General features: G+C 40.6%; 1 protein-coding gene across 1 annotated transcript; it reads right to left on the reverse strand.

Annotated features, from left to right (window-relative positions):
• Positions 1-8,660: 8,660 nt before the first annotated feature.
• On the reverse strand, positions 8,661-100,394 carry LOC137104934 (cadherin-7-like). Its single transcript, XM_067486825.1, has 12 exons — positions 100,047-100,394; positions 94,509-95,098; positions 60,831-61,125; positions 53,156-53,275; positions 40,732-40,899; positions 38,735-38,922; positions 36,118-36,371; positions 34,963-35,099; positions 32,219-32,340; positions 20,555-20,672; positions 16,931-17,179; positions 8,661-11,027 (listed from the first exon to the last, which is right to left on the reverse strand). The coding sequence occupies exons 2-12, from the start codon at positions 94,743-94,745 to the stop codon at positions 10,513-10,515; spliced, it is 2,403 nt and encodes an 800-aa protein (XP_067342926.1). The 5' UTR covers positions 94,746-95,098; positions 100,047-100,394; the 3' UTR covers positions 8,661-10,512.
• Between the last annotated feature and the right edge of the window lie 43,785 nt (positions 100,395-144,179).

Consider the following 144,179-nt stretch of genomic DNA (forward strand, 5'->3'; position numbering starts at 1 on the left):
TAGGGCTCAATCACCCAGCCTTCCAGCAACTGCATATACTTTAAGTATCAGTTACCCCACTAAAGGAAACTCTGGCGTCAGAAATATTTACTGTTAGATTTCCAACATTTGTCGTTTAAAATAATTATGTCAGTAGGTGGTAGGTAGCCTGACAAAACACGATCGTTGCTATGATTGTTCATCCATTGGCTTCTTTTTTATGTGTTATTTGCTCTGAGTACATCCACTTGTATTTTTCTTCGACTTCTACTACTATTTTCATGCACAGGAGAGAGGAGAAAATGAGATGAATTGGGCATCAACTAAACCAAGCTGACCTTGGATTTGGACATGTTAACAACCACAGCCGCCGTTCTCCTGCAGCAGAGTTATGTGTGGCTGTGCACATTTGGTATTTCTATTTGGATTTAATTTGAACTTCTAATTATCCAGGAGAAGTACGGCTTCAATTTACAGAAGCCAGCAAAACAAGTGAGACTTCCGACCATTATAAGTGTCAAAACAAGGTATTTACAAAGACTAAATGCTGGAGCTACAGCAATTCCATCACAGTGCAGGAACAATCTACCAGATGCTTTGTCATTAGGTGTGAAGACAGCACAGTTTATCTCCACCATTCAACAAGGACAAGGTTTTTATAGAAGCATTTAACGAATCATTTTAAGGCTGATGTTATTTTAGGAGAATCCATGTAAGCCCCGAGGAACCATATATGCAAATTTTATCACGTCCCACAATCTGTCAGCAGCGTCTCTCTACTTCAAGATGAAGGTCATGGGAAAAAAATAAATTTGTCAATTAGATTCTTTGTTATAGTTTTATTCCATCAGCTATAACCACAGATACAAAGTTTTACAAAGGAATATAATCAAGAACCATCTGAAATATCAAAATGACTCCCACGCCTATCTTCATTGTGCGGGTCTCTCGAGAACCACAAAGAGAAGGTGTCAACTGGTTTTGCCATATTGACGGAGCCGGGGGTCTACGGAGACCTCTAATTTTCTGAGTGAGTGGTCCCAGAAAGAGCTAATGATATGTTAATGCTGAATGGCAGACATCAGGGAGGCCAAATGACGGCAGTCCCAAATACCTCGGAGGGACGCGCCTTGTGTGGTTTTGTCACGCAAACAAAATCCGTAAACACAAACAGCATGCAGAACAGTGGACTCAGGGGTTGCTGACAAAATGTCATAGATGTGAGAGAAGAACTGAGGAACTGAAGACCATGCAACTTACACTCAAACAATGATTTACGCCTCCACACTTTGTGTAGCTGAGGGAAAAACAAAACAAAGCAGAACTGCACCGCAATGTGAGCGATTTACATCTTTCATTTCCTATGAGAACAATTATGTTGGTACCTACCCAAAAGTGTCACAAAACTTCGATGGATTTCTGAAAATATTGCTGCAAAGTTTTTGATTGTTGCCTTTGCTTGTCCTTTCATAAGTTGTTGGTTTTTGTTTTCTTTTTTTTTTTTGACGCTGATGCACACGCGAGTTTGGCAAGAACCTTGGGATGTCGTCGTTGTGTTTACTTTAGCAGCAGTCGCTGCACGGGATGGGAGCGGTGGGAGGAGGTTAGTCTTGATGGCCCAAGAATGAAATATGCCACAACAGATTTTAGAATTCCCAAGCTTTTCCACGTGTACTTAATCTGTTTGTGTGGGTTTACCTGAGAATGTATCTGTTTGTATGTACGTGTTCCTGTTTGGCTAGGCTTAGCTCCAGATTGCCCCCCCCCCCCCCCCCTCTTTTCCTCTAGTGTATTCAGCATATGGCCATTGTGATGGAGGGTAAAAGGAAATGACAGGCCATTTGAAGATGCTCTAGTCCCTGCATCATGAATAATGCAGAGAGTGCAGCAAGCAGGTTCTCAGCGCAAGCTTCAAAGTTTATCGGCCTCCCGTGTCTCCCTGGGAGAGAGACTACAGTACTGAAGCAAGATTAGACCGGCACTGAGCAGGGGACCTGGTCCAACTCAATTAAAGACAACCAGGATAATTCCATCCTCTCATTGCGCCATTCGGTTTTATTAGAAAAACCAACCGGGCACGTTCGCAATATTGAAACGACAATAGAAAGACAAAACAGGCGGTAAATTATTAAACAGAGGAGTCGCTGTGGGCTCTGTCGCTTCATGTAAAAATATGTAAATTAGTTGATGGCAGAAGACATGATCGATGAATATTTTCATTAATTGTGTCAGGCAGACGTCCTAAGAGCAGCAACTAGAGACATGCCAAAAAAAAATGTTCCACATTGGATTCAAACTTTTGTGTCTCGCTCCCACGCTATTGCAAATGTCAGCTCAAGCAAATCACACTGAGATTTAAACACACTGTGCCACTAAAATGCACGGAAGTGCTGTTAAAACTTCGTTGATAGGTTGTAATAGTCCCATTGATAGTTGATTTATTAGTTAACCCGATTTGAATGTATAATTCTCGCCCTAAACCCCCAAAAGACCGAAGGTAGATCTTTGCTGTTTGTTTAAATATGCATGTTTCCTTCCAGAGTTTCCAGAGTCTTTTGAGATCTAATTAGCCCCGAAGCCCCTCCTGATGGCAGATGTAGGCCTACAGAAACACTCCCCTCCACTGAGGCTGTTGTAGCATGTAACTATTTTCCATGTCTACATGATAAACAAACACTTATGCCACCCACACATTCAGCGCTATATCAAGCCAGGCTTGGCTAATGATGATAAACCTACGTTAAAGTACAAAGTACTGCTAATTAGGCCTGTGTTGATTATAGCTCATTAATGCTGATGTTGCCCTGACGGGTTTTTGCCAATCATCACTGGTGAGGGCTTTGGTGCATCATTTTCTAATTACTTTAATTCATCATTGTACTGGTGCTCCAAGCATGTTCCTCCTGGTTCCACTGTGAAATGTTAAAATGGGAATTAGGAGAACCCAAAGAAAATGGCCCATAATGAATCAAACCTGGAGGTGGTTTGGTTTTGCAGACATTGTCCACTCGCTCTTATTGGATTTTGTATGAACATTCCACTTAAGCATTTTCTTTCAACTTTCCAAGGCAAAGGAATTTGATGATGTAACAAGGTTGTATTTTCTTCTAGGCCGAGTCTTCAAAGCTCAGAAGTCAGAAAAGGCTTTCTACAATCAGTAAACAGGAACGTACTAAATATTGTTTCCGTCGCTTTCTGATTGCAAATTTAGCAATAAAAAACATAGCATAAAGTAGCATAAAGGAAATTAGGAACCATGAATTGTGGAAAGAATTCTGTTAAGTTGCACGAGCCAATAAACCCTTGTGTGTAAAAGGAGTCAGTTTACAATGAGAGTTCACCTCATTGGTCTTTCGGAGACGAGCAGGAGAGGAGCCTGTGAGAGCTGAATGGCTGCTGAAGATCACATTACAGCTCTAATGCATCAAAGTCCAATTCCTTTAGACTTTGATGCACCACATGATAGTTATTTTCCAGCTATTATCCTAAATTTCTCTTCTTTTACACCCTATTACCCTAATCTTGCCAGTTTGACCTACTTCTCCACTCCCTGTGTTCCCCAGGCGCCCACGGAGCAAGCTGTTGCACGCCAGCTCACACACACCTCTCAAGAGAATTATTTATATTGCCCAGGTCTGGGACCAGTCTAATTTGGGTGGAACTATAGAGTACACAAACCTCAGGTCTGACATTTCTCTTGCTGAAGGCAGGCGAACTTTGAGCGCCGCCGAGAGAGAGACAGAGAATAAAACATGGTGCTGCAATAGTCTTTGATCTTCCTTTCCCTCCTTTTTCATTTTTCAAAGCGCCAGCGAGGAGTTGTCCAGATGATGTCGGAGCAGGGGCCACATTTCTCTGCCACCAACAGGCACCGTCGGACGCACGCGGCCGGCGATTTATTTGCTTTTATTTTCGTTCTCTGTGAGCTCAAGAGGAAGAAAAACAACGATGGGCTCTCGTCGGAGTTTCCTCTCGTGCTGCGTAATCGCAGAAATAAATATTCACCCACACACATAAATATGCGAGGACTTAGCCCCCAGTTGGCTTAGAGTTTAGCTTATATTTCTACTAATTTCCCAGTCTCTCTGCTAGAGAGGAGAGCAACTTATACTTGAAGTAAATTTTTCAAGACCTCAGCAGAAAGATGTACCTAAAGCAGTTTTTTTTTTGCCCTAATATCTTTAATAGATTCTTCTCATGATTAAATACCCACGCATCTTGTTAATCATGCTTTTCTTTAAGTTTGAGAAAAAAAAAACACATCACATTCTAATTTATGAAATAAATGCTGTTAATAAATACTATGTTCTGATATTGCGGGTATCCACGGAGACAAAAAGCAGTAATTGCATGATAAATGATCTCAGACACCTATGTTGCACATGGAGGCAAAAGGCTACTGGAGAGAATGATTTAACAGGCAGCCAAGAGGTCAAACTCTATTAGCGACGTTCCAGCAGACAATCTGAAGAAAAGCATGTTCCAAATCTTGCTGAGAGTCTCTGAAAATGGGCACCGCTTTGTCAAGGCAATTTGTTGATGATGCATGGTTATGATAAGAATTGAGTGAAGTGTCTGGAGCTGCCCAGGGCCTCCATAGCCGGGCACCGGGGCCAATGCAAGTAATCAACCAAGGTTCAGATTGAGCTCCTGATATCAGGGGGTCCCTGATTGCTCATAAGCACCCTCAGGCATTTAACACACTTTCTGCTGATTTTTTTTGACTGACAGTCATTCAATCAAAATCAACATCTGTATAGAGTCACTATCAGTGCAGGGGTTTACATCAGATACCTGATCAGGCCACTGTCTGTCTCTTGAGAAATCATCAGCTCTATGTGTGATCTACCAGCGGCATTGAGCCGTATCACTAAAAAATCTTTATGGAGTTTACTAGTCCTCATTTTTCATAAATGGCCCCTAAAAGCCAGAAAGTTCTGGCTTAGGGGGAAATAGAGACGGACTGTATTTGGGTTTCAACATATTTTTGAAGTAAGTTTTAAAGTGTGACTGCAGCTTTTTATCAGAAAGTGACTCCTACATAAAAAAAGTTTGGTTAAACATTTAACTGAAACGGGAAAGAGACTTATTTTAATATTTTTTTAAGAAGCCAGAGTCACACTGTCAGAAGTGCAGCAAATACCTCATGGTAATTATGATAAAATGGATCTTTGGGCGCAGACAGGTAAAGCGCAGCCCACCCTGTTTTTACATGTTGTGTGGGCTGAATTAAATGTTGTCTTTTTTAATTTTTAGAAAACTTCATGTCTGTTTCTGTCATGTCTGGATGTGTCTGCTTTTGGACTTTTTTTTTTTTTATTGTTTGGTAGATTTATTACGTGAGCAACCCCCTTTTTATTGTTTCCACATTGTCATTTAATACATTCTTTAATCAGATGATGCAGCTTTATTGTTTGCATACATAGCAGCGGTGTATTGAATTGAAAAACTATGGATTTTATCGCAAGAAAAAGTTTTCTTTTCCTTAAAAAAATTACAGTCCATTTAAACTGGAAAAATAATGCTTTGAGCATTTTGACTTTATTCAGGTTTCAAAAGGTTCTTTTTTTTCAGCTGACCTTGGAAGACATTGAAATCATTGTCTTTTGAAACTTCAGCTGATTGCAAATGTCCTCCAGTTCCACAGTTTCCTCTACCGATTCCCACACAAAGCCTTCTATTTTCTACATCCAGCTCTCACAAGTGATCTTTGTGGTTTTGAACATGCAATGCAAGAGGTTATGTTAACCTGTGAATCCGTATGAACACTCTCCATGTGTCCTCCTGTAGGTTTATGTAAAGTGCATCATAATGAGCACAAACGGTTACTCCTGACAATCTCAGATATTTTGTTTTTGCCAGGTTCAAAGCTCTGGAAACTATGTCAATACCTGGAAGGAGACGGCATATTTACCGAGCATAGACGCATAACAAGTTCCTTGCAATCTCTTGCATCACGGTGAATTATACTGTCAGTTGTATTCATGAACCGAGTGCTGTCGAGATGCTGCAGCAAGAGACGCTGGTCGGCTACTTCAGTCTACGCTGTGCAGGTCATGGGCACAGCTCATGGTATCTCCAATATGATAAATGAACCAGTGTGATGGTGTTCTGTGCCTGAATCTAGTTCTTAAACATGTACTTGACATGGAAACTTGTGGAGTTTCTTACTGACATTAGAGATGTAACAATTTAATACTGAGTATTGTCTTAAAGTGTTGGTACAGACAAAATAAAAGAAGATCCATTGCTGATTCACATTTAGTTTCACTCTGCTGTCTTTGAGCGGATTAAGGCGCTGTGCACTTCCAAAACACAACTGACCTACGATCTGTACAGAGCTTTGAACACATCCTGGTGCACTCAAAACCAGAAGAGAGCACAGCATCTTTCATTTTTTTGAGATATTGTTTAGGTGTCAGGGCAAAGCTTCTGATTTGCAGGAGAGCTATGGAACATCTGGAAGTGGTGAGATGTCTACGACTAGCAGGTTACTGTGGTCGATGGAGTTTTTGTGGCCATGGTTGAAGCAACGTCTCTTTTCTCATAGCAGACACATGGACTCAGCATGGGCTCCTGACCAGTCTGCAGCCACACAGTGTCATAGACAGCAAGCTGTTCTGACACATGTTGTTCAGCATTGCATTTTTTATGACGCCGACCCTCACCTGTGGATGATCGGTGCAGTCACTCAACTTAAAACTCACTGGAATGACCCGCAGAATGACTGAAAACACTGCGTTCAGATGTGCAAAACACTGACTGTCCATGTAATGCAGCATAAATCAATCATCTGTGCAGATATCCAGTCGCTGTTGTTGAAAAGCCCACATTTAATTATGTTTTACTCATATCCCTGATTTAGTTAATAATATTTTATTCAGTTTTAAGTTATTTGTGCAGGGTATCTGACCCAGTGCACAGCTAAACCTAGTAAGTGTACTGTCTTGTAAGTTGTATAGTAACATTCTTCCAGTTATTCAATCATTTGCTATTAAGTTAAAAGGGATAAATTTAACATTTAACAAGGCAGAGACCTACGTCGGGACATTCCATGCTGACTTAACATTAGAAACCTGGAGCTTGGTACTTAACAGTGTGTGGGAGATTTGAGATGGTTGCAAAATAGATGGTTGAAATAGATTAACTTTAGCGAGATCTCTCAAATGTTTCCACTGTAAGTATACTTCACTTGGTCACCATGGAAATGACAAATGCCATTTTCACTTAAATGAAGGATACCGGCTTTTCTCACTCATGACAAAATGGCGTGCTAAGATTTTGCTTGCACTGATCCATGTTCCCTGACATTAGCATACATCCATCGGTACTTGTGAAGTTGTCCAGAGTTCTGCAGGTGGGTGTTAACAAAGTCAAACATCTCAGGCAAGTTGGAGGACATTTTGCGGTGAGAGTAGCCCCTTGCGCACCTACCAAAGTATTCTCCTCAGGTGTCTCTCACTGATGTGAAAATTGTGTTTAGAGCCGTGCACTGACCGACTGGCTTTGTATTTAAGGCCAAGCTCAAAATGAAGCTCAATGAATTGCTCCCTGTGTCATCCATTGTTGTCTTTTCATGGTGACTCAATGACCTGTGATCATGTTTTAAACCAAAACTCGATCTCGGAAAAATTAACGTGTGTTGTTTTTTTTTTTTTTTCCAGCCATCAATTTTTTTGTTTCGTCTCTCACATGAACAAAAGATCCTAGTGTAGAGACTTAACTCTCCAGCAATAATTGACTGCACGCAGTGGCCTTATGCAACTGCTGTGATAATAAGAGACATGGGAGTCAGAACAAAGACGCAGGGTGGAGCTGAAAGAGAGGGAGTGTGTGTGTGTGTGTGTGTGTGTGTGTGTGTGTGTCTGTGTGAGGCAGACTGAGGGCTCCACATGTATGAAACTATGACCTGAGGGCAGGAAAAGGACCTGGAATCGAAACAAACCTCAAGATGTGGATCACATTATGCTAATGTTTTGGCAAAATGACAGTGAGGCACAAATGTTTGCGCCTCCTACTGTTGATGATTGTTTTACACTCTTAGTATGTTCATAATCTTGAGGTTATTTCTCACAGCTTATTTATTACTGCCATAATTGGCTGCAACAATAGTTGGATTCTTTAATATTTGTTCCTGTAACAATACCACAGACAAATTAACACATTTATCATAGTTAGTTAAATAAAACACTTTACTGAATTTAAAAGTTAGCAGGTCAGTGTACAGTAGCTGACGGCTTAAGGTCATTTTGATAATTAGTCATAAAAAAAAAAAAAAACTAAACACATAAAAAATAAAGCCTTTGCTAAGGCTTTTTGTCTGTGTTACAGACCTATATTTTTGTCAAAAAATAAAAATAAATAAATGAAGTTTCTTTATTCAAAAGCATGTGGTGGAGAAATCTTATTTATTAAAATTATCAGAAAATTTGTTATTCTTTGTTATTTTTTGGGAAACAATGATAAGTGCTGATTAATTTCCACTTTTTACCTGAAAATGTGGTAAAATCTCCTGCACTCTGTGGACTGAAATGTTTGCAACAACCTGAACGGAAAAGCTTGAAACGCCCTGGTCAACACTTTCTGACATCTGCGCACCGAAAAAAAAATAACGCTCGAACATACAGAACCTGGTGGCAAAGGCACCTCACTAGAGGGAGCAAGCATGGCAGTCTTTAGTTACAGGAACGTTATATCTCAATAGAAACGCACAGAAAAAGCCTCTAGTGTGCAGTAAAAAAAAAAAAACCCTGTCACACTGCTAACATGCAAAAGGCTGCTCAGATGGCCGATGGTGAGCCTCGCAGTCATCACAGACACCTTTGAGGAGAGTCAGTGCTTTGTCTCCATCAGGCCTTTCAAGTACAAAAGCCTCATCAAAAAGAAATGAAAAAAGAAAATTCTCTTTTCTACACCTTCATCTCCAGCGCCCTGCTTTTGGGTTCCTCACATTCTGCGAGAAAGAGAACTTCTAAAATCATTTCATTTGGAGTGTTAGATGCTGATTGTACTGTAGTTTATGGTCAGAAATAACCCTTGGATTGTATTTATGTCTTTCCCCAGTGTTCAGATGGAAAGAAAAACCTTCCGTCGTTTAAGGAACTGAATGTCAATTTTATTTTCAGCAAAAGGATAAAAACATCATTTGCACAAGTCTGCCTCTTCAAAATAAATAATAATACATATCAGTTGTACATGTCGACACTCAAATGTAACATAACTCGTTTAAGCTAGAAAAAACCTGGCACAATATGATTATCATACAGTGTGTCCTTTCCCCATCAACAAACCAACCATGGACGTTACTGATTCCTTTCATTTCTGAATGAGAATATATGCTGGACTCTGCAAACTACAGAAGCAAAATTCATTTACTGACAAACAAACTGCAGCTTCACCCAGGTAAAGAACTGTCACTTCAGAAGTAAACCTTTTTTTTTTTTTTTTGTGTGTGTGTGTTTTTTTTTTCCTGGAGTTTAAAGGTGGCATGAATCCTGCAATCAAGCACAACAAAGACTGATCCTTCAGCGAAGCTTTCTGATGTAGCAGATGTTCCCAAGGCCCCCCTACGTCGTACAAAAGCAGAACAACTCAATTCTGACATGTTTTAGCTCCGAAATCATACGTTGGTCATGGCAATAGAAAGGCGGGAGGAAAAAAAAAACAAAACAAAATAATAAAACAAGACAAATACTTTGCAACATTTGCAAAATGTATCGTTGGGAGAATAAGAGAAATTATACGTCTCCCTGTTTCGCCTAGAGAAGACATCAAACTGACAAAAGTGTCATTCTTTTTATTATTTGCATTTATATCTTGGTCTTTATATCACTTCCTTAGCACATCAACTACTTGTTTACACTGTACTGTATGTGTGCGCTTGCACTTTTCATGTAGCGTTGAGAGGTACGACTGAGTCCACGAATAATGAGACTCTGGATTTAGATGTGAAAGACACCCCCTCATCACACTGGTCCCCAAACCAAAAACAATGAAGAAAAGAAATAAATTAATAATAAAAAAAAAATTCACATGAACAGTCAAGTGACTAGTGATTAGCTGGCGAGGACACAGCAATTCATGAGAAAACTTTAGGTGTCTTAGCACAAAGGTAGCAAAGGAATGCATCAAAGCAACAGTGCTGGGGCTGTTTGCCCATTGCTGGAATGAAAGGACAGGTGCCTCACTGTAAAAATGCTCCAACGCGTATGCATTCTGCAGTCAATGGCTGGACTTGAGCCCAAAATCCGAACCCTTTAATGTCTTTAGCACACAAGGTTTCCTCCCCCACTCAAGCCACTTTTTGAAGTCTGTGTCAAAACTCACCGTGGCACGCTTTAAAAAATCCATACAAGGAGGTAAACAAACAAAAAAAAACCTTTGAAGTCAAGGCGTTTTTCTCTCAGTCTCTCTTGTGTTGTCTTTGAATCTTTTCCTCCGAGTGCACTAAGGCAGACAAAATCATTTTCTCTTACGATATTTTACTCTTGTTTATTTTAAAGTCTGAGAAATGATAAGAGAGACATTTAGAGGCTATGAGAAAACACTGGTGCCGTCGCTGTTGCCGTACAGTTCGGCCAGCTTTTTGAAGCGCGGTCCCCAGTTGCTGAGATAGTCATAGTTCTGCTCTGAGTCTGTACTTAGTGACTCCAGCGAGCTCAGTGATTCCGCTACAGAGCCGCTGCCTTCAAAGGCATACGTCTGCAGAGAGTCATACGGGGGAGCTGACGGGTCCACGTCAGCATCCTTAAGTCGATCCCAGATGAACTCTCGAAACACCACGTTGTCCGGCAGGGATTTATAGGGTGGGCGGGTACTTGATGGGTAGTGAAAGAAGGTCGGTGTATCTGGTGTGACATCTCGCCGCACGCTGGGGTCTCTGATGACATTAAGGTTACGGAGGGTAACCATGTCGAAGGCCTCCGTGTCCTCCTCTCCCCCTCCCTCGTCGTCGTAACGGACAATGTTCTCTCTGATGTCTCGCTCCTCCTCGAGAATCAGAGGCTCCTTCCTCCGCCGACGCATTGTTACGATTAGCAGAACCATCACTGCAGAGAAACATAGAGACATGTCTTAGTGAGTACTGGCTGACAAAGTACTGCACGGTACCACCGCACTGCGTGTGCCAGTCAGCTGGAAAGATGCAGGGATATGCGGCTTTTAGAATACATTATTAGTGTTACAGTATTCACAGCCAGGGGCACTTGTACCCCAGAAGGCACTTCTGAAGTTGCCAGAGGGTAAAGGAAAAACCTGTAGAGTAAGTCAGGTGAGTGTCTATCAAAATTACAAACGAAGGATGAGCAGGCAAGACAGCAAAAACGCGGTGTGTGAGTAACTGAAGTGAGAGTTAGTTAAAACATCCAACACTGGAAACAGCCAAGCTACATAAAAGTAGTGGGTACGTGGTTGACAAATACAACACAATGTAATTTAAAGATTTTTTTGGTTTGCTTTTCTGCACTACAATAGAGAGATGTTGAGGGATGGGGGCGCCATCTTGTGAGGTAAACAAACAGAGCAATGTAATATGTTTGCCCCTCCGTGGTTTCCACAATGTGTTGCTTCAAGACTACAAAACTCCACCAAGCTGGAATCTGGCCCCTCTGAGATCTTGCCAGAAGCCGTCCTCCAGCCCTGCTCCCTCTCTCATACGTTATTGCTGAAAATAACTCTTACGCCCAAGCAAACTGGCAAATGTCTAATGATCCTCTATCCATCAATGTCAGGCTGGTGCCAGTGAAAGATCGTTCCACGGGCCCATATTTCTTTTCCTTCTCGGTGTCGAGCTACTGCAGGCAGCAGAGAGAGAGGCCCAGGAACCAAATTCAAACACCACTTCACACCCTCTAATAAGAGAGCAAATGGAAGAGATGGAAGACAGGAAAGTCTGCAGGAGATGAATGGGGAGCTCTCTGTTTGCTATATGGTGACTGCTGGGACCCTACAAACAGCAGCACTAGCATCTCTACTCAACAGTGTTTCTGTGAAACACTTGGAATGGTCCCTCTAGTCTAATAGCACTACTAATATCCATGACACTTTTTTTTTAGTGCTTTGAGACTGAACGCCAAACATTTCTGTGGAAGATTGTTTCCTCTGATTTCAGGAGCTCAAGTCATTCTAAATTCTTTTCAATTCAGTAAGCCTCCCCCCAAAGTGAATTACAAAGTGGCACGTTGAAATGGAATATTCTCAGTGCTTTCCAGCAAAGCTCTTCGGGGTTTAATGGCTAGAAAGCAGCCTCGATGCATCAGGGGACTGGAGAGGTGCCAGCGTGCAATCGCATCCTGCAAGAATCAGCAGGTGGATGGCGCCGTGCGTCAGCCGCCGACGGTCCTGTAAGGTGATCGCTTCCAGCCCGGACGCTTGGGCAAACACATAGGCATGATAGAGGAAACCCACTCCTCATAACACACTTAGTGATCACGCACACTAAATGAAAAACGGGAGTAAAACAGATCAATTTCGTGTTACAACGGCTTTTGCTGTAATTGAATTGTTTAAAGCATCTGCGCCACACAATCGATAGTGAACAAGGTGAGTTTTCAGTATTGCCCTTTTCTCGCCAGCATTCTCATTAGTATTTTTCCATGTGCTGTGTGATTCTGGCGAACGGATCTTACCACTCATTTTGTCACCCACTCACTTCCTATGTCTGCCATTTCATACACAAAAGAGGTATTAATCCAGCAGCAGCTAGATTTTATTTTAGCTCATCTGAAATGTCTGGGGTGTCTGGCTGATTTGATGAATAAGCTCATTCAGGTTACTACATGTGAGCAAAGGGAAATCACAGTTGGTTTTGGTGTCAGTTTAGAGGCAACCCAATTAATTTAGAATATGAACAAAGTTATCATTTAAGCCTCTGAATTTACATTTTGTAAAGGTCTACAGATCCTAAAACATCCCACAGCGTTTGTTGAAACTACTTAAAGGGGGACTTCAGTGATTTGTAACTTGCTTCCTTGGCGACTATACATATATATGTGGAGCATAACACGTCTTTCTGAAAACTGAAAACGCCTGCAGATGATGTCATCTCGTTCCTTGCAGTCTGTAGTCAAGAGTATGCTCTTCCAGAAGTCCTCCAGGTGGCATCATCTGAACTCCTGATGTTTAAAAAACTCCTCCAGATTATATCATCTGGGGGGAGGTTCAGAGCTGGAAGATTGTTTTAAAGGTACGGAAGGTCGAGGTGTTTTTAAAAGAATCAAAATACATGTTGGTTGAATAATGGTCGACCTTTAATTGGATCATAAATTAAACTCAGAAATATTCAATGTGCAATCATGTAAAAACAGCTGCTAATCATATGAGAGTCAGAGCAACAGGCTTGGGAAAAAAAAAAGGCATTTTGACAAATGAAAGTGCCTCGTGCCTCCCCGTCAACATGACAGATTTCAATCTCTGCTGTTGTTTGTCGCAACAACTGCATTACACGAGCTGACAAAGGGCAGAGAAACAATCAGCAAACAGAAAACCTCCATGTTACTGGCCACATTCCGTTCTGTAGAAGCGCTGCTGTTTATTTCCAGCATGACTCAAGCATGACCCTTACGGTGTCTTCGTTGTTATCCGTCCGTCTTTTAACTGAGTCGCTATTAGTAGAAGTGTCTTGGTTTTATTCACATTTCTTCCAGCTTCCAACGAGAGCTCTTTTGTTTTTTCTTGTGGAGCTTTTTGCAGTAATTATAAGGACAAATTTGCCTTTAATTGACTTGCTCTGTGAAGAAAAATGTCAGCCAGCGTTCTAGCGATAGCAACATTTTACAAAGCTTAAACATCCAAATCCAGTGAGGTCAATCACAGGCTAAAATGCACTTAAAGATCAGATCTGAAATAAAAAAAAAAAAAAAAAAAAGAAACCATCTGTTCTTTGAATGCAGACATATAAATATAGCCACAGACAAAAACGTAGCACAGCAGACCGACAGTAAAATAAGAGACAGATGAATGGACATTGCGATTTATAGAATGAGTCTGATAAGAAATACTCAGACAGAAATAACTGTCTGGAGATTTGGATTGTTACGTAATGTCCTAATTGGCCCACTGGAGGATTGAGCAATACCTGACCTGTACCATGAGGAAGAAAAGACGCAGGATCTTAACAAGATAATGACTGTCTCAGTAGTTTGGATGCATCATCCAAAAGTCACTGTATCATTAAAAATGCTTTTAAATGTCATTTATCAAAAAAACAAAACAGAAAAACATATTTGTTCCCAGGTATTTTTAAGAACATTACTGCAAGGAGTAGGAGGACAAGCGCAGTAATTAAATCTAAAAATATCAAGCTATGATTAATGACCACTTAGATTATGAGTATGTAGAGCCAAAGCTAATGTGCACACAGCTGTGTGGATAAAGGCAGTTCGGTGGAAATGGCACATTTAGCATCAACTGCTGTGCTGAAGTTCTCAGACACAACTGATGAACACTGAGGCGAGTAGAGGAGTGGCAGCCTGAAGAGCCCTGCATGAACAACAAGCACGGTAGTTATTAGACTCGGTCTTATCAACAGATAACTGCAATCAGTGTTGCCGGTGGGAGTGTGTGCTCCTCTCACCTGATGTGAGGCGGAAAGGAAAGAGAAGCCGATTTAAGGCTGACAGCACCTGAGGAGGACGGCAGCGAGAAGCAGCTCCCGTCTCATCCGAAACAACGCAGTCACGTGCAATCATAGCCCGAAAAATGCCGCTGCCTGCAGATTGAACGAGGTCTTGATAGAAGACCGTGGAGGAAGCGCTGCGCAAAGTGGTCGTGCTTCGGCTGTTATTAGAGCAAGCGAGGAGGAAGAAGGATGCGCGCTGAGAAGAGAGAATGAATATGCACAAAGAGGGAAGGCAGAAAAGAAGAAAAGAGGCTGAGACAATGGAGCAACGCAGACTGATGGGAATAACTAAGGACACACACGCTCACACAAACACAGAGACAAAGCGACTTGGAGGTATATTAAAATGGAAGCCATTAGTTCTAAGCCTTTGGCCCGAGGCCACGCTGAGCAGAGGAGAGCCAGCCGGTTCAGGGTTGCGCGACCACGTATTTCCCCCTGTTGCTCTTTTGAAGTTTTCATTCATCACGGAAAGTATTGTGTGTTGCAATAAAACGAAGGCAAACTTCAAGGGGACTGGAATAAAAAGCAAAGTTTGACCCCATCAAAGAACTCATTTCAGTTATTGTATATGCAATATAGATCCTCCTCGGCTTTCAATGAAGATCACCTAAGCGTTAAACTATGACTCTGCCCTGATGGGGTAATGCTTTGTCTGTGGATTTTTATGAGCAATATCACAGCCTAGAGGTGATGGCTCACTGCTGCATCATCTTTAAGGGTATGCAAATGAATGCACATTTACAAGTGTCTTTACTAACATCTTAACATATGGTGTGACACAGAAGCGAGGGGGGGTGGGTGGGGGGTGGGGTGGATGTCCTTGAAATACCGTTTTCTATATATCACTTGTCACTACGACCTCTATGAAATGTTAGAGTTAATGAATGTAACACATATCAGAGGGAAGCCGTCATCAGCTTTTCCCTAGAAAGGAAAATAATCTGAAATCTGAAATCTGGTCGCTGACTCAGGCCGCCTTCGGGCACTGCTTTCTCAATGCGCATTATTGCACTTTACTTTTTACTGGGGTGTGTCGGCTCCTGGCTCCTCGCGTAAGTGATGCGCAATCGTCATCGGCAAGAGAAGGTTTTCACAAAGCTGCTGCCGTTGTCAACCTGTTTACAGTAATGCCATCAATTAAATATTTTTATAGGAAGCCAAGGTAACGGCCTCGGGCAGTCGCATACTAGACGTATTAGTTCTGCGTCGAACCGAAGAAAGGATGTGAGCATCTAAAGGGGGGGAGGCTAACAACTCGCCAAAATACTCCCAAATTCCCCAAAAAGCCAGTATACTGTCGGATGATTGATCACGTTGGCAGGATATCACTTGTTAACGCTTGTAAACATTCCTGCTTCTACTCGGAGCCGGCTGACCCGGGTCACGTGTATTTACCAACGGGGAATTACGAGGGGAAGAGATCCCCCCCCACCCACCAATCCCCCCCCCCCTGCCTGGTGGTTTGACCCGTACAAGACCTGGAGATGCAGGTCTGGTTTAGCAACGCTCCTCTCGCACACACTCGACTGCCTGAATATTGCCGAGCAGCAAAGAAACGTCTCCGTGGGCTGCAAATCCTGAGGTAGACAGAGTTTTGTAATGCAGATAAAATGTACTGTACTGCGTGTACTGAATAGTTTCTACAACATACAGTAAGTCCAACACACCTCTTGCAGCAAGTTGGTCTGTTAAAGCTGTCGATGCCCATGCTGGTGGTATAGTGGATAGTTCACACGCAAACTGGCGCTTTGTGGAATCAGAATTACTTTTCCTTCCCTGCGTTCACTGATTGGTCACCGCTTACGGCCAACTGGCTTTCTTACTAAAACAAATCAAACGTCTAGTTTTCCCGCTCTGTTTGTGCCAGGGATGGCTGCTTTACTTCACCGGGCTAAACATTTTGCTGCCCCTGCTACTCTCTACATCCAGAGTTGATGTCTTTTCTGCAGATCTGCTTTCGCTTGGTGCTAATTTCCTCTCGTGTGCTGCTGCTGCCATCTACTTATGTGTTGTAACTGCATTGGCATTAATGGTGAATTAGGTTCTTATTAGTGACTTTATCATTACATACATACTATTTTATACGTCTACTACACCACATTTCATAAAGAAATATTTTACACCACTGCATGTACACTATTTCATAGTTAACCCAGTATGAATGGTGAGTAATTACAATTAAATAGGTAAGTATATTGGCCAAGGCTTCAAAAATCACCTCTACAATAATAGCATAGTTCAGTCTTGTTGTTAACCAATGTCCAGCTACAGCAAAACAGACATCGGTAGCTGCTACATGGACGTGTGACACGGAGGTCATACAGATCTTACCCAGAAGTGTGATGATGCAGCCCAAAATAGCCAAAAGGGCGCCGGTGCTCAGGCCGGTCGCCGTGTAGGCCACGGCTCCACAAGACAAAGCCTCCCCGTCAGAATCACAGTCACACACACGCACTGAGAGTGTGTTTGTGCTGCTGAGGGCAGGACTTCCACTGTCCACAATCAACACCGGCAACCGATACACAGGCTGCTCTCGCCTCTTGAAACCGCCTCGCTTCGTCAGTATGGATGCTGTGTTGTCTGCAAAAAAACAAAAAAACAAGGCAAAGCACACATTGGTCACACTTATGAGAAAAAGCCTGTGAAGCTGTATTTAATTTGCATATCAACTTTAATGACTTCAAATGAACAATGGACTGCATATATACATGACTAGCAGGAGGTTTAACTTCTACTCTGTAATGATTGCTGCGCTTTGGTTGTGCAGTTTGAAATGATTTTACAGTATTAAAAGCAGCAATGCCAACAGATGGTGTCATTAACACAATTCATTACATGACACACTGCGGTGTCTCTCCCTGGTCTTGACCACCTGTTGGCTAATAACAGCTTTGGTTTGATGGCAAAATCTTATATGAAATCTGAGCATATGAGACAGAAAGAGAGGAGAACAATGTGCCATTACAGCTACAAAAAGCCATTTCATGACAACTATACGAATGGATTGAAATGCACTTTCAAACTGCAGCAGTCGCAATTGAAATGTAGATTTTTGCCTTGAAGAGCAACACCTTTGTTTCTTTCAGTGATAATCGGATTGCTCTCAGACGTCTAACAAGGTAAAAAATATGCATGTAGAGATGGCTTCTCTTGAAAAACGCCGCATTAATAGAAATCACCAAAATGTTCTCATGGGTGACGAAAAAACGAGTGGATGGTTAATAACGACTGGGACAGGTTTGAAAATAAAGTGATGTGAAGTGTCCAGAAAATAAAGAAAACTGTTGTCTGTATCCCACAAAAGATTGATGATGAACTTAAGCTGTAACCTTTCCAGATGTTTGCTAATCTTAATGAGCGCTTCAGCTTCACTCCGTTAGCTTAGCAAAAGAGATGGGTGTGCTGGGTTTGCCCGGCTAAACCAATCTGGTCCCGACTGTATAGCTGCCAGAGGCTGACAGTTGGTGGACAGACAGCAAGTCTATCTACTGTAGGGCTGACACAGAAAGATTGACAGCGCTTCACTTTTGCACCAAATGTAACCATTTGTGGGAAGAAACTCATTCCAGCGGAATCAAATCTTTGACCTTGTAGCTTCCTTCTATAGAAAGAAATTAGTATAAAAAAACTTTCTTAAAAACCTTGTTTTACATTTAAAAATACAGAATACAAAATAATAATATTTAACAACTTTTGTTTTACTTTTAAAGGCCGGCTTCACCAGTTGCCACTTGTTTTCTGTGGCTTTAAAATATTTCTCAGCTTCTTGCTGAAAAACTCCTCCAGATGACATCACCCAGAGAACTTTTTTTTATCATTACAAGTTCAGATGATGCCATTTGGAGGAGCAGGTTGACCATGATCGCACACTCCATAGTGTGAGCAACAGGATGATCTAATCGGAACCAAAGCTTTCTTTTAAGTGATGACATTTGGAGGCATTTTTCAGCTAGAAGTAAAGAGATGTTGTAATGTAGGGGAGTTGAATGGCATTTACATGTACTATCCAAACTAGAACCAAAAGAAACAAGTCCAATATCAGTGGAGGATATAAAACTAACACGCATACATGTATGTTCAGAATGCATTACCTCAACAAAGCTGGCCACGCTGCTTTTAATTTGCTGAGAGATTACCTCACACATCCGATTCATCATGCACTGTAACACAAGTCTGCACTGTGGCACACACTGGCTTTGGTTTCTAGCTATGCAATGTAATGTGGCATCCTTAGCTGAGCTCCCAACACAGGGCAATGCCTCATAGTGTGTATCAGCGCTGCATATGCTTTTAAATCAGCAGGGACTCGTGTAAAGTAATGATGGAGTCGAGCACAATCGTCCTCAGAGCCGTATGCAAATCAACACTTAAGTTTATTCTATAGGAGAAGATAATTGTCTTCATCCACCTACTGGTTTGTGTGTAGGTGCTGAGCAAATCATTGTGGTACAAAGGCGGTTTTCAGCTCGTGTGTTTAGGTTAAGCTATTCTGTGATTTAGTACACAGAGAGCCCGCATTAAGCACAACAGAGCTGTGGTGTGGAGAATTGTGGCACAAATTGAGTTATATCTCAGATGTGCTCCAGTTGTGGAGGAAACTTTGTTTTTGCATTACGTTCTGATGAACAATTACAAAAAAAGGGGGCAGCGAGGGCATTGTCATAGCAGAATTATGGTTTCATTTGGCACGGCTGGGCTCGCCAGGAGGCACAAGCTACTCTGCACTTCTTCTCCTGAGTCAGATTGCAGAGTAGACCAGTGTTCAGATACAGAGCTGATATAGAGAGTGTGGAGTGAGCAATGGCCAAAGTGTCAATTGCACTGCTGCCAGGCTCAATTCAAAGGAAGTAGGCAGCAAATAGACCGTACCTAACTTGAACAACACCTTTTACAAACTCCGAGGGCCACTGGCAATCTTCTCAAAGAAGTTTTTGATGTAGCAGCAGCATGCAACAGGGGCTGTTCTGACACCAAGTCCTTTGCCAAGGATTTTAGTATAACTTTAAATTGGTTACTAACATCAGGTCTTCTGCAGGGGTCAGCTAGTTAAACAGCAAGACTTTTTAAGACCAGAGTTATGAAATTATATGTGAACTGCTGGTTTATATATATGAAATCAGCAGTGGGAAGGAAATAAGCACATCTAATTAAAAACAAGTGCACTTTTTTCATCCTTTTGGAAACATGTCTGAAAAGGATGTTCCTGCACAATGCAATTATGTTTTTGAAGGAAACATAATCGGGCAATGATAACATTCTGATGCAATGTGTTATTTGAAGTAATTACATTATTTAGTAACGGAAAGTTATACTGGGTGGGGAGCATGGGAGGCGTATAACAAAAGCACTTTGGTTAGGGTTTGAGAAAGACTGTGGTTTGGGTTAAATGTTATTAAAAAGGTTGTGTGATTGATGAGTTTTTCTCTTGCCAGACCACAATCTTTTTCTAACGTTAACCGAGTGCTGTGAGTGCAGCACAAAATAGAGTCCTGCAGTTATCAATAATTCTAATATTACATGTTGTACCGTAGTACTTTTGTCACCGTAGTACACACCAATGATTCTTAATCATAATAATTAAATTAATGTGAACTGATCCTTGACACGTAGCAGAAAATAGGTGGTCTGACTGATCTCTAACTAGATCTGACTGAAACGCCACGAAAAAGGCCTGATCCGGCTCGTGTGCACACATATTGTTACCATTATAACCCCATTTTTATTTATAGGTGTCTTCAAAAATCCAAAATGTGTTTTAATTAACCTCAGCTTTCTGCCCATGTAAGCCCAGGGAAGGAAGCTGCTTTTTTTTTAGACTCTCCCCAAACTGTAGATACTCTGGACAATTACATATAAACACAGATAATCAAAAAAAAAAAAAAAAAAAAAAAAAAGATCCAGTGAGAGCAGGTCTGAGGGTAATGCCAAAGAGTAGCATAAACTAGTGTCACACACCTTTGTTATCTCGCAGGGTGAAGTTGAGGTTGCCGGCAACTGGCGCAGCCAGCGCGAAATAAAAGCGATGACCACTCAGAGGTTCGTCCTTATCCACGGCGCTGATGGTCTGGATCACCTAAAGGATAAGAGGGGCACACACACACACACACACACACGCAGACACAAACACACATCCAAGATTAGTTTCCTCGCTGTTCTTTTACCGATCCGAACGCCTAATTAGGCGTTAAGTCGAGCTGTAAATAGTTTAATGTGTGCATGCAGTAAGAACTGGCTGTTGTTGTCCCTCGTGGTATCAGTTGGAGGAAAGCCCTGTCATCAAGCCTTTTGTATATCTATCACTTTTCACTCGGTCATAGATTTATATACATGAACACATAAATCTCCAATCAGCCCTGTGAGCAAACTGGAGAAAATCAACTTGAGCCTGATTGATGGAAAGGGTTTGCTTTATAATATCTGGCTGTGGTTTTCTGTCGTTTATCTCTTGAAGTACAGTAAGTGCTTATTTGGCAAGAGCTTGGCAACCTCTTAGGGATGAAGTGTTTTATTTTGGGAAGTGATTTCTCCAAAGGAAATTACTGTCCAGTAACTCCTACACCACATTTAGTGACAACATTGAATTTCGACTCTTTAATCAACTTTAATCATCTAAAGACAATGCGCTATATATTGGGCAAAAACAATATACATTTTACATTAGAATAAATAAAATGTGAGCGTTGAATTTCACATTGTTTTCTCTTTTTTATGGTGAGAGCTGTATGTAGAATGTGCCTGAAACTCATCGTATTTTTACGTTCTCTTCACCATTAATGCAGTTTCGGTTTTATACATCTGTGGACACACGGCAAAGACAAACTGCTGGGAGCTGATTTAGGGCTGCGGGATTTGGTCAAAAACGCGTTTTGAGATTATAATAATCACGATTTGCAAGTGTCCTGTTAAAACAAATGGTTGTTATGGGTCTACGTTCTTAACTGTCAAGAGAAACAAACAGAAGAACGATACATTTGAAATGTGTATATCTCAACTCAAACTTGCAAAGTTGCATAAAACTACAAAAACAAACAAACAAAAAAGTGTTTTCTAAATAATTTCGCCACATAATCAGAGTCTGACATACAACGAGAGAACGTTGGCAAATATAACTGAATTACAATGCAGCCTGATGCACAGACTGACATTGCAGTTGCGATTAGATGTGGCCCTACGAATTGTCATAATGTGCATGGTGCAAATGTAAAGGACTGGTTACTGGTTATTATTCAGTCAGGTTCAGTGTAGTAAAACGTATTCAACAGCTCAATATGTTATCTACTAAGACCACTGAAGAGTTAAGGAATAAGAGGCATTATTCATTCTCTACTGTCGGAATCAGATCTGCCCACTAAGACACTAAATTCAGCATCTGGGTAGTCAACTGAACGCTGTTACACTGATGCTGCTCAAAGAAAATGCATATGCTATGCAGTCGGGCAGTCCTTCATTATTACTAGTATGAAAATGACTCATGATGAGAACTGCTCTTGCTTGAGGCAATGTAAAACAGGCATTCATATCTGTGAGTTAAATAAGTGATTGCTATTTGTTTTGGCCTACTTTATTTTGCTTCAGAACCCGGGACTAAACACGAGCTTACTCCTTTCATTGTATAGCAGGTTTGACAACGTTAAATAATGCAATAAATCAAATCACCAAATAAACCAATTTATTTACACCCACCAGCGTGTGCTGTAATGGTTTTCTTATTCATGCAAACATGCTATCTGAAATCAAGTTATTTCAGAAAAAAAAAAAAAAAGAAAAAGAAAAGGAAGAAGATAACACCGAGCTTTAATTTTAACGTCTTCTCTGCAGCAGCACTCAGCTGCAGCAAGAAAAAAAAGGAAAGTCAGTACACGCTGTACGGGAGAAGCATATCACACACAAACATGCCATGTGGACGACAAATGATAGCCACCACAGCGGCCATCAAAGTGGGTGTTACTGCAGCAGAATCCTTATAAATTTGGATCCAGACTCCTTTATCCTTTGTAGGCAATGGAGAGACTCCTTGCGACAACTCACGCCCGTGGACGGGATCCAGGACATTGTTAGACGCAAGGCACACTGAATTATCACATATCCCAAACAGCTCCGTGTTGAACATCCACACAAAAACAAAAAATAAAAATAAATAAAAATAAAAAGCGCAAGACATAGAAGAGGAAGACGAAAAAAGCCAAAATGATCCATCAGTGCTGAGACATGGATTATCAGTTGTCAGCTGTGATTAAATGCTGCTGGTTACAAGCTGTCAGGTATTAGGGGTTGGTGTAGGTGGTAAATGACATCCTGCCAATTATTAAAACTGGCAAGCGGGGGGGAAATTTCATGAATATTTTACTCTGTTCCTTAACAAAATTAAAATAGTTGCTCTTTCATCACAAAAAGTAATCGCCAAGTATGTTTCTTTTGTTACTGTGCGGTATTGCAGTGCCAGGGAAATTAATATCCAGAGCAGAAACACACACACACACACACCCACATACATACAGAAAAAAAAAAGTTATCTGCTCTGGTTCAAGAACATTTGTGATATCTTGCGTGTATGCAGACAGAAGTGATGTTTGCGCCGGCAGCGGATCAGTGACAGGTAGACGCAACAATTGAGCACTCAAACATGCCGCGTATGCATGCTTTGCTGCATATCATGAAAGCTGCCATTGATTCCAGGATCACAATAACTCACATGCCCCTCACTCTGTTATGGAAATTTCACATCTGATAGAAACCTTTCTTTGTGCTTTTTTACACCGACGATGAATCCTATACACAATTTGAACCCTTTGATGTCCTTTGAATATTGCAGATGGATTCAGAGCTTATCTCTGGGAAGGATTTTATTCTTCACAGCTGAATGAAGGGACTGTAAATCATCCCTAAATCAAACACTTTGTAATGTATAATACCTTTCATTAGTCTGGCTCTGATGCAAGGCATTCCACAGAACCTCTGGTGGGGAATTCTCTAATGGGTTGAGTAGGAGACAGGACGAGAGAGGCATGGATGTAGACATAAATTCTTACTCAAAGACATTAACAGTGGCAGCAGAGTGGTGTCTGTCGCAAGGCAGGACTGCGAAGGCCTATGAATCACAGAATTAAAGGGTTTTTGAGTTTACACATGACTGCGCATCAGATCAAAGATGATATAAAAGGACAAAGGTCGGATCTTGTCTAGGAAGTCTGTATTTGTTGCTTTGCAGGATGTGAAGTAGGAGATGTGCAGCAGAGGCAGACACTGTTTACTTATTATATATATATATATTTTCACTGGTGGTGCTAACACTGTGAGGATAGCTGTCACCACATATTCATTACAAGTTATAAGATTCCACCAAATAGCACACGGTTTCAAGTTGGAGGCTCACTTCCTTCTATTTCTGAGCCAAGGATTCCGAATGCTTTATGAGTTTTAGGAGGCAAGGGGGCTTCTAATGAAAGTTACAACATCCAGCGGTATCATGGGAAATGTAGGATGCCGTGTTTTTAGAGATTGGCCAACCGTAGAAACTAAACGCTTGCAGGACAATTTAGACCATATCTTCTTTAATCTGGCTTTAGCAGGACCCCCCAACATTTCGTAAACGGCATGCTAAATCACTGGGGTAACTTCAGAGTATACAATTATACATCCATTCATTATCTGTGACCGCTTGTCCTGTTTTCAGGGTCGCTGGGGGGTGGGGGGGTCTGGAGCCTATCCCAGCTGTGATTGGAAAAGAGGCAGGGTACATCCTGAACAGGTCTCAAGTCCATCTCAGGGCTGATACAGGGAGACATACATAGACAGACACGCACATTTACACCTACAGCCAATTTGGAGTCACCAATTAACCTACCATGCATGGTTTTGGACTGTGGGAGGAAAATTGCCCATAGCTCTGAAAAAGAGCATAAACGGCTGTTTGTGTCTCACACATCAGCTGTGATTGCAGTACGAGACATTTATGAAAAGCTTTTACAGTAAATGTGCCCTTAACTTGGCTCAAATTCAGTTCAGTGATGTTTACAAAAGATATTGATATTGTATACAAAAAGGTTTATACAATACAATATAAAATACAATATAAAATTGTTTGTCTTAAACATCAAATTTAGATTGTATTTTATTTTTTTACAATTTTGTCTTGTTTTAGTTTTAAAGATGATTGATCATTTGTTATTAAATTGTTATTCAGTGTAGTCGAAGAAGATTTTGGATTAATATGTTTCCACATTAATTTGCATTTCACTTAATTGTTTAGTGTTTATGTTTGTATGTTTTGTTGTTGTCAAAAATATCAACCTAACCATAATTGTGGTTGTTTTCATTTTTGATGATGAAATTAACAATTTAGGCTTCATCCACAGTCTTGATTGGTTGCTATGGATCAGATATTTAATCAAAAGCATGTTCAACTCATGTACAGTAAGTTATAAAAATGTACACTGCACAAGTTATATAAACACATACATTTTTATGAGAAGCTTGGTATTTCCTATATTTCTTTCAAAGAGATTGAAGCACCAAACCTCATGAATACCAACTAAAATGTGTTAATAGCATTGGTAAGGAATGATTTTAGCATATTTTGTTAAATAATAAAAAAAATAGTAAATGTGTTTACATTCTTTTAACTAAGCTGTGGTGTATAATGGGTTCGTATTGGCACCAACACCTCGTTTGGTACTTATTTTACTCTTCAAACAACAAACCTGAATACCTGCTTCAGATGTGATCAAAGATACATCCTTTAATGCAAAGCCAAATTTGAAGTCTGGACACTCTAGTGTAGTGGTTTGCATTCGGCTTTCTTGAGGCATCGCACCACCTGGATAATTAAGTTGAATCTTCACAGACCAAATACTGACTCATGCAGTAATACTACATATAACATCTTGGCAACTAAAAATGTATCTGTTCTCACAGGTGTGCGCTTCAAACAATCAAGATTCAAGTCTCCGAAACACCTAAAGCATGTTAGTGAACTACGCTGACCGTAATTCACGGCGCCAGTGGCAGGAAGCGTCTGTGCCCCTTGGAGCTGCGGCGTGGCTGCGCCGACTGCAGACAGACCCTCGGAAATGTGGCCTCTCTAATGAGAAGGAGTAATGTCAGCTAATGTAGCATGGCTAGACTGAGAGATTTTGGCGTTTGAACATCTCAAGAGTGTGAAGGTATCTGATAGAAATCGGAGAGATGGCGAGTTTCCTCTCTGGTGCACTGCTTTTTAACATCTACGTCGCCAGTTGCCTTGCAAGTGTAATTATCCGATTGTGAGCTGCATATGATTGGGTTCAGAGCCGAGAGCCTTTCATTTAGGCCACCTAAAGCCCGGCTGGCAAATGAGTCATACAATAAGATCAAGCAAGCCACTTGAAAGTTGAACTAAGAGTATAAATAAGCATTGCATCAAATAGGTGGCACTTGTTACCATGGCGATGACAGCTGTCACCAGGGGTTGTGTTGATGAGGGAAGTGGTGGGCCTGCAGTTTTCACACCCCTCGCTCTGCGCCGCTCTGTGGCTGCTTCCTATGACATCGACGCCCCGAACGTCAGCCGCATGTGACACCACAACTTTCAACGTTCATGGACAGCTCGGCGGCACCCGCTCACACGTCCCCCCCCCCCCCCCCCGCTGTCATCACACGCTCACATGCACATGTACAACTTTAATGACAATCAATATGTGCCTTTCAACAAATGTCATTTTTCCATCTCTTTTCGCTTCTTCGGAGCCGGCGCGCTCGTTTCACATCGATCATGTGAATCAGATGCTGAGATTTATCTTGTCACAACCGTGTTTGTTGGCGTGATCCCGACGAGCCAGAACTGCTGAGGCTAAAGTGATCTCCTGGAGAGAACTGAGATTAAATTTGCTCCATGTTCTGTCTTTTTATAGAACAGACAGTATTGTGCCACACACTAATATTTTACGCATCCCTTGTGCCTTGACATATCTGTTTTCATCTCCCACCTTGATGCAACACCTATAACAAACTGATAATTTGAATGACGACTGGAGGTGTGAAGATTTTTTTTTTTTTTGTTATGTTGTTTGTCTGACTGATGTGACAGCTGAGGCTGTAGATAGAAGGTGGGTAGTGAGATTGTTTTGATGAGACAGGACAAAAAAAAAAAAGATGCTGGAAGTGTTCTTGACCAAGGGGTTGACAAGAAGTGTGATCCCCCCAAACACTGTCCTCACTGCTGCAATTTAAAATGGCTTGAGAGTGTCAGGAATATAAAACCATGTTGATGGAAAATTCCAGTCCTTTTTGTGTCCTAGGGCAAGACACTGACCCCAAAGTTGCTCCCGGTGGGTCAGGTGAGCACCTTGCATGTCAGCCACCGCCATCGGTGTGCGCGTGAGTGTGTGAATGGGAATCAATTAGTGTAATTGGCAACAGGTCAATAACATGACTGGGTAAAAAAAGAGCAGGTCAGAGAGGCAGAAGCAAAGACAAATAAAAACAAATATTTTCAGAAATATGTTCCCTTAAATTAAATGGTGAAGACTTTAAAGACCCCACCATCTACACTATATAATAACATCAAAAGATTTAAGGAGTCAGGAGGAATCTCTGTGCACATGGGAGAAGGCTGAGGGTCAAAACTTGATGCGTGTGATCTTCGGGCCATCAGGCGGCACTAGATAAATGATTCTCTACTGGACCTCACTGCATGGGCTCAGGAACGCTTCCAGAAATCCCTGTCTGTGAACACAGTTTGCTGTGCCATCCACAAAAGTAAGTTAAAGCTGTATCATGCAAAGAAGAAGCCATATGTGAACACGATCCAGAAACGCCGCCGTGTCCTCTGGGCCAAAGCTCATTTAAAATAGTCTGAGGCAAAATGGAAAACTGTTCTGTGGTCAGATGGAGTTTTAGGAGAGGAATGTTGTCCCATTCTTGTCTGATGAAGGATTCTCGGTAGGTAGGTGCTGAATAACTAACCGCACATTGTAGCAGTGGACAAAGAACAGAAGGCAGAAGTGCAGCAGTGCCAGGTGACAGCAACATGAAGAAGAAGGAGTGTGAGAAGCACTGAGGCCTGACAGAGGAAGAGGAGTAGTGAGGGCAGTAGAGGTTGGGTTTCAATAATAATGGCTAACTTTTAAATTTGAGCCCAGACACATTGAAGCAATATTTGCCTCTGATATGCTGAATTAGACCTGATCCACATCTTGAACTTTTTTTTGGATTCTTGGCCTTTGCTGGTCAAAGTTTTACACATGTGCAGCCTTTAATCTGCCCTCTGACACCTATGTCATGCTGATCACTGGTTGCCCAGTTGCATATGGAGTCACTCATTGCTGGGAAGTTTCTCCTGTTTGTCCTCCACCACACAGTTTCCCTTTCCACGCTCTTGGTATCTTACCACTGCCTGTTTACCTCTGAACTTATTCTTGATAGTTTGTTCCTTGGTGTCTGGACTGCGTTTTGCTGAGAGTTTTTTTTTATTTCTTCTCTTTGTTACATAACCACAGAGTTCGGCTTTTAGAGTTGCTACTAATTTAGCTGCTTTGTGATTTTGTGTCGAGTCCACTTTAGATTCCTATCTGCTTCATTAGTTAACTTCTGTCCCTGTTTCCATTTCCTTTAGTTGCAGGTTGGAAGTCACTTCAGTGGGGTTTACTGTAGCTTGTTTGCAGCTTTGCAAGTACTCACATTCAAGGTTCTTTCTTTATTACCTAGAGCTTCTAGTAATGATTTGAGGAGAATGCTCTTGTGCATCTGGTTAAGTGTAGCATTAAGTATCAAGTCTCAGGGTTTTGATATTCAGTTACCAAACCATGTTAAATAGCAAGCTCCAACTTTTCCAAGTTGGGATGTTATGAACACTTAGTTTTAGGTACTGGTTTCCATGTTACTAGGTCTTGTTAGTCTTCCACTCAGGATGTATCCTTTCCTTAATAAAGTCCAAGTATTAAACTCAGTATTCTGCCCCTAGACCTGTCTCTGTGGTTAAAATGTGAGGGAGCTAAAGTAGCTTTTAGCCTTTCCTGTTTGCAGTCTACTGTATGAATCCAAATTATAAGTAGCCTACCTTTTCTTTGTTTCTTTTTCTTAAGGTGGATTTATGGATGGTCATTCATCGTGGACGAATAATGTCCTTGGGATGTATAAGTTACACTCGGTCTAAAAATATGTTTATCACGTCTGTGTGTGGAGATTTGACTGAGTTATGCCTCACAGAAGGAGTATGAGGTTTGATACAAATTGCAGCAATCTGGCACTGGGGGGTTTGTATCTAAATTGCTTTTATGAGCTCTTTGTCACAACTCTAACTGCTGGCCGCTGTTGGTAAACGAGGCAAACCACAATAACTTCCCACTGAGTTTTCTTTTTTTTTTGCACGCACCTGTCTCTTTCACCTCACGCAGTATCTCAGCCTCCCCCCACCCACCGCTCCCCAGTTTAAAAACCTCTGTTCACGACCAGCCGGCATTCACAAATCTCTGGTGATGCCGAGCCTCCTCGGGGATGCTGCGGGAGTGCCGGGAGGGGCAGGGGGAGCAGATTGGTGGCAGCAGAATGCCAAGTCCACTCATGTATGTAATGGTTACACTGAAGTGATTGTACAACGTGACCTCCCTCCCCACCGTTCCCACTACCCCTGCCCCCTCCACCCCATCATAATATCAATTAATATTATGGCAGAAGACAGACGCACCGATGATCCGTAACAAGTGGCATCTCTGGAGAGAGCCAGTGCCACGAGACGGCCTTAATTAGGCCTGAAAAATGGCAGGTTATTCCATCCATGCACTCCCTGTTAATCTGTGCTACAGAGCCACAGAGTCAACCCTGGCCCCAACTGGCAAATGTTATTATTTCATCTTTGTCGCAGCCGTGAATAAGCCAATGGGCGTGACAGCCAGTGGGTGGCCTAAGAATTTCAACAAAGCTTACAGGGAAGCAGGCGCAGTTGGTACAACCTGTTCGCTGCGATGGCCGGACATACAGTACACAGCAGGGGTATTTTAATTAATTAGGAATCAGGGAGGTGGTGGAGCAAACATCTGACAGGTACAAGTCTACACAGTCTGCCTGCTAACAGACAGCCGACACCTAGTTGTAATTCAAGCAATGTTCCCGCATTCAAATGTCAACCCATCTCCTTTCCTTTGCTCTCTATGTGTTTTGGGGTGTAAATTTCATCATGAAATTTCCATTTTGCCTGCCTTCATTATTCAGTCTGAAGGTGCAATCCCACCGGTACTCTTCAGTGTTGCCTAAACAGAATGGTGCGTTTCAGAGGGACTGAATAGAAATTGGAATTAGTGAAAAGTAAAAATGAGAACAAGAACTTCTTCTAGGAAGTGGTCATTCAACACTAACACTAAGGTGAAGGAGGTTGTACATGATACAAAATGTGGATTTCTGAAAGAATTTATTGCCTGTGACACACAAATGAAAAATGTCTCGAACATATAAAATGTTTTTCAAACAATGCCAATGCTCTTATTAAAACAATTGGGACATTTATTATTTTAGGCAAACATTTTTATACTATGAGATGCATGTTCTCTTAGAAAACTATTATTTTGGAGTCAATCATTTACTATATTTATTTTTTCTATATTCTGTATATTTTGCTGGGTAATGAAAAATCTATATCACAAGTTAATAGAAAATTGGAAAATAAATGCAATTTTTTTTGTCTTTTTGTTCTGTTTGTTTTGTTTACGTCTTGTGATATAATACTCTGTCTTCAGTTTCTTCATTTTTTTTTTTTGTCAGTGTTGAATCCAAGTTGATGTCCCTTCTGCTAACTGTCCACTGTAGCTAACTGACTGAATCAATGTCTGTTCCTTATCTTTGGGGTAGAAAAAAGAATTCATCATTCAGACAAACTTTGTAGTGTTTTACTGCAAAGGTAAAAAACTTTCCCGCGCACACTCTGTATTTTTTTTTTTTGCTGGGAGGACCTGGACCATTTGCACGGTAAAAACTGGCTCCTAGCTATGACAGCTCATTTTATGACTGCTGCACTTTAAGACTACAGACAGAATTTGAATGCATCGCCTCTTCTCCGTGGATGGACAAGGACAAAGGCCTGTGTCACCAGCAGCTTCTAGCTTTGCAGCAAAGTAGCCCATAGCTACACTAGGAGGGACCTCACAGCTCAGCCATCTCTGGCATTGAGTAAGCAATCCGTCGGCTTCAGCTGAGTAATTACAGATTTGCTGTACCTTTTCCTGCTGATGATGCTGTCATGGGCCATGGGTGTTGTTATGTCCCCAGGGCCAGTTAGATTGTTGGGGAATGACTTTTTTTTTTCACTATTGTCATAGTCTATGTGTCATAATTTATCAGGTGCTAGTGGGGAGAAATGTACAAATTATCTGGTGAATATGAAAGTCAAGGTGTATTGACTCGTGATAGATTGTTGCTCGCGTGTTCTCAATTTGATGTCACTGAGCAACAGCAGTCATTTGAGGATAAATTGTAGGATCATTAACCAAAAATAGACATTCGGCTCTGGTTGAGTGCCTTGTTCAATAATGATGGCAATGTCTATTCCAGAAAATACTCTGTACCCTAAGGCTAAAATCTAATGAATTAAATTTAAATTTAGGAGCCTCCTAAAATACCTCAAGGTTTATTGAATTCCATACAAACAACATACTTTGTACAAGTCAAACAGGAAAATGGCTTAAAAAACTCCAAACAGCGGCACAAACCGAAAGTCCAGGATAAGTTCAAGGCCGGAAAAAGAGCTGCATTGTGATCAAGTGTCACGTGCGCAAGGAAAAACAACAACAAAATGCGGACATGACATATAGGCTCTCGTTGCTGCAAATGAAATCATTTGCTATTATTGTTCACTCTCCCGTGCGCACGGCGACAAACAACTGCAAAATAGGAATGCAAATAACATATTTAAAAGGGCCTAATAGGCATTTCCAATAAAATGCATCATTCTGATCAATTGTACTTAGTCAGGTCTACACGCCTCCTTTACCCTTCGCATCTGATTGTATTTTCCAAATGCCAAGAGCAGATGAATCGCTGCCACGGACACACAAGTCATTTACCAACAATGAGGCCAAATGCTAAACACAGGGAAAATGTGATGCATGGCTGAAACTCCTCTGCCCTCCTTCTTTTCCTGGACCAAATCTTCCCTGGTTCCCTTTACACGGTATTGTGATGCATTTCCTCCACAAATGTCCTCTGTGGGCATCGTACAATTACGGCACATGCGACTTTAGAATGGAAAGACGAGCCACTCCATCCCAGCATGAGCTATTGCATTACATTGTGATGTTATTGTGGATTAGGACCACAGCCGGAGTCGAGCACTGTCATTAATTTAGTTGGCTTTGACACTATGAAACGGGAGTAACATCTCTAATGAGCGATAGCACGTACAATACCTGCTATTAAGGCCTAAGGATGTGTCTCATACTAATGATGCCATCTCCCCGGAATGACCTCGAGCTGTGGAGTGGTTATGTGTGCGGTGGACTTGTTTTGAGGAACAAAAAAGACTTTTAATGGCTTTGAGAGTCAGCGGGCCGCTTCTGTGACTCAAACTTCAAGCAAGTGTGGAGAGAGGGGGAAAAAAAAGCAAAAACAGAAAGAAAAAGCTGGACCAACTGCAGAGACATTTCTGGGTCTTACCTGTCCTGGCATGGCATTTTCACAGAGTACAGTTTCATAGTCGATGGCAAAGACTGGGGCATTATCATTAATGTCCAGCACTGTGATGAGAGTGATGCCTTTTCCAATTTGGGTTGGGTCCTCTGCAAGAGACACAGAGAGAGAGAGAGAGAGAGAGAGAGAGAGAGAGAGAGAGAAAAGAGTCCCCGTTCATGTCACAGCACTCAGCAAACTCTTTTAAACACTTTCATTCTGCCTAAACTTTGCGTTGATGCACTTGGCCAAATTATAGAATATTGATCTTTTTGATGTGTTTTAATTAATCACAAAGAAGGGGAGGAAAAAAAGCGCTGCTCTAATGAAATATGCACCATGCTTCCAACAGCTGGCATCCTTACACTCTCCGCTGTGGATCAGCCAAAGTGATTACACTCATTGTCGGGGAAAAAGCGGCGCGCGTGAACGAGCCATCTTGCACCGTGGGCTTCACGCCTCTGTCTGCCTGACACACACTGATGGCTAAATGGCTGCATCTGAGTGCAAGATGATGATTTAGCCTGGCGTCGCCGCCATGCTGGACGGAGATGATGCGCTGACATTCGGGCCAGCTGATTTGATGGTGATAAAAAGGACACGCAGAGCCTCGGGCCACAGACTTTTTGTCATTGGCGAGGTCTGGGCAGAGAGGATGAAATGTGAGTGACTGCATCTCAAATGCACAACATCCCTCAACCACAGAGTCCCTGTAACCTCTTCAGTTACAAAAAAGCCATTTACTATAAATACTGTCATAAGGCGTGCAGTGGATTCCGTTGCCAGTCCGAGGACTCTGCTCCTCGGCTGAAAACAGTGCCACTATGTGTCACTATGTGTCAGAACCCAGTACCTCATGCATGAGGGACTGCTGTGACATTTCATATGCCTATTATTATATGCAGCCTTCTCTTTGTTGCTATATCAGGCAAGTGCTCACACTTGGGAATGAACAGAAGAGCATCTCTCTCTGTGTGTGTGTCTGTGTGTGTGTGTGTGTGTGTGTATGTGTGCTGTTAGATGTAAATAAAAACACATCTTTGAAGCAAAGAGTGATAAAAAGGTGTTGGGAGAAGAAAATGAAAACCCTTTTCCGCACAGTGATCAGTCTGAAGATGTGAAAGCACAGGAACTGCCAGGCTGACAGGCGGCTTGTCTTTTTTAACTTATACTGATGGGACACAGCTGTCTACAGCACTCTCCAGATCCTGTGCTGATCATTGTTGTCTGCTGTGTTTGCGTGATGGCAGTGGAATGATTGGAATGCTGGGAAAAAAAACTCTTAAAAAAAAAAAAAAAATCAAATGGAAAAAAAATTATGCACTCGAGTCCTTGGAGCCACTGAGAGATGAACTTCTTCACATCACATTAACATAGTTCACCCGTGGGTGATTTCGCCCACCCTTAGTCAGCATCTCATCCCCACGGCTCAGGGAGACACGGAGGTCAAAATGACCATCCTGTGCGTCAATTAATATTCTCAGACAGCCCTACAGAAATTCCAGCAATGCTATTGTCCACACAAGACGACTATGGCACATTATGAATTGAATAACAGGTCAGAAAGGATCTCAGGGTCGTCACAGTGTCAGAGACACCAATTAAAACTTTTAGTCATTTTTGGCAAACGCTGGACTGTTCATTGTATTTTGAAGCACCTGAATGAGTTTTTATGGTGTAAACTGTCTAAGTACTTAACTACTTCGCTTAATTACAATGTTGAGGTATTTCCATTTTCTGCTGCATCATACTTCTGATTTCTTTACATTTCAGAGGCTAATCTACTTTTACTCACCTACATTTATTTCACAACTATAGAATTAATAGTTTATGATCATCAAAGCATATGACCAAGGTATTAATGCATCACTAATTATAATTCAATTACATCATAGAAATTGATGTCAAACTAACTATTCTGCATAAAGAGTATTTTTTACTTTTGGCATTTGGCATAATAGTTTTTTACCTTTTCTGAAGTTATATTTTAAATTGAGAACTTTTTTTAACAGTGTTTCGTTTTGACGCCTTTACTTTTGTTTTTTATGATAAGTGTTACTTATGTAGTGTTTGCGCTTCTGATGGAGTGACCCTGCGATGCAACACGAAGTTCCAATAAGAAATTAATGTGTTATAATGTGATCTGAATATTTTTAATGCATGGCAGCTTGGTTGAGCAGATTTTTTTCCAGCTCATTTTTTAAAAATGGCTTGTTTTACAGTGGGACTCTTGTAAAATAGGTCTTGAATATTAAATGGAATGGCTACATGCATGATTTATTTTAGTGTTTAAAAAAGTGCATTTATTTTTTTGTATTCTCAGGCATATTAGGTTTTTTTTAAGCCAAACCACTGTTTGCACTATCAAGCAGTAGCATTTTACTTCTACATCAGAGGGGAAAAGGCTCTTTAAAGCCTCTCATGGCCTTAAAAACAAGTTAGTTTGTTTTTGTTTTTTTTAGCATCTTTATTTTTTAGTAACTGTTGTTATTGAAATCTTTTATGAGCTAATACATGTAGCCTACGTGTTAGAGCAGAAAAACCAACTGCAAAATCCAAACCTTACACTTTTATATTTAGAGTTTCGGGGGTTTAGGAAAGAAACCGTTATAAACCGCATCCACATGTGGAGCTCTGACTGAACAGTTGCTGTTTGGCCGACTCCATTTTAAGCAAATGGACAAATCTGACTTGTGTGGTGTATTGTAGTGTTCGCCGAAAGAAAAACTCACGGCTCTCGATCGCGAAGATGGTGAGGTTATGCACGGAGTTGGCCTCTCGGTCCAGAGGCTTGGCTGTACTGATGACCCCACTCAAAGCGTCCACGTTAAAAAAGCGCTCCAAGTCCGTGTTTCTGTCAATGGAGTACCTGGACACAATCACACAACCAATATACTTTTAAAATTGCTTTTGTATAGTGATATTGATTTGACATTTCAGTGCTCCTGATTTTTAACTGGTTCAGAATTGTGTTCCCGGTTTTTATGACATGTAAGATTTTCCATTATCAGTGTCCTAAATATACAGATAATGAACGCATGCAAAGATTTCTGAAAATTCAAAATGCAGCAGCGACTTGGAGCTTTATAGCACAAGTGAAACAAAACCCTATTAAATTTTTATAAAATTGAGGCCTGTCTACTTGTCCCTCAGCACACAGCACTGATCATACCCTTTCAATACATTGCAACTCATATTTCCAGTGAAAATTACAACTTCAATTAGCCTACATCCAAAGGGTATTATTGCAATGTAATTTGTCTCTCGTGGATGCATTAGTTCCACAATAATTTTAATTTCAACAGATGTGGTGAAATATATTGCAGACGCTGATAACAGTCACAGGAGCAAAAAGAGGCAATTTACAGCTACAATGGTGCAGTAATTTGATTTTCTGATTAAGATTACTAACAATCCTAACAGACCAAGCATGAATACCATACAATATTCATTCAATTAATGCAAAATATGTGGGGAGATGTGTGGGGAGAGTGACACCAGGCAGATTGGCAAGGCAAGTGCTTGTTTTGAGTCATAAATGCCACAGCGCATGTGTTGAGCATTGACCCTTCTGCAGGAATGCCCTTCTCTTGTTCAAGATGGCATTTTACTTTTGCAAATGCTGCACTCCTTAGCCCTCCCACCATCTGGCACTGTCTTTGTGACAGCCACACGGGGACTTTTGTGGGTGTGCAGATGTTTGTAGATGTGCAGTAGCTGAATGAATCAACCCATTACACTTCTTTACTTGGTAGGAGCCTTTGAGAATGTCAGAGCACATTTATTCCAAGAGACAAATCTCTGCAAAGTTAGTTTTTAACAGTTTGGCAAATGAAAGTTAAGCATTACAAACATTCATTCTTTGCAGCATCTTGTAATAGATATACCTGATGGCACTGTTGGAGGTGTCTAGGTCATGGGCAGAGACTCTTCCAATCGAGGTGCCAACTTTGGCATCCTCCGATACAACCATCTTGCTAAGTGGGGAGGAAAACACGGGTGGCTCGTTCACATCTTCCACTGTCACCTTGACTGATGTTGTGTCGCTAAATGGGCCCAAGCTCAAGAAGTCGGAGTCAATATTCCTGTTTGTGGCCTCAATTCTCAAAGAAAAGCTGCTTTTTGTTTCAAAGTCGAGAGGCTGGAGGAGACAGACAGGAAAAACACACATCTTAAGTGAGAGATCTTCACTTTTCTTGTCAATTAAATAAATAAAAAAGCAAGTTGTTCTGCTACGGGGCAACATATCTGGAGTTACTCTGGAAATATAAAGTCTAACCTTCCAAAGCTAGTCCAAGTTTTCATCAGTCAAGGGTTAGTATAGATATGCATGTAAATCTGTAAATCATTCATACAATGCTTGGGTATTGATCCTGCAGTAATTAAGGATGTGAGCCCATTACAATTTAACAGCTATTTGCTGATGGATTATAGTTACTTTGTGCTAAAATTGATTTTAAGAAAAGCAAACAACACGGTAAAAAGGGCTGTGAAATGAATGCTTTAGAAACACTTTGTCATTTCGTCTCTTGTTGAACTCCCCATTGCAACGTATAATATACTGCAGGAGAGCATTGATTTGACACGTTCATTGTCGGTGACTCTCTCCAGTGTTGTAATTGTCTGAGTTTGGCGCAAAAACAAACAAAAGATAAAATTGGCCTGTCTGACAAGAATTGCTGTTGCCCAACAATGGTTCTCTCTCCCATGAAAGAGCCACAGCAATGAACTGTCACATCCATGAGGCCTGAGGAGACCATTTCAAGTCCTCTGAAACCCTGAACCGTGAAGTTTGAAGCTCTGGTGCATCCAAAAGTGAGGCAAGAATGTGCAACAAATTTCCTGTGTAATTGTGTTGGATTCTTTTGACACAGTTTACTTTAATGCGTGTGGATGTCAGTGGACTTATTTATAACAGTGTGGTTCCTATGGTGAAAGACGTTTTTTTGTTTTTTTTAATTGCATAAATGTTCCCACCATCAATCTATTCAGTGATGTGTTTAGAGTCCGCTGGTTTCAGCGAAACTGTGTCCACAGCTGTTTTGGCAGTAAACCTTCCAGTGAACCATAGAGTGCTTTAGTTCAATCAAAGGTGTTGCGGAAAGTCAATGCTGATTTGTCATTAGTGATTATCACTTAATCCAAAGGCACAGAAGACACAGTGAGACAGGTAAAGTGGAGAATCTGGGAGAGGCAGTTATCACAAAGTCATCCAGTAAACAAGCATCTGCTGTCTGGTGCTTACAGATTGCCATGGATCTAGAAACACATGTGACATGATACAAGCAATTTTTCTTGTTGCTACACTAAAGAAACTGCACCAATTAAATGTGACAGTTTTGTTGTCAGTGTATATTACAGTGGACGACAGCTACATCCATACAGCCATTTGCTGAGGTTTGGGCGCAGTGGTAAAAGGTTCAGAACAGTGGTCCAGAAGTACGTCTCAACCCAGCCAGGTCCTCCAGCCATTGGGGAATCCTGATGTGTTCCCAGGCCAGATGAGATGTATAAAATGGTGGGTCTGCCCAGCAATTGAAAAATGAAATGGAGAAATCAGGCATTTCTTATGTTTCTTAAGCTTGTGAGCTACAACCATCTGGTTTCTCATACTGACGAGCTTGCACTGTTGCTTGATCTGCTCTTCCTGAACCCTTTCAGATGACTTAATCGGGAGGAGTTTCCGTAAGAAGACCCACACCAAGAATCCATTAGTTGGATCTGAGCTTATCTATCCTGTCTGTGTTACACTGCTCCGTGACCTGTCGAACAACTTTGTTATATGACCATCGCAATTCAGCCTGCAGCTTCCAGCAGGGTCATCAACAGACACTGATGAAGGCAATAAAGTTGTTTGACAATCTTCAAGTGTTGCAATTTGATCTTTTAAGTTTATGACCCCACGTCCATGCACCTTGGCAGCAGGTGGGATTGCGCCTGAGGTTCTTCTTTTGCTAAGAAACTACAGTGCCCATGTTCATGGCAAAGGTACATGTTACTGTACACAGAGCCATGGCTTGGTTTTTAACAGTGAAGCTCTAGGGCACAGAGGTTTGCATTCACAGGCAAACTTTTATTAGAGTCAATTAGTTGTTGGTTTTGGTCTTTTCTTAGTCTTTATTGACAGTACGAAGAATATTGAGTATTGCAAGACTTATTCTTTAATATTTTACAATGAAAAGTCATTGAAAACATATATTCATATCTGTGGGTTAGTGTAGCTATATTACTTTTCTCATATTCTAAATTCCAAGTAATATTTAAAGCCACAACAGCTGGCCATGTATCCAGCAGCTTGAAAATGTTGCCCTCTGTCTCCCTGACTTTCAGGAAGGAAGGTTCAGCAGCAATTATAGGTGGAATAGTGTGAAGGCCCTGGTTTTTGAGAAGAATATTCACCACAGGCTCTGTGTCCGGTCCAGTCTGCAGGAACGAGGGTTTTTACTTGAGTATCTCTGTCAGATTATAAAAAATCAAAAAAACACCTTGTTGCTGCTGCTCTACCTTAAGTAGGATGATGACCCCCTCCTGTGTGTCCTCATCCGTTGTTATATTGAACATGCCAGGCCCATCTCCATCCATGATCCTGTAGTCCATCTCTGCGTTGGAGCCTATATCGGCATCGGCGGCTTTGATTCTGGCCACCACAGATTGCACCGGCAGCGACTCCAACACAGTGTACTGGTAGTTCTCTGGAAAAGGACGGACAAGAGTGAACGCTGCCCTAGTAATGGATATGCTTATTTCACTGGCGGCTCACCTTCAAGCAGCTCAGCTTTTGTTATAACCCTTTCAGCTTTGATACAACTTTGTTGCTCCTTAATAAATTCATGTTGCATAACTCAGACAGGCAGCAGTAGTGACACAATAAAGCACTTTGCTTCTGCTTCGCACTGTAGCTAAGGCAGTGGAGAAGAAAACAGCAAAGCAAACTGCAAGCAAGAAGCAAAGACTGTTATAGGGTTTTTTCAACATTTACATCTAGAAGAATATATTAAAATATAAATAAAACTTCCTAAATGCTGCTTGCATATAGTGACAAAAAAAAAAATGAGAAGAAAATCCTGCTTAGATCCCTTTGGTACTTTTTATGGGATGAAATGTCCACTCAAAGATTCTATTACTCCAAAACTCTCCATTGTGTTCCCAGAGCTTCTGTCTGACCCTTCAGATTTAAAGTACTCTTATAAGGATAAAGAAGGGAATCATATTCATAATCATAATCTCCCCACTCACCATGGCAGAGCTCATTACCAGACCTTTCTGTGTTCCTCACAGTGTCTCCCTCAGCCACCGTCTAAATGCTAATCTGCCTGACATTGTTTGCCGCCATGTAATCTTTATAATGGCTTTTTAATTTGCCGTGGAATAGCAGCTCTTTAAAAGACCAAAAAATTGCTTTCCTCTCTCTGTTTCGGCCCTACACCTACCCTTCCCCCCCCCCCCCCCCCCCCCCCCCCCCCTCCCCCCCCCCGTTTGTCCTCGCACCCAGCTAGCTTTGGTTCCTTTCCACTCGTTTCTTCCTTGGACTAACCACAGCCCCTCCGCTCTGTCATCTCTGATGCTCCGTGATGGTCTATCGATTCTGACCGATGACCCTGCGAGTGACACAGCAGGAGCAAAACCCAGAACTCCTCCAACGTCTCTTTCTTCACAGCATGACAGCACTGGGTTAAAACAGCATTGATGACTTGTTGTGCAAACTTAAACCTTTCTTTCCCCCTAGGGGCCGGCAAATTGACTCGGCTTCATGGCAGTCCAGTGGTGAGTGCACCAGCCAGCCAGTGGTTGGGCTATCAGCGGTAAACCGATTGCTGGCGCTTCGGATTATCATGAGAAGCACTGCATGCCTTTGAATCCTAAAGCTCAGCCTGGAACCCATTAGCAGCCCGTGAAATAGGCTGACAACAAAAAAAACGGAGCCCGATTGATCCTAGTATCCAACACTGAAGCAGCCCCCAGCTCTGATGAAGAGCAAAGCAGGGAGGTGCACACCTTGCAGGAAGGCTGTCTTTTAATTTGGTCATAAAAGTCCAAATGTCTGCTGAAAATACAAATGGTGGGGGAAGCAGCAGAGATAAAGACGGAATGAGGTTAGGAACACAGAAAACTGGTGAGAGGAAGTTCAATTATCAGGATTTAATGAGTGTCTAAAATTTTGTAGTGTTATAGACGTTATAGGAAAAATAGTGTAGTTACAGATAATATAGCAAATGTAATAATTTTCAATGTCTTCTTTCAAAGGTGGAATGACAGCTCAGGTTTTCTGTACCACAGCATTCCTTGCAGTAAGAAGTGTGCCCTCATTTGCTTTTCCGAGTTCAAGTGGTTTTTCAGTTATAATGGATCTTTAAAGGGCCAATTGAGCTGGAACAAAAACACTACAAATGAAGCAAGGACCCGGTGGTTTTGTTCTGATTGCTGAGTACTTGTTGAGAACATGGTATCTAATGTACATGACAAGCGTAATCGGCTCTATGGGGACAAAAAGGGGGTCTTACTGAGAGTGAACCGAGGTGGGTTGTCATTGACGTCGGTGAGGGTGACGGTGACAGAGGTCGTGCCTGAGAGACCCCCCATCTGGCCCACCATGTCTTTGGCCTGGATGACCAGGACGTACTGGTCCCTCGTCTCCCGGTCCATGTTGGGCAGAGCGGTTCTGATGACGCCTGAAGTGAGTAGGAGGGAGAAAAAAAAAGCTTTGATGATTTCTAATCTTTAATGGCAGGCGTAGCACCACAGCCGTGACAGATGAGTGCAAGTACGTCCTCATCAACACCAACACCCCTTGTTCCACATCAGGTCCTTTCTCTCCATATTCTGCTACTCTGTGCCACACATTGCACAGCCAGTCAGTTATTAGTCATTATCCAGGTGCAGTAAATAAAAATTGCAAAATTTACAAAACTAAAGCTAAATTAAAATTGACTGGCAGCCCATCAGGGATCAACCACCACAAATGAATCAATAATTTACTTTAAAAAAAAAAAAAAGAAGCAATAATGCAGTGGACCACAAAGTTTGGAGTTCACCTAGCAAAATATCTGTGGAGGAAAACATCTTTGTTCATGGTTCTGGGATCTCTGTATTCTAACATCGTGTCCACCAGCTTTGTAGGTAAACACTAAAACTTGCTGTCGTTTGACGAAACATCACCTACACTTGATGGCTCATGTAAATGGCTTATTTACACACGGAGTACAAATGACCAAGTGAGTGGCTTCCTCGCTACTGTGACAGGCCACAGGGCAGTGAGGGCGATGCCACTCGTTTGATTCCAGTGGGTCTATCCAGTGAGAAGCGCACAATTTATCCATCACTTTCAACAATAGTTCTATCTGAACTATTTGAAACATATTTGAGCTGTTTGTTGCTTTTAGTAATTTGCTTTAACCAATACATGTAGTGTTCCGTTCCGAATCGAGTACTTTTTTTTTTCAAACTGTTGTTTTTACCTGTATTTAGCGAGCTCTTTTTCCTTCAAGAGCAACGATTGCGTCCTGATATCCGCCTATAATTTGCTGTTGATTATTAATACAAAAGAATCAAGTTGGCTTCCAAGTCAGCAAACAGAAAAAAGAAAAAAGAAAAAAGAAGACATCTACAAAATCATACGTCATGCCCTAAAATTACCTACCAAATTACCACTCACCACCTGGTGAGTGGTAATTTGGCTCTATTGATGTAAAAATGAATGGTCTAAAAAAAAACCTGTTCACATCAATCTGTCAAGTAGCAATTAATACATGTCTTGGGGGGTTAATGGGGATGTCCATAGTGGCTGGTAGCTTGTTTCCACAACAGCAATAACTTGTGACTCTTCTGTGCCATCAAGTGGGCTGTCACTCCCAATAGTTTAGCAGTCTGACATATGATGAGGTTAATGTTAAGACGTTGCCAGAAAAGTGAGCACACGCGAAGGGACATTTTAGCCGCCAGGGGAGGCATTGTATCCATCTGTCCGCCTGTCGTGATTGATCTGGATCAGAAACAGATCAGAGTGTGACAGCACTGACAACCGATGACTGACATTTGTCTGTAGTTGTCTGTTAACATCCAAGCTTTTGCATATTATAGTGCTGTACCAAGTGCTGGGACACATACACAAAATATTATTAAAGGCTTGTAAAAAAATCTTATTATTAATGACTTTGCAATCTCAACTTTATCTCTTGACTACAAAGATGATAAAATCAGAAAAAAAATAAATTAATGTCACGCATTTAAATGCAAATAAAAGTGTCCTAATCCTTCAAAAGCAATCACTGTTTCTTTCAAAGTTAATGACTTGCCACACAATGTGTTTCATTCCCTAAATGGCACTTATTAAAGATTCCTACAGAACATGGAAGATTACTCATTGAGAGACAGTACAAAGCTATAGCATAGAGTTCCTGGAGAAATGAATCATTTTTAGCGGCTTTATCGCGTTTACAGCCTGATGAAGCAGGTCAGGCTTGGAGCCGGCACCTGAGGAATTTCTCATAATGCACAAAAAATTGACATGTCCACTTTTGCACAGAAGAAAAAACAAACAAAAAAAAAAACACTTGTTTCCTTTTTACATATAACACTGAATTCTGTGAAATCCGTCGTTCGCTTGACGGTGAAGTTTGTCACACGTGAATGCTTGCAAGATTTCCTTGACTCACAGGAGCAGAAGCGGGTTCATGTTAGTTTTTATTTAATGCTGCAACAATAAACATTGCAAATGTACAATGGGTCAAGTGACTTCACATATTGGGAAAAGTTTAGCTTGTGCTGGATTTTGGCCTTTTTCAGTTACTTGTACACCCACAACATTACTGTTTTTCTTTGTCGTTACCTTAATCATTCCTTACCGAAAACTGTACTTGTCCCTTGTGAACTTGTGCTTTTGCACAACATTTAACAGAAGCCACTGTAGCACTGGAAGAGGTTAATGCTGAAAATAAATGGTATTGTAAGTGAATGATGGTAGGACAGGACAGCTCATGAAGTGTTTTTGTACACTTTCCACTATTGTTGTAGTGATTCAAAGCTCCTGCTGAGTTAATTTTCGAGGACCCACAGAACCAACGCTCCAAACAAATGCACCATACGCAAATTAGCCACGATGCACACACGTGCAACTATGTCTAGCTGCCTGCAAAATTGAAAACCATAGTCCCTCAACCTTCCTATACAGACAGCAATGAAAGCTTTTGATACTGAAGAAAAAGTTTAAACGATTTGTTAATTGTTGGAATCGTGAGTCAGAAGAGGCTCCTTATTTACATAAATGCTAAATGGGTTTATGTCCAACAGATGGAGAGAAACTGCTGTGTCACTGTGGATAACATGATTAGGCTCCACCAGTTCCATCAGTACGAGTGTGGTTTGTTTTGACTGAGTTATGACTCTGAAAAATATGTTGTTGTTGTTTTTTTATGAGCACTGCATCATTTGGGTGCTAATGGTTAAAGCAAATACACAGCACATACTAACCTTTTCCCTTTCTAAGTAAAAAACACAACTTCTTTTCAAAACCTTTGATTTCAAGTGCGGGGCCTCAGAAGACAAGCACATGTTCTCTCTCTCACATGCACGTGGAATTTACAATCAAGCTCAATCGAGGAACAAAAAAAAGGAAGGACGGACAAATTGGGTCAAACAACTTAAAGAGAAAAATGAAGATGCCTTTTGACCATCAGTCATGGTCTGTGCTTGAAAATAAACAATTCCATAAAGTGTTTAATTTTCTCTCTCTGCCATCCTTTATTAATGTCATTATGTCCCCTCCAGCTGAAAACTGTTATTGGCTGTTCTAACTAAATGGCTCAGTTAGCTAAATTATAGCGAGCTGTCCACTTGTTTTCTCCAAAGTCCCTGCCAGTGGGCTTACAGTGGGATGACGGCGGTCAATAAAGCAATAATCTTTGCTGTTGCTCTACAAAACATGCCATTTCAGTCCTGCATCAAATAATGAACAGTGGGACGTTGTCATACAGCACTGAAGGAAAACACGCCTGCTTTTCTTTCTTTTAGTTAAGCCTCAACAACAAAGTCAAAACATGTCATATGTTTCTTTTTTTTTTTTTGTTAAGCCTAATGCTTTTATGCTGAGAATTAAGGCATCTTTGTCCTGTGGATATTCACCCATCTGCTCTGTTTATCCCTCGATCCTTCCTCCATCCATCCATTCATCGCTTGTCTGTTGCTTCTTCCACAGTGTAACCCCATAGCCAATTAAAGAGCACCACCACTGCTCTGGAGGCTGCTACAGTGACACCTGCGAACCCTGTTTACTGAGTTTCAACAGAAAGGTTACTTCAAGCCTTCAATCCAGCGAGGCTCCCTTAATACTAGCTAGACACAAACAGAACTAAACTTTTTTTTTTTCCCGGCCTCTGTTCCACACAAACCCAACATGAGCCAAAGCATGCATATCCACACTTAAAAGAGGCATCTTAAAACATTGGGGAGAAGTAAATCTGAGGAAGAAGCTTGATAATGATCTGATTATTATATCAGCTGCAGCCGGTGGCTCCTAAAGGTTGAAATAAAACGATGTTACCTTTTTTGCGGCAGCACTGAGACAAATGATTGCTCTCCCTAAACCACAGATAGGCTTCACACACACTTGATATACTTATTTAATATCAGCTTTGTGTTGTAGACCCTGAGAGATATTGGCTGTGGTTAATGATGCCATGAATCCTGATTCCGGAAAATAAATAAATAAATAAAAGAACAGTGACGTTTCTCCTCCCGCCTGGCCAGAAGCACACATACTTCTCATTGAGCGACACTGCTAATCCACACAGCGATGTTGCGAGGCTGTTGTTTGTCTGCTGGGTGCCAGCCCCCTCGCACTCTATCTCTGTTACCCCGTGCGGCGCTGGTGTCATTCCTGGGGAGAGGTGATGATTAAAATCCTTCTGTCGTGAGCACAGCGCGGCCTCGCCATTGCGCCGTGACTTCTTGCCTCCAGTGCAAGCCAGATGCATTGTAGCCGTTCATTTATCTAGCTGTCTGCACACCACTGGCGGCAGACGGGTGGGCCATGCTCCCTGCTAAAGCCCAGATACTTGACATTTGTCTTGAGAAAAGGAAATAAAAGTGCAGGCTTTGAAGGAACCCCCGGGCTCTGCATGCAGCTATGAGAGGTACTGATGAAGGTGATGAACACTTAAACATGAAGGGTGCAGCATGTGATTTGCAGAAGCCTCAGGTGGCCCACTTACAAGGAATAGATCCCATAACACGGACCAGGACATACAAACAGGGAAGAAAATGTCCAGCACACATAGTTTATTACTGAGTGACATCTAAGGATGATGCTCCCAACACGGGTCACTACACCTGCACCAGGTATACGCGAATGTGAAAGTACCAAATGAAGCCAAAATCAAAAAGGCAGGACGGCAATATTGAAGCAAACATGTCAGAAAACCTTTGTTAGGCTGAAAGGAAATGTCCTCATTTGTGCAAAACATCAAGTGTGTGTGTTGCTTGTGATTAGAATTAAAAAAAATTGCACCTCCCGCTCTATATTACTTGCCTGGACAGCAGAAGGCAGCTAGATTTATATCTCCCCTTAAGCTGTGATGTTTTCGATTTAGTGCAGTCGCCACTATACAGAGCCACAGTGGCACACACCTTTAAAAAGGAAGCTAAAGAAAAGCATAGAAAGGTTTAAAAATGCCACGTTACTATGTTAATCAAAGGTTGATCACTGCAAACTTCACACATCAGGCTTTTTCCTTTATTTGAGCATTTTCAATTTCATTAGAATCTGGATCCAGTCCATCCAGCCTTCTATCACCTGAGTTCCTGTCACATTTAGATGTCATAGTCGTATCATTTTAGAGATACGACCGTGTCACATCTTAAAAATACCCCCTTCTAAAATGTAATTAATCCCCTCATTCAAGCACCTGGCAATTTCCGACTAGCTACATTTTTCTCTTGTTATTCCAGCCGTCTAGGTTTGTGAGCATGTATGCATGCTTAGCAGTGTTAATGTGCGCGGATAATTGTCTCTAAAGGATTTGCCATATCGCCAAGGTGTGCGGAGCCGGAGGCAGCTGCCATCAATTAGAACACAGTCTTTAACAACATTACCATCTCAGCTTCACCTTCAAACTAACCTAAAATCATTCCATATATTAGGAAATGCAGCCCTGACTTAGCAGCCTTTAGGCCCGGCCACTTGTGCATTTTGCCGGTATTATGCATTGCTTGGGAGCTATTGGAGCTATTCAGGATTAAGTACTTTTCCCAAGGGCACCTTGTAGATTCAATTTGGGATTAAGAATGAGAGTAAAGAGACTTGTTAGGCGAAAGAGAGCCGGGATGCTCCCCACCTAACACCAGGTCACACACATCCTCCTCCCCTCTGACCATTAGCCCTCTGCCACTTAATCGCTAACGCAGTATTGCAGCGTGGAGCTCAGAGTGTACTTCAGCCCAGGCACTTTGTCAAAGTCACCCTCTGCTATGGTCCAGGCGGGTCCTGCAAATGGGACTAATTAGTAACTTGCAAAGACAGAAGCACAACGCTCGTCCCACAACGCTCAATCCTGGGCCGCTGTCTAAAAGCTACCCGGGGACTGCATTCTGTAAGATACACGGTATTGACATTATGTGAAAAACTAGCAGTTAACATAGAGATAGTGCTTCTTTTCGCAGCTTGTACAGAATTTGGACCCAACACTTCTGCATCTGTAAAACATAATTTAGTGATAAAGGAAGACTTTGAAAAAAATTAAAACTGTCACTGTGAGAAATTGCAATTTAGGCAATAAAATGTGACCTGACTCCTTTCAATACACTCAGGGTTTTTGCTGCTACAGCCTTACTAAGTCTGGTATGAGCAGAACTTCATGGTGGCCATGTACTCTACGCTTATTTGCTGAGGGACTGACATTGCTAAATCAGTTTGACGTCATTGCCCCATTCTACCTCTGCTACCGTTAGGCTGCATTTGAATATACAGATGCCACTGATTTTCACTATATTATCACAGTAGTGGAGCAACCCGAGACCCCCCTCACTCAAGACAGTGAGGGGTTGGACGGTGGCCACATGTTCAACATAAATTAGTCTCACTTTGATAAATTAGCCCTGCAGCAAGCTATTACTCCCCCAAAAAATGTTGATATAATGTTTTTGTGGCTTTGTTTTCTGCTGCTTTTCAGTCTTATTTACATGATGTGGTATTATGCTCAGAAAATGGTGCCCAAGTCAAACACTAATGGATAGTGTATAGTTCATAGCAATTTACTCAAGGCTCTTACTTATGTCACACACAGCTCCCCAAACATGCATTAAAGCAAGAACAAGAATGCAACATGCAGAAAAAAGAGTGAGGCAGATCGTTAACCAACATTAATGCTGTAGCAGCAAAACCACTAAGTAAACTACACTTAGGAATAGTGTTGAGTGATGAAAAGAGGGAAATGTTGTGTTATTTCTTCCTAAATCTGGCTTTTCCACAAGTAAAATACACGAAAGGCTGCTGACTGTTTAGCACAGCATACAGTAAAGCACGCAGCAGAAATTTACTCTGGGGAGCTGATCACGATCCGCTTTAGGCAAACACTGGCCCCTCACGGTAAGCAATCATAACCCAGCGAATCATTTGAAATATCAATCATGGCATTTAAAGAATCCACTTAGCTAAATGAAAAACACGTCATGGGTCGGGGCTGCGAAAGCATGAGCTCTTGCAGGCTGAGCTATGTATGAACTATGAGCTGAACGGCTCTAAGAAAAACATGATATGAGACTAATGTGGGCTTCATGGTGCTGTTTGAATGTCACTTACTGTAAGTGAATGTCCGCTGTCGCTTTAATTGGTGCTGGTGTTATGAAGTGTCACGTGAAACTGATGGGTTCAAGTGCCCCTCGCACACTCTGTTAAAAAAGACTGAACGGCCAGAGGCAAGTGGTCAGTTTTAGAAACGGCTGCTGCCCGTTAAGTGATACATTTAGCTGCTTTTCTTCATGGTTACAGTCTTTAGTTCTTTTGAACTGAAGAAGTAGCATGAATCAGTAAGAGTCCAACATCCTAATAAATATTTTCAAGTCGGTGGCAGGTTTCTCAAAGCTGCTACAGTGTTAAAAGTTGATGACACCACACAATCTTGTTCATAACAGGAAACGAGCAAAACATTTTTAGTAGCGTAAGCTTTTTATTGCCCCATGGTAGTTCTTCTTGAAAAATAACTAAGTGAAGATGAAGATGAATTAAAGCAAGTCTACACTTTCTATTACCTCTCTCAATTACAGCAGCGTCTCAATGAGCAACATAAGGGATGGAAATCAAATAATAATAATAATAATCCAAACACTAGTTCCAGTAACTAATTTAGTAACACAGTGTTTTTCTTAAGGTTTTCCCTGTCAAAGTGAAGTCGCAGCTCTCTGACGCCCGTCCATGCTTCACTTTTGATTCCAATGCATCTCATAACCATTAGACCTAATCACATTCTGTGTGGATGGAAAGAGAGCCAAGTACAATCACTTGTGGTCAGGCGGCCATGGGCAGCAGAGAGTCATGGCACTGGCAGGAGCCCAAAAACCGAAAAACTGGATGTTTTTCGCTTTGTGTGTGTGTGTGTGTGTGTGTGTGTGTGTGTCCTACATAAGGAGTACAGATGTAGAATTTATCTTTAAGTGTCACGGTTTACACTTAAACTACAAATACAAAAAAAAAAAAAAAACCAAAACAAACAAAAAAAAAAAAAACTCACTTCTAAAAATGTCCCTGTTTATTTTCCCTGTTAATGCACGTCAACCGCAATTAGGAGCTTTTGCTTAAGGACACTTCAACATGAGGACAGTCAGGAATCACTAAGGAGACCACCATGCAAGACCCGGTCTAACAGAAACTCCACTACTGCGGTGACTCAAGTCGAGACGGAAAAGAGTCTCTGTCCCACGAAGAATCATCCAATCACCCTATTTCACCATCTACCTGTGTGCGTTGGCACTTCCTGCTTCATGCTGTCTGCTGTTTGGCATGGTTTCAAAGGTCCCGAGAGAATCTTTACAGCGGCTAAATGAGCCGGTGGTGCCTTGCTTCAAAAAGTTTGGCCTATACCCTTTGAATACAATGGCCACGAACTCATCAGGGACCTAACCCCAGCTGCCCCACTTCAGAGTCAGTTTATCCCTGACTTATCCACAGCCGACCTGATTCAGCTCCCTGCAGAGATTAATTACCCCACCAAGGTACTGATAGCTTGGTAGATATTTGAGGGTGACCAGACGAGGCTCTGCAGCAAAGACAGCAGCCCAGCAGTCACTTCTTCATCCTTGCTCCTCAGGCCTCAGCCTGCAAATAAACAAGACCCCAGGCAGGACTAAGTACAGGTGCGTGCAAAAGTTTGCAACGCCTTAGTTTGAAAAGAGTAAAACAAGTTATTTATCACACATGCTGATCGGACGTCAAAGTTATTTTTAAATGTATTATTCAGGGGCATGAAAAACATTTAAAAAGGTTGTGGTGCAATAATTAGCCTGCATCCTCTTGTAAAAAACAATTTTAGTACAAAAGTTCTGACGGAAAAAAAACAACCACACTTTATTTCAGGAAAACTTACAATCTTACAATTCACATCTTAAACAGATTCGATAAGTACTTTTATATATAAGTTACAACCTGAAACCTTGTTTTGTGCTGTTATTTTTGATGTTTTCCCTATGTTTGTACTTATTTAAAGAGACAAGTAATCAATAGCTCCATCACTGGGCTTTTATCAACTTCCTTCGCAGTGGTTTTCCTTCCCTCATATCTGTTGTAATTGTTTCTGTTTTAAAATTTCCAAAACTAAAAACTAAATGCATGAACAAGATGTTACAGTACCATGTCAGGGCCATTAATTCAGAAGTAAATACAAACCTAAAATTGTTTAATCTTTGTCTCTTGCCTACATGGTACATGCTCCTGTTGCCAACCTCCTCAATGTTCCCTCGCCCAACCCCTCGTCTCGTTTGTCTGGAACAGCTTTTTCTTCAGAAGCAGCACTGTGCATATGTTTGAAACACTACCGTACATATATACAGTATTTATGACAGGCATAGATTATAGTAAAAACATCTACCTCAACTATGTGATCATCCTCCGTTTGCGTGTACTTACAGTACACTTCCACACAGTTTTTCTAAGAACTTAGCAGGTAGGTTGACGTTGAGATCAGGGCTGTACCATCTGTTGCAGAACCTTAGTGGCCGAAGATAGTTTTTTTATAACTCTGCTCGTATGTTTGGAGTTAATTTCACACACTGTAATGAAATCTGATGATCATTTTATCTTACAAAATTATGGCAACAATGTGACATCTAATAATATTGAATTTATATTATTAGATGTCACATTGACATATAATTGAGTAGATATTGAGTGATAAAAGTATAAGTAAAATTTCTTAACTAAATTATTGAAATTTACTTAAAAAATATATAATATACACATATTATATATATTATTTAGTATTTATTCACAATCTCAGTTTCTACAGTGCACAGCAGAATAAATTTGAAAATTATGGTTTTGTGATGGATACAAATCTTCACACCTAAGTGACCTGACCCTGAATGCTTTGGGCTGAAGGCTCCTGTGTACAAACCGGGCAATTCCCATGGCAATCAAAACGGCCAATTTCATACGTTTTTTGGCATCGCATATTGACACTAAAGGCACCTTTTTCTTCCAGCATGAGACGGATTGTAATGTATTATAAACGTAAAGGCAAAAGCCCTCACAAGTCATGGTAATTGGATGGTAACGCAAGAGAGCGGACTTTTCCTAATGAAGACCACTGATATTGTGCACTTTAATGATGATTGATCCATTATTTAATATACTGAGAAAGTGTGTAAAGTTTTTATTATAATGTATGTAGGTGTTTTCTCTTTTAACTTAACCCAAATTGTGATGTTACCACAACTATTACAAAGCACTTCATGACAAGAAGTTCCCATAGTTCATATAGTGTCAAATAGCGGAAACAAACACTGTATGAGACATCGAAGGACGAAATAAAGATGAATGTTTGACACTTTGGGAAACATGATCTGATGCTGTGGATCTTAAAGCGCTCGTAGCAAAAAACCTTGTAGAAATTACAGTAAATGCTTGTATTAAGACTTATTAATTGCTATATTGTACATCCAACAGCGTGTCATTAAAGTGTGTGGGAACCTACTGTGGGCTTAAATAAAAAGTGGAAAAGAATATTCAATAGTGCATATATAGTACACAAATACATTTAAGCATCACTCAAATACGTATTATTTGATTATATATTGATTTATAGATACAGAATTTTGTGGCCACAGACAAGCACCCAGTGTCAAACGCTTGATCAACAGATAAATGAATGTTAGAAAATTCCGAAATTACAAACTAAACTTATCTTAAGGAAGGTCATCACAGCATTAATTAGCCCACAAAGTTTTTTTTTTTTTTTGCTTTTAAGCAGCCCATGAGGAATCCTTTACTTAAAATCAAAGCTTTACAATCCTGCAGAGGTCTCCGTGGAAACGTCAGGGCTTACCGACTATCCACCAGCATCTTTTTCATTTACAGGTTATAAAACATGGAGATGTTCACCCCCGAAACACGGAAACATGGAAATGTTGCTTAATGAAAGCTTCAGCGGGATGCTTCATTAGCAGAAGGTCTCTAGAAAGTGAAAAACAGCATCAGAATTCTGTGATCCTGCACAGGCTTCACAGCTAAATGTACTAAAATTTTGATGCTCACAACATCTTTCCCCTCTTCAGACGCCACATCCATAATGCCAACACAGTGTGAAGTCATTTCCTCCCTTGTGATATACATTCATTTTTTTTCTCAAACGCTCCATTTTCCTCCGGTGGTTAGGCTTATTGAATGTTTACAGTGAACCTTACGGGTCACTGTGGAGCTTCCGTTGTCGAGCATCCCTCTTATTTCCGCGTCTGTCTGACTGTGGAAAATAAACGACATAAATCCCTGCATTGCAGAGGCTTTCAGCAGTTCATGAATTAGAACTACATTCATAAAATCCCACCGTGTGTGTATGCGTTGCCCTCGAAGCAGAGGATGAAGGCTAATATTATGGGATGGCCCATATTTCTCTGTTTTCTTGTGAGAGAGCTTTGCATGAAGTAGCTGAGCCTCGGCAGGGCAGTGGCTAATGAGCCAGCTATGAAGATGTTGCAAAGGCTGCTGCTGCACTTCTCAAGATAAAATACCCCAAAGTCAACGAGCTACCTTACATCTTATCTTGCAGCTTATTTGAGCTGTATTTTAGGGCTTTTAACAGTTTTTTTAAAAAAACGATTTCTCTTATCTACACTGATATAATGATATCTGATTAATACTTTCTCTTCAGTTGCATTCTTTTCAAGTCAATGCTTTAATTTTGGTAAATGCAAAATACAAAATTTCAAGGTCAGCAATAAGGCAGTAAAGGCGGGTGTGTTTTCCAGTATGAACAAAGCTTAAAGCTACAGTATTTAGTTTAGCCCTGACTGGTCTGGTCACAAGTTGGAACTTAAGACAATGTCAGCTGGGGCTAAAAACAAGAATTTATGCTTAAGGTTGCATTAGCTGCTACTGGCATAACACATCTTGATCTGCAACCAAACTGTCAGCAGTCTAGTTGCATTGAAGGTAATTTAGGTGCCGTCCAAATAAGAGCAAACAACTACGATACCCGTGTTTCTGCAGCATAGATGCAGCTAAGCATTGTCAATAAATATTCATAAATGAGAAAAAAATGAAAAATTTCAATTCAGCCTGCAACTTGCAGCATTGACAAGGACACAGACACAAATATCTCTTGTGTGAAATTACATAATGAATAATAAAAATGGTTCCAAAGTTGGAAGAAAATGTGCTCATTGCTTCAAATATGCGAAATCATGGCTTGAAATCATCACCACATTTGTCAGACCCACTCCACCTACCTGTCTTGGGCTCTACTGAGAAGTACGGCTGTCCGTGGATGATGCTGTACACCACTCTGGCACTGTTCCCATATGTGGGGTCATCTGCATCTGTGGCTGCCACTTGCACTACCATGGTTCCTGTGTGCAGACATCCCTTCATTAGTTTCTAAGACAACATCCAGAAGCCAAGTCAAACAGAGCTAAATGTGGCAATAGTCATCATGTCAACTGAGTGTGTGACCAATTCTACTTGAAAGAGGAAAAAAAAAAAGAGAGAGAGAGAAATGGAAATGTAACTTCCAGGGCAGTAAATAATCTCATTAGGCTTTGCACACATCCTTTGTTGTGACTGCTGTTTAGTTTTGTACCGAGTTTAATTTTTGCTCAGAATGCCCGAATTTAAAGCCTTTTTTTTTTTTTTTTTTTTTCCACCTTCAGTGGCGCCAAACGATCAGACATGTGTTGTGTACTGGCTTTCGGCCTCAAATGCTGCTAAACAAATAACACCTTCGGTTGTTGCCGTCATTTGCAGCCGTTCTGCAGCAGGATTAAAGGAACTTCTAGCCTTCGGAGATAATTTTGTTACCAGTGTTTCCGTTCGCCTCCCGCAGATCAGTTAGCGGCATCTTTTCCGGTACCTTCAATCTGTTGATTTAAATTCAGCAGCCAAATGGGTTCGGCAGCCCATCTGTGCATGTTAAAGAGTCTCTTCACCCCCATCAAAAAGACAGAGTTAAATTATTATGTATCTCATATCAAATTGATTCCAAAACTGCAACTTTGTTTGAGAATTAGAAGAGTCAAAGAGTTTGAATTTGTCCTCCAGCTGTCATAGGAGAATTCTGTACTAGCAGGGAATCGGGGATAAGACCAACTCTGACTTGATATACAATGTGACACGTGTCTATTACAAATTAATACAATTTTAATCGTGGATTACGGAATTTGCTGTGTTGCCTGAAAATCCCTTGGCGTATCCATCAATGTGAGGTCATTAAGTATATTTCAAAATGTATATGACTTCCTATTTCGGTGTGTGTGTGTGTGTGTGTGTGTGTGTATGAGAGAGAAAGATTGTGCTGTGGAGTACTGAGGATACATTTGTAAGTTAGAAAACCAAAGCGTGATTTTGTTTCAGTGCCCAGTGGTGCCCCCTAATCCCAAAACTTCCTTCCAGCTTACAAGAAGGAAATTTGTTTTCAAGCTCGACCGTGAACTCTCTTGACAAATGACAAGTGTTGTTGTGGATGCAGCACGGTATCGTCCTCTCCCACTCCTCCTCCGAGGCAGAGAAGAAGCCATCAGACATCACTCCTTATGCATTTCTCTTTAAATGTACCAAGTGAACGTGTTTGATGTGACTCGAGCTGACAGCCGTGGCTCGGTAGGTACAGCGGAGGAGCGTCTGAAGATTTTTACAGAGAAAACATAATCAGTGCCAATCAGTGCCAATCAATTTCAATAGGTCATTCATTATGGCATAAATGAGCCTTTTTGCTCCAGCTGGGCTCATTTAACGGTTACAGACTATTTTCCAGGCAAAGTAATTTTAGATAAAAGAATTGATATCCATTTGATAATAGGGAGGGAAAGCCATGTAATACATTCTTAAATTATTACAAACAACCATTATAGTGCAGGCTATTTTTTGCTCTTAGACTGTACGTCAGTGTTGGTCTTAAAAACTGACGCCTACAGTAGTCTCACAGTTGGCAACAACATTGTTGGAATAACCTTGAAAAAAAGAAAAAAACACACAAATGTGTCTTTTTCAGGTGGTTAGATGAATAGCCGGGATATGCTGAATATTTCACTTTAATTCCTACAGTAGCTGCACATGGATGAGCTTGAGTTTATACTTAAGGCATAAGATGGTGATATTTTACTTTGAAGCAAACACACTAGTAAATATCTCACTTTCTAACATGCGATGTGTTTTACAGGCTTTTACAGAATGAAGTGATCATGGAAATTGAAGATTAAAGTCCTCCATTCTCCAGCCGTAAAGCAGAATTAACAGGCTCTGGCCCTGGATGTGAACAATATAAAAGGGGAAAAAAATAAATAAAAAATCTTGGTGAAGCTGGAGAAGTTCTCACCAGGCTGGTTGTAGAAGGACACCAAGATTATATCATCACCTCTTAGTCATGACAGGTAATATTACAGGTAGTTTAAAACGCCAAGGTCAAAGGAGGCCTGTATGAAAGAGATCTCAGCCGATGTCTAAATCTCTATTACAGGTTGATAGTTAAAATCACTTCACACAAGGCTCTGCAGACGAGGCTGTAAATTAACATTCAGTATGGACTCAGACAGAGCACAGCTTTTATACTTTTTTTTTTTTTTCAGCTGTTTTCCAGAGGTTGTTTGGCCCCGGGAGTTGAACAAACGCCCTCCTCCAACAATACTGTCTGTGTGAAAGGTAGCACCGGCCGGGTGAGCTGCGTGTCAAAAAAAAAAAACAAAAAACTGATGAACACCCTGAAATTTAAATAGATTATTTCTGCTCCACGAGGCCGACATCCGCTTCTCAATTTGCCCTGCCTGTGGCCCTTCAATATTTGTCCATCTTCATCGACGTGATGGATCAGATCTTCACATTTTTTATTTATTCCCTGCAGCTGTGTACAAAACAGGTTTACTAATCAATTCTGTATCTTGGGTGAGCAACTGTCATCTGCCAGTAATGAAAATAAATGTGGCATATTTAATCTGAATGGGAGACAGGTATTCTTCACCACTCGCACATTCAGGTCGCGTCCCGCTGTCAAGTCCAATATGAATTTCTGAGTGCACGCACACGCGATGCAAATTTGTTTATTTTGAGTGTGAGCCAGAATATGTCTTATAACAACTCTAAATGTATACATTTAAAATAAGGGCCAACTTCTGCGCGGTGAAATACAAATAGCTCAACTGAGGTGAACAAGTTGGAAGCAAAATCCCCAAATACTGAACTGCAATGTACACGTTTCAAACGGAAAAAACAAAAACAAATAAAAAAACAGTATTAAAACATTTAAGTCCAGTAAATCCAAAATGCCTTCATGAGTATTCAAAGCCGCCACCGTTGATTAAGTTGATTATATTCATGCACATTCACACCTGCTCCCCGTTGTTTCAGATGAGCAGGGATTATTGCTTGGAGTTCATTTCTCATGAATTTTCAATTGCAAAGTGAAAATAAATTCCAATACTTTTAAAGAACGTTACCAGCTGTGTGTGTTTTAACGTGTTCAACGTTCACAGGTGACATGAAAGCTTCTTTTATGATGCTATAAGGTTCTTTTTTGACTTGTTTCACTGACAAATATTTCATGCCGTTACACCACGGAGGTCACATTTAGTGACGGTGTCGTCCCAGGGCCAATGATTACAGCTCTTAAATGCTATGCCAGGACTGTTTGTACAGGTGTACAATCTTTTGATGACAGAAATAATTTGGGTCAACTTTCCTTAAAGCGGAAACGGCCTTTTTAATTCTCCGAATAAACGACCATCCTAATCTTTGATTCGGGCTCTCGTGAATTAGACGGGAACAATGACAGCTGGACTGGTGAGTGGTAAATTTAAGAGCTGTGGCCTTGGGTTGACATTACATTTTCTATGCTTGTAATGAGCCCTCAAACTGCTCCTTTGGCCCTATGCTGTGCAGCGGGAGACTTGTCACACCTCCAACTGTCCTCAAGCTCTCTTGTCTTTTATTTGACATCCCTGTCGTGATTAAAACAAAAGCCTTCAGAGATCCCCGGGCCATAAGGTCTCCCTGTGTATGGACGAGCACTGCCTCTAATTACTTTAATTAATTAAATTCATGATTTCCTCTAAATTGAACCCATTCATCAGCCGTGCAGAGCTGTGGCCATTAATGATTTAAAGACATCTATAAAGGAATTATTGAGGACAAGAGGTGTTTGGCCCCTCTCTGTTCTTTACTGAATAGATAATTGCTTTAAGCAGATATTTACAAAAAGAGCCAAGTCCTCAGTCTCCTATTTTCCTCACAACTCGTGATGAAGACCTTCACAGCTACTGCCAGAGTAAATAAAGTGGCAGGGGTGACCCTGCGTCTCGGCGCTCATGGTGTGAACGCATTCTCCTCTGTGGTTGATGTACCGAGTTGCTGTCTTATCTCCAGTTGGACATGAGACTCCAAGCCCTTGTACTCTAATCCTCTGGTTCCTTAAGCCTGAGCTCTGTAGCCCCCCGTTGACAGTCGGCTGTGTAATCCTTCAGAGATCTCCGTGCCTGTGTTGTAAGCAAAGCGCTGCTTCCCTTGGACCGACTCACAGTGCCACTGTATGCCTGCTGGAATTTTCCTTTTGACTTTGAAGGTTGTAAAAAAAAGCCCAGAATACCTTTGCTTTCACTCATTTCCACGTTTGAGGTATTGAGGTGATGGGGAGACACATTTTATTTGACTTTTTTTTTTTTAAATCTGTGTATGGAAGTGCGCTTGCATTGTAGCTACTTCAAAACTTAGAGCAGCTGTAATTAAAAAGTTTTTAACTGTATGTGTGAAAGAGGTGGTAAAAAGTTATTGACCCACAAATAATTACCACCTAACTCTGCAGCTCCTTATAGCCAAGAGCTTCCTGGCGTCTTTCAGCTCATTGTTTTGGTTTGAAGCTCGGCTTTGGGGTTTTGCTTCGTGCTCACTGCTGTCTTGGAAAAACTGAAACCCCAGCTCCGAGTAACTAAACAGATAATTTAACCAGCTATCTAAAGATAGACACAGCCTAAACTGCACTCCAAGGTTTTTCTTTTAAATTAAAACCAGGCCAAAGACTGCGTGGGAACATTTGTCCATTTGGGTTTTGCTTGATTAAAAAAATATTCAGTATTCTCTTAAAAACCAGCAGCAACTAATAATGAACTTACTTATAAGTTACTCCTCTAAACTAGTTGCTTGTTGACTAACGTGATTTGCCTAATTTGACATTAATTGAGTAGCTAATCTACCACTGCTTCCAATGCTTGGAGAAGAATACCTGATGGATCGCATGCTAATCCACTGCTATTGAGATTGCAGCCCGACGTGCATAACTGATTCACTGTTTGTATCAAACATCATCAATGGTTTTATTTGCTTTCTTCTCAAAATGGCAATGCATTGCAGCAGTGAAACTCAATGCAAATGCTTACTGTATAACATTTTATTAAATGTGAACTCTAAGTGACAGGAACACCTCCGATTTGTTCGGTAGTCTCTAAGTTAAAAATTGGCTCAAACTTTATGTTTGTATTTTAAAATCAAATTAAAAAAGTCCAGCCTTTTTCTATCCATTGACACCCAAGTTCAGTTCTGTCTCCATCCCATCAGTCACAGCTCCCAGCATGCCTAGCAGCACCTTGGGAACCCCTAGAAGCAGCTGGAGGAAGGTAAGGATCTCTAATGCTCTGCTACTTACTGTGTTGCCACTGTGAGGTGGCAAGATAATGGATGGATAGAAAGGTATTTGTCTGTATCAGACATTTTTCAGACACATTTTCAGCAGCCAGCTACCTGTAAGTACTGGCCAGCATGAACTCTGAGCCCAATTTGTGGAAAGAATGCCTTTGGCCTTTGAGGCTTATTCAGACATTAAGTTTGCTTGAGTCAGTTTTTAAACATGCATCATTCATCAACATTTCCAAGCCTAGAGGTCTGTACTGGCATATGGGAGGTGATAAATATGTAAATTAAGGCACATCAGACTCCACATGACAATACACTGAGTCTAGCTGACTAAAACACCATGAAAGAGCATATTGAAAGCATTTCATGCACAGCACCACCCATTTCTTGCTGACCAAATTGTAGAATTTTAGTTCTTTTTAAAGTCGGAAACCTTCAAAAACAACTTAAACCAGCTTTGGTAAACTGATGACATTTTTTTTTTTTCTCCATCAATATAAAGAAATAAAGAACACATAGACCCATGACTTATCAGTATGGAGGTCACTCTCTTGCTCCAGCTGTGTTCCTCATACACCTGCTAAGTTGAGCAGCCTCGGGATGTTGTTGTCGCTCATTTGCATTCACTCGCATTTTAAGCTTGAGCGTGACCTCTTCAAAAACCTTGGAGGAAATCTTGACCATGCAGCTAGTTAAAGACAAGTTCAGATATTGTGGCCTCCTCAAGGAATGTATTTAACATACACAGATAAAGGAAATATAGTATTTCCAGTAAAAAATGCTAATGTGATCCACAAATGTGGCTGTTTGATGTATTTAGCCATAGTTTAACCAACTGGGATTTGGTTGTTTCAATTCTAACCACTAATGATGAATCCTAATGACCTGTGCTCACTAGTGATGCAGTGTTTTCCTCTAACATCCGCCTTTTTACTGATACACTGAATAAAGCTCTATGTACATCTACAATATAGATTGAACCTAAATTCTGTACAGATATCCATGATCCCAGGGCAGAAAATGAATCCTAATGACTTTCTGAAAGATCGGTAGAAATATTTTATTTTACTGGGGGGAAGCAGCGAACTGGAGGAAGACACTAATGCGCATGCTCCACAGGCCCAAAACGTTTGCTAATTGTTTGAGGCTGGAATCCAGAAGGAAGAGGATTTTCTTTAGCATATGTGCTGCTGAAGATTTGAGAGCATATTCCACCAAGGAAAACACCACTGTAGCTTTGAGGGTTTCATTTGAATGACTCTTTTTTTTTTCAAAGACCGATAAATGCACATGTTCTGTGAGAACTTTAATGAAATTGTACATGGTTTCCTGTGGGTACTCCAGTGTCCTCCCACAGTCCAACCACATGCATGTTGGGTTAATTGGTGACTCTAAGTAAGTCGTAAGTGTGAATGTGAGTGTGAATGGTTGTCTGAGATAGACTAATAACCTGTCTAGGTTGTACCCTGCCTTTGGCCATATGACAGCCAGGAAAAGCTCCAGCAACCTAACCCCCCCCCCCCCCCCCCCCCCCCCCCCCCCCCCCCAAGCCCCTGAATAGGATAAGCGGGTAGACATATTAGACGGATGGACTGTACACAACCCCGACCCCGTTTTATTATTAATGGTGATCAGTGACTGTTCATTTTTTTTAATTCTTTCCTCTTGTCATTCTGTTATTTTACTCTCCAAATATGTCACGAAGAACTTTGAATTACTAAATGTGCTTCATGAACACTATTTCCTCAAGGGCATCGTGGCGATTAAATTTGTGCACGTTATGTTTTTAAAAGGTGAATTGACGGCACTTAAAAGCTGAAAGACATATAAAAGACAAAACGTCCATGGCCTAATTTATCAGCATATAATATTAGTGAAAGGGCAAAGGAGCCATTACATCTGCACAGTCTGGGTAAGTATTAGTTAAATCCAGATAATTTTACCTGGACCTGAAATTAAGTGGAGCCCATGTGCAAGAAAAACTTCACACACTTAAACTGACACTAATGTGATTAACACATACTGAGTCTTACAAAGCAAACTTGCTGGATTCAAATTAATATTGCAAACTTTCAGACTTTTTTACTTCAATCTCTCCCCCTGTGACCTAAAGACTGAGGAAGATGAAGAGAAATGCAGTGAGGTGGAAAATTATCAAATGCAGATGTTGTAGTGAGGGCAAGTCAGAGGGGAAGAGTTTGAGAAAGAGCTGAAAAGAGGGATAAGGTGCATAAAGTATGAAAAAAAAAAAGGGAACTGTGATGGGATTATATTAAGACAAATAGGGAGGCTCACCCAAAGGTGACATCTCTGGCACCCCTGCCAAGTATGGTCCATCGAGAAACTTGGGCTCATTATCATTGATGTCCTGCACCTTGACCACAAACTCAGACCTGGGCTCCACGGGTATATTCGTCAGTCGGTCTACAGCTTGAGCTTGCAGGGTGTAGTAGGCCTGTGCCTCCCGATCGAGTCGTTTTGTGGCATGGATGTCCCCTGTGTTCTCATCAATGGTGAAGATGGAGGTGGCGCCCTCCCCAGATAACACATACTTTACCTTGCCGTCTCCTTTGTCCACATCTGAGTGCAGCTGTTGGTAGGAAACAGAACATTAGTGCAAAGGTGGACAAATAACACAGTAATGGACTGAAAATTACTTTAAATGATTTAGTAATAATGGTAGACTTATTAAATAATGACTCGAAGGTTTCTGTCTTTTTCCACTAATAATCATTAAATAATGATTACACAAGTAAGGCAGAGATAAGCTAAACTGCCTGAACTGAGGTTTAGTTTATTTCACGTCACTTATTTATTGTATAAATATCTCCTATTAAAACTTAATGTAAATGCTATATAAAATACTTACACAAACATTCACATCATGTGAATTTTATTTTCATTTGGTCAGTGCAGATAAACAACACAAGCACATTTCTGACTAATGAAATGATCTTAGCAAATGATCAAACTAACAATTTTTCCGTTACAGCCTCCATCAAAATAGCTCATCTCAAATCGACATACTACAGCTGTTACAAAATCTCAGGAATCCGACTGTTACAATTAAAGTCCTCGAATCCTCCGTTTATTTCCCTGAACCCAATTGTCTTTATTGTAAACCTAAAGTAACCATTGCTTTTCTGGACCGCATTTTTTTCTTAAACTACAAATATGCTCGAAAACTCGAAGACTTGTGGAAAGGTGCTGTTAAACCACTGTGTGCCGGCACCGGCAGCAGTCGAACATTTTGGACATTTCTTCTTTATTGCATTGTCCCAACAGTGACTACCTGAAGTGCCGGGCAGCGATTGTGCCTGTATTGGGACTGTGCACAGCAGAGGGGACTGATTAAAAGTGTCATGTTATTGCTCACTTAAGTCACATACTGTATTGTACCGTTAAATTTTGATTTATTTTTTATCATAGTTATGTTGAAGAACAGCCAGTATGTTGCCGCCTCTATACTCCATGAGTTTGTGTGTTTCCAGGTGGAATGTATCCAACAGTGGGGACATGAAACTATACGGCCCATTGAGGTGTAGGACTCGGACTGTCCTCTCCTGAAATCTGTCGTCAGAAATATCCAAGTTATCATCTACAGTATGTTTAGCCAAATATTTAATGCAGAGCTATCAAAATTTGCTTCATAACTGGAAAACCTTTTATGCAAAAAATGCATCTGCCCACCTGAGACCCTTTACTGTATGTTTGACATGACTTTGCTTAAATTGCACTGATGTCAGGTGTATATATTTCTTTCCCCATAGGTAATAACTGTACAGTAAAAAACACTACCTTTACAGCAGTGAGTTAATGCTGTGTTGCATAAAAGCTGAACCCAGTGTTCCATCCACTTCCTTTCATTCATTTTCTGCCCTTTAGAATGAAAAAGAGCACAAATGGAATTGCAGTGTCTCAATGACATACTGTATTACATGACATCTGGATATTGACGCTCAAATATTTGCTGCCATTAAGAGCAGCCGACATGTAAAGTATGGGTTTAAGTTTATCCACTCGTGACAAAAGCGATTCCGCGGGTCTTTGTTCTCCCAGGATCAATGGCAGGAGCTGATGTCACGTCCCAAGAGCCACAACGTTAGATCAGTCCATATGAACCATCCTTAAAACTAGTGGCATACAAGTTTCCTATCGTCAAAATCAAATATTTTCAGCTCAAAGCATGTGCCCCACCTCTATGAAGGTGGAGTTTCATTTCCTAGAGGAGCACAAACAGGCAAATATATCAATGGCAGTTGTTATAATGTTCCATAGACAGTCATACAGGTCTACAAAGAAGTCAGACAAGCTACATTTTCATCTGCGAACCTTTGTAGTGACTACAACAACCTTCTGCTTATGACAGAGGTTGATCTCAGAAGAGAAAGCCACGAGTTTAAAGATGACTTTAAGACCTCAACTCAAAGTATGACAACTCTAAAGAAAGATATTGCAGCATTAAGATCACCAAGACAAGTAAAAAACCTTGAATAATCCCATTTGAAGTCAAAGCTGTCTCGTGACCATCAAAGCCCCCCCGGCCCTGCAGAACATCACGTTGAGCGGAGAAAAAGTCACATTTGCTGGAGGAAGAATGCTGTCAATATGTAAAACAAATTGGCAGAGCATGTGAGCATTTAGCACAGGGCATAGTTCTGTCTTTGCTCCGTCGCCTCTTACAAGACAACTCAAAACAGCTGGTTTGAGTGTTATGTCATTGGACGGTAGGTTAATCAATCATTGTCACGGTGTTTTTGTTATTTTCAGCAAGCTGTCTGGTAAATTTGTGGCGTCTAATGGTGGTCGTAGATATGACGGGAGCACAAGTGGCTGTTTAACTTAAAAGCTTCCCTGCAAGATTTTGCAGGGACGAGGTTTGGGTGGACGGGTGGGTAAGAAAGTGCGGCACTTTGAAACAGCAGCTTGTTTACCGTTTAAAATTGTTAGCCTGTAAAGACACCTTTCAATTTTTATTAGTCACCCACGATGATTCATACTGAATGACAGTTTATTTGAATAAGTTAGCTGTATTGTGTTGACGAAAGGAGAATAGTAGGGCTTTACTTTTTTGAATTCAACAATGAAACGGGAAAAAGAAAGCAACAACGTTGGACGGTCCAACGATAGACAAGTGTTCTCCAACATTAAAAGCACCAGGTATGGCCACGACATTTAAGATCCTAACTATACTCCCATAACAACAAAACAAGCTCACTTTTGTTTATGAAATATTTGGGAAGCAGCCATGCAGCAAATTGAATTTTGGAGGTGCTGCAAAACATTCCACGTCAGAAAACCAACCTATCAACGGGAAGGAGGATGAGTGGTTGTATGGGGGATTAATTGGGCCACGGGACCCTTCTCACACATGCATGTCAAGTAACAACCATTTAAAAAAAAAAAAAAAACCGGGGCAAATCCGCCCAGTGTCTGTCTGGCTTAATTGAGCCCAGACCACAATCTTTAACTAACCATCTGTTTTATTTGGCCTAAACCTCATCTTAAGCCTGGATTTTTTTTTGACATTGCATTGCATAATATTCCATGATAATGATCTACGGAGCCCAGTAGCAGGTGGAGCAAGTATCGACTGGCCCACAGCAACAGATAATCACTGAAGGTTGTGAAAACATCAAGAGCGGATGATTTACATCAAAGCTACAGTCAACACTGTGCATTATACTTAGTGTTCTGAATCTTATTGCCTCTAAACCAGTAATAAAAAAAAAAAGATCCAGTGATATTTTTACTTCTCTTTAAATAGTTGTTTTCTGCCTCTCTTACATATTTGCAAGCTTAACTCTCCCAAAGCAATTGCACTGAGACCAATAATTTGTGTAAAGTATCACATACAACCATCAATAATAGCAGTGGAAACACTGCAAACCTGAAAGGGGTTTTTCAGCGGTGTGTTATTGCACTTTCATTATGTCGAATGACTCACTAGAAACAGATGGCAAAAAGAAAATCAGAAATTATGCTGCAAACACAGAGATGTCCTAAGTTTTAGTCGCAAGTCAAGTAAAGAGAAAATACATAGCATATTTCCTACAGAGCTACACAATGGCATCATTTATTAAATCCCCTGCCTTATACTTCATTTCATGAGTTTCTCAATTAACAACTACTGTACACTGAAACTCGAGGGTTTACTGAGAAAGATAAGATTTGAGCCATTTCATTACTTTTTGTCATTATGAGTATTTTTTTTTTTTACTGTCAGAACAAAACCGTACACATAACTATGCAGACATGCTGAACAGTGCTTTTCAATTACAGTAAGTTCTGCCCTCTTTTGTTTATTGCATGGAACAATGGCAAAAGCCTGGAACAGCATTTCTTTTTATATTACAGTGTGCGCACACGGGATTATTGTTGAAACTCTTCTCTCAATTTATCTGTAAATGTCAACATCTCATTATGGGATAAATAACAATGATATTTCAGGTTGCAAGCAAGCGCTGCAGGGGTGGAGAATGATTAGGTCAATATAATATCGGTGGCGCTGAAGGAGTACATGCTGAACAGAGGATACAACACCAAAGGTCTTTTGTTAATGGAATCCATCAGCCGCCTGATGGATGCCGCGTTAAGGGCATGATGATTGCGTCGGCCGTGTCCTCAAGCCTCAGCATGCATATGCTGCCTCTCTTATGGCTGCGCACAGTGTTTGTTCACCATCTCCTGCTGTCAGAAGCAAACTTGAGGTAAATTGTCAGTCCTGGAGCGAGTCAACATTTAATCTCGAGGAAGCCATCCGTGGCAGTTTGTTTCCAGTAAATGCCATGGACGAAAAGGACACAGCTGACGGGCCGCAAAGAATGAAAGCCAGGTCGAAGGTCGGGCGACTTGTCTTTTCAGGGGACTGTTTGCTCTGCTCGACTTCCCAATCTCTGCCTGGTCACAGGAGGACGCACAGCGTTGCAGCAACTTCTCAGATTCTCTTCACAGATCTTTAAATCTCATCAACAGTGAGGCTTGCATTAAATATGTATAGCTTGGCAGGGCTTATTAAAAGTATACCCTGGCCAAATACTTTCCTCTCTCATTAATCTAACCCATTTTAAAACAGTCACTGCTCATTTTCAGGTTGTATTTGAAGTTTCATCTCCTATTACTTTTGAGCCCTATAGTTGCTTCACTTGCAAAAATGTAAATACTCCTCTGTAATTCTTTTTATTTTCGCTTCCCTTGAGGTGAGTGTAACACAGCATGCAGTGCGGTGGTGTAGCTCAAAGGCACTCCCAGGGATTGTGAAGGCGGGGTGGGATCTGAACACGAACCCTTCTGAAATCAGTGCTGACACTTATCATCACTTTGTATGCAGGCAATTCTCCAGGGACTAGCCTGTTAGCTTTGTGTTTGCTTGTTTACCTTGTAGCGGGGTAGAAGAGTAAAAAAGCATGAAAGAACCCAAAACAACCCACTGATACATGCTTGTCCTGTCGGTGGAACTGCTGTGCAATGTGTTGAAGCTGTTCTAGTATTTGGATTTTGGTTGTTTTTCCCATTCCCTGATACATGAAAACTCATGTTGCATGCTTTAGAAATCCAGTTTGTTCCCCTTTGCGCCCATTCGGCTTGGCTCTGTACAATGTTGGGAGTAGAAAAATGTAGAGGCTTCAAATAAAACAAACAATAAATATAAATAGAGAGGCTCAAACCCCCAAAAAACCCATTTTGAGCTTTGTGTGTGCGTCTCTGTTGAAGAGAGTACAATTTCTTCTATTCAATGGACTGTGCACAATCCAAAATGGATACAAAAGTCGATACCTGCAGGCAACCTGTGAGCAATCCTCGATCCAGTACACTAAAACACCCTCTGCTGCTGCTCAAGAGCCCTTAATCAACAATCGCCCTCAAGATATTTCAGAGAGCAACTTGAAATACAGGGCTTAACAGGGCCTCTACAAGGAAGGTAGCAACCTGCACATAATAACTCGTTCCCGTGATGTAATAAAAGACTATACTTTCACGTTCAGTAGGAATCGTGACATGACATCAATAATAGTTGCTATTGGATATAATGTGGCATATGGAAAACCAATTGTGATTTCAGACTCATTAAATAACACATTCATAAAGCTAAAAAAAAAAGGGACGTCAGAAAGAAAAAAATGAAAAGAAATAAATGAAGTAAAATGCAAAAAAAATGTAGAGGGGGGCTTCTTCAGTGCAGCTGTCACTGACATCAGCTCCTGATATGCTTGGCTTTTCATCTATTTACTCGGCCACGTTCTGGTGAGTAGCCATGGTGCTGTGCTCTGAGAGCGGCTCAGTGGCTCAGCCTCTCCTCTTTCATTTCAAGCTGGGAGGTGGGGAATTAGCGTTCACCATAGAGAAAGTGGTAGCTTGCACACAGGGCTGTGCAGATGCATGGAGTCAGTACACACAGGCCTATTTTTATTCTCTTCAAATTAAAATGATGTCTTATTATTCCCCTTTGATGATTATTTAATGTACTGTTATATTAAGTGTTTAAATCCCACCGATCCCCTGTGTTCTATATTTCTATGTTTTTGTTTGGTTTTAATATAAATGTCATGGTTTTGACTGTGTGGGTGTAGTTTCATATCAGCCTGTAAAGTAATGTCACCACTATAGTCACATCCAGTATAATCAGAGATAAACTATGCAGACAAATGCAAACAAACATTTTGAAAGTAAGACATAACGAGTATAAGACTCACAGACCTATCGAAACAATGTTAAAAAAAATACATTATAAAACAAAATATCAAATAAAAAGAAATGTATTGAAACATGGCAGCTTTTTAGATGTAACTGATGTTCATATGTCTACAATACTAGAGCCAATTATGAGATTACTAACATTCATGTGGACTTTACAATTAATTATAACTTTCATATTTCATAATTATCACTTGCTGTCTCTGAGATAAGGATCTTGTTATTATGAGATCTAGAGTTCATAATTCAGACGAAACATCTATTAGTAACAGCTATCATTGAGAGCTGACACCTGAACCACCGTGATACCTTAGAAATCTTAAAAGCCTGATGAGTCTCGGGAAGGTCAGAAGTGCGAAAACACCTCTCCCACTACATTATTTTTTTTTTTTTTATGCTGACTACAATGTCAGACTAAAGCTGCAGATGTAAACGATGTAAAAACACAACTAGAATTTCTTTTCATGTAAAACATTCGAGTTGCAGTTTGGGTTGAAGAACTTAAAGGAGTTGAAGTGTCGCGTCAAACACAAACCCTAATAGCATTTGAAATGTGACTTAACGTTTAACCATTTTAATAAGTTCCGGTGCCAAAATAGTGATCAGATTTTACACTAATAACTTCATTATACATGGTGACGTTAGTTTTAGTGAAAGTTGTTACCCTAAAGAGTGAAATTAAATTAGGTCAATGGTAAAAAAAAAAAATAAAAACTTGGCAGTTTAATGTACGAAACCTTATCCTCCATCCCAAATAGCTCATTCAGAAAAAATACGTTTTTAGCTTCATCCCAATGTATGATTAGGATTAAATGCAATTTGAATGCATCATGTAGGGTTCTGTCATCAGACAATAGTTTGGAAATCATCTTTGCAAAAAATGTGTTGCATACCTTCATGAGTTACTTTTGCATTATACTGAGGAAGATTTAGATTTTTACTAAGAATGTTCAGCATCAATTTAGTTTCTGCAGTTTATGCCACACATATTAATATTATCCAACATTTGAAATCCGTAAAACAATATTAGTTTAGAAATTGTTCATGCTCATTCGCATACGAGTGCATGTGAGCTATTACGTTGGAGGTTGAGGTGCTGCACTAAAGGGTTTAAGAGCAAAAGCAAAATCTGTTGAAAATTAGGGTTTATAGGTGAACGGTCACTTCAGGTTTAAGAATCAAACCCGTTGAGGTTATTTGTGCACTCAAAACTGTTGGTTTGACAGAAGATGTAATACAAATTTGAGTAGCTTAGTGTCCCTATAAACAGTAAAATCCGGCCAAAATAATTGATTTTAAAGTCAAACTAAGTCATTTGATTAGACTATAAAGTGCATGTGTCTGTTGACGGAACGTAGAAAGTGAGTGCAGATCAGGAAAGGTTCCCTTCAGTCTCTATATGACAACTGTTCACGTCAGAGAATCAGCCTTCAGTCAGAAAATTATATAATTAGGATTCAAAGTGGCATTTATGAAACAGTGGCTCTGATTCCATGCTGGGACAATCAATTTGTATTTTCATAGAAAACAAATACAATTTCATTGCAAAACACTAGTTTTCATTTTCGAACCCGCATTGAATCAGTCATGTTTTTTAGTATTTTCACATGAAGCCTAAAAGTGGCTCCTACCACGGGTACATGTGTTCATACCTCGGCCTGTGTTGCACTCAGCCCGCCCGACACAAAGGGTTCTGCTTTTGAAACCATCCAACCTGACAGAAAACAATGAAGCAGCCTGGACGTAGCAGAGCCAAAAACCAGGCTGCTCAAATTGCATTTCAGTATTTAGAAGAAATAACCAACAGTATTTGGATGGATCGTTCGATGCCGTGAACGGCGGCAAACATACGACAAAAGCGCATTAAAGGTATCAAATTCAGTTTCTACTGATCAAAAAGCAGCTGTATCAGTGCCAGTATGAAAGCTACAACTAGTGGGATTTCACTTACCCAACAAAGACTCACACACACAAACATGCACACACACACACACACACACAGAAATATGAAAAACCTGTTTATCAAAGCTGCCCAATATGAACTTGTAAGCACATTTCAAATGTGACAAAAATGTCCTTAATTTACTTCTGCACAATAAGGACGCGTTTGGAGTAGCCTTTGACACACACACACACACACACACACGTTAATTAAAGACACGCAGGAGTGCTTCCCAGGCTTTTCAATCGGGTGCCCCGCTGCCTTTTCTGGTTTGCCAGCCTTGCCACCATGCCGATTTCTCATCCACATCAATGACAGTAATCAAGCTAGCAATCAGAGCAGGCTTTCGATTTATTTATTTTTACATTTTTTTTATTTTTTTATTTTGTGTCTCTGTGTTGCGTCTGCGTTTATGTGTGTGACATTCAGCTGCCCTCATCACAGAGATGAACATAAATGGAAGACGGGAATAGGCATCACTTTCAAAGTCTTATGGGGAGAGAATCAAAGTTCTTTTGTCACAAAAGCTTAGATGCCATCAATGCGATGCCAGTTTTTGTTTATTATTATTAATTATTAGTTTATTATTATTAAGGCTGGAGCTGACAACATATCGGATCTAAATGAAAAAGTGAAGAGTGAGACCCAAACGGCATTTCTACATCAAGTGGTGTCCAAACAAATTATAATTTAAAAGCTAAGTTTCTGATAAGATTCGTTGTTCCTTGTGCTTTCAGGTTAAAGTGAATCAAAGTAAGACGCCAGCACAAAACTGGACAAACAGGCAGAAGAAGAACAGCAGCCAAACAGATCAACATGGTTGGACACTCTGTCTCTAGCCCAGGTCAGTTCGCTCACGAGGACCAGAGCTACTGATATGTGCACTGATGGCGAAATAGACCAATCAACCTGTGTGCAAGTCTCATCAATCTCTGAATTTTAACCGTGTTTGCAAAGTGTGCTCCAGCAAAACTGCAGAAATGTGTTTAGGTGACATTGCTACAGGCGTACAAGGCCCACAATGACAAAACCACATACAAGCCCCATGAAGGGACAAAAAGACTTGACTTTCACTGCTAGGCACAAGTGCAGGATATAGAGTACAGTAGCAGAGGCTACAGTGAGCTATAATTATCACTTGACAGACTGTTCTGAACCTCTGGTCCAACGCGTCCACTCATCCTGTGCTGCAACCGCTGACTTTAATAAAACATGTGATCCTATATAACTCCCATTGACTAGGGCGCTGGCTAAAAGATTATGTTAATTTTTTTATTGATTGATCACAGTTTGACACCTTATGTCTGAGCGTTTAATTGCCTACAAGCTGAGTATTAACCCTCTAATATTTGCACAGTGCTGGGGGTCAAAGTATCTGCTTTCAAATGTGCTACACATACTGCATGTGTTTCAGGGGAACCAGACATGTAAAATAATAAGCTAATGCAAAGATAAAACTGGACCGTGTTCCAGCCATTGCTGAAGGTTAAAGAAAATATTTTATGTGCTCACACAAAATGTGCAATGAAATGCAAGGTGACATACTCACGCTGCACCAAAACGGCTTTTCTGTATTAAAAAAAAAAAGTTAGAGTTATGTTGTGAGTTATGTTTCTCATAGTTACGAGATACGGGACTTAGCGAATAGATATAAGAATGTTTCAAAACCTGCCTTACATTAATCAGGTTAATATCTCGTAATCACGAGAAATGTATCTCGTAATTACGTACAGTCAAAATAAAAAAGAAAGAGAAATATGAAGAATTCATTGTAAAACTTAATCAGTCACAAATTCATTGTAAATACAGTCTAAAAGAAGTAATGTGTACATTGACTCAGGAGGTTGTTATTTACCTCAAAGGCCTGTTTTGGAACTGTTTATAATTGGCACAGGTTTTCATTTTTTCCATATAATACAACATAAAACCTCCTCTATGCATCTTGCAGTCATCAGCCTTCCTAAATGTGAAAGATCTACGGGAGTCTGCCTAACACATTATTACTAAAGCTTATTAAAACAAGTTTGTGCTACTGCTCAGCTAATAGTACATTAATATTTGAGATCCGAGATTTCAGATAAATAGTTCATCGTTTACATAAGAACATATAAATAAATTATATATATTCGAATCAGAACTCTACCTCCAGTTCAGTTGAAACTTGAAGAAAATCCAAATATCAAACTGTAAATAAGACTAGAGACAGACAAGTTTGCAAGTAATTATACCGTATGTAAATCTGAATAAAATACAGTACCTGCCTGATGTGGCAGTCTACATTATATTCTAACCACACATGGCTTGATACAAACCAAACTCACTTAGTCTCTTACGGAGTTTAAGTGTCCACTTGGAAAAAAAATGCTGCAAATTTTGCTACAGAAAAGCCCTTTGTATTGTGAACTGAAGGGTTATACATTCATATTAAAATCTACCTAAATGCAGAAATAATATAACAGCACAGACAGATAGTTTAGAAAGTAATAATAGCTACGTGACCTCCCTTTGGGTCAAAATGAAATGATTCATTAATGATGCTAATGGTGCTTGGTGGGTGTTGTTTTTCATGATTTAGAATTTAATTTTGAACTCTAGGAACTTTCAATATGCCTGATTAAGGTTGACTTCAGTTTGTTCTGGTTCTCTATAGAAAACATTTTGTACAGCTCGCATATTGTCACACAATGTGTTGAGCGGGGAAGGAATCAGCACAGCAGAGCACCAGAGCTCCAAAGCAACAAACACGTCTACCGTTAATTTGTTTTTCTCATCTTTGATCTGTGAAGATCTTACTGTGAAGTGACAACCAGGTAAAAAAAAAAAAAAAAAAAAACTTTTTCTTGGCTCACAAATACAGCAGACCACTGTCCACTTTGTATGGTCTCCTCTAAAAAGTTAAAAATGTTCAACAACTTTACAAAGTGCTCCGCGCTGCCAACAAGGCCCCTTCCAAAGTGGCGCCGTTCCATCTGTCTTGCAGCTGCTCCCTATTGCACTAAGAAAAAGGCACTGGCAGTGAGTTAAAACGCCGTAAAACTGCTTTTCAGAGGCTACAACAGTAGGCCTACTTTTTTGTGTGCAAATGGCATTAAAAAGACTGCATTAACAAAGTATTGTCATACATTGGATGGATATTTAGAAGCTTCAAAAATGACTGTGTGACTCTTGCACTGACTCCTAATGGTGGGGAGCTCCCAGATATTCAAACCCCTGCAGGTTGTTTGGGGTCATTAAGATCAGATGTGCAGTTGCACAGCACTCATGGGAGTTGTCAGAGTCACATTAATTAAACTGTGAAGCGGTGTGCGACCGCCTTGGATGGGATTTTGGGACATCACTTCAAGTAGTTAATAATCGTAGAACTTGTCTGTACAGGGATGATTGAGCCATCCAGTGTATTTTTAGTCAGACTAGCAGAATGGTTCTATGAATCGCAGTGTTTGTTTGCAGCCACTGGATAAACTGACAGGGAATTTTGTCTAGAAACCCTATTGCCAAAAGAACACCCCTCTACTGACGTCTAGGACCATGCTGTCAGGGGCGGAAGTAATAAAATAGGGTTTTAAACCCCAAATGATCATAAACAAATAACAAGAAACAATCATAATGAATCAAAACGTTATCTATTTCTATAGATAGTAATTTATGTCAGTCTCATTTTTTGCCATTTCTCCTCGTGTTGAAAGTTTTTCCGTTGGTACTAACTTAATCTAAAAAGATAAATATATAAAAAAAAAGGTTTGCCTTCAGTAACTTTAAATTCTTTTACTAACATTTTCTAACATTGTTTGGATGTCATTCACATATTTCTTATTTTTTGAAGCCATAATTGCCTGTGTTTTGTTTACTCTTGGTTTTTCACATGCACTCAGACTCTCGGCAGCAAAGAGGTTTCGATGGTGTTTGACACACATTATTTTGATTAAAAACCTGTTCAGTGAAGAGTACTCGTCGCTGGCAGCACTCTGAGGTGACCGCCTGATGACAGTGGCATCAATAATCTCTTTTCGGGCGCCGGTCGCCCACAACACTTGGATGGAGAGTACAAACAAGAACAGCAAACAGCCCAAATATTGAAAACGTGGAATCAGGAGATCATAAATAACACCAGTTATTTTCATGACCATTTAAGAGTAACACAAAGTAACGTATTAAAACAGACTTTAAAAGATCATTCATCAAATCTGCAAAGCCACTCTCCATATGTTCAACTCTTTTCCTGCATTTATTCATATTACTTTTATTTCTAACACCTCTACAACCACCTGCCCTGACTAGTAGTTTAATAGTAGTGAAAAGGGCAGTATATTAAATATACCTAAATATAGCTCTGTTTCCTTTCCAAGGAATTATTCAGAACTAATGTGTTTAATTTATAATGATTGCCTTGATGTGAGAGTTAGAGCTGCTGTTTGTAGAACCAAAGCGGAGGGGGAGGGGGGGGGGGGGTAAGCACACCTATCTCTAATGTAGTGTTGGATCACAGGTAAACATCAAACACAGTAGGAGGAGAAAACTTCACACTCACAACTCTGATGCACTTCTTCTTTTATTTGAAATGCATCAGAGTTTTGGCAGATCCCGTCTTCATCAGGAGGATAAGACGTGTAGACGGCAACATGTGCCAATATGTTGCCTGGATAGCATTTGAATAAACAGATTTCATCAGCTAGGAGGGTTCGGCTTCCCCTTCCTGTGCTGCTCTTTGTAACTCAAGTGAAACAAAGTCCTCATCAGTGAGGGGATGGGGAGGGGGGGGGGGGCTCAACGTTTGAATGAGTGGGACGTGAAGTGAAAGGGCAGGCCTCTTCAGTGATGGGAATAAATACTGCCATCACCAGTGGGAACTGCTCCATTTGTTTAATGTGCCATTTCCGAAGTGGAACCCTTGTAATCCTACAGACATGGCAACCTCACCATGTATACCACCCCTCTGGAATTTGATCAGAGCTAAAACTGTTTACCAATGTTTGGAGCCTGACATTTATTGAAAGTGGCCTTTGCTAAAAGTCATAGCCAGAGCGTGAAAAGGTTTTCTGATGAGCCTGTGAAGTTTCTCCATCTTCTGGGACAAAAGGACAGATGCTGGTGTGTTAATATAACAATAAATCAGTCACATCTACTGGAAAACAGCTGCCCTCAGAGGGCTCAGCATCCAAATACTTACATATGTGCAGTATATGCTTAAACACTATTGGGTGAATTGTCCTGAATCATTATATCAACAGTCCCCAGAGAACTCATACCCTGAATTTTCCCTGTTGCTGCCTTCAAGGGGACATTTTTGTCTTTATGTCTCCACAGCGGCAACAGCCGTGGCTGCAGGCATTTTATTTTAAGGCTGTTCGTTCATCTCATTCTCTGGTTTCTTTTTAATTATGGTACAAGCGCTCACTCAGATCCAAGGATGAACCGATTTGATTTTGGTGGTCAAAGGTCAAAGGTCAGTGTCACCGTGACCCGATGCCTTTCCTAATATAATTAATGCCATTTTTTTTAGGAATGTCTGGAGGGAAATGAATTTGATGTGGCACAAGTGTCGACTTCTGGTCACAGATGAACTGATTAAAATATGAGTTTGGACAATGTGGCAATTCTATTTTGGCCCTGTGTCTATTTCATAGATTCCCCTGAAATCTAAAAAAAAAAAAAAATGCATAAAAAAAGTGGATGTGTTTTCACTTATTGTGAGCAGGATGTGACCATTCGAGATATGCTTAGTCCCACGTTAGGCCATATTGGAATTCTCAGAATTGTGCATTTCCAGCTTATATATATTAATCATTCATGCCAACATTTAAGTCATGAAAGAACACAGACCCCTGCAACATAAAAGGGCACATCTATCCCTGCAATGATATTTCCTGCAATGAAAACTTAAAAACTGAACAAACATGGGTCATGCTCTGTCAGTCAGCTGTCTCGATGACTTGAATCCTCACAAGCCTAAATTGCCACAGGCTCTAAGTCTTTTTGACTAATAAACCAGCAGAGATGAGGAGATTGAAGGATTACATCAATTTACCCTTATCTAACAGCATTTTTTTGTTCAAAACCAACACACATCACCGCTTGCAGCCTGATGTTATTTTTAAATGAATAATATGGAAAAATGGAGAACTGCAGGCACGCGGAGCATTCATGCAGTGGATGTGCTTTGGTTGTGAATAAATGTGGTAGCAGTCTGCAGGCCACTGTGTTCCATCTAATGCTCACATGACATTTATCAATCTCACTGTCAAGACCAAGTCAACTTCGATTTCATCCGCCGCTTTTGGGAAACCAATATGTCGCCGTGCCATTGCCTTAAGTGCCCTAGACAGCACCAGAGTGAGTGTGACATCTTTGCTGTATATGCCACCGTCTGCTGAAAAGACCCCGAGGCCAAGAGATGAAGAGTCAGCAAAAGTTTGGGCAACGTGAGGATGTCATAACTCCTTATGGTCCGTGGTTCTGAAGCAAACCAGAAGTGCATGACTTGCCAACATGTAACTATTATTCACTTTATCATTTATCAGAAACAGGATGACTCAGACGAACACATGAAACAAGACAATTTAGATTTTAATTCTAGGAGGCACACGTAAAAAATATTTTATGATTATACGCATTTTTCTAATTACCAAACACTTCAGATGTGAGATGTGCATTTACACTTTCAATACTAAAAAAATAGTGATCTCTCAAATCCAACTATTGCATTTTGCATATAAATAAGCATTTATATTAAAAAAAATAAGAACCTAGAAAATAAGAAATAAGAAAGAACTATGATTAAAATTCAATTAAATGCAACAAAGAGTGTTACAGTTTATTACACGTTGATCTGTTTTTCTTCACAAACTGTTCAGCGAATGGAACTTTGTTGCTCTTTTCTTTCCACAAACCACGATTGATTTGGGTTCCAACACAAGGAAACTCAGTGTCACTCTAGATGGGAGTTGTCCAACTTTTGTCACAAGTTTCTCTATTCCCAATTATCACAGTGGAGTGCACTAAAGTTTTGGCCCCTAAATAAGGTGGCACAAAACATTAGAACCATCTCTTAATGTAATCCACTCCAGTACAACTCCAACACCCACTATGGCCTCAAGAATAAACACCTTTCACCTTTCTGACAGTTTCAAGTTAAAAACTAGGAAATTATAACATTATAAAAGTAGAACATGGCAGAGCTGCTGCATTGGACTGAATTAGATTGTACAGGTGTACCTAATAAAGTGGCCCGTGAGTGTGTGTGGTCTACTTACTAGTCTACAATTGTGAACTGAAGCGATTTTCGATAGATCAGTCAAAACAACATATTTCTCATTTTGACATATGAAAACATGGCTTTGGACTCTGGGGAACTGCGATGCACATGTTTCACCACCGTGATCATAAAACTTATGCGAAAGCCAAATATCAAGAGCATTGTTTCTGTCAGCAACTTTTCAGGGAAGCCTCCTGAAAAGGCTTCACAAATCAGGTTAAAGTTGCAGCATATTTGCCACATACACACATAGGAAAAGCTTCTTTGTTACGTATGCATGATATTTTGTGAACATACAGGTTAGAAACCAAAGTATTCTCTCACATTATGTTTGTCTGAGTCATCCATTGCCAATGTTCAGAGACTGTAAGTGACGTTTACCCTTTAGTCTAAGTTGGCCTTGTATTCTTCCAAAAAGCAAACATACCTCAAGATGTTGGATGAAACAGTGTATTTTATGTGTAGGTGGAGGAGTAAATAGTGAGATATAGTTATGGTAAACAGGTCCCTATAGCCATCACAAGAGTATCATCAACTGAAGAAGAAGGTGAGATCATAGCTTCTAGGGAATATGAATCTATTATGTTTTTAATTGTTCACGCGTGTCTTTTAATTTATTGAATCAGAATACTATGTTCATACTACTGACTCCGGGTGAATGTGTAATCGTATTGTTACTTTTTTGTCCATGCTGTCTTGGCCGGGTCTGTTTTGAAAGTGGAACTGACTTTCACCTGGTTGACTAATGCTAAATTGAAACTAAAGGGCTGCAAGTTGTTCGGAAATGTTTGGTCGCTGATTTAATTTGCACCCGCGACATTTACCAGTAACATTTTAGATATTTAACAGTCTACATCAATGCCCTCTGCCCTGCACAGACCTCCACCCCTCTCACGGCTCTGATAGGCTCAGCCTTCATCACTGTGACATTACAATGAAAGCGAATGCTCCAAAAGATACTAGTCAAGCACAAATAACCCAAAAACTGTGACTCCCACGTACTGTTAGAGAGGTACTTCAGGCTGGTATTTTGACTTTGAATCATGTCGGCATTAATATCCGTGGGGATTGTAGATTGAGACTTTAAAAGCTCATGACAGATGTGATTAAATACACAAACTTTTAACCTGATGTGCTAATGTGGAAGATGAAAAGAAAATTGCATTTAGACGTAATAAAATCATGGAGCGTGTCTGTGAAAGAACTGGATAAACCATGACACCGGAGACAACCGAAGTGTCCTCTATACATTTCTCAAGCTGCCTGCACATATGTACATTTGGCCACGGTATCAAATGCTTAAAGCCCAAACAGTGTGTAAATGCTGCAAGAGCTACTGGCAAGCAGACAGATTGTACGTGATGTACTTGAATTGATGCAAAGTAAATGTGATCTCCGGCAAATAGAACAGACACTAATGACCCCACAAAGCATTTACCCAGCTGCATTAGTCCACATCAGGAAAGCCTTGAGCTCACAGTCAACACAATGTGTCCACACAGCACCGTTGTACTGTATATGAGTGTGTCTCCTAAATACCAACAATGTGACACATGCTCTACATCAGGTTTTTTTCTCTTCAAGGTTCCTTACAGGAACAAAGAGATTTAGCATTGCAGACTCCTAATAACGTAAAAGGGTATCAGCTAACTATCTATAAAGACGATGCCACTTTTGTTGTCTGCTTTTAAAGACCTTCAGTTTTTCTGCTGTGTTTGTGTGCATATAAATGCACGATTAAAAATGTTCCTGATGCCAAATAGAAACACAGAAACAACAATTTTAAAATATCAGACACTAGTCCAAGGTGCCATATTCACATGTCTTCTTTAGTCTGACTCCAAAACCCATAGACATTCAGTTTATTATAATTATTGTAAATAATTTCAGAAGCTGCAAACTGCTTTTTTTTTTTTTGCACTTTTGCATGAAAAATGACTTTAACAACTCAGCCACCCCTCTGTTATCTTTTACCGCTTATCCTGTTAATTAAGGGTCGCAGAGGTGCTGGAGCCCATTCCAGCTGACATTAGACAAGACGCGCCGGTCTGTCATAGAGCCACACATAAAGACAGATAACCGTTCATACCTGCGGGCAATTCAGACTCACCAATTAACTTCACCTTCGTGTTTTTCGAGAGTGGGAGGAAACCAGAGTACCTGCAGCAAATCCACACAGGGATCGACCGAACACGTGAACCCTGGACCCTCATGCTATAAAGAGAGAGTGCTGGCAACTGTGCCGCCGTGCTACTGCACTTGACTCATCTTATTTATTAAAATAAGAGTCACAGACTATTTCTCAAAGAACGATTAATTACTGTAGCTCAGCAGTTTGCCCTTGTGCTATTTCAGGGTTTGGACATTATTTTCTCCCGGACTTTTACTGAAGTCACTACTATATGATCTACTGTATATCTCCATCCATTCATTAGCTCTACTGTACTGTATACTGACTTTGAAAATGATGTTGGAGACGCTGTTGGGGTTGGTCAAACTTCCCAGCATTCTTTCCTTTGCAGGGATGTTGAAAGGAAATACAAGGTCCCACAAACATTGCAGACACTTTTTGAATTTCTGCTCTGTGAGATCACAATATTTCAAATTCTTTCAGTGGACTGCAACAAAATAAGACAGGAAACAACAGTCCACAGACTAAACCTAGTGGAAACTCTACCAAGAACTGTGTTCAAGAACTCGTGTGAGACACACTGTGGGCTTCACTTGATTGCCTCAGATTCCCAGGCCCAACACATTCTTGCTGCAGAAAAGCATCTTCACTTTGTCCTAGCTTTCCGTTTCCCTTCTATACTCTGTGTAGCACCTACATCCAACAAACATGCGCATCGCCCACTGCTGCCATTGAAGTATATAATACGAATCCTGAGCCCTGTGACTCAAGCCTTCCCTTAGTTCTTTGGGGAGAGAATGAAAAAGCCCACCTGGATTATACAATGTAACCAAAGCCTGGTACCAGCGAAAAAGAAAAGAAAACACGAGGATAATGCCATCTCTTTTACACTACCAACTGTGCCGCTACGATCCAAAGGGATTATAAACAACTCAAACAAGCAGTACTACTTCAAACAATAAAATACCTTATTAAACCCCAACATGAGAGGGCCTTTGGGAAGGAAGACTTTTGATGTGTACACAATCCCTGCAGTAGTGAATATATTTAGTCTCTCACCAAGAAAAAGAGCAAATCACTCTCCTGACTCCATTCTTCATTCTGAGAGATATCAGGAGCCAAATTCAATAACAACCTTAGATCATAGCCCAATCCATCTCTGAATCATCCCATAGTCTTTGCATAGCCTTAGCCCTTGGCATAATTTAACACTGTCAGACTATGAACTCATCTCCTCCACAGAAAATGAATGGGCCGGGTTCCAAGAACAGGATATCTTCACAGAAATCCCTCAAACTTCTCTGGAGCCACTGAATTTAACAGAATTTTCAGCGGTGTCAAACTGCTATCTACTGGCAGGGAAAAATGGACTAAAAATGGAATGACATTTGGTCTGAACGGAGGGAAAATGATTCATGTTGCACCTTTAGTTTAAATTGTACTTAGGCCATAACCAAGCTTGAGGCTAAGGGTCGATTTTGGGGGAAAGAAACTCACTAGTAAAATCACATCGTAAAAGAAAAAAAAAAGTGGAAAAAAGAAGGAGAATGAAAGGTAAAAATAGAAGAAAGGCGTCACAGACAGGTTCTGTGGTCAATTACAGCCATGGCATAGAAATACAATTCAAACGCCTTTACTTAAATTTCACACTTGGAGATTGTCCTTGGTTTTCATGGGAACTCTCACAGGGGTCCGGTACGACAAAGAGGAGGAAAAAAAAACGACTCCTCAACATTTTCTGCACCACACAAGATCTACTTATCCCCGTTATCCCCGAAAATGAATGAATGCTTTGAGGTAAGAGAAAGAAATGAATCTGAAATTGATTCAGCCACCAGCTCTTTCTCAACACAGTTATTGTGCTTAGGTTTTTATGAATTGGTCTTGGCCTCCTAAAGTCAGATCCTAACTAGATAAAATTTCCAAAATCAGTCATGTGGAGTCCATAATGAAGGGAGCTAGTTTGGTTCACTGGAGCATCCAAGTTCTGAATCAGGTAATTATATGCTTTTACAGCGAGGCCTGTACCTCACATGAGAAAAGAGAGCAACAAAGGTCACTTTTTGCATTCTGATCACTTACTACATGATTTCATCACTAAGCTCAGGCTTTGAAATAAATACCTTTGAACAAAGTGCTACAACCTAGCATGGGAAAGTTAGTCTACCATCTCGTCCAACACTTTGTCCCAGATTAAGTTCATCAAACACAAGATGAAATGCCACAAACCTTTGGACAAAGAGTCATGGTTCCCAGAGGATGAATCTAGTTGGTTTTGGTGACCCCCCCCCCTGACTATTTCTTCTAGTGCCACCTTGAAGCCGACAAAAACTTCAAAAATGACTGGCTGGTCATGAAATTTGATAAACATATTTAAGGAGCCCAGTGGATGAATCCTAACAACCTTGTTGATCCACTTTACACCAGCGGGTCAATATCCCTTATTCGGTGCAATAACTATATCTATAAAATACTAGTAGCTAGTATTGATGTTCTTAAAGGTTTCCATGGTTCCCAGGGGATGCATCCTAATGACTCTAAATATCTGGCTGTCTCAGACCCTGTTTACATCTGGTAATGACGTGCTCCTTGTTTTGGATCTATCTGGATATGGAAAGACGCAGGTTAGAGCAAAATGAAAGTGACCACACAATGCTGAATGGAATTTGGTGAAAAAAATGACTTGTTTCAAACAAACCAACTAGACTGTATCGAACAGTGAAAAATTAATTTGGGGCGTGGTGCCACTTTAAAAAAAAGTCTTCTGGCTAACGTGCAAGCCTGATAAAAAGCTTTATTATAAAAAAAGCCAGCAGTAGCCGGTGAGTCGCCCCTTTGCAAACAGAAATGTAAAAATGACTGACAGTATCGATTGCACTGTTTCCCTTGTCCTTGGGTGCAGCTTGTTTGTTGACAAGTCCGCCTGTCCTGCCTAACTAATCTGCATATTTTGATCGGATCACAGTGACACAGCATGCAGAGCAAGAATGCTTAGTCATACCAGGTTAAAATACAAAGACACATGTGTAAATGGATCCTTGGGGTTCAAAAGAAAGCCGTGGAGTGTAGGGGAGAGACTGCGGTCTTTACTTAAAAAGCACTATCCAATCTGCCCGCATGAAAAATCAAGTAGCATCAGACTGAAGCAAAGGACCATTATAAGCCAAGAATAAAAGGTTGAATTAAAAGCTGAGCTTTTACATGCTATAATGCAATTAAGTAAAAAAAAACATCTAATGCATTCAACACAACTGTTTAAACATGCAAAGCAAAGATAGAAATTGTAATTAACAGACTTCTTTGCATTGCAGCCAAAGGCACGATTTCTTCTCTAGTTGCAGCCATTCAAAGCAGAAAAAGACAGCATGCATTATCTCTGTGTTCTCCTACTTGCCAAGTATATATTTTACACAACGAACTGGAGACAGTATCTTGGGCTGCAACCAACACGGTCGGCAATTGATAAAATACACCTCCTGGAGCAAAGGTACAGAGGCACCATTGTGAATCACCAACATTAGTCTGATGACTGGCTCATACAATACACTAATTGCCTCGTGTTTCTGTGCACAGATTTCGTCTCCGTGGAGTAATAAGCCGTTGCACATCGCCTTCAAGTCACAAAAAAAATTTTAAAAAAAATTCAGCTGAAGCTGAAATGTAAAAAGGAGAGAGAATAGGATTTGACCACATTATTAAGGAATACTTGCAAAGTGTGAAATGACTTGCTGTGAATCTTTTGAAGCTGCTTACTGATTGTGTTAAGCACGCCCTGTGTGATATATATAAATGAACAGCACTGATATGGAAATAAGCATGCCGTACTTGTCATTTACTTTCAACACAGCTCAAAGTGAGGTTTGTGTTTGTTTGTCATGCTTTCAGAGCTGATGCCAAGCAAGAAACAAGTAGTAGAAAGGCTATACTAAGAGCCTTTCCAGTACATGTAGGTCATTTCTGCTCCCTGTGGAAATATAGCCTGGTTTAGGATTAGGGGCTATGATTCATTATGACTGGATTTAATTACAGCGAGAGGTGGCCAATGCATCCCCAGTTTTAGCATATTAGGGTCTCTTCATCTATTGGATTGTAAATGTCTAGAGGAGGATGTGGGGGATGGCTCGGATAAAACGTGTGTGTGTGTGTGTGTGTGTGTGTGTGTGTGGATGGACAGGATGGGTGGAAGAGGAGAGGAGCTAAAAGGCTTCGGGTTACTTTAGCAGAGCTGCAATTTGAACACGTTTATATGGACACACACACACATAAAAGCAGATTAGTCGGTGTAATCACGTTAAGGTGAGAAAGTTGGATAACTCGTTTATGCATTTCCTCATCCTAAAAATGGTCTGATGTCAGACCCCTCAGGGTCTCCTGTAAACAAAGAAAAAGCGCATGAATGTTATTACTATAACCTACTAGTTATGATGGAATATGAAGTACTGCAATGTTTCTGGTGAACATCTACAGCTCCATCCAACTCAATTAACAGCCACGTCCCAAATCTGAATCCGAATGTTATTTGTTTATTTATTTCAGGTTAACACTTTAGTGACCCTGGAGTTGTTCATGTTCAGGATGTCTCAGGTAAAAGTAAAGAACGTAACATTCAACCAAAGACAAACAAAGGGAGAATTGGAAACAGGTACAGGTAAAGAAAACTTTAGCACCAAAATGAGGGTTCACACTCTCAGATCAGTGAGATGTTTTCTTTAATTGAAATAGTCCTTCGATAACTCATCCATGTGTCCTTCTGATTTGATAAGTCGTAGAAATCAACAGCTGTTTGGAGAGTCACCCACGGTGACTTCTTCATGATGTAAATCGCTCCGGGGATGACTCCCTTACCAACTAATCTACAGCCGCCCTATAATTAGTGGACCAGGGGTGGATCCAGAAACTTTTGGTGGCCAAACCTTCTACATCTATAAGGATAATGGGGATATAAAGATTTGGTCGTTTTCTCCTTGTGTTGAAACTTCTATAGCAGGTATCTACCACCTTGTCACTTGGGCAGGGAGTGGCACCTCGGGTGAGTGGCCCGTCCCACCCCTGACCCCGCCCCTGTAGTAGACAACCTCAACCAGTTAAACAACAGCTGCACCATTTTTGAAATGACAGTATTAAGAAGTAGCGATTAGTAGTAATTATTGCTAATCTGTACTTTAACTGTGACTATTTTTAGAAATCAGCAGGTATTTGGCGAGTCACACATGAGGACTAGTCTTGACTTTCCATCAAGCACTTAGTGTCCATAGACACTGATTTTCGGGTCTAATCAGGATGCCCCATAGTGACCGTCATTCACAGCAGATGAAAAACAGACACGAAAATCTTGCTCTATATTTATTTGGTCCAAATTTTATCCAAGATGGACGTCCGTTTTTGACCTTATTTCGGCCAAGAATGTATAAATGTGCTACAACATGCTTGACAACCATCTAATGATGACAAACAGTCAAATTTACAGTTGGCATTTTTAGGGGTTTCTGGGAATTATAAAGGGAAACTATGTGTATTTTATTTCATAGCTGCAGCACATTGATCTCATTCACAAATACTGAAGATACAGTGCCACAGCAATACAACGTAGAAATTGCCGTTATTACTAATACATTTACACGATACTATCTTGTAGCACAATAATTTACATTATTGTGAGTTTGTTTCTTCTTTTTTTCACATTGTTGGGTTTGTAAAACAGATGCATTTTGTAATCAAGAGTGAAGGAAGAAAGTCAGAATGCAACATAAACAGAGAGAAAGTAAGAGAGGAAGGAGAAAGTTTTCAGGTCCAATCTATTAATTTTTTCAAATTATAATTCCACTTCTCTCATTAACCACCTGCACAAAAGAGAGTAGAGAGCAAACCCCAGACTTAGAGAGTCTGCAGTGGTTTTTTCTCACTTTGTTGGCATTTTAAATTTAAAGGGCAGATACCCTGCACACATTTTCTCCTCAAACAACACAACTTGTGGTCAAATGCATTGGTGCAATCATTCATTACACAATGGACAACAAAATAGTAAACACAGCGCTCGGTATCCCAATAACCCATGGTGATTTCAAACCCTGCTGTACTCTGCACCTGCACTTTCTTGAGATGGCCTGAAATACTGTAAAAAATAGTCTTTTGATCGATTCCTACGTGCAGGCCTTACCGCATCCAACTGTCTTTGACATGCAGGACCTACAGTGGGATCTGGACCAGACCAATTCCATATGCCACAGCACTTGTATTGTATTCATTCTTCAATCAAACTAAGAAGGAATTTCACCTAAAATCAGAAACTTTCTTTTTACTGTCCGGCAACAGATTGGATTCTTTTTTTTTTTCATACTGCATAAACACCGAAAAGCTGAACAATCTAAATACCACTGTGAAAGTACAAATAAATTTTACATTTAGTCTATTTATTCCTGCCTATTCGATCACAGGTTTTTGTCGGCATCACACTGGATGTTTTTCCTGATGGTTGATCCAGACTTGCAGATAGTAACACAGGGGAGCATCTTTTAGAGCTGGATAAGGACTGATCGCTGATTGCAGAACTTGGCATAGGTAGTTGCAAACATATACATTAGGGCTTTATAGCTGTGCAAACAATTTTCTATTTGCTGGAAACGTGTTTTCCTTTTGTTTGCCGTGGTGAATTTAACAAAGATCTGGGTCACTAAAGGTCGAGTGTGTTGACTGTTTTGATGAAGCAGTAAAAAATGTGGGAAACAAGTGGAAAAAAGTTACCACATTTGCAAGAGAAGACTTCAACTGTGCTACGGAGGCAATGACAGAGATCATGTTGATAATTCATTAGATGCAGCTTAGCAATTGAAAAGAACTGTAAAAGCCACTGAGGGCATGGATGTAAAATAAATGTAAGAACATGTGTATAAATTAAGAAAAATATAAATTATTAGTATTTATTTATTAGTATTTCTCTTACACACTGTCAACCGCTCTCTCACAGATGTTCCAGGCACCTTATGCCGTCTTTTTCCATTTTTTGTTACGATAAATGTCATGTTATATTATGTTGTGCCACAATTCTACAAATAATAACCCATAATGACAATGAAAGAAGGTGGTTTGAAATCTTTGCAAATGTATTAAAAATAAAAATTTCATGTACACATGTACACAGGTATGCATGGCCTTTGCCACAACAACAGGATGCTGTGGCGCATCCTGTTTCCACTCATCATCCTTGAGATGTTTCTACAACGTGATTGGAGTCCACCTGTGGGAAATTCAGTGGATTGGACAGGATTTGGAAAAGCACACACCTGTCTACTGTTAACTGACATGCACAGTTAACAGTGCATGTCAGAGCACAAACCAAGCCAGGAATTATCTGTAGACCTCCGAGACAGGATTGTATCGAGGTACAGATCTGGGGAAAGGTGAGATAAAATTCTGCACATTGAAAGTCCCAATGAGCACAGTGGCCTCCATCACCTGTAAATGGAAGAAGCCTAAAACCACCAGGACCCTCCCTAGAGCGGGCTGCCCAGCCAAACTGAGCGATCGAGAGAGAAGGGCCTCTCCAGCAGTTCTCTGTGGAGAGAGGAGAACCTTCCAGAAGAACAACCATCTCTGCAGCACTCCACCAATCAGGCCTGTAAGGTAAAGTGGCCAGACCACTCCTCAGTAAAAGGCACATGACAGCCCACCTGACGAACTCTAAGACCATGAGAAAGAAAATTCTCTGGTTTGATGAAACAAAGATTGAACTCTTTGGCCTCAATGCCAAGCGTCATGTCTGGAGGAAACCAGGCACTGGCCAATACCATCCCTACAATAAAGCATGGTGGTGGCACCATCATGCTGGTTTTGCCGGACAAGTCAAAGGTTTGTGAATGTAGCAGGGAGTTTGGGCTTTGTGTAAAGGCACAATATTTCAGGAAATGTGGTTTGTCAATTCAGAAAAGAAAAAAAATCAATCGTGACTTAAGTTTCCATCGTGTATGATTTCTGCAAACTACAACAAAGAAGGCTCTGAGGAGTGTCTGAACTCTGAGACTCATGCTGGGAAGTCTGTCAATATGCTGCAAGTGCGGTTCTTGACCATCCACAATGAACTGAATTCACAGTCCAGTACTTTCATTCAATTCATCACAGGGGGGTCCTATTAGAACACGGACAGCTCCATAAGAACTCCCTTTGACCACACCATGGTGTCACAGTGGTTTTTCCACAGACCAGGTCCAAGTTTATACAGATGGTCCACAGGGAACACACGTGTGTTCTACAGACAGTTCTTTCACAAGACCTAACACACAGAGTAAATGTGGAGCCAGAGAGCTGAAAGAGAACAAAGAAAAGGAAAGATGGGAGAGTCAAATCAAACAAACCCAGGTCATTTAAAGACGTCTGAAGACAGATGGTTCAATATACTTTACATAAGCATACGAATAAGTTAGTTTACCGCTAAGACATTAATTTGCACAACAGAAAACCACATAAAAGGAAAGATTTCTGAGTTTATCCGGCGTCTTTCTTTGCGAAATGTTTAAGAAAACATTTTGCAATATGATACAGAATGAGACATTTATCTCTTTTTATTGTCATGTCATACAAGAAAATCATAAACTGCATAAATGGTTCCAATACACTAACACTATGAGATTTATATTTTAGCATAAAAAGATTAAAGCATGTTATGATCTATAATGATTACACAGGGATCATTGATGCATTACTGAACTAGCTGTTACTTATCATTAGTGTTAGTGGTAATAATCCTAAAAAAACTCACTTCACACACAACTGTTAACAAGATATTACACATAAGATGTTTACAGTGAAGGACCAGCTTAATTTACATCCAGAGCTTTAGCTTCACTAAAGTAGTCAAGTTGTACTAAATACAATAATACATTATTTTTTTCATCGTGTTTTTAAAAAATCAATGGGCCTCATTCAGCAATAATTTGAATTTTAAATAAGGTCCTGAAAAGAATCCACATCTAACTAATTTCTGCTTTGTCTCTTTTCTCTTAACAGTGTCAGTGAGACGAGGGTGGTGACGGCAAACTTGGTCATAGGTTATGTCTATTTGAGACATCATTTTCTCAGAGCACAAACCCACTAACTTTAGTGACCCTGTCTTTATCTGCACACCGTGACGTTGCCATTTATGTTTCCTATAAATATGAATCAGAACTGCTAGCTTCCCAGCCACAGTACCCACTGGCCATCATCGGGTCGAACTTTATGACGTGATAACAAAACAAATGACTGTGTATGGTGGCAATAAGTTTGTGAAAATGCTAGAAGTTTCTCCTTGGAAATGGTGTGATTTTTGTAGCATGTTAGCATGCTTCCATCAGCATGTTACAACAAACTAATAGATCAAACATTGTTAATGCAGATTTGGTTTTATCCAGCAGGTTTGGGAAATTTTGGAAATGTGAGACACACACACAGTTCCACAAACCTTAAACCTTTTTGTATTTATTTTCATTATATTGACAAATTTGTAATAAAATACTGTACAACATGCTTTTTTTTTTTTTTAAAGACACCAACTTTTCTGCAGAGACTTTCCAATTAGCTTAACTACCCCACAGAACCTGTTCCTTTCACAAATATTATCACATGCAACAAAACCAAGGAACCAGGAAATGGTTATTTTGTACATGTCTAAGTAATTAGGTTTCACCTTCACAAATTTAGCTGCGTTAACCAAATTAGCCTTCCTCCTGCAACCTGAAGAAGGAAACCTGGTTTTTCACTCTAATGGATGTTTCTGAAATTAGACTTCTGTGGAAAGTGGGGAATAATACGATTACTATGATGCTTCAGTGTTTGTTAGAGTCAAATTCAGTGGAGTTGTGATAGGCTCATAAACCCGGGGTCCCATAAGCAGCAGAGGGTAATACATAATGAATCAATCTGAAAACACACTTGACAGAATGAGCAACTCTCTGAAGGTATCTGGAGTAAAGGAGAAATAGGAGAGATGGGGAAACTCAATATCTCAGTAATCTTAAGGAAACATTTTTAATGCCTCAAGCCTCTTGTCTGGTGGTGTATCAAGCCGTATGAAAGGCAATTTCAGATGCACTGAAACTGCTTTAATTTCATACAGATACACATGTGAAATGCAATTAGCCGGTCCATGAAAAATGAACTCCACGCTGCCTCATTACACTTTGAGGAGCAGTAGCCTCTGCACACATATGCCTGACCAACGCCTCCTTTCCCTCTCACATCACATTCCCTCTACGGCTTTTCAACTGAATAAGTATACTTCAAAAAATGCAAATGGCCTTCCCACATCTTCTTTAAGCCACGGCACCTTCTAAGAACAAGGGACAGAGGTTTAACCAACGTCTTTGTACCACAGGAACTGTAAGTCCGCATTTGGGCCCTGACACTTACAGCACTTTATTCACTGAAGAGGAGAACAACGCTTGATACCACTATTAAACCAAGCACAATGGTCTCGACGCCACCTGTTATGCACTTTTCATGGAAAGTACAAAGAGATCTAAACATAACTTTTTGTACGTATTCATAGTATGACTGGGGACCTCTCAGGAACTCTACTGAATAATTCAAGATCAGACCTGTTGGGGATGTTGAAAATTCAACACATCAGCACTTCAGGAAACTTGAACAACCACATGTTTCGACCAAAAAAAATTAAAAAAATAAAATAAAAAAAGCCCATAAAAAGGATACCGACTAATAAATCGAAAATAACTTCAACTCCCTCACAACTCCCTTTACCTACAACATTGCTTAATATTTAATTAAGTTGCAACATTACTCTCTACAGGAACCATAATTAATCTGTAAACCCTGTATCCAAATGCCAAAATGATGGACCTCTGGTTTTAGCAAGCCATCATCAGACCTCCATAAATTTGAAAAACCTTGCTGGGGGGCGAGACAAGCGGAGAGTGAGTAAATCCAGGCTGTAAATAATAATTTGAGGCTGGGAAGAAGACAAACAGCTTCTATAATAAGTGCAAATATGTGAAGTGAATCACTTTCCAGGCCCGACCTGATTTTTTTCCTCCCTGCCAGACATCTTTGTCTCTGGCCTATTTTGATTTGGACTTGTAATTTGTAATGTAAAACATGAAAATAAATGCTTACGGTGTTGGCTGCAATGTTTTATTTTGACAGACTAATGAAATCTAGAGTCCCACTCATGTGTTTTCACTAATGTTGGTCGATGAGACATTCCTCAGGACTCTGTGGGCATCTACAAACTGATTGTAGATTGACTGACAGCTCCCTCACTTTGCTGTTTTCTTTTGTTGCAATACCATTAAATGCCCATCACAGTTTCCCTTGTTTTGTTCCACCAACAAGATCAACAAACGTATGTAATTTACAACGATGGAAAATTAATGTTTTTCTAATGTCTAATGCACTGATTTTGTTAGAATATCCAAAGTGACTGCACTGAATTTGTTGTGTTGTGACAAAGTGAGACAGTCTTAACGGTAGCACAGCACAGTACAAAACCGAATAACACAAACTCCAACAAACGTTATTCTAATCAAATCTCATTAAGACAGTGTTTGTCAGACGCCTGATGTTCAGTGTAAGAATGATATTATGCATAAACAGCCTCTGCGTTGACCCATTCAACTGTCTGTTTTCCTACTGAATCAGTCCCACTTTAAACTATAGAGTCCTGACTTTGTGTTGACCTTCTTGAGTTTGACTTGAACTTTGCTGGACTTTACCCAAAGAATTGTCCTGCTGATCTTGACTCCAGTCCCGGCCCTTACGCAGCACGTGAGCGAGAGACTGTGTGTGCAAGTGTAAACAATGTTCTCGTCCCGTCCTGTCCTTACCCTGCTGATAACCACCCTCTGGTCTACTTTACGCTGCTGTTTTCATCCTCTTTGATTCCCTGGCTCAGATAAAGGCTTTCCCACCATCCCAGAGGCCCCCAGGACGCCTCATGAGCTCCCCGCACTACAAGCTCTCGTCCCCGGGTACCATGTGTATGTAACCCCCCCCCCCCCCCGCCGTCAGCTTGAATCACCCTCCTCTACGGCACAACATGCTGCTCTCTCCACTCCCCAGCTGCGCTGTCGTGTTTGCGGCACCAGCGAGTGTGAGTGGATGCTATTGAGACTGACCTTTGCAGCAGCGCGCCGTGCTCTATGATTCTAACCCGTTTGACAGTGAGCGTCTAATAGAATGCTAATGAAGTAGCTTGCACGGGAACACGATGGGTTTGCTCCGTTGTAATTATCTGTGGGACTATTCCTAATGCCCATGATGCATATTGTTTGATTATTACACTAAATTACTGTCAAGCACAACCCCAGGTCCTTGCTACCAGGTCAGAAACTACTCCTAATGCATGCCCGTGAAAAAGTTTAATAAATATCATCAAACAGCAACACTTGTCGCAAAGACGAATGAGGAACATTTTCTGTTTGTGGCATTGTTTGAGATAAGTGATTTCCTTTTCTCCAGTCACGTTTGAAGATTTGACAGCAAGCCATAAGAGATACTTCCATCAAGCGATGTTTTCTATTTTCTCGCTCATCAATGAGGTACTTTCATTCGTAGTGGAAGAAATCCTTTTGTGTGTGTAGCAGGAGAGCCTGGGCTAATGCCGCCTGAATGCAGCCTGAATTATAAGGTGAAATAAGTCCATCCATTACTCGGATGGTTAGTCAGACTGCCAATTTCGAAGACATCTCTATAAATAAGTGAGATTCAGCATAAGGGCTGTGTCTGCGTGCTTGTACCTCCCGCGATGTGAAGCAGCACTCTGCCCCAGAGACTGAATTTCTCCAGTCACTTGAACATAAACAGATCTATGAAAAAGTCCTTAATAGCATGGGGCATTAGCTTCACGAAAAATATACAAGGCACGGAGAGTTAGTACATCAACAAAACAAAGATCTAGGCATTGATTTGCCGCCTTGACGTGATACAAAATAACGCACCTGCTAACTTATTGCTTATTCAGCAGAAGCCACAGCTTGGTGCGTTTCCACACTTGCAAATATTTAGCTGCACGAATACCCTGCAGAAAATGTTAATCACATCATGTTTACCAGTAAGTGTTTGTTAAGTGGATGAGTTTGTGAAATATAAACGCGCTTGTTCAAATATGTGTGTCACCAATTTGCGGTGGAGGCTGTGTAGTTTGGGGTTCTTTAATGTATGTTCCTACTGGCTTGATGTGACTGCGGCTGATTCCAGGCCAGCACACTTACCCAAGGCACAGTGCCAAAGCATAATGAGATATTTGGTTGTGAAATTCAGAATCTGACAGAATGCATTAAAGCCAAGCAGACTGCAGATGCAAAGGAAGCAGCCAGGCCAAAGCAATGACTTCCCATTTCCCAGCGACTATATCACATTTCCCTTTGCTCCCAGCCAAACAAATGACCAAATTGTGCAGCGACTGTGCCACTGTTTGGACACAGATTCCCATTGTTTGTCATATTAGATTCCTGGACGCATCTGACGAAAGCAATTACCGTTCATGTCACTCTGCTGATTTTGCATATAACCTACTGGGAACATTAGTTGAGTTTGAAATACTCGTTTTATTTATCTTCCTTTGGCAGAAGCCATGTAAAGATTTCACATCTAGTGAGGTCATTTTCTTGACGTGTCAGGACCTTCCGTGCTGTCACAAGGTCAGGGTTTACTGCCCAGACCTTTTTCCAGCAGCTGTGCGCCCTTGTGATAGCAAACAAGCACACACTATGTGACAACTATGATCTAAGGGAACAAATAATGTGACAGCTTCTCAAGCTCCCAGGCAGCCTGCTTTGCCCATGTGGTGGGGGTGGGGGGTGGGGTAAATGAATCTGATTTTTCATATTTCTGAAAGGGTTAGATTGAGCTTGTGCACGAGGTCAGATGTAAAGATGTAGCCAGTCTGACCTCTTAGAAGCCTGCTGCTGTGCTACCACTATAAATACTAAAGCAAATCAAAGATTTAATAACTAAATATATAATCTGTGAGAACAGGGTTTGCAAATGTGTTTGTGTATGTTTCATGTAGATGCGCTGGTCTCTACACATCAGTGAATAAGTAATTAGTCTGTACAGGTCCTTGGGGGTTTACTAACAAGAAAAGCAATCAGACGCAAGCGTGTGTTCAAGAAAAGAAGCTCTCTACATTCCTGACTCCTGTACCGGCCCACTCTTTCTCAGCTCTCAAATGGGCAACACGGGACAAGGACAAAGCGTTTGAATCAAAGTGCAATGAGCGCTCTCCACAGACATCAGCACAGACACAGATCAGAGAGAGCAGTATGTGTGATACTGTGGCCACATGGACAAAAAAAATGACCCTTAGCTGAACTCCAGCAGTGTCCCGAGAAAAAAAAAAAAAAAAAAAAGGCCTATTCTGATTCAGATGCTTTCCTGCAGCATCCCTCTGGCAAAAATAGAGGAGAACAATAGGACAGTCAAATGTATCCTAATTCCAGCTGGAGACGCTAATCCGGTTCAGACACAGCAAGGAAATGGGCTTGTGAGAGCAGACCCGGCAAATACATGCAGATGAGAATGATTATCCTGCAGATGAGCGGAAAGATGAAAACTAATTTAATAATAAGACCAGAAAATTCTCCAAGATAACAGGGATCTAGAGACCAATCCAAGACCCATCTGGCCTGCACAGCACAAGCCGGAGCCATACTCATTGTTTGTGCAAAGCAAGCCCTGTGCTGTAAACCAACAGTTTTACAATGGGCAGCCTCAACAGTAGTATTTGATTTAAAAAAAAAAAACCCAAACAACTAGTAGCTGTGGATCTCACTTCCAGTTTGAGGTACTTGTCTGCTCCACTACATGTCAGAGCGTAGTACTTTCTACTCCATTACATTTCTTTGATCACAATTACAAGCTAGCTCCTGCAGTTGAATGTAACAAGGTGCATTTATACAGATCCTGTATATAAGTACATTTGCTGTGTACGTGAATACTCCAATTGATAGTTTGTACTGTACATTAAATATTTCATTAAATAAACTGTGGTGACTAGTTACTTTTGCTTTTCGAAGGTGTAACTGTGCTTTTACTCACATTCTGTGCACAATGCTGCTGCTTACAACCCATAAATATAATAATCCATCAATAATTTAAAAGAATATTATTTACTCAGTGGCCCAAACACTTACTTGCAATATTTATGACCCCCTAATGAAATTAAGCATGTTTTTTTTAACATTAAACTACTCAAAATTAAGGTTAAAGTTATTAATTTTGCAATGAACTATGTGTAGATGTGGGTAAGCTGTAAGTGCATTTTAGTCCTTAGTTATATAAAACATATTTACATAAGAAAAGCATCTAAATACTGCTTCCACCTTTGGTCTTTACCAGAGGAAATGTGAACCATAATAGCATAGCAGTGTTAGCATATCTCAAAAATGCATGATTAGTCACTTCCTCACATGAACTTTGCCATTTGCGCCTGGTTGGAAATGTCATTTGGACGGTTTCATACTTATTTACCTGCCAAAACAGGCATTGCTTTGATCTATCTGCGCGAAAACTATAGTACAAAGACACATTTGAGTGATATATACCTTTTCCAGGGACGGATCACAAGGCAAATTACCTTGTCGTGTCGTACCACGGCCTGTAAACTAAAGCTGCACATTTGCACGAGCACGTACTTAAGCCAGCTGGAATCAAATGGTTCCAACACTGTGTGCGTTTTATCTTCGTCTAACATTTTATATAGGGGACTGGCAATATGTAGAGCTCTGTAAAACCATGTGGTGACCCAGATTCCTCAGGTCTTTATGGTGAGAAGTAATTGATAAGTATAATACTATACAGGTGCACTAAAACTGGTGCCAGAGCTGCAAAAATAGGGTGCAGGTGGATGTATGGATCCATTTATCACAAGATTTTGTTGAACTCGAGATGGGTTCAGCAAAATGCTCTGGCTTGTTCTTATTAGAGCACATTGTTAAGCCACAGTAACAGCCATAGATCACTTACCTTGCCAACATAGAGTGGTTCATTTCCTGTGTACTCCTCCAATACGAAGAACTGGTTCCATACCCAGCTGCGTTTGTGCCTGTTCAGGACCTCCCAAGGGTCTGGATCAGAGTGTGGGGACTTCTCCAGATCCCCCCGGTTGGGATTCAGGCCCCAGCAGCCCTTCTCCCACAAGGGGAACATGAGTGCCAGGAGAGCCATGGCTCTGCCTATGCCTGAGCAACACCACCCCATCATGTGGGCCCTCTCCAAAAAGCACTAAGGCCAGATGAGGTGCAAAAACATAAAAAGAAAATTTAAAAAAAAAAAGGACAGAGAAGCTGAAATGTCAAAACCCTCAGGGTTTTATCCACTCAGTCCTGACCCTGTGCTTCACCAGAAAGCAAGAGCAGAGGGACCCTGAAAGGAGCGCATGGGTTGAAAAAGAGTCAAGCTCTGCATTTCGCTGTGTTGCTCTTCTTTTTTCCTGATTTCAGACTAAAAGTGGGGTAATTCCTTCTACTTTGGAGCCAGGGAGTTGACATTAAAGCTGGCTAACAGGGTCAACGTCGACCGGGGAGGCTTCAACACAGACGCTGTATAACTTGCACCTATCAGAACAGAGAGAGAGCAAGAGGGGGGAGGTTGGGTTTGGGGGGGGGACAAAGACGTAGAGGAGAGAAGAGAGAAAGTGCCGTCAGCAAAATTGCCTGTGTGACCGCAGTCACTTTAGACAGCAAGTAATGTGCCTGCTGATGCAATGATAATGACATTTTTCATCAATCATAAAGAATCTGGTCAAAAATGAATAGACAGTAAATACAATCAAGATGATGTCCTTCACATGCACACACTCACCTACACACACGCCAAAGAGAAATTGGGCGAGGTCAAAATATTAATAAGGATGAGATGGAAGAGGGAAATGGCCCGGCTTCTCAATGCACATGAGCAACGAGATTTCACAGCGAACAAAACAACAGCGCTGGTGTGGAATAACAATCGAACACCATTCAGACGGCTCCCAATTATTCCACCAAGGTCGTTATTTTGTCATATCTTCTTCGTCTAAGTTGGTGGCGTAACGGTGGCGGGACACTCAACGCTAACAAGCCACATGATCTATGTGGCGAGCTCTCATCAACAAGATTAAAAATAAATCTGAGCTGTCAGCAGCGTGATGGCCAGAGCGCTCCTGACCTCTACTCGGAGCAGTCTGCTGGCCGGCCCGAGCACATGCAAGGGGATCTGTCTCCCTGCCATCGTCATGCTGTGACAGATCCCCCAAGATGCCAGAACATGAGGACTCTTCAAAGCAGAGAAAAGCATCAGCTCGTGACAGATACTGTTCCTCATGTCACAACACATCCTGGCAGTCCTGAGTAGCTGAGCAATTACAAAAAAAATAAAGAAATAAAATAAACCTTCATAATATCGCTGATATCGATTGTCTCATTTGACATCTAACAACGACTTCCACAAATTCGCTCAATAAATATTTTGAAGGAGGATCATGAAATCACTCCACACTTGAAATTTATGCAAGATGTTGGGATGACACTGGCTCAGAAATGCCATTTCAACTTCAGCAGGTCCTCTGAAAGCAGACATTCAGAGAAAACTGAGAGCCTGACTGCACGTATATTTATTTCCTCGCTGACCTCGCTTTCTCTCCCCGCGATGCGGAGTATTGGAAGGGGCCGTGGACGTGGAAGGTAATTGCTTTGGCATACAGTGACCTCCTTCTTCCCACACAGATTCTCCACTTCTTCTTTTACTTCCTCTCTGTTCCCCCCTAGCAAAATAAAAGAGCACAGCACACATCCTGTGGAAGTAATCTGTAGTACTTCGCCACGGCAAACTCTAATAATTAAGACACAAATAAGCCACCACAGCATGACTGTCACCTCAGCAGAAACCTATATGTTTGTGAGGCATGAAATTTATTTCAAAAAATGACTCTAATGTTTTATAAGGAGGCATTTATTTCCTGAGTAGGAGTGAAAGGCACATCCCCCTTCAGGCAGAACTTCATCCACACAGTCAAGAACGTGTGCAAACACTTGTTCTGATTGATTGTGAGGTATGAACTAAGCTGAAAATAATTATTTTTACTATTATCGTTTGTATAATAATAATAATAATAATTTTTATTATTAAGTCAAATTTCTGAAACAACGCCAAATATTTTTATTTTTTTATTTCCAGCCACTAAAATCAGAGGATTTCCCACCTGTCTTTGTCATATACCGAATGGCTGTAACATCATCATTTCAGGTATCTGGTATTTTCGGTCTAACAAGACATTTGAAAATGTTTTTTTTTTTTTTTGCTGCAAAGGTTCACATTTCCCAGCTGATCACTCCAGTGACAATATTTGTTATTTCCTCCACATGACATGAGCTGGAACACAGCATGAACACACACACTGAGACTGAAACACATGGATGTACAAAAACACACACGCACAGATTTAAAGTCACTGCCTCTGTATGACAATTTAATGGTAGAGGTGGAAAGTGGAGCAGATCTGGCTGCAGGGCAGCACGGCTCATGAAGGCAGGTTCCAGCAACTGTATATTGTGGGAAGAGAAGATCAGCGCAGGGTCAGCTTGAGCCAAGCGGCCAAGTTAATGCTTCTCATTTCGCTAAACCCTCTACACTAGAAGTGATGGAAGTCAGATGCAGACTGAAGATACCACTAATGTAGCTGTGGGTGCAGTGGGGTGCTCAGTGCGACTTTTATTATTAAATGAGTTTTTGCTGATTTACTGTGCAGATTTAATTTTATTTTCAACATTATTTGGTCATTTGTGCTGCACAGAAATCAATTCTGTAAATGCCTTTTAAAAAAAAGCCAAGCTTACAAGGTCGACTCCAGCTTGAAATTGGCTGCTCCACTGGCATTCAAAGAGAGGGATGTGACAACAGTGTTTCCTAAGACTACTTTTACCATTTGTTCTTCCTGCTGGTGTCAGGTGATTGACAGTAAGTAGAGCATAACGCGACGCCGCGCTGATATGAAAACACTCAACTCCAGCACAATGAAGTGACAACAAAACGGAGAAAACTTTGGCAAAAACCAAGTGAGGGATTCATGCATAGTGTGATTGATTATCTCTCCTTTGATGGATGGGTGTAAGTCGTTTCCTTTTGTACTGTACAGTAAAACCAGGTCTGATATCTGCAAGTGTGTTGACTAGCTGTGCAGCCAAAAACAAGACAAAATATAAAGTAAAGAAGGAACCTTAAGGATTAGCACCAATGTGAAAACAGAGAGATTAAGCTTTTAACCATCACATATGACTATTGTCTATTTTAGCCTTTCGTAGAATAGCCAGGGTGGGTCATGCTGCCTTGAAGCACTGAGAATGTTTTGGTGCCAAACTGTCTAAATGCTTGAGTTGTTTTTTTTTCACCCTGCAGAGAGAGAATCCAATTGGTGCTTTTTCTTATGATTTAAAAATATATTCACCATTTGACTTTTTTTTTTCAGTTTAGCAGTATTTAAAAAATGGTCCACGGTCGAGTTCCTGTGGGGGGAAGCAGACTCACTGTTGGCCGGCGTCAAAGTGATAGCGCTAAATTAAGTGAAAATGTGAGATAAAGCCATGAATGTAAAGCCTCCCAGTCATCCTCCGGCTCTGTTTCTCTTACACACAGTGTCCTAATCCCATTTGCCAGTCTCACAACAGGATTACCAGTGCTACAGTGCTCAGTAACCAATCACGCGCTTCCTCTGGTCCATATTCTCTTCCATCATTGTGTACATTCAGAGTGTCTTCATTCATGGGGCCAGAAAACACAAACCAAACGGTGGAGAACTTAAGTTTGACACATTTGACATTTATGATGTAATTCAAGTATTTAGCATAATCTGTTTAATTTGGAATCATTTGCTGAAGGACACCAACATATAAAACTGGATATTTGAAGGTCTGGCTCTAAAAACAACAGCAGCAGACATTTTTCATTCATTCAGGTATTATTAACATGGAAGTTCATTGATTCCTCTGATACCAACCCCTTTTTTTTTTGTCTCTTTCTGGGGAAATCAGACAACATAGCCAGCTACTGCACAAATGATAATATCACAGATGCTGGTATATTTCCTGCTAGTAGCCTAAAAGTATATAAATACCAGACTCCTGTTGACATACTGTACAATAGGAGCTTGAACCCGAGTCCTCTTGTTGAAGGGTGGTCTCCCACTAATAGATTTCTGATACCTCATCTCGCATTCATTTGAATTCCTCTCACATCTGTCGCTAGTAGAGCTGAAGCCGAAGCTGTTTCTCATGCTGCTCGGAACAGAACAATGCAACAGTACTTGTGTCTGGCAGTGACTGTTCTGCTTATAGTGCTTAAACATGTTGCATCTTGATAAATCCCTGATTAAAAATATGTTGGAGTTAAAGAGGGCAGCCATGTCTCTTTGCCAAATAGCAAGTGAATAATTGATAAATAGGAATGGCCCTGAAAGAATCCGACTGTGTCCCTCTTCTAATATTTTAATTCATTTTCCAATGACAAAGGCAAAAGCTATGACTGTTTAATGAAGGTTTTTACAGGCATTTTTGTGGAGCAGTGGTTTTAAAAAGTCCTTAAACTAGCACCTGGAGCTCTACACTAGACAAAATAGTTATCCTTGTCCTTGCAGCATGAAAATATAGGATGATAACTGGGCAAAACATGGCATTTTCCACATGAAAAAGTCCTGCAGCAAGTAAATTGTTTTGCACAGTCAGACATCCAAATTATTTGATGCATTTCGCTGACGATCTTTTACATGAAAAAAAAAAATCCATAAGCGGCTTTGCTGTGTATTGATTCATAATGTAATTCTTAAACAAGTGGAACATTTTGCCAATTTCATGAAAAATCCTCCACTTATCGGCGCTGCAGTTTTTACTTCCACGACATTCATTCCAAATCGGATTAATTGTATTATCCTGCTCGTTTCTTCACATACTCGCAGATTACAAAAAAAAAAAAAAAAAAAAAAAAACGAACACGATTTTGTTGCTCGGTTCTGGATTCACTAACTCTTTGACACGGACTCTCTGCAGTGAAAATCAGCAGGTGCCAATCGGTGCTTGTGGTGTGACCTGAGCGACCCGACCCATCTGTTAAGAATCAACCATTGCGCATTAGCTGTCAACACCTGCACGATGCAGAAAAAGTTCCCAGGACGCACCTGTTCCCGAAACGCTAAGGAAAGCCCACCAATAACACAGGTCGATAAACACCTAACCAACTTAAGGTTTCTTTTTTGGGGGGGGGGGGGAGATAACGCTGAAGAGGACGGAGGATAGTGGAAAATGGGCACGTGATGGGAATCGGGCAGCGTGAAAACAGCGACAGTAGAGATCTCTGTGAGCGACCGCCGCAGAAACCCTGTGTCCACAGAATACTAATTACAGAATAAGCGATGGGACAAAAACGCACAGAATAGCCAAGTAGTCCATAAATTAACTTAGACGTATGGCGAACATGACAAACTCGACACAGGACTGCTGCTGTCCTCCCTGCGCCTTCACATCTACTGGAATTACTCACCGAAAGAAGATGGAACAAGTTCACCGCCGCACGGATGGTGTCTGATGCTAAAAGTTGAGCCTTTTTCTCTCCACGCACCACGCGAAAAAAAGGGGGGGAGGGGGGGCTTATGTCAAAATGAAGACTTCAAAAGTTTTCATGATGAAATTAGTCCGGATGGCAGAGCGCTGCTGCTGGGAGATCAGCTACTGGATCGCGCGTAAATGCTCACCCTTGGCAGGGATGGTGGAAGTCTGAGACTCTCTCTCTTTCTCTTTCTCTCTCTCTCTCTCTCTCTCTTTCTCTCTCTCTCTCTGTCTCTCTATCTATCTCGGTTTATCCTGCGCAGTGCTGCCTCTGTGCAGGGAACCCCAGCTGCAGGGTTTTGGGTATATGTATCTATCCGTCTCTTACACAGGCAACGCGGTGGGGGGGGGGGGGGGGGGGGGGGGGTACGCGCAGTAGCGAGGAGTCACATCAGCGGACGAGGAAACGCTCATATCTGAGCCAAATCCTCCCCTGACTGCAGCTGAGAGAGCCTATCGAAATAGTTTGACCAAAATAAGTTGGCAAGGAGGGAGCCAAAAAACACACGCAGGGTTTTGGCACGGAGAACGAAGAACCGAATTTTCAAACCTGCCAAGATTTTGGCAGCAGATGGCATGTGTACTGTTAAACGATTTCTTTGCTGATGAATAGAAAATCAATACAATTCAATTTATTTATTTATTTCTTGCTAAAAAAAAAAAGGCATCTTATGTATACTCTCATTCTATTCCTTATGCTGTTTTCCTTCATGATTCACGCTTTTTTTAAATACAATAATTCCTGATATTTGGGCTCCCACTTGTATTCAGAGTTTTGTTTTTCATCCAATTAGCTCCAAACTGAGCTCCTGTGGTGGCAGAAGAATGCAGCATGAGGCTGTCCTCTCTATTGCACCTCTATGCTCAGAGACCTTCCAAATCAACCGGTATTACTTGCACTACTAATTAGTGACAGTAAACACACAGTATGCACCAGCCTGTGCAGTTAATAACATGTATTTGCACAGAATGTAACACTATCCTCTTCAAAGCCTTATCAGAGGAAACGGTTTGAACCTGGATGTTTGTTTTTGTGCAGGTTGTTTACACTTATACATTTGTTATAATGTATACACCTAATTTCACATTTGAAATATCTTCGGAAACACTCCTGGGCATTAGTCACAAATGGCTTATTTTCTTTGTCGGTTTTCTACATGCTATTAGCATTTTTTGAGGCAGAATGCATTACATCAGGGCTGCTGTTTTTGTCTTCCCTGTCAAGAAGGGAGCAGTGACCCAAACTAATAGAAAGAGCAGCCTCTGTCTGTCATACCTGGAAGAACAGTTAGCAGAGCTGAAATTAGAGACACGGGAGAATGCAGAGAAAAAAAAGCTACAGTAAACAGAAGAGGAAGAAAAGAGGAAGAATGGTGTTAGTGTAAGAAGATAAGGAGGTCAAAGGTGGATGATGCCAAGAATAATAAGCATTTCAATCTTGACTGAACAATTCGAACTTAACTTAAAGGATGTGTGGGGATAGAGTGCAGAGAGCCGTGGGTGTGTGATAATAGAGGGAAAGGTGAAAGGGAGGAGAAGAGGGAGGTTTATCGCAGGAAGGGGAGAGTTATTTAATTGGAGAGTGACATTGGGAGCTCGGCTCGTCAGCTCTTCCCCATCAATCACACTCGGTCAGGAGATGCCTGAGGTGATGTGGCCCGTGTCCCGCTCCCTCCGGGTCCAGCGGCCAGCCCCGGCATTTAAGCGCCACGCCTCAGTTCCATCTCTTCCACCCTAACGCCCCCAACCCTCCACCAGGATGCTCTGACCTCTGCTCACTTGGCTTACAGTTGTGTGCTCCCCAGTGACAGACTGCTTGATGGGCCTTTCGTTCACAAACTAACAAGAGAAACAGTGGAGGGCTACTCTAGCAGCTAATGGAACATTAATAAAATATGACCTTCACGCACAATCAGGTTTCATTTTTGCATAATATTTGGCAAAGCACAACACACCACAGTAGCTGCATTTAGGATCTACATGAGTTGGTGTCACTCTGATACCATTAAATTACCTTCAGTATTTCGTCATATTCCAGATGTGTTATGTTGTATTTATTCAAAACTGAATGTTGAATGTCTTTAGGTGGTTTGGTGAAGTTTTCATTTGTACTATTACCATGTTGCGTGACTCCATTTTCTATCTATCAGTTTGTTAAATTACATATAAATAAGCTTAACACATTACAGGGACATTCAGTAGACTAAATGCAAGTTGCATGTTAGTAACATGGAGATGCCTTTTCAAGCCTGTCTCCTTAAAAATATGATCCCATACAACTAAACATGTTAGTTCTGGGTCTGGTTAGGTCCAGGCAAGAAAAGCCTTAGGTTTTAAAGGTTTAGAGAAAAATCGTGGACATGTTTTAAAGCGATAAAACGCATTTTGTGTAAAATGACATTTTCCTGTATTACACCAGCCCTCAAACTTCCTGTAACTATAACCAGCTGCTGTAACTACCTAAAGACAAGGGGTGTAGTTACACAAACATCTACTGCAGTATTGCATGTTATGGCAGAAAACAATACCAGACATTTTTTTTTGCAAGTTTTTAATATTTTGTCAAAAATACGTTGTCCGGCAACATTTATTGACATCTTCAATGAGAACATATTTGCAACTCTCCATTTATTGCATCTTAACATGTTCTCATTAGGTTCTCAGGAAACAGAATGTGGTTGGAAAATGTAATTGTGTTTGCAGTTTAGTTGTATGGGAACTGATTTTTAGGAGATGTGGTTGTTCTGTGCAGGTTTACAGAAAGTACTTAAAAGCTGACAACAGGCTGGTTAGTTTAAGTTCCTCCGGTCAAACTCAAAGAAGGTCTGTTGCTAACACAAAGGCAAGAAGCTTTCACATTTGGCTATGACAAAATTTGTCAGGAAATACCCCACTTGTTCTTTTTTTGAAGTCATGTGACATTAGCTTTTTATTTCTACCAATTACATGGGCTTTTAAAGTAAATCAAGTAGCATTCATCCGTGAAAATGATCTTGGTGAACAAAACATGTTTTATAAGCCTCTATTTGTCACTTATTTTTAACTTATTTTTAGCAATTCCTGAGAAAAAAATCCAATTGGCTTTTTATCAAGATAATGGGAGATGCCAACTTCTGTGCAGGCCTGAAAATAATTCTAAAATGAACAGGTAGCCAACAGAAGTAGACCGATATATTGTTGATGTGATCAAATTCCCTTAGTTAAAATCCCCACCACTGCATTTTAAATCATCCACAGACGTCAAAGATATTGCCGTGTCAGGTGTACATGGTTACATAAGTCCAAACTAGAAGGGTAAAAGTGTGAAGAACTTAATATAGACCAGTGGAGGATAAGAAAGACATACAATATATATTTTTTTTATTTGAGGATCAAAGCTTAACTAAGATAAAAGTCTAATAGCATTTCTAGTTTTTGTGTATGTATGTATAGCTGGGTGTCATCTGCATAGAAATTAAGTTATTTTATATTTGTAGATAATGTTTCCAAGCATGTATATTGAAACTTATAAAGCTCCTAGAACTGAGCCTTGTGGCATGTGACAGGTAAGATGGACAATAGAAGATGAGATATTACAAGTAGAGACAGAAATCGTTCTGTGCAGAAACACAATTTGAACCAGTCGAGGGCTAAATCAGAGATGCCGACTCTCTTTTACAAGGCATTTAGTCAAGATGGTATAGTCATTGAAGTTAGTTGAATGCGGCAATGATGCCTCACAATATCAGGACTGAGCAGTTGCCAGCATCATATGCATCCAAGAGATCATTAGCAGTCCTCAGAAGCTAAGTTTCTGTGCTGGGGACAATTCTAAACTAAGACTGGAAAGAAAAAAAAAAAATAACGAATGATATTAATTTAGACAACACTGCTTTTATTTTGTTTGTTTGTTTGTTTGAGAGGAATGGTCATTTTGAAAATTGTCTACAAAGGCTCAGGCTCAGGGGATCAAGATTGGGTTTCTTTAAATGTGGTTGAAAGGAACATAAGCACTAGTCAACAAACTGTTTATGATGTGTATAATAAGTGGACGGAAGAAGGAGAAGATTTGCAGCACAAACTTGGTGGGTATGTTATCTGAAGAACACAATATTGGTTTAAAGTCATTTATGTCATTAAACGCTGAAATAGATATGGGTTCAAACTGGGTGCAATGAGTAGAATTCTGCTGGATTTGTGATAAAAGCCATGAAGGGTCATCACCTTGCAATGAAATCTGGACCCTAGTAAAGGAGATTTTATTAGGAAAGTGTATATGAAATCCCTCACATTTCCAGGGGATAATTCAATCTTATGGCAGGCAGGGGAGGTGGTGACAGATTAAATCACATTAGGACTATGCAGTTAAGGTGGTTTTGATAAATGAGATCTGAGAAATAGGATGATCGCACTTCTTCAACTGCTGTCTGTTGACTCAGTATAATTGAATACAGGCAAGTCTACATGTCGAGCGATTTTTAAGGCAAACGGCAACTCTATTACTAAGCTTGTTTATTTAGTTCTTACATTCTGATGCCTTTGGGCCTAATCCCAACCAATCCAGGCCGTTATCTTTGACTGTTAAGGGCACACAATTGGGTTACACCAGCCACCATTTTGTGTCAAAAGAAGAGATGCCTGCCTCTGTACGTGGGGGCAGTCTCTCAACAAATGGGTCTGTCGGACGTATTAGTGCAGAGGTCGCCAATAGGTCGACCACCATCCGGGTCCGGACCCAGCCCCGCAACCAGCATATCATTGATATCATTTATTCAGTTTTGGCGGAGATTGCATTTCGTCCGGCAACTCTTAGGCAAGGGGAGAACGTCAGCCAATCGCAGGTAGAGTAGGGGGAGTGTTTTCTGAGTGGAAACAGCGGCAGTTACAGTGACAGGGAGAGAAAATACAACGTGAGAGGTGAGAAGACAAGTGAAAGCAAAGCGGCAAAATTATTTGACTTGAGTCGTTGACTTTACACAATGCAGATGTTGATACTAGAACAATGTTATTGAATTGTAATGTTGTAATGTAAAAATTATAATGCATCATAATGCACTTAAACATTGCGATGCTGTACATGAGGGAATTTTCTCTATCCAGACCTCCTCAAATCATAATTGACTACCACTGTATTGAGGACAAACAACCTCCACGGGTTTAAAGGCTGGAGGACTTGTTTGTTTACTCATCTCTCTTTCTGCATATTAAGCAGTATTAGTTTTAGTATTTCTCAGTATCACTTATCTAATACCTTAATTTATAAATGGCATTTACCTGTTTAGACCATTACTAAGTGGATCTCACAAGCTTTCAAAGCATTTACATTTTTAAATAACATTGTAATCGCTGCGTTTGCTGGTTGTTTGTCCACCTGAGGCCCCCTACAGGAGCCTCAGAGGGACTCTATACCCAGAGTAGTGCCTGGGTATAGAATCTAACTGATCTCTAATGAAATTATATGGATTGATGGCCATAACAAGAAAATGAGTGGATACATTGATCAGTGATGTTAATTGCTGGTCAATCTCCAAGCTGCTAAAAGACAGGTGACATTATAATTCCAGTAACTGCCTTTTACTGACATTGGAAACAGATGATTGTTACATTGACTAGCCAATTTCAGCTCTAAACAAGGTATTGATTTCCCCAGTGGACATTTAAAGAAAACATGTTGCTGTGCTCACAGCTAAAGACTTCTTATAGCATATGTTAGCATTTTTTTTTTTTTTTTTAGAACAGCTCTAAAGAGCACCAAACACAATCAAACAAGACTTTAGCAGAACAATGATGAAATAGCAACATATGATTTGGTTCTTCTTATTATGCAGACAGAGAACAGAAAATTAGCAGTGGAACATGTAATTGTCCTTTCACTCCCAGATTAATTTATTTCGATTCAAGTTTTTGACTTTATGAAAATAGACCTCACTCCGCTGCGTCGGCCTTTGCATTCTTTAGTGCCGGCAGAGCAATGATTCAAAGCAAGTGACCTTTTTCACACCACAATCTTGACAGTGGGATCCTGATTTATCATCAAACTGCATTCCATTTGGTGGTTGTTCCAATTCATCTTGGACTTCTTTGCTCTGTAATTTGCACACAAGTTAAAAAGCCTCCTTAATTGTTTTTTTTTATTATTATTTATTTTAATTTTATTTTTTTATGTATGTTTTTAGATACACGAGGAGCAGAATTTCTTTCAGCCAGGCTCCGCCAGTGTGGGTTTTTGAATAAGGCACAGTATGTGAACATGCATTTCACTACATAGAGCTCTTGGATCAGAGGCAGCGCTGGGGCCTTGATGTTCAAGGGACAAGGCCGTGGAGTCGACGTCCCCCGACTCCGACACCATGGCCAAAATACAAATACAAAAGCCCAACTTATTAGCATACGCTGCATCAAAACATTTCTGCTTCTCCTCTTCAAGAAGCACGGATTCGGACTAATCATGCAGCAAGTATTGAGCGATTACATTTTCATCAGATGCAATGCATGAGGGTTGAAAGATCAAGTGAACTAATGGATGACCTAATCATGGGGGATTGGCTGTATCGATTCAGATGGTCATATTCTCATTGTCTGTCAGGCCACAGGAGCTGGAGGCGGATACCATCTCTCACTGGCTGAAACCACCATATTCAAGAAACTCTCATTCAGATTACACTAATTTAGCCCATACCTCTCCTGTTCCCCTGAGGGTTAAATAGATTATGGGGGAGGAATGGCAATCTTGCTGAGTTGCAGCTTAGAACTTGTCTTCCACAGGGTGAGACTTCGAATAATTTACTGTAACATGTTTTCTTATCAACCCTACTCCCTTTTTATGTTTTTCTCATATTTCCTCACAAGGAGATACAGCACACAGTTTCTCTGCCTGCATCCACCATACAGTATATAAATTGTCTTAATCCTCATTGATATACAGTTTGTTAAAAACGTTGTCATGCTTGCAGATGCAATTTTGCCTGCAAGCAAAATTATGGTTGGTGACCCTGGCTGCCAACGCTGCAGAGACAGTCATTCTTCAAGGACAATCTTCTGCACCTGTGTGAATAATCAATGTTACTGAAAGTTTATCATAAACTCGTGGCATCTGTCACACAGCATCAGCCGATATCCCTTCTGCGAGGAAGTGGCATTAATTCTTCCCCGAGACGATAGAGATGGAGAACCCTTAAAAGAGAGAGAGAAAAAAAAAAACATCTGGGTAAATACATGAGATTGAGAAGAGGTGTAGATAACAAACAAGTACATAGGTCATTCTCAGCAATTTCCCCCCAGAAGTGTCACAGCAGGCTCTGAAAGAGAAACGTCTCACTGCAGACAGACATGTTCATTCACCTCAGTTTGTGTCGACTCAGACAGGCATCCTGATCCGAATCCTAATGACACACCAACTTGCTACCGTTCAGCGGTCTGTGTGTCACAGAGCAGCAGCGACGTGGCAGCTCGGGCTGTGCTCTCAATTCACACTCGGATCTGCACCTACCAAATCTCTACAAAAGGAAAATAAGGCTGTCGGAGGAGAACCTCCTTGTCAACACAGCCACCGCATTATAAAATAACATGCACCACATGGAGGTGAGGCTTTAGAAACCTGGGTTCAAATGATACTCGTGCACCATTTTGTAGTTATCATTCATCATTTTACTAACTAGAAATAATGTGAAATATCAAAAGCTGCGCTATTCAGTGTATATTTTTTTGCCAACAATTGATTAGATAACTACATTTAACCTGAAATGGAGTCTTTGCAATGACAAACCAATAGAGAGTTATCATCCAACTTGCAACTTCAAAGCTCTTTGGAACTTTTTAATCTCTTCTTGCTGTCCAGCAAGCTTGCTGCTTTGTTTTCAGCTAAAAACTTCTTATAAATACACTGTAGACTACCTGCATAGGACCGAACTCAGAAAGACACATTTTAACGACTAGCTGATGAAAAAAAAAGTAGAGGAGCCATCAGATATCTCTTCCGGTCAAATCAAACTAGAGTTGACTGTATAGAGTTAAGTTGCAGCTTGTTGTTTGCCAAAAATCTATTTATATGGTAAGTTTGAGATATGTACATATTTTCATCAAATGACAAAATCTGAAAACAATGTGACAAAAAAAGTAATTCGCTGTAATAAACTTACTTCATCCTTAAGGTTTATGTTGCCCAACAACAAGCAGCTTATGTCAGCAAAAAAAAACCCTCCATACCTGTACACCACCTGCTCACCCGCAGCAGAAAACAGGCAAAGTTAGCACATACTGTAGCTGATAAATATAGTGGATGGGCTTTTTCAGCATTTGGCAGAGACCAAAGCAGCTAAAATGAGAGTGAATATTGCACTTGCATTGATAAGGTTGCCAGAAACCTTGTGTCTATGTAAAACTATTTGTAAAACCGTTTTGCTGTATTAATTGAAAAAGTGATAAAACTCTGTGTCAGTGCTGTGTTCACAACTTGGACTGCGCCAAGGGCCCCCCCAAAAAAGTTTACCTTCAATGTTGCAAACATTAAAAGGACATGTAAAATAAGTATTGAATGCGTCACCACAAATTTCAGGAAATATATTTCTAAAGGTGCTATTGGCGTGAAATGTTTCCTCAGATGTTGCAAAGGATGTCAAGCCATAGATGTCCATAAAATACTTACGTGTAATGATGGGAAATCACACAGGGGGAAAAAATTATTGAACACGTGAAGAAAGGGAAGTGTAAAAAAGCACGGAAAGCCAAGACACCAGCGGAGGTTAGTCAGTAATTAAAATGCATTCCTCCCCCTTTTCAGTGCAAATTAATGTCAGCTGGTTCAGTGAGCACTGTTGGGGCCAAAATCCGGAAGTAGAAAGAAAATCATTTCACCATAAACCGGCCACGACCAGGTGCTCCTCGCAAGATTTCAGGGAGGAGTGAAAAGAATTATCAGAAGAATTGTCCAAGACCCAAGGACCACACATGAAGAGCTTCACAAAAGGCCTGAAATTTTCAGGTACAATGGCTTCAAAGAAAACTAGAAAAAGTAATGCACTCAACCGCCAATGGCCTGTATGCACGCTCACCACGCGAGACTCCTTTGCTGACGACAAAGCACGTCGAAGCTCATTTAAAGTTTGCTGCACAACATTTGGACAAGCCTGTGAAATGCTGGAATATGGAATATAGTCATAGTATATCAGATGAGACCAAAATTGAATTCTTTAGATGCCATAATACACTGCACAAAACACCAAACCAGCCGTGAAGTTTGGAGGTGGAAACATCATGGCGTTGACTGGCTAACTTTAAAACGAGGGTGGGCATTTCAGCAAGACAATGATCACCATTGCACCAAGCCAAAGGAAACTCTCAGAAAATCAAGCTGCTAGAATGGCCCAGCCAATCAGCTGACTTGAATCCAATTGAAAATCGATGGAAAGACCTAAAGATCAGAGTTCAAAGGTAGAGGCCCACTGAACCTTTAACATTTGAAGACTGTTTGTGTGGAAGACTGGGCCAAAATTACACCTGAGAAATGCGTCCGACTAGTTTCTCCATGCAGGAGGCGTCTCGAAGCTGTCATTACCAACAAAGGCTTTTGTACGAAGTATTAAATACATTTCAGTGTGCTACCTAAGTTGTTAGTAAGAATAGATCCGTTCTTAGCAATGGCAAAGCATGTGTAGCGTAGCTATGAGTGTTGAAAGTGCGAACAATGTGCAGAGATTTGTTTGCCTCTCAGGCCATTCACGGTTAATGTTTTTCCAAATCATTTCTTTCTTTTAACTCCCGTTTGTTGCATATAAGATTGCATTTGTATTCACTTGTGGTTTATTTGTTGTATCTCCACCTCCTGTGCCACTTTTCAATTAGTCCTTCCCTGAAAGGTGGCAAATGTTCCAAGCATTTGACAGCCGGTCTTGACTGCATATCACCCAGGTGCTTTTCTTTTGGAAAAAAGGGAGAGTGGAAATAATGTCACCTTGTGTTACATACAGAGAGAAAGAAATAAAGAGCCAAACAGTGAGAAAGCACAAACAACACAGAAACAGGAGGACAGGAAGAGACAGAGACATAGATGAGGATGCAGGAAGGGACAGTACAAGGAAAAAAAGAGGCAAAGGCATTGGCTTTGTCATGACAGTCTCCTCTCCCATGGAGGAGAAGATGTGTGTTCACATGCTCCAGTAGTCAGGCTGAAAAAACCCCAGCCTGTTGCATTCACTCCAGCTGAGCAATCGCACTCATGGTTGCCTGGCTGGCAAAGAGCTTGTTATCCCCATCCCTTCATCTGCCTACTCCTCTTCGTTCCACATCCCTTTTTCCCACACCACAAGCATCTGCATTCTGTTTGCTTCAGCAAGCCCCCGTGTTTCCTGGCCACCATGTAACAAGGAAGCATACAGTGGCCTCTTTATTTATTTATTTTTATTTTTGTTTTTTTTTTGTTTTTTTTTTTTCTCTGCGAGCCACAGGTGAACACAAATAGCACCGCCAACGGCACCGGGTGGTGTCTGCATCGGGCGAAGCGTCCTGATCCTGAAAATCAAGTGCAGTCTTGTGGAGCTGAGTCGTGTGCTCCCGTGGTGCCTGAGCCATCCCGCCAGTGACAGAGATGAGTCCCCAATTTCAAGAAAAGGAAATGAACAGTGATAATCTAATGAACTCGGTCAACCAACAAGTGTCAAATGGCAACGCACAGGCACGCGAGAGGAGCTGGGTTGACTGAATACACTGGGTAATGAATGCCAGTTGAAAACTCCGAGAAGGATAACAGATCGTATCTTCTTATCGGGCATATTTCAAATGTTTCTCATTAACTCCAAGAGTTTCCATTCTACCCATTAAATTTTCTTCCCGTCTTTATGTGAATGGGATCGCATGAGCCAAGAACACTTGCTGAGTCAGTGGGTGGACGGCAAACAGAACAAAATACATTAGCAAATCTTTATTTATTTATTTTTCCCACTGGTACTTGAACTCAGAAAGTGAATATAAAGTAAGGCATTGTTTTTTTGTTTTTTTTAAAAAGCACAAAGCCAAAATAGACTTTACAGCAGGGGCAGAGGACTGTGTTCAAAATGGGAAAACAAGGACAAATATTTGCTGTCAACTGTTGGATGCTTCAATTTGTTAAAATGATGCTGCGTCCTAATGCTGCCTCATAATGAAATAAACTTTCAGGAGCAAAAAGCATAATTATAAAAACTGCATGTGTTGCTTGAGAATAAAGGATGGAACTGCCAAAACTGTGTTTTGCAAATTGTTAATTTCCCTAGTGGCCACTGGCTTTGAGTGATTGTGTTGCTAAACACCTCTACCTAGTGATTGTCCAATTAAAGCTTAGGAATTTCGGCAGATATTTTTATTTTTGAAGTGGTGTTTATGGGGCTGTGGTGGGAGGGATACTTGATTTTTAATGAGTTGGAGGGTGGTGGTTTTTAACCTCTCCGAGGCTTCTTCCGTCCATAGGACCTTGATGTGAATCGGTGCTACATAAATAAAGTTGAATTTGAATTGAACAAAAGAATTGTAAAGGAATGGATTAAACAGTATTCAAATTTAACTAACAAAGTATATTGTCTGGGAACATTTAATTTAACACTGTGAACAAATAGTCGTCTGCCATTTCAACAAGTGTTCATTATATTTGTAGAAAACATAATGGAATCGTTGTTGGCAGTTGATTTGCATAGAAACGTAACTTTTAGGAGATGGTGGCAATGAGCCATTATCAGCTCATAATTGTGGTGCAGCAGTAATCTTGTACGTTGATGATTTTTGTACTTGTAGTATGTAACTGAAATGACAATCTTCTCTAAACCTAACCTTGATGTTTTAGTAGCTAAATCTAAATGTGTAGCTCCACTACATTCATTCATGTAGAAGGTCGCCCCTTGAACCCGAGTTATTGTTGGCAAAGAACTGATGATTGAACTGATGATTGGTGTGATAACTTCCCGCTCTGGTAGTTAGTGACCTAATCCAGCTTTACCTAAAGTCCAGGAGCATTTCAAAAGAACTGTTCACTACTAGCACATTGGCTGTGTGGTATTTCTGCGCGGCACAGAAGCTGCTAGGAGCGTAGTCTGAGATTGTGTTGGCAGCTCTGTCCTGCTTTTTAGGTTTTTAATTCTAAGAATTAGATTAGAGGCATTTTCTCTGGCACCACAAGTAAAATAGATAAAGCGTGATTCTAGCCTCTGCCATTTAAGTGCATCACTCCTTTAACATATGTATGTAGCCATCAATTGCAGATTTAGGAGCATTTTATAGAGTTCTTGATTGAAGCATTAAAATCTTTGATTTCAACAACCTCATGGAACTAACATTAGCATAATAAGCTCCCGCTGAAGCATGAGCCATCGCTGGTTGAGGGGTTGTAAAATATCGAAGGTTTCACTTCTCAGTCTAAAAATGTACACATTTAAATTTGGGATCCACACAGAATATGAGAGAGAGGAAATAAAAAAAATGAAAAGATGACAAACGGTAATTAAGTCCATTGTGTGAAAAATGGGTGCAATCAGTACATAAAATAAAAAGATTATGATGAGCTGCTGATTATCAGTGTGGCCAAAAATGTCTTGTAATTCACATCACAAAACACTCACATTTATTGTTCCTCTCTTTCAGTTCAGTTTCTAACACTTTGATTTCTCATGTGAGGACAAACCCCCATTGGAAATGAGGAAAAAAAAGTTCTCCACTGGTGCAGTGGCAAAGCCCACAAGTTGATTGAGCCGATGGTTGTGAGTGTCCGAGGCCTTTTCAAGACTGGGCCCCCATGGGTTTTCCATGGTTCAGGAGTGTGTCAGGGCCACACTGGCGTGGGCTGACAGGACCCCCCTCAGGTCTGGGCAGCTGCCAGGATGGAGAGAATGCTCTGAGTGGACACATGGTGACAGGAGCTGATGTGGTCGTCCGCGTCCGTCACAGCTTTCATTTCCTACGCTACACCATTGATTCCCTGGCTGGGTGACATTAGTGACATTCTCTTTTAATCTGTTGCAAGGAGCCTGACCCGCAGAGCATGTCTCCTGAGGATGAGAACAAACTCTTGCCTACTGGAGCCCAAATGGAAACTATCACCTCTCACTCTACTCGCTTCAAGGAAAACCTCACCGCATTCACACTTTTGGATCGGGGGGTGGGGGCAGGGGAGGGGAGGGGCTGTTATGTTTTCCTTTGCTTTTCCCATGAGGGGAAAAGAGCAGCAGTGAACAAATTGCACACCAAAAAAAAAAAAAAAAAAGAAAAGCAAGCTAAGAAGACGGGTCATCAGTGATGAGTTTCGTTTCTGGGTTGTAAACTATTACTTTATAAGGAAGCGTTGGCACATGCTTCAGTCTGGGACATTTGAAATCCGAGCATGTCTTCAGCTTGAGCATTAAGACGCTCTGCTCTGAGGAATGGTCAGCTTCCTCCGTGTGTTGTCAAAGTGGTTTGACATATTGTTTCAGGCGCAGGAACGGGAGGGTGTGCCGGCGTGGACGCAAGCCTGCGTTTGGCAAGCGAAATTAAAGGTCATTTCGAGAAAGTGAAAATTAATGTGAGCTATCAATTTCAGCCTTTAAAAAATGTGACATATTTCAGCGTGACACATTTTAATTAGGCCATCAATAGTATGGCAAGAGTGGCTAATGGTGCAGAAGACACAACCAGGATAAGTTGCCTTCACTTTAACTGTTGTGGACACATTTAAATGGCATTCAAAGCGCTGTGTGGACATACACCAATTTTTCAGAAAAATGTCTTAATTTACGCTGTCAATACAGTATGTGCTGAGGGTAAATTATGCATAACCATGCACCTATCATCACCTGTGATGGAGGAATGACGATATGATTATTGACTTGCAACATCGTCTCACTCTTAAGATTTTATTTTTGCAGGTTGGACCTTCTGTTGGAGCATAGCACGGCATTCTTACCCTTTTTTTTTTTTTATAATAAATAAGCAAAACAACCTTCAGCAGGCAGATTTCAGTTTTCTGAAAAGGGGGAACCTCCTTCATTAGCGACACTCTTTAAACTGTTCCTGCTTTTGTCCTCCCCTCCCTGCTGCCCAGAGAATAAATAAGATAAGGGAGAGCAATGAACACATCCATCATTCAAAGTGGAAAAGGGTAATTTAGCTTGGCCCTCCTGACAGCTTTACAACTTTGCACGCTATTCTATTTTAATTGGCAATCATGAATTAACTGAATGAGAGCCCCGCTCACTGCCGATGTCTTTCTCATTGCAGCTTTTAATTGGGTTGACTTGATGAGTTCCTGAGATAAAACCAGACAATATATTCTCATGATTGGCAACTCGTTTGTTGCCATATAATTAGGCTGCAGACAAATCAAGCACACGACCGTTTCCTTCCCAGCCAGGCCCCATCCTTTCAACAGACACGTCTTGCTAGATTGAAAGCGCGCGCTACCTGCAGTGACGTGTTAGATATGATATGATGGATATGTGCCGCGCGGATCGGACAGGCATGTTGTTCAACACTTTAATCTGTCGTGTGTTCATTTGTCTTGTTTTCTCACCTCAAGAAAACTCAAAAGGCAATTGTCAAATGCTGCAATAAGGGCTTTTGAATTATATTCAAGTCCACTCCAATCATGCACTGAGCAAGTTCATTTTTCCCTTGCTGCTGGTTCTTAATGATTAAGACAGGGCCCTGGGCTCTTCAGACTCACCCTACACTTTTACATATAAGGTCAAATGTTCAAAGCTTTCCTCCGTTCTCCCTCCATTTTAAAAAATAGGGAAAATGGGAATTAAACATTAATGGGCTGATGAATAAATATTTTGTGTCTCCCGGACTCAGCACTTTCTCCCATTACTGCAGCTGGCTTAATTAACTCTTCTTCAAGCCTTTTGTAAATTAACACATTTCATTTGGTGTCCTTCGACATTGTTTTTCTTTAAGTGTCTTCTTGTACTTTTTCCTTTCTTATTCTGCCGCCACACATACGGGCGCATAATTATTCGACCTTAGAGTCACTATTTTAACTTACAGTGCAGATTTTTTCCCTTCAGATGTGAGTCGGACCATTTGCTAGAGGCAAAGCACACTTGGGATGTTATTGTACTCCCCAAATAGTATGCGAATCACTTCCGAATTCATGACTTCCATTCCTGATATTCAGACGACCGCAGGGCAGGAAGTTGGGTTAGATTTTGGACTGTTCAGTATTTTGGTTTTCAGTTTGGCTCAGTTGGAAGCTGCTGTTATATATAGATTATGACTACTTCTGTGTGTGTGTGTGTGTTTTTTTTTCTTGTGTCGTGCACAGAGACAGATATATTCCTAAAAAGAGCTCACTAGATCTATTATTCAATATATTCTTCTTTACTATTCCTACAGACAGACGTAAGGTGAGAGGCCCAACCTGAAAGTGCTTTCAATTTCAGTCTTGATCTGAGCAAAGTAGAAGTGAAAACTGTTCCTATTTAAATCTCAGTCAAAAAATTCTGGACATTTAAAAACGTACATAAAAAAGGAAACACTGCCTCGATTTTTGTGTCAATACACAATTACTGCCTCTGTCCTATGTGGGGTACCAACGGAAGACATTTTCTGCACAGTCATTTTTTTCTGCTGTCAGTCAAGATGCTGCTCCTCGTCCTGGCTTATATTGTTTGTTTTTTTGCTTTGGCCTATTCTCGCCCCGCAGATTCTTCCCCGTCACATCTGCTGGCAGGTGATGAATGTGACGTTACTCCATCAGAGGATCATTAAATGTCAGGTCCTGCCGTGACAGCGGAACGTCGTGGCAGAAAGTCAATGACGTGGGGGACGGCTTGTGCGAGCAAAGGAATCGCCTGGTGCAAGAGCCTGCTGGGAGGGATCAATGGCTCATCTAACACCCGCGTGCCCACCGCTGCACCAGGCCAGACCACTCACACCACTCACAAACTCCCTGCCTGGCAATGAGGTGGTCCAGCTGCTTAGAGATGAGTGTGCACAGCCAGACGCAACCGCTTGTGGTGATTTGTCAATGTAATACAAAGAAGGATGGCGACAAAATGAGGAAGGTTGACTTTTGGTTGACTCCAACACTCATATCCTGTGTTAGCACATTAAAATCGAATGTCAGAGTCTTCAGTGAGACAAAGCAACAGATTAAAATGAAAAATAAGAAGGAAAAAGAAGCAGATAGAGCAAAAATGCAGTGGCTTGAGTAGAGAAAATTAGACAAATTCCACTTTGACTCTTTCAGTTCTCTCGCACTCGCTATTCTTGTACATACTGCTCCGTGAAGTGAAGCCTCATATTGATTGTGGCTATTGGATTTAAAAGTTTTCAAACACCTCCGGCTTCCATATGCCTCTAACATGCAGTTGCCTTATGTGAGGGCGTGGAGATAATCTCGTTTAAACACTTTCTTTAAAGTGCTATTTATAACTTCACATATGACGTACAAAGGTGCCAATCATGTTGTCTCTATGTGAGCAGAAATTATAATTCTTCTGCTATTTATCTCCCTGAACATGACTCATTTAATGAGGCATCTTTGTTTAGCTCAAAGCAGATGTGTTTAAAGCCAGTTACTGCAAGTTTGTTTAAAATAAGCCCCAAATACAGTCTTACTCTCGCATCTTTTCTTGCCGTGGTTGTATAACAAAGTTAAAACTACTGTAAAAAAAAAAAAGAAAGAAAGAAAGAAAAAATTACATTTCTAACTAAATTTTAATCATTTTATTGGTGAAAAGAGATAATATTTGTGGTCATTTTTCGTCTCATGCACAGGCTGGGGAGACAACACATAAAGTAATCATTTAAAGAAACAGTGAGACATTTTGTTTTGGAAATTGGATTATTACCTTTTTTTTTTTTTTTTCGACGGTTTAAAGATCAGTACCGCTGTCACAGCAGCATGGAAGCTGAAGCCCCAAAAAAGAAGAGGATACTGCCTCACAGAGACAAGGGAGCCTGATAAAACCTGGTGGGCAGATTTTTGTTACATTTACTAACCAACCGCTGATTACGAAAAGACAAGCAACTTGCTTGTCTTTGTCCGAATACAACTAAATCCGTTTGTCCACACCTAGAAAAATCACTAATTGGCACTTTAAATCCCACTGTCCAAATATGTAGAAAACGCACACTGTAAAAGCAGTTAGTTGCGTTGGGTCCTGGTAGTTTTTTCTTCTTTGTCTTTTGTTTTTGGCTTCCAGGCTGCAGGAATTTTCTCCCCTAACGTTTTTGTTTCCATACAATTAAACAGCAATCACAAACCTGTTCTGTGGGGAACATAGTAACAAATAACATTTTCTTTTACCATAATGTGGAGATGTTGACATTTAATGTCAATGGCAAGTCTGAGAGCGGCGGATTTACGCCACTTAGTGGAGAAGTATCAAATACTTATCAGCCCTCTACCATCCAGGTGGGATAGAGAGGAATCATCTAGTGTCTGTAGTTAATAATTACAGAAAAATGAGTGAGGTTGGGGGGATGGGTAGGCAGGTGAGAGACCACAGCTCCCATGTCTACATCCTCTATCTCAGATGTTTTGTGGCTAAAACAACCTCGTCGATTTAGTGCCTAAACCAAAGAAGACTGTAGCACCTGAGTCCTTTTTGTATCGGCCTATATGAGCTGATAAGAGTTGATAATGGCCCGATGGGGTTCTCAAATGCACTGATGCTGAATATATGCTGATGCTGAAAATTTTCCCAGACGACATGTTTTTGTCTGACGAACCATCCAATCTGATCCCAACATGAAACTTTGGGGCTGTGTTTCGACACTCCCAGCACTTGGTTACCACACGGGCCGAAATTAAAACCTCATCTGTGGGAGGCATCTCCTGCTGCCATCCACCTCAACCACCTCTTTCCATCTTGTTTTTCGTTACTACAGTAAGTGTAGCACTTCATTCATCCATTGGCTTCAACTTCTTATCCTGTTAATGGTCGTTGGGGGGGATGGAGCCTACCCCAGCTGTCATTGGGTGAGAGGCGGGGTATGCCCCGGGCAGGTCAGCAGGCTGTCTCAAGCTGTATGCTTAGCATAAAGATAGGAGCTTCATCCAAGCTTTTCATCAAACTGACTGCAGGAAAGTGAATAAGGGAATTTGCAAAATGTCAAACAATTCATTTTATCTTAGAGTTTACTGAGTCACAAGACAAGAGAAAAAAACTGAAGATTTTAAACAATAGCCTGGAATTCAATGTAATGTGGTCAAAAGATATGATGATGGACTTTCCGTGTATTATCTGCTGATTGTACATGCGGACAAAAACCTACTAAACTTCGATAAGAAGTGACAATTTCAAGCAATCCTCTTTCCATTTATTCAACAGAGCATATTATTATTGTTACCATGGAATCACACACAGGACAGGAAGGACGATGAAAATAGTGCCTTTTTTTTCATGTGGTAATCGTCTGAAGGCTATTGAAACAGTAATGTAGCTCGCCTCAAGGAGTGCAAACAGCTAGACGGGCAGAGGAACAATAGGGATTCATCAAGCAGCAGCCTCTAAAGCCCCGGATTGTGACAGAGTTAAATGAATTGGTCTATCAGTGCGACACCTGAGAGACAGTCTTTGGGAGTCTGTCAAGATAAACTCTTAAGGATCTTGCGGAAGGTGCATTGCAGCAAGGTCATCGTCACATTGCATCAAACAGGGTGCTGCGAGCAGAGCTTTTGTTCTCTCGTGTGAAGTCCCGTTTGCCAGAGGTAACAATTAAGACTCATCTGTCAGCACACACTAATGTGTTCATTCATGATTCCACACTGGAAGTCTTCTTTCACTCATTTGGGCTTTCATGGACATCAATAAAGTCCAAGGTGTTCGAGCAAATGTTGCTGCCAGATTGTACTGAGGTCTGTCATTTGGAGAAGCAATAGTATTGTTTGGTTTAAGGGTCTGCTGCCTTTGAGGCCGTGACATCAATTTTTTTATTAAATGATCACCTGGTGGGAGCGAGTAAAAAGGTGCATTTTGGTGTCACGCGAGTTTGGCACCAGCCAATCTCTTGGTCTCCCTGCGGTCCCTGGGTCGCCCATTCCGTTACAGTGAGTTTTATCAGATGTGACAGCTGCGGACCAATAAAGTGCAGGTCTTTAACAAGTGTTCTTTTAGTTGAATTCGTGCGGAGGGTGAATGGGAGGTCCTATCTACCCATCTTGAAGCAATTTCTCCATCAGATTCCTGCGTTGTTTGATGTTGATTATAGCTGAAGGTCAAAGTTAGTTTTTAAAGGTTATCATAATGTTCAATTTACACTTATTTATTACTAAACACCACACAAAAAAAAAAAACACCACCGTACTATGTAAACTAAATTATATAAGCGTCGCACAAGCCAAGAAATATAAGAGCAACGTATACTTAAATCTGAGCATATTTCAAGCAGTAATGAAGTTGCACTTGAATGAGAGGGAGCTGTTTGTGATTCCGGCTTTTGGGAATAACAGACTGCGAGTCAATTCCAGCAGGTCTGTCGGAGAGTGTGGCAGCGAGATAAAGGCAAGGCGACATTGTTTAAGTCTTGATCCTGATGCAGCACTCCTCTGCTGGGGGATTGCACTCTAATACATTTACCATGTAGAAATCTGCCTCATCCATTGTGCTCTTACCCCCACCGCTCAAATGCAGAGAGAATCCAAACATTTTCCCTCCATCTCAAGATTACACTTTAGCTGTTTTCTTGCCCTGCATCTCCACCCCCTCCCACGGCCCCTTTGAAACTCTTTCATTTCAGAAACATCTGTTGGCAAAGGGGAATCGCTAATCTCTCAAGGGCTTTCTTTCAAATTTCATTATTGAGACAGCATGCAGATTTGAATTACTGCAGATGCTCCCATGTTTTTTATGTCTTCTGCCCCACTCTTCACTCTGTTTTAATGGATTTGTGAAAAATGATGCAGTGCCCACCACACTAAATTTTAAAGGTATGATTCTGCACTCTCAGACAAATTCTGATGGCTTCAGTGATAATTTCACTTGATTGTTGTCTGCTCAGCAGGCCTGTCCTCCATGATCACTATCCATGAGGAGACTGGCCTGGGTAGCAACAAAACAGAAAGGCAGTAAAGGGTTATTTGTATATATGAGGGCATTTCCAAAAGGAAAATGCATTGTGAATGCTTCAGCCCCGAAAGTATTTTCCAAGCATTGCTGAAATAAGCTTAACTGTTTTTGCTGAAATAGCTAAAAGTTCAATTGTAAAAATGTAAAAAAGCTGAAAATTGTAAAAGTAGAAATTAAGCTGAATTGAAGCTCAACTGTTTTAATTAAAAAAGCTGAATTTTGCCTCAAGCAGCTGTGACATGAAATAGTTGCAAGATCCTGGAAATTGCAGAACTGTGATAGCTGAGTGCAAAGTTTAAGTCAAACACCGGAAGAATGATAGAAATGAAAAACTACTAAAAATGTAATTTAAAATTGAAATATCAGTAGGTTTGCAGAACCATTTACATCTCAATGTGAAGAGAATTCAAGAGGATTTTAACAATTGTTCAATCACCTGAATACTGTAAAAAGGAATAAGTCAATATGTAAGAAGTTGACATTAAAAGTTGAAGGATAAGAAAGTAAGAAAATAGTTAGTAAAATAACGAAGAAGCTGACATTAAAAAAGGAGAAATTGATCCTATAAAGTTCGAGTTCACCTCAAACGTTTTTTTTTTCACTATTTAAATGATTTGAAAAAAAGGGGAAAAAAAAAACCAAAAAACCAAAATTCTTTTATTTTGAAAGTTTCTCTCCTGTAGACAATTTATAGAGACCCTGTAACTGCCGAGCCACTTCCAGGGCTTGTTTGGAGCCACTCTAGAACCAGAATTGGCTCTGGGTCAGAAAAAAACTGGTTCCTTCGCACCAGCTCTAGTTAGTGTAGAATCGCTTTTATCATGGGCCTGGGATTATTGTGACCAACAATGCCAACTAAAACTTTGTTGTAAAGGTTTATGATTTCAATTTAATTAGGTATTTAACTTAAGGCTAAGGCCAATAAAGACTCATATTAACACTGTATGTGTTCGTTAGGTTTAATTACATTTCATATAGATCTTATTCGCTCTGCATAGCAATAACACCAGGCTGCACAAACAATGGTTCTGGGGTACACTTAAAAGTAATGGACACAACTGGGACCCACTTGTTGCCATAGTTTTTGATGCACACACACTGGAGGTGACTCTCTGGCAGTGGGTTGGAAATGAGCTGGATAACATGTAAGATGACTACTGTTAACGTAGTATTAGCGCATCCACATAGTTGACCAGGTTGACAGGTGCTTTTTAGTTGTTCCTGGAGACATTACCGTTGTCGTCTCTGCTCCTTGCGGCGCGTTTCGTTACTTGTTTGCGTTGTCGCTTTTTGCAGCGCGTTTCTTAATGCTGCGCCTGTGTTGTCAAGTTGAAGTAGTTTTTTCTTTTTATTTGCTTCTGTATTGTCTGTTTGCATGTATTTTCTCGATTTGCAGTGCCCCAAGGGCCACCGTAGTGTTTCTAGCACGTTTCTTATTGACACCAGCCTCTTTTAAAGGAAACTCATAATGAAAAGTGTGGAGGCTCAGAACTGACATGCTTTCCACAAGAGCAAGATAAGGAGCGTATTTGAACTTCAATCGTAACACTGTAATTTTAAATGTTCTATTCTAGAGTTCTATTATCTGTTTTATTGAAAATAAAACCCTTTATAATTATTTTTACTTGAATGTTTCCATTCATTTCCAAGGAACCATCGAAAGGTTTTACATAATGATGAAACCACGGCTTTGACTGTAGCTGGTTTTATAATATGTCTTTTATAAATAGAGCAGTTATTCATGCTGTCATACAGGACTGTTCAGACAATGTCAGTGACGTATCTGAATGTGTAAATGTTCTATACCAAATAGATATCATCTACTTGAGTCTATGCAAAACTCACTTTGTATTTAAAAAGGGGGACAGCCTTGACTGCTTTCGCTGGCCACCTAATCGACTGCAACAAGAAAAGTTCTGACAAGCGAAGGGCGGTTTCAGAATGTGTAGACCTCACACCGTCCTTTTGGGGACCGCACAAAGCTGTGGCCTCCCTCCCATATCAACAGTATCGTCTGGACTGGGAACATAATCAGGAAGCAGAATACACAGACTGGAAGCATGAAGTCAGAGACAAACAGAGGCAGGGATTTATAATAGAGTCTCATGACATTTTGAGTAAAGAGACTTGATAAAGCAGTAGATTTGAACCACACTTTAGCTTGTTCCCGCACTGCAAAAACAAATTTATGGAGATTTTAGACATGAAAAAAAAACATTAATGTGCCAGAATGTTTGTTTGAATGTGCAGCATCAAACTATATCCTCAAAAAACACACCACAGAAAACAGTATACTGCCAGAGAACATTTGAAATATGTGAAAACTTTGCCATTTTGACATCACACATTTTATCTGGGAACGCTTTGATAATCATGTTGATGCTATTTATGTGCAGTAGAATGACCGAAAATAAAATGAAATAAAATAAACAACTTTTCTGTTCATTTTTGTTGTTCATGTTTGCTGTTGAAGCCTCTTCCAGCTCTGGTCTCATTTCCAATAAGTTAAAGAGATTCCAAGAACGCAGCCTGCTCATGCCAAGATGGTAACACTTCAAATTCTAATATCAGTTTTGAATTAATTTGCTTCTTTCATCTGTCAGGACCCATTGTGCCTTCTGTTAATGACTGACAGTGACAGCAGAAGCTTTCTCCCACACAAATAATAATAAAGAAAGCCTAACAATAGCAGCAGCAGCAGCAGCATGGGGAAAATAGCATGATGCCTTGATTGTTAAGGGAAACAGGTAGAGATGTATTTCCAAAGCTTTTTCAGTACATATTCATACATCCACACCTCCAAGATATTCTCACTTTTAAGTGTCAGTGAGAATAGCTTACTAGCTTCTAGTGGTACGGCAGGTCTAGTTTGGCGGCCCCAAGATATGGTTGTTAATTACGTGTACATCTATGCAAAGCGTCACTCTCGTGTAGCCTGCATGGTCTCGAAGCATCAGTTGTGCACCTCGTCAGAACCGAATGATTCGCCTACATCAGATGGAACCCCGTGCATAGTATATAAGCAGTCTTCAAATCACAAGATAATAGTGAAAATTTGGGGGCCTATTCACAATTTTCTGCATCTACACGCCTGTTATTTATGTTGTTATGGCTGTTTTCTCTGGCATGACACTAAACATTGACCAATGAGTATATCTGGACCTTTAGTCTGATCATGTGACCTCTGTGTACTAAAATTCCTTCAAATGTCCCCAAAGTAGCAAAGCATGTTGCACAGTTACATAGTGTCATGGCTATCCAACAGTTGATGGTTGTGCACACGTTGAGCAATAATGCAATAGCTTGAGACACAGCAACCCGGTAGTCATTTTGCACGGGTCAGTGGTTCACATGTCTCCCACCTTGAAGCTACGATTGCTGTTTACCTAAAAACAGGAATAGCACTACATTGAATGGCCGGAAGCTTCACAATGTTTTTTCTGGGAAATGTTATCAAGTGAAAAAATATTATTGTGCCAAAGGAGCTTTTTCAAGGAAAACAAATAAGTTTTTTTTTTTTGTTTGTTTGTTTGTTTTACATCTGGGCATCTTGCCATTTTACAAGTATGCATTTATGTGTGTATGTATTCATTTATTTATAACACCATTGTTGTGGACGACAGCTGCCACTCAAGACAGTGATTTGTCAAAGGAGTGGGCCAGAAGTAGTTGGGAACCAAGGGCTCAACTTCCTTGCTGGACTTAAAACAAACGTGTTTGATGACAGTGTGATGTTGTATTTATATAAAGCATATTTATACTGTATAAAATGTATATTGCCGGAGAGCAAATTCTATACAATTATAAAAAATAAAGAATCTGTTATAGATTTTGCAGCAAATAACTTCCATCCATTTTTCATCAGCTCACATACTACATATGACATGTTATAGTTCAATTATTAAATCCTTTTAATGTCCTTATGTGTAATTAGTGGTCTGTTACCGGGGCAATGATCCTCTAGGACCAATCTCTTTTAATGTTGTGTGTTATACATCATTATTATTAGCTAAAAGCCATGCGGTAATTAAAATACATTTAGCACGAAGCCTGGATGCAGTGAGCTTGTGAAAAACAAACAGTAGCTTGTTAAAATGCATTGTTGAGATCCTGTATTGCGACTTTAAGAGTAAAAAAACAAAACAAAACACAATTTGGTTTGATTTGCGCTTAAATATACACATAAATACAACGGCCGACTTGTAATTAGCCGCCGCGCAGACGTCCACTGAGGTACCAAGCAGCTGCTCCTCACGAGCCCAAACACAATGACGAGGGTGTGTATTTTCTGCTTTCTCCTTGGCAGTGGACCATGGCTGGGCTCATTATAGTGCCATGCTGCTGATGCCATCATCATAACCAGGGGAGAGACAGGAGAGGGTGTCTCCTCTTCGCGCTGGGCTAATTCCACTTGTTTGAGTGACTATTGATTTATGCTCTGTGTATCTTATACATCAACCGCAAGGACATTGTGGTAATTGGTGACCATTCAAAAGAAAACAATCCAGCTGGGTGGTCTATCTGGTCCCAGAAAGAGGAGATAAAAATATAATCAAGAAGTAATTGCTCGTAGTTTATGTTGGCCGCATATAGAGTGCAGCCAAAATTTTCTCATCAGCGTCTCACCACCGTGGAAAGAAGGGGAAAAGGCTCACTTTGGTATGGAAATGAAACACAGAATCAGAGCAAAAGGGGAGGCATTCACCTCCTAGGGGTGGGTTTGGGCAGAGGGCTCGGGACAGGGGTGAGGCAGCCAAGCAGTTTAACCCCGCTCCAATTAGCTGTGAAAGTCCTTTGATTTTAATGCAGCGCTACACACCAGCAGTACAGTACACGTCCCTCAACCCTCATTATACCACCGCCTAATTTTCTGACATTGCTCGCAGCATCTCCCCAGATGTACTGCTGCAGAGCTGGAGACGAGCGGTCTGAAGGGCAGAGGAAGACGGAGAGGGCTGGAGAGCAGTCGGGATGTGGGGTGGGGTGGGGGGGGGTTTGGGGGGGTGGGGCTGGACTCTTGTTTTATTGAATCTGTGATCTAACTGCAACAAATCTTTGAAAACGTATCTTTGTGCAAATCATCTAAACACCACCAAAGGGAATAGTGCAGTGAGAGAATATGCTAATCAGGGCCACTGTTCCCAAAATAAGAGCACATAACTTAGAAAAAAATGTCTTTTTCTACATTAATGGTCATTGGGGAGAGCATCTCATCTGACTGTTTCTTAAAGGATGAGTGCCTGCAGTAGCTCTCTGTGCACTTGATGTCAAGAAATATATTTCTTCTTTTTTCTGATTTGGAAGTCTTATTAAGTGACACCTCACATGACAAACCACATCAAAGCGCTCAAAACACAATGTGGTACAGTGACTCCCAGAGGAATCCTGAACCTCCATTCTTGTGATTCTATCAAGGTGACATTGCTCACCAAGAAAAAAAAATAAAAATTCCATCTTCATCTCTGCTCTGCAGTGAAGTCCTTTGTGACAGCGACTGGTGATCCAAGCCCTCTTCGTGTGCAGCAATGATGTACAAGAGCACAGCTGAAAGGCAAAACACGGGAGTTTCATTATTTAAATCATAGGAATGAATAGACAAAGTAAAAGGGCAGGGCCAAGGGATGTCTAACCTGAAGTCACTGAAAAGCTCATAAAATAAAAACCACTAAGAAAAGCATTCCCACACTTCATAAAAGTGCCAAGTGTAGCTATTCTTGACCTCATCTAATAGTCCATAACTCCATGCAATTAGGGAAAACTTAAGTGGGCGACATGTTTCTGGTAAGGGCATTGTTATGGGTTTGTTACGGGCTTTTAGTTTATTATTACAACAATGTAAGTGAAGATGGTCAAGCTGGAGAAGTTCAAACCATTATTATGTAATTACAAAGTCCTAAAAATAGTGAGATACATTATGCACTAAGACTAGAAGTATGCATGTGCTGACCTACAGAATGAATGTGTAACAGGCATTTGATTTTTTTTTTTTTTGGTATTTATCAGCTATGCAGAGAGAGAGAGAACCCCTCTTTTGCACAAAGCAAGGTCTTAACCAAATGTAACTACAACTCATATTTATATTAGCCGTATAATTCTATAAAATATGACCCAAGATGGTCGTCACATTTATGGTGTGTTTATTTTCAGTCCTCTTTACAGTCTCAGTTTTCTTGCAGAATGAATATAAATGGATATTTCTGGCATGAAACGGTTTAATTATTCCCTATTCTCTCTGGTGCTCTTTGTGTGTACAATGACTTCCTAATGATATATGAAACAGCGTTATGGTTTGGAGAGAGAATGTATAAGCCTGCAGCCATATAAAACCACTCTGCATAACCATCAACAATGTGTTTATTTTAAGCTTAGGTGCCTAGTGGATGGTTTACTACTGGGCTGTAAGGAAGCAACTGTGTGAGACCGAGACAGCGACCAATCGCATTAAACCAACATGCATTTGACTGAACACTTTATGGCTTTTACCACATGTGTAAATGACTTGAGACGCTTTATTTGGTTTTGGTTAGATGATAACCAAAACCGTAATCTTACCTTTACTTACGGAAACAGAATCATGAAAAACGTATTTCTGCTTGTGTCGCTATAAAGTGTGAGGACATTTTGAATAAAGATGAAGATTTAATATTAGTATACAAATATTTGTGAGCTGTGGATGTGTGTGTAACCAAGTCAAAGTCCAAGTCCTAAAATCAGTGAATGTTTCCTTTTATTTATGTTTGCACCAATAGTTGGTTGAGGCCTATGCATTTTGTTTTGTGCTTTGAATAATAAATGTTGAACACTTTGCAGCCATATTCATCAAAATGTGTCACAGCATATTGATAAAAACATCATTCTGCTCAACATGTAATTGCTGTTAAGAAAACAGACTATAGTGTAGTGATGCAGTAACAGTATATGCTATTATTATTAGTATGTAAATGTAATTTCCATGAGAGCGAATTACGTGCACAGTACACACATTTGCTGCCTCCTTTTCATTGAACATAACATCCAGACAGCAATTATGTTTCCCTCCAAATGTATCTGGCAAAATAGTGTAGTCGAAGATTAACATAAACTCCTGGAGACAATGTTGAAAGAGGACAAGTTGTGCCAACTTCAGGAAACACAAGTTTATTTTCAAATACTGTAAACACTAAATGTTGGGAGCTCTCTTCTGCTGCTAGTCTCAATATTTTTGGCATTTCACTAAACCAGAGAGGACAACCTACATACATAAAAAAAAAAACAATATAGCCAAACTTTATGTGCATAGGAGAAGTCACCTGAGATTTATCCGAAAGCTAGAGGCAGCAGTAAGAGATTGTCAAGGGTCTCAAAGGAATATACCAAAAAGTATAATAGAAACTGCATGTTTTAAATGGGTCATGCTTGAAGCAGAAGCTGGAGTTTCAGTCAGATGTGGTATCGATCTCGGTCTATAGCCTTTTCAGTTTCTTGGATTTCTAACCTGAAGCCACAGTGGTTCGCCTATATCCCGACCAGCTGTACTGCATATAGAAGTTAGAAATATCAGAGATGATTACATAACTTTTACTGGCTTGTTAGCAGGGCTAATAAAACCACCCATTCATTTTAGGCCACGTGTCCATTACCGCCAGTCCATACATCTAAAGGTTCTAAAGGCTGGAATGGACATGAAGAAGGGAAAATGTACCACGCGTGTGTGAGCAATAGAAAAGGTGAGCTTGCAGTGGCAGGGTTACCAGTTTCCAATATCTATGAGAGGCCCGTCCATTTATGTGATATTGAGTTTTCACCGCGAGGCCCATTTGCGTCCTGTTCCTCGGCTCATTTTATCTGATTTACTAGGCTGTGTGTGTGTGATGGCATCTATTCATCTGTGTTTAACATCTCCAGGGCCACGGGTTCACCTGCCTCCCCACGTTCCCACTGGAGCTTATTAACCGTTGTCGCTAACGGGAGCACTCCTACTTAATTACATAAATGGATACGTACGTGCCCAAAAGTAGCACATCCTGGTTTTATCTCCTAAATCATTCCACATAAATCTGACTCAGTGTTCCCCAAGCCACAGCTCCCAACTATGATTGAATAGTTCAGTCCTGCTTCTTTTAGGTTATTGTCTTAGATTGGGCTGCTTTTCTGTGCGCACGTACTGTTCTGCACTCCAGGGCTCCGTACTGCAGTACCATTCTGTACTGCAGTATGGAGCCCCGAAACTGACAATTTGTGAAGTAGAAATACAAATTAAAAAGCTGAAAATGGATCGAAAAACATTCCAAAAACACTACTGGCTAAAACGCTTAAAGTAAAAGATCGAAAACAGCTCAGTTGAAGTAATTTTACGTTTTGACATTTTAGCCTGCAGACTGTGTACACGGCTTGGCGTTTGCATTGCAGCCGGACAATGAGCCAAGCCGGACTGTGAAGTGTGCTTTCAACACCTCCGGTACCTCTGATGATCTTTTATAGCAGCCATTGTTTCTTTCTTTTACACAGCTAAAGGGACGTAATGTCTCTGTGTTGAAGCCAAGCTTACCGCCTTCAGCTGAAAGTAATTTTCACATTGTTCTCACACATGAACCTAGGAGAATATCTATAGACCTTCTCCGGAGTTGATCTTTCACACCTGTGTCGCACATCGGGAGGTAGTCTGTGAGAGACGCCTTCTCACTTCTCATTTCGGAGGAAATACTTAATTTAATCAGGGCAGGAAGTGGTGCCTGGGTAGAGCGTGTAGGGGGCAGGACATGATGCATAAAGTGCGCTGCAGAGATTGTAGTGTCTTGTTCCACAGAACATCAAAGATCTAATATGAACAGGTCTCATGCTTTTCCCTGAATTTGCCCCCAAATTTCATTGTTACTGACAGAAGTCTGTCATCATTGTTTGTCAGCGGCGCTTTGTGCCAGCAGGCAAGGCAAGCAACTGCTTGTGGGCCCCAGGCCAGTAGGGGGGCCCCCGAAGGCTGTGTGACCTCCCTAAGAGGGGCCCGGCTCTCACTCGCTGCAAGCGGCGCGTGATTCAAGAAAGAAACAGGTCTAATGAAGCAACGGACCCCCCGCTGACGAAAATGAAGACGAGTTGTCATTCTGTGAGTGAAAAAAGAGGAACAGGAGAAAGTTGATAATAATATAATATCATAAAAATATAATAAACGAAATAGCTTTAGCTAAATGCTGATAGTGTCGCTGTAATTGTGCTGAAGAGACAGTTGAATAACAGAATTTCCATTGGTTTCTTTTGTTTACTTTGACATTTAACATGAGCTAACGTAGCTAACAAAGTTAGCAGAGCAGCCTAACGTGTCCAGCTTTGTTTGTTAGCTTAGCTAGCAGGCGAAAGATAATCAGCTAACATGAACATGACTTTTCGGTAGTAGACTGAATAAAGCTGTGCCCAACTCAGCTAACTGTCAAGCTATGAATGCTAAGTCATGAAATTTAGATGCAAAGAAATTTGTCCAATAAATCACTACGGTGTATAACTGTAAGTTATGTAGCCATGTGCAGAGTGGTGGGGTGCGTATTTTATTGTATTTTCCATATTTTAAGCATTGCAGTTTTATGATGGTAAACTTTTTGCCTACAGGGCCCCAACAGACTCTAGGATCTATTCCCACATGTTGGGTCTTTTTGGATTGTGGGAGAAAACTAGAATCCTCGTCCCAAACAGGAACGGAAAGAACGAGCACACACGGAAAAGTCACATCTGGCAGGTTTAAACCCATGACCCTTCCAGCTGTGAGAGCAATGTAAAATGAAAAAGATAAAGTTAAAAGATACAACACTGAACAATACCAGCACTTTTAGCTAATAATGTGACGTCATGGCTAAAGTTCCTCTATGTCAGCTCTAAGGGAGGTTGGTAAATGGAAGAGCTCAAACAAAGCCTACAACTCATAAGCAGATTGTTTTTTCTGAGGGCACCAGATGGAACCTGCTTTCCCAGTCAAAACACAATAAAGAGGTGAAAAGAGGAAATGGGGCAGATCCACACTGAGCCGCGCCTGTTGAACGGCTTGTATTTACTCGAGCCAAGAGTCATCATTTTAAGAAGCCGAACTTTCACCCAGACTGAAAACTTTGGAAAGGTAGAAGTCTTCTTACCTGGGGCAACCGGAGAAAGTCACCTAATGGAGTAAATTGTGTTATAACAGATGTGTGTTTGTCTGCTTTCCACTGCGTCTGGCTCAGAGGGGACTTACAGCATGCAAGGTGACCAATAGTGAGGCAATTATTAATATTTTCTTTTATGTTCAAGAAACATCTTACCCTCAACTAATGAAATGCACAACCCCGTGCAGCAATAACATTTATTATAAATACACTGACGAAACCCTTTGATGCTTAATTATATATGTTGCTAAAAGGTATAAATAGAAGTCACAGGAGATGTGAAGCAACTTCTTCAGTTTCACTAACAGTCGCGTTTGCTTTCGAGGTAACGGAGCCAAAAATACTGTTGTTTTATGTTAATGCAAAAAGAGCCGTGTGCATTTTTTAAGAACATTGTGATTCCTGTGAGCTTAATACTTTCAGACAAAGACATAAAGTTGAACATCAGGGGTTTTTTGTTTGACATGGCGTCTGTGCTTGACAAATTCCCCCTAATTTCAGGCAGCGGTAAACAAAAAACAGACGTTTCCTACTTTCTCCAAATCAGAACCATTAATTAGCCTACTGCTGAGTCTCTGTAGGTCTTCCAATGTTGACTCTTTCTAAACTTGTAGGCAAAAAATACAATTAAATAAATAATAATAATTTATTCCCTCTCAGCCCCGAGGTGCTTAACACGTCCGCACTTCCCTGCAATCAGCAGCTGCATCTGACTACAGCAACAACAACAATAACAACAACACAATCCAAATACATTTGGCGAACCCCGCGCACTTGACAAGAAGCCAAGGTTGAGACCTAAAGCACCAAGGACCAAGCGTGTGGGTGGGGTACGAATGGAAACCAAACACAGCTGTTTGTGACCAAGGATTCATCATAACAAAGAAAGAAAATTTTAGTTGGGAAGGAAATGGTTATAGTGGATGTTCACGATCCTTCTTCTTACATTGCAAAACAAAAATGAAAAGAAAAAAAAAAAAAAAAAGAGCCATGCATGAATATGAAGGAGATGGTATTAGATGTTAGTCGCCCTGCTCTGTTTCACCAGTTGTGTCAGACTGCAGATGTACTCATGCACAAGCTCTAGCTGCCTGAGCCACTTCAACCAGCCATTAAATATAATATTAATTTAACATTAATATTAAAATCCACAATAAACTGTATCAGCCGGGGTATCACAACGCATTGTGGTGGCTTGAATTAAAACACCTTCTGCTCATCTTGCATTTTGCACTCCCCCTGCTGTCATGTACACAAAGACAAGTTCAAGAGAGACAGAGTTAAACACAGTTCATGGTGTTGAGAACAAAGAGTATTGAGGAGGGTTTAAATACAACACATCTGCATGTTGGGAAAGGTAAGCAAAAATAGCTGCCTCCTCACAGAGCTGCTATTCTATATTCAGAGTCACTCGCTTTCCACCTCAAAGAATGCATCTATTTATTATTTCATATGCACCAAGAAGGGGGAAAATGAACCCAAAGAGGCTTCTGTCCAAGCTCTGAACAATGACGCCACTGCATTTTCTTGTTTATGTGCTTTCTGTGAGGTAGAAATGCACACAATCAGAAAACGCCCAAACTTAAATTTGCTTTGTTAAAATCCACCCAAGGCAGCTCCCCCCGCCCCAGAGAAACAAATGAGACATCTACATCCTTAATTTATAGATTTGTATCGTGTCGCCGTCTTCATGTCTTCCTTTGTAATCCTAAGTTAGTTGTTGCCAAAGAAGGCAGTCACCCGCTTAAGCCCTTGAGAGGTTCTATCAACTGTTGATGTGCAGTGTCAGTCTGATGGGATTTTTTTTTTTTTTTTTTTTAATGTAAAAAAGAAAACAAATATAATGCTGTACGTAAGTCTTTGTCACAAAGGTTAATCACTAAGTACAGATTGATGGCTGTATTTGAGAGCGACTTGTGCAGGATCTCTTCCTAAATGTCACCTGGATTGTGTTGTTCATTCACGTGGTGGATTTTCACACATCTGCCAAAAGGAAAAGCCCACAAATCCTTATCAGATCATGGTTTCATAAGCTTCATGGGCCGAGATAAAAGAAATTTTGCTCCTGACAACCTCTTTGCAGTCCGCCGTCTTCCTTCAGACTTCACCGCCAGTGCGTTTTGGGAGACTTGGCATTTGCAGTTAACACCTGAAGGAATCTAATTAACAAGGGACCAGAGTATTTAATCACATCTTACAAGTTCACAGTGCACCCTGTACTTCATTTATTAAAAGGTATTATGATTTTAAATAAAGCCATCATTCACTGTCATGGCTAAGGTTTTCTGTGCACATTGAAGGTCTATCTAAGAACTGAGGGCGTCACAGTATAGTATCGGTTTTCTTGGGAGCTAGTCTGAGCTATCGGAAAAATACGAAACCAAATGTTATTTATTATGTCAAAAAAAAAAGAAAAAGTAGTTTCTGCGAAAAGGTAGCCACATTCATTTACTCAAATAGTACAGAGTGGAGATATTTGCACTTTGCATGAGTATTTAAATGTCTGTTACAATTAGGAGGAGACATTTAAGGAAATATTTAAAGCTATTTTCAACCACGTTTACCTGCTACCTTCGGATTAAGGTGCAATCCTACTAATCCTAACCTTTGTCTCAGGTGTAGGAGTGAGGGTGTCCCACATCTCTATGGCAACGAGGGGTGGGGTAACGTGGTAGTAAAAGTGGGGTAGCTCCGCGTGGAGTTCGCATGTTCTCCCTGTGCTTGTGTGGATAATAAGTGACTGTAAGATTGGAGACCCATCCAGGGTGGACCACGTCTCACGCCTTGCTGGGACAGCCTCCAGCCCCCCATGGCCCTAAACACGATAAACAGTTGAAAATAATGGATGGATGAATGTTGCTGATAATTTTTCAATACTTTCATTTAGGTTAAGAGTATTTTTACAATGGCATTGTAAGTCACATTTTATGGAGCACGACTCGCACATATTGGGGGTATTGAATATGCTGAATACAATTTCATAATGTATAGGATGCAGTTCATAGAAGATTAAATTAGATAAATATGCTATGTCCCTTATTTATATCCAGAAGGCTAGTTGCATGATTGAATTTGATTAGTCAGTGGCTCTTGATTTATTCTCCTTCGTACTGGTACCAGATGTCTAATAATCACATTTCTATGAGTTCCAAAGTTGTCGTGATGCAACTGAAACCTATACACGCATCTCCAGCTACTGGATCTGGTGCCCAGATGTGTGATTCACTTCAGGAATTAGTCTAATCAGTGACGCTCAGGAAATTAATGTGACACATAAGCTTATGAGATTATGTGGATTTTTGCTGCTATGCTGCCTACTTCTCATTCTGTAAACATATAGGAATAAAATCAGAGAATTACCAACTAAATGTGTCAAAAACGCATTTTATGGGGGTTCAAAATGCTGATGCAAATTCAGTTCGCATTGTTCTAGGTAATAAATTAGGAAGGGGATCAAAACATGAAATGGAACTTTGCTCATTTCTTCTTTATTTTCTTGCCAGATGTGAACAGATTGTGATGGGATGTTCTCAACACACTGTAAACAGAAAAACCATTTGGCGAATTATGTGAGCCACAGGGTAAGTTTTGGGAAGTGCTTGTAAAGTAGTATGAAGACAAATGAAGACAAATGAAGCACATGGTCATACACTGACTTGGTCCTTTGATCATCTGTGTGTGGAAGCAGACTTCCAGCGGATTTTACGGTGGCCCTGTGGTGCAGCATTGAAATAGCTTTTAAATAGTTTAATAGTTAAAGACCTCGCATGAAAACCGAAAGAAGAAACCGCGTACATCAAACTATTAGCTAGCATGACACATGACAGGTGAGAAAGAAAATGCCTAAAATTAAGATTTCCTGGCATGTTATCGTATTAACAATCCCTTTAGTCTGTGACAATTTGGGAGTTTTTACAATTAGCTAAGTTAACTTTCACACTATTTAATTTTTAAATCATAATAAAAGAGCTCATTTTATAAAACAGCACCTCCCTTTTTTCAATTCTTTCAGCACATAAGTATTTTTAGTCCTGGTTTTAATTTTCCCATGTTTTTTTCCTCAAACTTATGTCTGCATGTATTGTTGTAATGAACCAAAACAATTTTGAAGTTGCACCTCAGGGCCACTGTAAGACACACACCACTGAGGAGTAAATGAACAAAAGACAACACTGAAACAAATGTTTATGATAATTTGCTGAACTCTAATTGTGCATATCTGTGGTAAAATGAAGTGAATTTGCTGCAAATACAGCTGGATGCTCTGCAGTAGTTTCCCAGAAAAAAAAAAAAAAAAAGTAATCAAAACAAATGCCATGCATTAGTTACAAGTGCCCAGGCCTTGGCGAGCACGCAGGATGTCACAGCCCAGTGACTTCCCTCATTTGAATTATGACCGGGCTGAACAACAACATAACCCAAGACAGCGGCCACAACCAAGATGCATCAGGCCGGAGTCCAATGAAAAACATTTTTCTGAATTTTAGAATATATAAAACTGAGCTTTAACTCTACATTTGCAACATTTCAACTATTTTCTTGTCCACATAAATGTCCCTTCAGATTTGATGCCGAGTTAGTAGGGACCGTGGGAAGTTACATATTTCTGTTCCTAAAGTGGTCTTTTAACCGAAGCCACTATGAATGTGGCGAGAAATGGATGTAAAAGTGGGCTGCATGAGTCTCTGCATGGTTAAAAACAGACCTGAATTGAAGCCGTACAATTTCACACATTTCTGAGGCTGAGCAATTTAGTGACTTTCAACCCTTCTTACTTTAATCACTTTAAAAATGAAGCTGATTAACAGTGGTGGTAGGAGGCACATAGTGCAGCGTATCTTTCTCCCTGCACAGTCTATTCTTTGATGTTGTTGTTTGTGTATGTTGCACCGCCCCATCATTTGAATATCACACAGAGAGGGGGTCCTACTCGGCCACTTGCTGCGCCTTTGTTGCCGTGATTAAAGCAGGTGTCGCACAGGGTTGTGTTTGTTAATGACGGTTTGCATTTAAATAGCTGTCACTCGTCTGTCAAGGGGAGGGTAGGGGAGGAAAATGTTTGTTTCCGAGCCTCCAATGCACTCAGAATGCATCTCTTTTACATAAACTTAACCTAGCTTTGCAAATGAGCAGGCAAAGTTTTACCTGTGAAACTGGTCCACTGATGCTGGCAAGTGGAAGAGTGCAAGCTAACCCAGTTGAAGAGGTTGACTTTGTTAGGATTTGTTTGCAGCACAAAGGTCTCAATATACTTTATCAATGCAAGAAGCAAAAAAGAATTAAAAAAACTCTAATGAGGGGCAGAGAGAAGAGCTTCCTGAGGTTTGTTCTTCTGCACAGACCTTTGTACCCACAGCGGTTACACTCACGCTTCTTGTTCTAATGTCCCCCCCCTCCAAAAAAAAAAAAAAAAAAACAGTTCCCTAAACTAATGAAACATGTGTTTCAAAAATGACAGATACAGTATCATGCTTTGATGCATCTATGGGCAAAAAAGGATAAATCAATAAATGCTGCAGCCGCTTTCTGATCTGCAATGACTGCGTTAGGAATAAATTATGTTTTAGGAAAATTTATAGTCTGGCTTAAAAAGACTCCTAATAGGAAACTGAACTAAACCTTATCTAACATCTCACAACAACAAAAAACAGGATGAACAAATAGAAAAACACAGAGAGCAGTCAACTACAAAAACATTTACTATTCTGTCATAATCTGCATCTACATAAACAATGTGGGTACAATCAATAGGCAAGTGCTCCACACACACTCATTCATTTAGAGAACCTACTTTCTCTTTGTTTGTTTGCCTCTTATGATATGAATAAGTTACATAATATTATATTAATATAATATAATATTTATGTATGTATTTAATATTATATGATTCTATAACTTTGCATTAGTGCTAACATGAGACAGTTTTCTGATTGGTTAGAAGGTGACCCCTGGCTAAATAACATTATTTTTATTATCATTAATAATGATAAGAAGAAGAAGAAAGATAACAATAATCATAATAATTATAACTTTATAAGCAAATATGTCTTGATTGCTAGCAGTGCATTTCAATGAGTCAGGGTCACATAAGGCATTGGACAGCACACATTGACATTGGATCATATTCCAAGTAAACTAGTAGCAGTGTCACTAAGACATTAGTATAACAATCTGTTTATTCTCCAAACTTCTGTGACGCCAAACCTCCAGATATTCCCTGACAATATAATCTGCTCCTTATAAACAATAGTGTACGGTTTCTTCTTTTGTCGTGTATAGTGGCTGACTTGGTCACCTGCAACCCTCATTTAGCTGAGAGATGCTAAAATGCACCTGGGGTAATACATTCTCTGGGTTTGTCACTACAACCAACATCTTTCACATTACACAAAGTCATTTGATGCATTGTTTATGTAAAACATTAATTAGTGTGGCTTTAACACAACATCTTCCATTTATATCCCACTTTGTATTTTATTTTACCCTGGTCACATTTTATAGTAAAAATCTTTATTTATCATTGAATAGGAGATTTTATTTTTTTTATACATCTACAACAGCCACACATTGCTGTATTTTACAATAGTTTTGAAAGCCCACAAGTCTGAAATGTATGCGCTGGTGTCATGTTCCCCCAATTTTTCCTGCATTTTATTGGACAGTCTGAAAACAAAACGTGGCCCGCAGAGACTGCATCATGGCACAATGTAGCATCCTTTTAGAAGAAAGTGACAACCAGTAGGCAAACATGACATTTTCTGTGCACTAAAACAGGTGATGTGTCCCCTCTGTTTCTCACAAAGTGTGTCTGAAAGGACAACAGACGAGGGTGCTTTCAACACACAAAGACAAAATGGCAGAAGAAGAAGCAAAAGAGATGCTTCACTGAGGTATTAGGTCTAATCAAGGCGAGAATGGTGGAGGACCCATATGTCAAGAACTATTGAATCGTCCTTGAAAAAGCAAGTTCCTCTTTACAATAATGGCTCCACTGTTGCTCTGTTTGATTGCTTTGCTGCCGTTAATGGGTCAGCAACACGCATGTACTCGTGTGGTTTGCCTTCATTCTTAGCCATAATCATGCTGCTACTGGTGGCCTTACCTTACATATGCTATTTATCGTAGTTTCTTTAAAGCACCCAAGGGTTTTTAAATAATGTAAATACAAGCACAGGACAGAAAAATAAGTGGGGGCTTTAAATACAGTGCGTGTGGAACATTTCTAAGTTACAGAACAGGTTTGTTGTTGACAAAAAAAAAAAAAAAAATTGCTTTTCCGTGTGTGTTTGTCTATTGACATACAACATGTCTGTACCTCTAATCCATTGTTTTACAGATATGTATTGTAAATCTAATTCTATTTATTAGCACTGAAACAAGTTTCCCCATTACACTCACCTATTGATCGTCTCATCCTGAGAGAGGGGAGATTAGTGCCCAACTTTCAACACCTCAATCAATAATCATCTCCCTAATTGGGTATTAGCAACAAGAAGGTGGACTCTTGTCCCACAAATAAGGAAAGAAAGACCAGGATTCTGCATTTCCAGGCAGCTGGGGTTTTGGCTGTTATTCATCCAAAGCTTTCTCTTGGACCTTTAATTTGAAATTAGGGTGCCGTTCTTGTTAGGGATATGGTTTTTCTTGCTGTCTGCAAAATATCACGATCCAAATCCCACTCGATTGGAGGTGCACGTTGTCGTTAATTTGCAGTTATTCTTCTGCTTGGAAAGAATTTTGACCAGTTCTTGGACAGGAAAATTGACAGCACCAGGGGAAAAAAACTCTACACTGTGCATGCATTAAAATGGGGTCATCATGAAATATACAAGCAAAAGTTGTTTTTTATAATATATTTCAATATATTTCCTTTTTGCAAGTTCAGTGATGCTCAAGCCAACTCTCTTCGACTGGCTACTACACTCCTAAAAGAGGCTTTGCATTATTTTTGGTGCATGTGACATTTATCTGTAATTGATTTCTCTCAGCCACTTTGAATGCATACGCCATGGGCACAGTGGTCTCCCTCCTTGCCACACTTCCCATCTGGCTCCCCGTCCAATCAGAAAAAGATTCAAGGAAAGCAGAGTTACACAGCTTCTCGCTCTCGCTCTAGTTAATTGAAACAAATGCCCATTTGAAACCAAGAGTGTCTGCTTAATTTAAAGACAAGACGACTATGAAGCATTTTCTTGTGGCACCAAACTCCCCGTCAGTATGTCTCATTCATAACCGCTAACAATACAGCTGCGCTCAAAGCCAGTTTGAAGCGAAAAGACAGAATAATGTAACAGATGAAGATTTTCTCGCTTCCTGAAAAGTTGACAAATAAACAAAAAGCACGGATCAAAATACATTAGTTTTAATTGGAATAGGGTCTATCAAAGTTTGATGAGACAAGCACGATGTCTCAAACCAAAGTTCCCCACTAGAGCTTGCAATGGAAACACATTTGCAGTTTGACATATGGTGAGAAGTATTTCAGAGATTGTGGTTGTGGGTCCATGCAAATGAACTCTTTGTGTATCTAAATGATTTACCTGTAACAAAAATCGTATTTAATTCTTCCCGGATTGTATTTCATCTTTTAGGAGAATGTGAAATGTAAAAAAAAAAAAAAAAAAAAAAATTTATACCCAACAATAGATATTCATTTAAAGCTGTATACAGCCACAGAGACACAACCCAGGACAAAAATCACGAAGCAATATAAACGGTGGACAGAAATGTGAATTTCAAAATCATCTTGACAGTAGTGACCTTTGAGAGAAGAACGAGTCAGAGCCGCAATAGATGAAGCTAAGAGAGATGAAGTCATGATGTCACGGTATATGTATTGTTCAGCATTCCCTTCATGGGCCTTTCTGGAGATAAAACACCAATCAGCCACTTCATTAAGTCCACCTGTATAATCTAATGCGATCCAATACAGTTTATTATTGAGGTCAAAGACGGCAGCGGAGACGTACTGGAGTGCAGTGTAAGAAGGGGTTGCTCCACCCTAAAAACTGAGAAATGATAACCCCGTGAACGTAGACGTTATGGCAGCGCTGCTGTAATTGGGTTGTACAGATGTACTTGATGTTGTGGCTAGTCACCAAATAAAATTCATCCCTTCGTGAGTGTAGGAAGGAAGTGAGCTTTAGCGTGTGAGTGTCCGAATGTTTGATAAATCTGCTAAAAACATAAAAACTAAATTCGATCATTGATCAAATGTAGACATGAGGCCACTTACAAAGTTAGAAATGTCTCGGGGATTTTTATTGGCATCGTGTTCCAAAAGCGATCACCCTGATGCTCGGCACACTTTTGGGCCCATAGTGCACTAAAGCAGCGCATATTGGACTAAATGGATTAATAAAGGGAGTGAAATTTTTGGCCCATTGTGCATCACGCAACAAATGTAACGAGACCTGTGAACCTCTGTGGCTTCTGTATTATATAGCTTGTTAGTTGGGTCGTGCATCTTTAGCTCAAGCGTAAATGGCTTCGCTAACTAGACACGGCTCTCAAGACAGTTATGGGAATAAAAGAGAGCGTCGTGCTATATTTTCGGTTTAATGTTTTCATTGCATCGTGTGAATCTTTTTGAATTGTCTTTGTGTTTGAAATGAGGTTTAGAAATACATTTGCTGGGATTCCCTCAAGCTTTAATGCGAGCATTTTTTAGTTCGGTGCTCTGCCTCTGCATGCAGTACATTTCCTGACGTTCCTGTGTCAACGTCTCCGGTCAGTGGTTCGGAGGTTTTTCGTTGTTTTCTTCCATTTCGTGGCACTGTGTTGCCATCTAACATGAACTCAGAAGAATTTTTATTTTCCCTTGCAGCTAAAGCCAAGGTCCTGCCCAGACGCTGCGGGGGACAGTTATAAGGACTAGCGGTCCATGCCTTGAGCCGGCGCTAATGTTTGGGGAGCCGCAGCACCCCTTCCCCTCTACTGGTTCTTCGGGCTCCCAGAGGACCGCTGGTAAACACTGCATGTCAGCCCAGAGGCCAATTAGCCCGCAAGATAAGCCTAGTGAAAGGCCTTTTGGAAAGGGGAGGGGGACTTAATTTAAAGAGCAGACTCAGTGAGAGTTCAGCTATCCTAATCGCTAAAAGAGCTCAGGTCCCAAGGGCGCCATTCAGGCTTTCAGGAAATATAAAGAAGTTTTATTGTGGGGAAATAATGCACCATGGTGATTTTATATAATCATGTAGTGTTATGAATAATAACAAGCAACAGAAAGGTATCTGCGGAGAGGTTGTTAGTCCATGACCCTTAAAGGCAGATCCACCCACAAACTGAGTGTCTCTCCACAAGACAATGCATTTTTTTCTCTCTTCTCAATTTAGACAATGATTCGAGAAATTGAATTAAATCCTTTAGCTTAGTTTCTATCATAACACCGAATGTGGCTCCTAAACTCTAATATCATCGCAAGAGTGGGAGCATGCGAATCACAAAACTGTTAATTAGAATCACACAGTATCTAAGCAACGGTGCCCCACTAAGTAGCTGTTGCTATTTAGTGGGGCACCGCCATGCTCCTGTTGGCTCGGCAGTTGACCTCTGCTCTGGACACTTACTCCGTACCCATCATGTTTTACTGCCAGATACTGAAAGCATGATGCTACAGCAAGACAGGTTGTGTAGGCGATGTGTGTGTGTGTGTGTGTGTGTGTGTGTGCGTGAACAGTTTTACAAGATATGACAACAGTGATTTATTTTTTTCTATACTTCTAGCTGTTTTTCCACAGCTGTTTGGAAAGTGAGTAAGTTTTTTTTTCCTGCAGCAGATGAAGTACAACTGGCAAAACACCTATGAGCTGAAAAAATAATGTTCAAGAAAATTAAAGAACTGAGGGTTTTAAAAGATAGCAGCCATGGAAATACACAGAAATCCATATCCATTTCATTTGCAACATGTTTTTTCCGTTTTTTTTCTGTTGAAGTACACTGCACGCTGTGGTGTGAGTATGTAATCATGTTGATTCATAATTAAATATTAACAGTTGAAATAATAATTGCACACACCACCTACATATTGGGTCCCTTTACTCAAAATATTTATTTATCAGTCAATGTTTTTACTTTTTATTTATGTTCTATATTTTTCGGTTCTTTATTACACGCGTTTTTTAAGCTCTAATATGCCATAATGTGCTAAACTACACATATTATACAGACATAAAATAAAAAGTTTAATCATTAATTCTTGAAGATATATGTTCTCTATAGTTTGGTATTGTCCATTTAAAGCTGTATTATATGCAATAAACACACACACACACACACACACACACACACACACATTCCACTGCCTCCACTTTCCTGTTCTTAACAATAAGGTATTGCATGTCTGTCCATGCTGGGAGATTGAGTTTTTCCTTTCCTGAATTGAAGGTAGGATATGCTATACAGATTGCAAAGCGCTTGGGGACAAACTTTTGATTCCGAGCTGTATAAATAAACTTTGGCTGGAATTGATTTGACTACCCGCAGTGTCAAGTGAAAATGTGGCTGCCCAGCTCCTACTCTCACCTCCAGCTCAAACCCGATGCATTTCCCCGATGCCAGCTCTTCAAACGCACTCTGCTGCCGAGAGCATCCGTTCCGTTGTTGTTATTCTTCGCGTTGTGATAGTTGATTGTGGCCTTTTGTGCTCCACACAGGCCATAAACCTTCACAGACACAGGCAGCCTAACAAGACCCTAACCTTGCCTGCTCCCAGCTACCATCTGGTGGCTTCTCTCTCTTCCCCTCCTGCTCTCTCTGCTTCTGAAAATGAGGAGCTCCTCAAAAAAAAAAAATGTGACTATAACAGTAGCCAGTGTGTCCCCAAGGATACTGAGCTAGCACGGTCTGCCAGTCTATCACACAGGAGCACACTGCTTTTGTGACAAACTGGCAGACTAACATCTTTCATTCCTGTAGCTCCTCTGTGCTCTTCTTCTTCCTAGACAATCCTCACAATAACCTCACTGGTGAGTGCATGACTACACAGTGTTCCCGGTTGCTTTCTGTTGATTCAGAGCAGCGAACTGGTAGATATCAGCGCTTGAACACTCCACATTCATTAAAAAAAAACAAAAAAAAAACGCATTGAATACACAGCAGAGAGCTGTCAAAACATCACAAAAGGTCAGAATACAGATTTAATTACTTTTCATTGTGCACCACACGTGTGTACAAGACTGAATAACAACAAACATCCCCTGCTAATCCTCAGATCGTTTGCTTGCGGCACAAAAGTCATGCTTTCTCAAAGTTTGCCAGAGGACGGACTTACGTACTCGCACTCTTTTAACAGGTGAGCAGTCTGGCCTTCTTAAATCCTGTATCCATTGCAGGATCCATGAGAGGTGGGTAAGAGGCAGAGAGCATGGAGGGGCTGCTTCACTGCACACCACACAACCTCTCTTTACACTCTAACTGGCAATTGTTAAATTCACACTCATGTCAGTCTTCTTAACAATTTAGAGCCCTGTCCGGTGTCTCCTTGTGGACAAAACTTCCCCGCAGTCACCGATGTCTCCGAATGAAACAGCAAAGTAATTCTGCAGTCCGATGGCGTCGGTGCCTGTTTTTTTCTTTTCCTTTATTTCACAACAGCCTTAAAGATTCATGAGGGAACTTGCATTCAAACAAGCTTAATATCAATCCTCTTTCGTTCTGGTAACAAAACAGTCTGGCAGAGGGAAGTGAATCATAGTGCCCCAGTGACTTGGAAGTGCCCAGATATGCAAATGTGTGAGTTGGTGCAATAGATTATTCAAATGCATGGATGCTTTGCCCGTGGGGTCGCCCTGCTGCCGCGCCGTGGTCGCTTCCCGTGTGTAATAACTCCCCTCGTGTCGTGTTTCCTCTCCTGAGCTGGGGAGTGCTGAATATGTTCGGACAAACGGGGGACACAAAGTGACACGTCTCGCCGGTGGCTTTTTAGACCACCCACATGAGCTGAATGGATGAGCGGCCGCCTGATGTCCTTTTTACAGATTTGAGATGACGTTTAGCTTATTGGGAATAAAAATATTCAAAGGGATTTTGGCATAAAATAAGCTGGTTTGTCCTCAAATGCAGTGTGGTTTCAATTGATCAAATTTTGTTTGTATAGCACCTTTCATCCTGGTTTTTTATATTAAATATATATATATATATATATATATTTATTTTTAACTCAATAAGAATATAAAAGGAAAGACCCTGAAAACCTGGTGTAAATAACGAACTCTTTTAGAACAAGTGAAGGAAATTTGGAATCTGTACTGAAAATCCTACCTATAAACAGCATCAGTCTACAAATGGATCTCTGTTCTGGGTCTCCATGCCCACAATGTACCCAGTTGCACCCACCCACTAATATTATTTCCATGGCTCACTGCTCTGCTCAGCCCACCAGCAGGTTTCTGCAGACTGGCCAATCAGAACATAGTAACCATGCGGGGAGGGGGGCTCACAGAGACAGGAACTAAAAAGGATTTATTCCAAATAGAGATAAAGGAGAAATACTGAATCAGGGCTATTCGATGAAAAAATAGCTTTTGGAATTATCCAAAACTATTTCAGAAGCGACACAGACTAAAGCTAAATTAGACCATAAGTTAACACTAAATTACACCATAAAATTAAAGACATTTTTTTTTATTTTGTTAGCACTTTCTCTAGACGAGGCTTTGAATTGATATCAAATTTTCCAGTTTTATCCTGATGTGGCTGGAAACTATTGTCATATGCAGGTTCTATGTATCATCAGCATATAAAGAGTTGCCATCACAGTTTATGTACGATGTGGGCAATGCGTTGGATTTTTGCATTGGGAGGTTTCCATGTCTCCAGACTAGAAAACTACGACTGAACCCCAGACAAAAAGTCCAAGAAAAGTCAGCTCCGTTACGTTTTAAATCACATAACTTCTAAGAAAGTTGTGATTCTCATTTGTGGAGCAACATTTTGGCCGATAGAAAACCTCCGGTGAGATTTTTAGAAGGC

This window comes from Channa argus, chromosome 19, assembly GCF_033026475.1.
Source record: "Channa argus isolate prfri chromosome 19, Channa argus male v1.0, whole genome shotgun sequence".
In the NCBI taxonomy this organism is placed as follows: domain Eukaryota; kingdom Metazoa; phylum Chordata; class Actinopteri; order Anabantiformes; family Channidae; genus Channa; species Channa argus.

What these genes read in the sequence shown, in the direction of transcription:
- LOC137104934 (XM_067486825.1), bottom strand. Translation starts at nt 94,745, where the DNA reads ATGATGGGGTGGTGTTGCTCAGGCATAGGCAGAGCCATGGCTCTCCTG. An exon ending in AACCACTCTATGTTGGCAAG is followed by an intron (nt 61,126 to 94,508) that starts GTAAGTGATCTA and finishes TCCTACCAACAG; the next exon opens with CTGCACTCAGATGTGGACAA. An exon ending in AAAATGCCATGCCAGGACAG is followed by an intron (nt 20,673 to 32,218) that starts GTAAGACCCAGA and finishes CTTATCCTTTAG; the next exon opens with GTGATCCAGACCATCAGCGC.